This window comes from Chrysochloris asiatica, unplaced genomic scaffold, assembly GCF_000296735.1.
Source record: "Chrysochloris asiatica unplaced genomic scaffold, ChrAsi1.0 scaffold00065, whole genome shotgun sequence".
Classification (NCBI taxonomy): Eukaryota; Metazoa; Chordata; class Mammalia; order Afrosoricida; family Chrysochloridae; genus Chrysochloris; species Chrysochloris asiatica.
The window spans coordinates 12,841,490-12,985,668 of NW_006408583.1; the positions used below are offsets into that span (position 1 = coordinate 12,841,490).

The window sequence follows — 144,179 nt, forward strand, 5'->3', positions numbered from 1 at the left end:
TAAGCATCTGTTGTTGTTGTTGTGTGCCGTGGAGTCGGTTCTGACTCATAGCGACCCTGTACAGGGTTTCTGAGGCTGTAAATCTTTGCGGGAGCAGAAAGCTTCATCTTTCTTCCGCAGAACAGCTAGTAGTTTCGAACTGCTGACCTTAAGGTTCTCAGCCTGAGTCATAACCACTACGCTACCAGAGCTCCTCTAGGTCCAGTAACCTTTGGTGATCTCCATCTGCCTTGGTATCAATCTTCCTCGGGATCTAGGAGCTGCACAGTGCTGGGACCTTAGGTCTAAGGGCCTCACTCCACTCCTGGCTCTTCTGTCTTGGTGGTAGTAGGTTCTCTGCTCATGTTTCTCATTTTCTATGTAAAAAGAGATTAGCTCAAGATACAACCTATTCGTGTAGATTGCATACAACCTCGTTAATATCATAAAAGTGATGATTCATAACACACTGGATAATTAATTATATCAGATCAGGGCTGATCACATTGGATCATTTCATGGGGTTGATTGTATTAGATTAGAACTCAGCATGGATGTGATAACTACATCATAACTGATAAACCACTGAGAATCCTGACATGAAATTTTACTATCACATATTCCAAAGTATTAATTCTCCTATCCACTATCTCTGAGTCTGCAGGCAAAAAGTCTCATTCCTACATGACTACAAGTACTTTTTACGTTTCCCAGAGAGATGGTGTTGTTAAATGCCACAGATTCAGTCAGTTCCATCTCATAGCGACTCTGTGTAGGGTTTCTGAGGAGCAGCTGGAGATTTTGAACCGCGGACTTTGCAGTTCAAACTGACCTTATGGTCGAGTGCTTATCCCACAGTGTCCCCAAAATGGGCTTCAGTGAGCAGAGTGGCTCCATAGGATGACTACTAGACTGTGAAACACAAGGTCGGTGGTTTGAATCTACCAGCAACTCTGAGGGAGAAAGATGAAGCTTTCTGCTTCTGCAAAGAGTTTTTTAAAAAAGCCTAAGAAAGCCTACGTAGGGTAGCTATGAATCAGAATTGACTCGACAGCAGTTAACAACAACAAAGTAGTTTTTAATTCAAGTGGAGGAGGTAGGTAAGTTGGAGAAAGTATTTCAGTATTTTGGGAGTTTGACAAAACAGCCATTTAGAATAGGAGGTTGCAGGGGTAGGCTGCCTTTTGCAATACTCAGTAGAGCCTATTTGGGGTATAGATTAAAGTTAGATGGCTTGGGCAACTTTAAGGGAAACATGGTGGCACAGTGGCTAAAGCACTGGGCTGCTAACTACAAGATCAGGGGTTTGAATACACCAGCTGCTATGTGGGAGAATGCCGTGGCAGTGAGCTTCCTAAAGATTTGTTGATGTTGTTAAAGTTCCATCTACTCGGTTCTGACTCATAGCGACCCTGGATGTTTTTGAGGTGTGACAAGTGGTGGGTTTGAGCCACTAACCTTGTGGTTAGCAGCTCAGTGCATATCCTACAGCTCCACAGCAGGACTTTGGGAAAACCTATGGGGTACAGGGTCGCTATGGGTCGGAACCGACTCGACGGCACTTAACAACAAAATAAGGAGCGGTGGCACTGGAGAATCAGAACTGGACTGCTAACTAGGTTGGTGATTCAAACCTACCAGCCGTACTGTAAGAGAAAAATGAGGTTTTCATAGTCTGAGTTGGTATTAGCTTGATGGCAGTGGGTTTGGGTTCGGTATATTATATGGTCGCTATGACTAGAGATTTACTGGCAGTGTGGGTTTGGTTTGGGGCCACTGTGCTGGAATTCAGTATTTGTCAAGTTTTAAGGTGCACAACAACAATCACTTGGACGTTTTATTGAAATGCAGATACTGGTCCAGGAGGCTTGTCATGGTGCGTTCTAACAAATTCCCAGAGGACGAAGATGCTTTGGACTGCCCTTGGAACATGGCACTAAGGGACGTCTGCACGCAGTCTCCCCTGAAGAGGAAGGAGGAGGAATGCAATCCTTGGAAGGTCCCTCTGCTCTCTCTCGGGAGAGGGGGACGGTGCGGGTGTGCGGACGAAGCGAAGCCGGCCAGAGTAGAGCAAGGAAGGTGGCTGCAGGAGTGCAGGGCGCGCGGAGGTGCGTCAGGTGCGCGCGGGCTCTCCGAGGGGCACGTGGCATGATTTCTGGTCTTTGGGCCCTCGGCGGCTCCTATCGCGTTTGCTCGGCGTGAGGCTAAGACGCGGCCGGCACCTACTGGGCCAGGCCCTGGTGCCCGGCTCCCGGAAGCGGAAGGGGAGCGCGGCCCGGCCTGGGCGGCGGTGGCGACGCTAGAGACGAAGAAGAAGAGCCGCTGGCGGCCGCGAAAGCAGCGGCGACGGGTTGAGGCGTGCCCGCCTGCGCTGGTGAGTGTGTGCAGGCGCGCGGCGACGCGGCCTCCCCGCGGGCCCCTGCCCAGCCGCGTCCCGGGGCCCGGCGCGCTCACCTGCCCCCGGCGCCCGGCCCCCTTCCCGCCCCCAGCCTGGCGGGCCTGCGCCTGGCCTCCCGGGGTCGCCCCTCTACCACTGTCGTGCAGCGCCTCGGCCGCCGGCACACTGCACCCCCCAGAGCTCGAGCTCGCTGGGTTCCTCCCCTAGTGGAGATGATTTTGGGGTGATCTTGAAAACGCGCCCTTGATTTCCAGGCACTCCTGCCCAGAGACCTGCCTAGGCACCCTCCATTTCATTCATTTGCAGACGGCCGAGGCAGGCTGTAGGGACCGATGGGAGGACTCGTTGTTTATTGACCGTGATCTCCCCGCCTCCACTCCCCGTCCTAGGCCGCTTTGGAGAAAATGGCTAGTGGATGGCAGCCGCGTGCACTTGTTCCCCATCGCTCTCGGGTCTCTGGGACGGCGGTGGAAAGCCCATTTAAACTTAATGATCGCTCTCTCTCCAGCTCTATTTAGGTCTGTTCTCCAGGGCCAAGAGGAACTGACCAATTACTACTTTACCAGTAATGGGGCTGGAGCTGGAGCGTCTGTAAAATTACAAGAGGGGGAAAAAAAAAATCAAGGTCATTGTGGGCGGGCCCTAAAGCACAATGTAAAGTTACAGGCGACTGTGGGTAATCAGTGCAAGTACACAAATAGTCGTACTTTAGAAAAATCACTATGATTTTTGCTTTCGCAAGCTAATAACAGTAATCATTTGTGGCTGCTTAGTAAGCAGCAGCCCTGTGCTAGAGGCTTGGTGTGTCATGTGTTTATTTCAAAGAGAAGTTTAGAGAGCTTTTTTTTTTTTTTTGGCCAGAGTTTTTCTATCTCTTTGTGGTAAGGAGGTTTTTGAACTGAGGTGAGAAATCAATGGGACAGAAATCAATGGGACAGTGAGAGTTGGTGTGGTGAAAAGAAGGAAAAATTCTAGTCCTGTTGTTGGCACTGATCTTGAGGTCATGGGTAGGTCAGTGAGCTGCTGTTTCCTTACCAGTGTAGCGCAGCGCAGGAGTCAGACTAAATTCTCCAAGGCTCATTTTAGCTTTTCCAGGCTCACTTACCGTATGTTCATAAATTTAAGACCCATTGACATGTAACATGGAGACGTGCTGTGGCGCTGTAGGATCATCACTAGACTGCTAACCACAGAGTTGGCAGTTCAGGTCCACCAACTGCTCCTCAGAAACCCTGTACAGGGTCACTATGGGTTGGAACTGACTCAACAGCACTTAACAACAACATGTAATATAAGTAAGCTTTAGTGGCATTGTGGGTGAGGCATTAGGCTGCCTGCTGCAAGGTCGGCGGTTCAAATCTACCAGCCACTCCTAGGGAGAAGGATGAGTCTGTTTGATTTTGCAAAGATTTTTTGTCTCGGAAACTCTTTGTAGGGTTGCTATGAGTCAGGATTGCAGTGGGTAACATGTAAGATGAGACACAGTGGTCAAGTGCTTGACCGCTACCTGAAAGGAGATTTGTTGTTGGTAAGTGCTGGCGAGTCAGTTCTGACTTGTAGCGACAGCATTGGCAATCCCATGAGACACTTGCAGCGTTGCTGTGAAGTATTGTTGGTAGGGGCCCAATCCATTTGGACTCAGAGTGACACCATGTAACAATAGAACTGCTCCACAGGGCTTTCTGGGCTGTCTCTTGATAGGATTAGAGCTCTAGGGCTTTTTTCCCATGGAGTCTCTTGTTAGTGCTACCCAGTTGGTCCCAAGTTTTAGCGACCTTCTATAGTTTCCAAGGAGTGGCCGGTGAATTTGAACCATCAACCTTTCAGTTAGCAGTTGAGTGCTTCACAGCAGGATGCCAACCGGGTTCAAACTGCAAACTGTTTAGTTAGCAGCCAAGCGCTGAACTGCTGTGCCACCAGGGCTCCTGGAAGATGTATTAGTAAGTCATTTAAAAAAATAGCTTAAGAATGTGTAATTCCACAGTTACTTCTGTGTAATGGAGTCCTGGTTTGGCACTGTAGGATAATGCACTGGACCTTAAGGTCAGTTTGAACTGTAAGGTCAGTGGTTCAAACTCACCTGCCACTTCTTGGAAACCCTATACAGGGTCACTGTCAGTCAGAATCAACCTTACAGCACTTATCAACAGCAGCTCCAGTATTCAGCATTTTGGGTGTCAAGCAATAGGGTTATGTTCCAAAATCCAAACCTATTGCTTTTCAGTTGATTTGGACTTAACTACGTCGGACAGAGTAGGACTCACTCTAACGTAACTTATGGAGTAGGATTCTGATGTAACTACGTAGAACTGCCCCAGAGGTTTACAAAGGCTGTAAATCTTTACAGTAAGAAGCTGACTGCCATATCTTTTTCCAGTGAAGCCTCTGGTGGGTTTGAACCACTGACCAGTTAGCAGCCATATGCTTCAGTCGCGGTGCCATCAGGGCTCCAAGAGTTATATTAGGTCCTTTAAACTGATGATATTTCTTGTAACCATAACATATTTTGGACTCCTGGTGTGGTGCTCTAGGATCAGCAGTGGACTGCAAACCACCAGGTCGGCAGTTCAAACCCACCAGCTGCTCCTCGGAAACCCTATACAGGGTTGCTATGAGTTGGCACTTAAAAACAACATAACGTATTTTAGAAGCTATAGCTGACATAAAGAAAAGAGTATATTTTAAATAAAATGATAACTGTGTGTCATTGCCTATCTCTGGGATTTTTACTTACTAAAAGAAATGTAAGTATCTTTTAATGCGTAGGTGTAATAATCAGCTAAACAGGTCGGTTCTGAAACAATGAGAAGTCATCAGTGAATCATACCAATTTTCACTTATTTGGCATGGTCCAATTCTTTTCATTCACAGGGTCTGATTCAGAACCTGTGTGGAAAGGTGCCTGGGTAACTGCTGAGCCTGCTTGGGAAGTCTAGTAATACCTCATGGAGCTTTTTTCTGGAATTACAATTGAGCATGAGTCAATGTGAAGTTTTTGTAACACAGAAGGCTGCCTAGTGACAAAATCAGTGCTACCAGGTGTCAGGTGTCATAGTGAAGACAGAGGAAAAGATGTCTTCATTTCCACGACGAGGTTTCCCTGCTCAGTTTAATTTGTCTGTTAAGGAATGCAACCAGTGATACTGCAGTGGTGGTTCAGAGGTAGAATTCTTGCCATTTCTGAGGGCAGTTTGGGTTCATCTCCCATCCAGTGGTCCTGAACTACAGCCCCCCCAACACATGCTGCGTTGATGTTGAACAAGTTTCAGCTTCCAGACTAAGACTAACAAGAAAAGTTTGACTATCTAGGCCTGTAGACCACAGAGTCCAAACCTGTTGTACATGGGATCACAACAGCAGCTAACAACAAACTAAAACATTGGTCTGAGAATCAGTTTTTCACATGTATTGGATCTCAAAGGCAATTAAGCATCTAGGAAGATCATCAGTGCTTTAATACCTTTTATTACAGTTGGAAAATACTTGTACTTTTAAAAAAAACTTTTTATTAATTGAGTGAAGGTCTACGGACAAGATGATCAATTTTATATTCAACAAATCATATACTTTATTTCATCTTAATGAATTAAAAACCAAATACTGTATGCCTTAGTACAAAGTGATTACATTTCTCTCCACGCAGCTACAGTTATCCTGCTTCTTCTGTGTAGTCCCTATCTCTGTTCCACCCTCCTCCCCATCCCTTCACAATTTGACCTTAGGTAAATGTTGCCATTTGGATATTGAATGGTTGACTACTCCTTGGTGAGCAGACCTTACTAGTGTTGTTGTTTCCCCTATGTACCTATCTACTGCTTGGCTGAAAATTGGGCCACGAGGGTGAGTTCCTTTCCAGACCTGAAGGGTGGTCAAGGACTTTAGTCTCTGATTCCTCCAGTCTCTTTCTGAACGGTAAGCCAGTCATTTTAAAAAAAATAATTTTGAGTTTTGTCCCATTCTATATGGAACCTTCTAATGTGATCCCTTTCAGAGCATTTGGTAGTAGTAGGTGGTAGCCAGGGACCATCTAGTTCTTCTGTCTCAGAGTTGGTGGCCACTGATGTCCATGTGTTCCGTTGGTCTGTTGGACTAATCGATTCCAAGCATCTTCATTTCTCTGTACTCTTCCGCACATGGAAAGACCAGTAGTTGACACCTTAGGTGGCTGCTCGTGAACTTGTATGGTCACAGATGCTACTCACCAAAGTAGGTTGTGGACTATGTTATGCCAGTTGACCCAGGTGTCTCCTGAGACAGTGTAGGGAGACTAGGTACTGAGTCCAGGCCAAGCAACTCATTGCTTAAGATGTTTGATAAAACCTAACGTATTTGTTTATTTATTTATTTTTATTTTGGGTGGGGGAGGGCGGAGGGGTGGGGAGTGGTGGGAGAGGTACACCAAAACACTCAGGAATATATAATCATTTAAACAACCAAAGGGCACATTCTGCAAGCCTGCCTCCTGGCTGCCAGCACTCAGGCCGTCTCTTTCCATGAGTCTAGAGACCTCAGCTGCTCCCTCTCTCCGTGTCCTCATCTCTGCCTCCATTTCTGGTGTCGCTGCTTCTCTGAATAGGGTCCTGCATTCTGCTTGTGCTCTTCTCCCTTGGTGGTCTTAGGGTCCTCTGTTCCTGGAATACAAGATTAACAACTCCCCCCTTGACTAACATGTGTTTATCATTTTACCTGCTTTATGCTCTACCAAATTCATGGGTGAGTTTGCAGCAAAGATAAACACCCATGTTATTTGTACTATTTTTTTAATCAATCAAAAACTGTAGGTGAAAGGTAATAATAAATGGCAAAGCACTAACTAGAGTAGTGATTTTTGGTTAGTAATCTCGGGTAAATTGAAGCTGCCTGGTTTAAAAAGCCCATCTTCACAGATGTGAAGCCGAGTTGCTCTACCTGACCCAAACAGCCGTAGTATGATCCTACTTTATGAATTTAGCTCTCCCTTTAGATCTGCCCTGGGCAAAATGGGACATTTTCAGTTGTCTTCTACCTTCCCAGCCTCCTCTTTTCCCTTATTTTTCTTCTCAAAGTAGATTCAGTGTCTTTCCCATTTGAAAAGTTGAATCAGCACCTACTTTCTTTACCTATCGCTTGCCCTTCTGCAAAACATGCAGGTTAGGTGAAAGATTGTGTACCTTTCACTGATTTATTTTAATTCAAACTTCACATGCTCATGTTTGATCTCCACCAGCCTTCTGATTTTATGCCTTTGATCTGTAATTAAGGAATAAATAGCGCTCTCGCCTTACTGCAAAAATTTCAGCTTCAGCAAGTAGGTTAGGAAAGAGGTTTTTCTTCATGTTAGTGCTCTAAATCATACCAGCCCTGGTAAAGCCTTCTGTGAAAGCAATCTAGGTTAGCTTTTCTAAAAAATCTATCTTGGTGTAGTAGGTACTGGAAGATACGTAGCTGGCTTCTCTTGATTCTTGGAAGAACTTGCTGAGCATTTTCATTTCTAGCTCTTAGCGTATCATCTAAAGGGTTTTCCTAGAGCTGTTTCATCTGAGCAAAAGCTCCACCTCTTCTCTTGCTTTACCTGTTCCTTTACCCACACCTCTATTCCTTAAATGAAGATTCCCACCTGGACATTTCAAACTAAGGCAATATTTGGTGGTGGTGGTTACGTGCCGTGGAGTCGGTTCTGACTCATAGTGACCCTATACAGGGTTTCTGAGGCTGTAAATCGTTATGGGAGCAGAAAGCCTCACCTTTCTCCTGCAGAACAGCTGGTAGTTTTGAACTGCTGACCTTGAGGTTAGCAGCCTGATTCCTGATTTGTAACCACTACGCTACCAGAGCCCCTTTTAGTGATTTTTAATTCATATCACCCCACACCTTCCAGGTTGTTTCTGCTTTTCTGTTGGGAGATTTCTGATGAATTGTGTCCCTGGAATTGTTCATAATGCAATTAGTTTACATTTATTTTTCACTTATGAGGCAGGTACACAGAAGAGTGAGTTTGTGTGAAGAGCATTGGCTTAAGTTCAGTTTTGCCTAGAATGTAGTGATTTAAGGAGTTGCTCTAATAAGTGGATTCTGGAAGCCTTTGATGGGGAAAGTATGTTCTGCTTTGACACTTTGTCCATCTACTAATCTACAAAGGCTTCTTGGTGGACGCAGCAACGGACTCTGAATTCCGGCTTAATTATACCTTCCTCATTGGCTTCTGAATTCAAGGCCTGATTTCTCCTATGCTTAGTCCCATAACTCAATAGCATTCTGCTTTTACTTGATTTAATTTAGTACCATCTAACAGTCAACTCTGTTATATGTCAAATCTCTAGTTTTGGTTTTCTGCTTAAGCAGAAACTTACATGTGTATTATATTTGCTAAAAGTATGATATTCCGTGAAAAGTTCTAATAACTGAGGTCCCTCATCTCTGATGAGTAGCTCCAGACTTTAGTATTACAGAGGGTGTGGTACAGTTGTATTACTGATTATGTTTTAGGGGGGGATGAATCTTTGAAGAAGGATGTGCTAGTAAAGTTGAATACCACTGAAAAAGAGGAAGAACCTCTAAGCTGGATTGTCACAGTGGCTGCGACAAAGGGCTCAGACATAGTACCTTTTGCTATCTAGTGTCACTGTAACAGACATGCCACAAGGAATGGTTTTAGGAAACTGCAATGCATTCTCTCTCAGTTTAGGAGGCTAGAAGTTCCAGTCCAGGGAACGAAAGGCCCTTTCTCACTAAGCCCTATGGATTTGAGTCTTAACTTCTCTGGGGGAAGGTTCTTGTCTCTTTGTGGGCCTGATTGTTCCTTGGAGATCTCCATGTCTTGGCATTAGTCTTCCCTTGAGTCCTGAACTTCCTGAAGTTCTCAGTGTAGGGAGACTAGGTACAAAGGACATGCTCTGCTCCTGGCTCTTGGTGGCTCTCTGCTCAGCTGTAATGCAGGCCACACCCCAGAGAAACTCCCCTGACATTAGATCATGTTCCACTGCAGTTTCTGACCTGAGTACTCCCTTACAGTGGTGATTGGCTGATCACATCTGATCACATCATGGGGATGATTCCATTAGTATATAACTGCCACATTGTATCATTACATTACTGCCAAAACGTTCAGAATCGTGGCCCAGCCACCTTAACATTAATTTTTGAGGGACACAATTGAATCCGTGATACATAGCACGAATTGTGTGTATGGCACAGAACTGGCTGGTGTTTTGAATCAGAATCTACCTGACGACATTTAACAACTATCACAGTGAAGTTTGTGAGGACTCCTGGTGTGGCGCTGTGAGTTGATGTGCTGGACTGCAAGGTCAGTGGTTCAAGATCACCAGGTGCTCCTTGGAAAAACCCTGTACTGGGTCACTAGGGGTTGGAACTGACTCGATGGCACTTAACAACATGTTAAGTGATGAGGATCCAGGAGGATCCCTCCCTCCCAAAAAGAAGTAAAATCTGCCTCCCTAAATCCCTTTAAAGAGGCACTCTGGTAACATAGTGGTTACGAATCGGGCTGCAAACCTTAAGGTCAGCAGCTTGAAACTACCAGCTTTTTCACAGGAGAAAGATGAGGCTTTCTGCTTCTGTAAAGATTTACAGCCTTGGAAACGCTGTGCAGGGTCGCTGTGAGTCAGAACCGACTCCACAGCACATAACAACAACAACAAATCCCTTTAAAAGGAGCCCTAGAATCTTAGTGGATTACGAGCTGGGCTAACCACGAGGTCAACAGTTCGAAACTATAAGCTGCTCTGAGATGAGGCTTTAGGCTCCTATAAAAATTTGTACCCTTGGAAAACCCTATACAATAAGAAGTGAGTTAAGAAAGCAAACTTAGCAGCTATACACTTGTTAAGCACAGTCATTTGATGATTTTATTCCATAGCGACAACTGGTAAAGTTAAGCAGTTAAATAATTCTACCAATAGTATCAGGCGTTAGCTGCATCTAATAACTAGCTAATTGTTCTGGTGAAGTGCCATTGAGTTGGTTCCAACTCATAGGGATCTTGCATAGGGTTTGCAAGGAGTGATTAGTTTGAACCGCCAACCTTGTGCTTAGCAGTTAAGTGCTTATCCTACAGCGTCACACTAGGACTCCAGCGAGCTAATGGAGCAATCCAGTTTTTAAAACGTTAAAGAAATATTCAGTTTCTTATCAACAGAATACGAAATTAATCTTGCAAGGAGGTTGAAAACACAGAGCTGGGTTCAAATTATGTCATAAAAAAATCTGTTGCCCTGGAGTCAATTCTGACTCAAAGCGACCTTTTAGCGACCCAGAGTGATCCTTGGAAACTTCCTCACAGGGTTTCCAAGGCTATAAATGGTTCCGGAAGCAGGTTGCCAAAACTTGCGCCCACACAGTAGCTGGTGGGTTCAAACGGCATTCCTTTGGGTTAGCAACGAAGAATTTAACTACCCTGCCATCAGGTCTCTTTACTAGCTTTCCATGCGTCGGTGCCTTTTCAAGCTTCAGTATGACCACCTGTGAAATGTGGACACTAATTGTTAGGTGTAGATTTAATATGGTGGTTGTGTGCTGCCGAGTCGCTTTCGACACATAGCGACTCTGTATCTGGTTTCATTTTTCTCCCACATAGTGACCAGTCGATTTGAACTGCTGACCCTGTGGTTAGCAGCCCAACTTGTAATCCATTACACTACTGAGGATCCTTAAATTTAATGTGGTAGTGGTGGTGGCTGTATGCCGTGGCGTCAGTTCTGACTCATAGCAACCTTGTATAGGGTTTTCCGAGGCTGTAAATCTTTATGGGAGCAGAAAACCTTATCTTTCTCCCACAGAACAGCTGGTAGTTTCAAACTGTTGACCTTGAGGTTAGCAGCCCAACTCGTAACTGCAATGCTGCCGGAGCTCCTTCAATTTCATATAGGCATCTGAAATATTAATAGTCCTGGTGTAGCACTGCAGAATCATGCACTGGACTGCAAGGTCGGTTTGAACCGCAAGGTCAGTGGTTCAAACTCACCAGCCGCTCTTTGGAAACCCTCTACAGGGTTGCTATGAGCCGGAACTGAGTTGATGACACTTAACAACAACAATATATTAACCATTTTTTTTTGATCAAGTGGCAAAAAAAATTAAACCTAGCTTATTTTATGTCTGAAAATGTGCCTTATAAATTGTTAGCTGTGTTCTTTCAATTTCTTTTACATTGTAAAAAGAAATAATAATAATAGTGGCATTTTTCTACTTCTGCAACTGCCGTGTTCTTTGTCATCCCAAAGTTTCTTGTACTTTCATTGTGCAAAGCATTGCTTTTCTGTCACCTCAGTGCTCTTTGATTTCTCAGTGATGGTGGGGGTGGTGGTGATCTGAGTGTGGAACGCTAATCTCAGTTAGGGCCTGTGTCTGCACTGGCACTGTGGCGGCTGTCAGTGTAAAGTCGGGTCTTTCGTGGTGTTAAGGCAATGAGTGATAGGGGTCTGACTTCTGGATGCTCTGACTGCAGTTTGACTCACGAGTACCCTGTGTTTCTGGAAGAAACTACTGCTTTGCTGTAGGGAGACATCATACCTGCTCTAGCAACATAGTTGACTTTGGTCATGATTTAAAACACATTTTATTCTGTTTGAAACTATTTCTGGAAGAAGATGAATTTGTTCATGTGCCGTTAGGGTTGTTGTTCCTTGACGTTTGTCATCCCAGATTTGACTCTACTTAAAATCAAAGATGTAGCCAGGGTTGTTGTTGTTAGATTGCAGTCGAGTTGGTACCAACTCATAGTGACCTGACACACAGCAGAACGAAACACTGCCTGGTCCTGCGTCAACCTCATAATCGTTGATAGTGCTGGAGCCCATTGCTGCTGCCAATGTGCTAACCCATCTCTTTTCCGCTGACCCTTCACTTTACTGAGCTGATGTCATTCTCCAGGGACTGGGCCCTCCTGATAATATGTCCAAGGTATGAGCAACGAAGTCAGACTTCTAAGGCGTGTTCTGCCTTAGTTCTTCCAGCACAGATTTGTTTGTTCTTCTGGCAGTCCATTGTACTTTAAAGTAGCCAAGAAGACCATTCGAAATTAGCTTAGAAAATTAGAGTAGCAACAAAGTGCATTTGTCAGTCTAACAGTCAGGAACCATAGAAAAAGTGACCCTTGGAGAAAATAAAGGGTTTGTGTATGTGTGTGTTTTAAATTTAGAAATGGAATGGAAATAACATGATAATAATTTTAATGTATTTTTACATCCTTAGTATATAATAATTGACTGTTTTTGTGGTAGGCAGTATGCTAAAGAAACTCGTAACTTTTCCTTCATTTCCTATCTTGTCCCTAAACCAGAACCTTGGGAGCCGTTCTAAAATTTGCCCTTTGCCTCTAATTGGTCAGTAGTTTTATTCTTAAGTTCTCTTCAATTTGCACATTTTTGGCAGCCTTAAGTATCCAACTGAGGTTTGCTCTCATTTGTGGGTCATGAAATCAGTTTAGTGCGGTGTGACCAGGATTATATATTTTTCATTAAAGTGAAATAGAATAAAATGAAGTAGAGATACTAGTGCATCACATGTAGTAAGGGTAAATATAATTTCATTCAACTGCTTCAGTTTTCATATATTTGCGTGTTGTTATTATGGGCTGTCAAATTCCTTCCAACACATATCAGCTCTGAATAGGGTTTCCAAGGTGTGTCTGGTGGGTTTGAACCTCCAACCTTGTGGTTAGCAGTCCAGTGCTTATCATACAGCATCACACCAGGACTCCATTTATGTGTGTACTGTTAATTTTATAAAAGATTAAAAATCTTGTTTGTGGTCAAAAGGTCAGGCATGACCTGGCCCGTTCCACTGCAGTGCCTTCAGTCATGTTAGTTGACTTAGATGGTCTCTACCTGCTGTCAGACCTTTGCTGATTGTGTGCCCTTAGTCAGGAGCCTTCATCTGTTTCTCATCTAGCCAACTCCCTGACTGACTTCACACTCTACAGGAAGCTTCTCAATGGAAGCGTGCCATGAGAAATACATTTTGTAATACCACTCAAATCACACATAAATACTCAGATAACTGAATAAAGATCCGAATTTTCTGTATGCACTGAGTATGCTAATCATTTACCTCACTGAGGATTGTTGTTGATTGCTGCCAAGTCGGTTCTGACCCATAGCGACCCTGTATAGGGTTTGCTGCCAAGTCGGTTCTGACCCATAGCGACCCTGTATAGGGTTTCTGAGGAGCAGCTGGTGAGCTTGAACCACTGACCTTGCAGTTCAAATGGCTTTGCAGTCTGGCACATTAATCCACAACACCACACCAGAAGTCTTCACTGAGGATAAGCCATAGTATATATTTACTCTACGAATGTTTCTCAAATTCATATAACATTGAATTGGTATATGTTACCTCAAACTCTTTACAGTGTTATTTTTTCTCTAAGTGGTAGAAACTGACTTTTATGGTTGACTCTTACTAGCTTCATTACAGGAGGATAGTTTATAAGGTGACTCTTTCAATGATTTCATTACAGGAGGAAAAATGTTTTAAAAACATTTTAAACTAAGCCTTGCTTTGATTTTAAGCCTTTTATTTTCTGTTTATCATTTGTAATTAAGACTTCTAGCCGCACCAGTCTAAGCTTGAGAGATACTGCACTGCATTCTGTCACATTGATGATCTCAGAATCTATTGTCAGATTATGTTACGGAAGTCTGATGACATTCAAATGATGGATTTGTTGTTAGCTGTGGTTGAGTCAGTTCCAACTCATAGTGACCTTATCTGAGAATGAAACATTGCCTGGTCTTGTGCCAACAGTCTCAAAATTGTTACTGTGTTTAAGCCCATCGTTGCCATCATATTGTCAGTTCATCTCCTTGGTGACCCTCCAGATTACCACCATGATACTCATCTTCAGGGATTGTCCAGTGTTAGATGGAGTCTTGCCATCCTCTCTTCTAAGGAACATTCTGAGTATACTTCTTCCAAGACACATTAGTTTTGCTCTTCTGTCAATCAATGGTGTATGCACGGTTGTCCACCAGCACCATAATTTTCAAATGCATCAACTATTCTTTGGTCTTGCATGTTGAGATTACACATGTAAAGGACATCATATGAGGCAATTGAAAATACTCTGGCTTAGCTCAGGCACACCTTCATCCTCAAAAGTGACATCTTTGCCTTGTAAACTATAAAGAGGTCTTGTGTAGTACAGTTGCCCTCTACAATACATTGCTTGATTTTTTAACTGCTGCTTTCAGGGTATTGATTGTGCATCCAAGTAAAATTAAATTATTGATAATTTCAATATGATGGAAACAGTGCTAATTTGATTTTCTGGGAATTGGGTGGTTTCAAAAAGAAATCTTTGATGCATGTTGTTGGTGGTGTTGTAAAGTGCTGTTGAGTCGGTTCCGACCCATAGCGATCCTGTGTAGGGTTTCCAAGGAGCAGCTGGTGAACTTGAACTGCTGACCTTGCAGTTCAAACGGCTTTGCAGTCTGGTGCATTAACCCACAGCGGCACAGGTGATCAAATGAAAAGTTTTTAGAGATGGGATGGGATAGTAAAATGCAAATCAGGTGGGATTTAATTATATTTTCAGATTCTGAATTTAAGACTTGTAACTAGAATTTTCATAGCTAAAATATTTGACGGATTTTATCTTTGTGATATTTCACTATTTTCAATCATTAACAGGTCTGCATGGAGAACTAATACTGAGGCCGAAGCCATTTGGTGGGATGTAATTTAATAAAAAAGAATGAGTCAAAATAAAACTTCTAAATCTGAATGGTAGAGCAATTACTTACTACACATCTCAGTGAATTTACAAGTGGTAAGTTTGCATTTATTTTTATATGGGGATGTATCTGAATTATGTAATATAGTATCCTTGAATGTTTGGGAAGATATGCATATGAAGTGAGTCAAGTCTTACAAGTACTGCTAGAAATAAAAGTGCTGGGTTACTTTTATGTTGTTAAGTGCCATCAAGTCAGTTCTGACTCATAGCAAACCTGTATAGGATTTCCAAGGAGAGGCTGGTGAATTTGTTCTGCTGACCTTGTGGTCCCATGCTTTATTGTTGTTGTTGTAGTACCATGGAGTTGCTTCTGACTCATAGTGATCCTGCACAGAGTTTCCAAGGCTGTAAATCTTTATGGGAGCAGAAAGCCTCATCTTTCTCCTGCGGAACAGCTGGTAGTTTCGAACTGCCTACCTTGTGGTTAGCAGCCTGATTCGTAACCACTACGCTACCAGAGCTCCTTATATGGCAGTGAATGCACGAGAGTGTCCTTTTTCTGTGCCTTTTCACTCCGTGCCTTCAGTCTTTCTACCTGTTTTCCCCCCCAAAGACTAAAAGAAAAAATGTGTCTAGTTATTTCCCATTTTCCTGTTTTCTTACTTTGTATGTCTTCATCAGCCACGTTATAAGATTTTCTCCAGGAATGCTTTATGTCTTTTAACTTTATTTTGAGTATATATTGTACTTCAGAAATTCTAATTTTCATGTGGTTACGGATGGCTTATGGATTTCATTCTTGTTTGTGAAGATTATTTCAAGATTATAAAGCCTTCCGATGTTTTCTTTTAATAGGTATATGTTTTCATTTGGAATATAGAAGAGAGAGAAATCATTAAGAACGGAATGTAGTGCTAGAAAAATATAATATGGAGAGTGAGATTCAAATCAGTATTGAAGTATGAGTTGAATTTAAGTAGAGTAAGAAGGTAGATAGAGACATTTCAGGCAGGATGAATGGGAGGGAGATGGAATGTATTTCATTTATATGGGCCAGAAATAAGACATGGTTAGTTGAAATGGAGAGTTTTATAACCTGCTGTGGTGCTGTAGGATCAGCACTGGACTGCGAACCACAAGGTCAGCAGTTCAAACCCACCAGCTGCTCCTCAGAAACAGGGTCTCCATGAGTCTGAACCAACTTACTCGACAGCATTTAACAACAACATAGAGGTATAGATTTGGTTAGATTTCTTCTTATGTTGACTAATTCACTGGACTTTGGCTAGTTTGTTTTTAGATGTTATCATTTCTGTTACACATATAGTAGTTTTCTGTCATTTTCTTTTTATAATGACATAAGAATTTTTCCTGAAGAAAGTATGTGGTGAAATATTTGTTGTTGTTGCTGTGTGCCGTCAAGTAAGTTTTAACTATAGTGATCCTATAGAGAGTTTCCGTGGAGCATCGGGTGGGTTTGAACTGCTGACTTTGTGGTTAGCAGCCCAACATGTAACCTACTACACTACCAGGGCTCTCGTAGTTGTGTTCCATAGAATCAGTTCCAACTCTAGTGGTTGTATATAGGGTTTCCGAGCAGTGCTTGGTGGGTTTGAACTGCCAACCTTGCTTATCCCACACCTGGACTCCATATTGTTGTTGTTGTTGTTAAGTGCTGTCAAGTCGGTTCTGACCCATAGCGACCCTGTATAGGGTTTCCGAGAGTGGAAGGTGGTATATATCAGAACAGTTTTGGCATTGTAAATATTTAATCTCTTTTATTAGGGTTTAATTAAAATTTTCTTTTAAAAACAGTTTGTGCTGTAGTAATTGACATCCTTCTGAAGTTAGTCACTGTGCTCAGGTATAGTTAGCAGATAGCAAGCTTAAAAAAATGTGGCAGGACCAGTGTGTCCACGACTTACATCAAAGTCGGAGTGATGAGCTTACTGTTTAATATGCAAATTAGTATGTTGGGCTCTCTAGCCAATGAAAGTATTCTACAAATGCCATCCTTGCTTAAGACCAGGTAGCAGCATTGTAGTCAGTTGGGTTGCTACTTCCCGTGTGTAATAGTTTCTGTTCAGCTGTAAGTCATGCCTGGTAAGTATTAGCTGAGCGGAGTGACCTAGCCAACCACGCCACTTTGCTGTCTTTGTGGCTGTAACCTGATTTGAAACTGTTGGAAGACCACCATTTTCTTCTCTGCAACTCAATTACAAGGATTATGTGGCATTAATTTTCACTAATCAGGTATCTAAATATATGTATTCTTTTATAGTATTTACATCTTTATTCTTTTTTTTTTCTTTTCTTTTCTCTCCAATGTTCACTTTTCCTTGAAGATGCCTGTTCTTTTAGAGCTTGCCTTCTGTCTGTTCAGATCAAGGAAAATGGACACATTAAAAAATATTATTTTCACTATCTGACTCTCCCTGATGTGAGAAACTGCTTCTGGTGACAAGGACAATTTATTTTCTGGTTGAAGAAAATACAAATAAGAATGAAAAAAAAAAAAAAAAGAATATTTGATCATTTTTGTGGTGTTGGCTGTGTGTATTTTAGCTTATAATGGTAATACATTTAGACGTAAGTAACAAAATTGCTGGGTTGTAACAGTAGTTATTGAAATTCATATGGTTTTTTTTAGTCTTGAACTGAAATATTAAGTGAAAGGCGTTATATTGAACATGTTGAAAGACAGAGCCTTCTGTCATTTTTTTAAGCACATGATAGTTGGCAAGCCTAAAAAATGAGCATTCTTTTGGAAATTTCTTTTTAGCTGTGTATCTATTTCACCATTTGTATTTGAGCTCCTAGAGATTTTTAAAATAACGATACTGAGCCAATGAAAGATCATGTTTTATCCTCTATGACTGCTCTCATTTTAATGATACTGAAAGATCTTTTACTTTTCTAATTAAAAGATAAAAAACTTCAACATTTATTTTTTTTTTAAACTCAGCAAGTGTGCATCTTTTAGAATTTTTACCAAGTACTAATTTAAACCCCATTTGGTTTAAACAGTTGGGAGGGGTTGCATTTGAGTTCTTGTCTATTTTCCTGCTTGCTCAATTTTTGCAGGTTGTAGGTTAAGCACGGGACTCCTAACCACAGGTCAGCGATTCATACCCATCAGCCGCTCCTCTGTATCTTCTGCAAAATAGAAGATAGAAGGAGAAAGGTGAGACTGACTGCTTCTATAAAGAATTCATCCCGGAATCTGTATGTAGGGTCACTAAGAGTCGGAACTGACTTGGTGGCAGTGGGTATGAAAGATAGGATGGGGGGTGGGTGGGGGGAGACATAAAATGAAGTATTCCTTAATATGTTTTTCTTGGTTATGGTAGATTTATAGCTTTGAAGAGCATTGGCAAGACCGCTAAGGGAAAGTTCCCTGAGGCTTTTAACCAAAGATGAATTAGTCTTTAAATGAAGTGGTCTGGGATAGAAACTGAAAACCTAGGAGTCATGCTTGATGCTCCTCTGTAACCGCTGAATCTATGCAGTTAACAAGACATGCTCATTTGATTCTGTTTCTTCAGTTTGTCTTTTCTCCAAAACTAACATTGAATTTTGTCTTCTCTGAGCCTCCTAATTGACCTACATCTTTAATTTTATTGCATAAGTAATTTATTTAAAATACAAATCTCATGCTAACCCCCCTGTTTCAGTAGCTTTCCAATGCTATTAATGAAGTCTTGGCATTCTAACGGTTATCTTTGCCTTTCATGATACAGCCCTTAGAACTTACCATTCTCACCACTGAAAACTATGCTTTACTATTTTTTAAAAAAAGTCAGCCTCCACTCGTGGGACCCCATATGGCTCAGAGTAGAACTGTGTTCCATAGGGTTTAAATGACCTGCGGATGGTTTTGCATCCTCAGTTTTTTGTTAGTAGCTGAGCACCGATGTGTGTGTATACTTCCTAGGGACCCCTGTGCTGTGCTCGGGCAGCTTAGACTGCCTCTCAGATTCTTTGCTTTTGGATACCTCTTGTTTTCCCCTGTTTACAGTATTTTGGCTTATTTTCTTTGCTTGGATACCTTTCACTCATCTTTTTTGCATTTGAATGTCAGCTACTAAAGGAAGTGTTACTTGAACCTCAATTTAGTGAATCCCCATCTTCTGTGCCCTAGTAATGTAACTATGAACAGCTCTGGACTTTACCATATAGACTTGCCTCTTTTTTTGATTCTTTTCCCCATCAGACTGTTGTTTCCTTTAAGCAAAGACTCGTTCTTATTCATCATTGTAAATGCGATGCTTAGCACATGATGGGACAGTGAGGTTGAATGAATATTTGTTGTATTAGTGAGTTTGACTCATTGCTGTAACCTGGAGGTCTTTGTGAAGTTCCATGGCTGAGTGGTCACCAGATACCAGTCAGCTGTATGAGAAACATCTGGAGAGAGCTACATTTCTTACTGGGTTTTGAGCTTTACTCTCTAAAAGAAGTATCCCTGGTAGCATAGTGGCTAAAGTGCTTGACTACCAGTCAAAAGGTCAGTGGATTGAATCCCCCCACCAGCCACTCCGTGGGGGAAAGGTGAGGCAGTCTGCTTCCATAAAGATGACAGTCTTGAAAGCCCTATGGGGAGATTCTGCTCTGTCCTCTGGGGTCACATGCGTTGGGATTGACCCGGCAGTATCGAGTGGACTGTATCAAGAATTGTGATTTAATGTATCTAGAATGGCGCCTCGGAATAGTTGTGTGTTTACGAGCTCTCTAGTTGATCCTGGTTTGCTTACAGATTTGAGACCATTGTCCAATTTTATTATTATATGTACTTTATTACATTATGTTATGTAATGGATGTCCCCTAGATCCTATACAGTTATTTATTGTGGAACCCTTATTAGTTACATGCATCAAGTATGGATAGACTTTAAGTCACTTTTTTTTTTTTTTTTTTGGTGCCTAATTGACAGAAGTGTCGTCGGCCCTGTTAAATTTCTCCTTGGGAGGTCTATTGGCAGTTTGTTAACTTTTATTGAGCAGGAAAAAAAAAATCCCATTTAAACCAGGAATCTTCTTGAATTGATAGCAATAAGATTAAATGGGCTTCATTCCAGAATTTAAGTATTTGTGGCAATTTATGATCACTTTTTAGTTTTTATTACAATTTTTTGAAATGATTTTTAGAATGTTTTCTTGTGACATAACATGTACACTAAGGAACGCACATCCTAAGTGCACAGCTCAGTGAATGTTCACACCTGTGCACACCCCCAACGTGCTGGCAGCAACCTGGGTTCAGAATGGCACGGGACCGGGCAGCGCTTGTTCTGTTGTGTATAGGGTCGCTGTGAGTCACAACCTGCTTGACCGCACCGAACAACACAACATACGCCTAAAGCACCACTAGGGGGTTAGGCTGTTTCCTGCTACAGACAGAACATTTCTAGTCCCTCAGAGGTTTCCTTACGTCTCCCTCCCATTCATACAGAATCGTTCACACAGAACCGGTATTTTCACTGCTGTGACCATCTTGACCGTCAGTCTTATGATTAAAACTACAAAGAATTTTTGTATGTGTCTTGTAATAGACACATGCACTCAGGACTCATGGAATTGCTGGGCTATCAGTTAGACCTGTTTTCCCTTCAGTGTATATTGTCAGTTGACATTCTTGATAGAAACTTATGTGAAAAAAGGAAATTAAAGTATTTGAAGCATATGGTGAAATTTTAATATCACAAAACTTTTCATTGTTTGCGCCAAAATCTTCTATAGTGACATGAAAAACCCCTAACAGGAAAATGAAATGTATAATTTTATAGGTATCAGAAATGAAAGTTTTAGTCAAAAAAAATTTTTTTTTTTGATATAAGTAATTTTGTTTGTTTTTGTCTCCCCTCTGCTCAGGCTCGTCTTTCCTGGTGGGCTGGCAGGCAGTCCATTTATAGGACTGCAGAATGGGCCTCCGGATTCACTTTGTGGTTGATCCACATGGTTGGTGCTGCATGGGTTTGATTGTCTTTGTCTGGTCATACAATATGGTCTTACTTCCCAAAGTTGTCCTCTTTCCTCACTATGAAGAAGGACATATTCCAGGCATATTAATAATAGGTACGTTTCTAGCTTTGTATTGATTTCTTTTTCTTTGTATACTTAAAGATTTTCCTCATTGTGAATGTTTTTACAGTACAGTGCCATTCTGATAAATTCTTTTACATAACATTGTGTAAGTGCCGTTGAATCAGTTCAGACTCATAGCAACCCTGCATAGGATTTCCAAGGAGCAGCTGGTGGGTTTGAACTGCCGACCTTGTGCTGACAGTCCAGTGCTTATCCTACAGTGTCACACTAGTGCTGTTAATACTAAATTTACTATAGTATATGAGTTTTAAGAGAGAATTGTCTTTGTGTATTTTACAGCATTTAGGTCAATGTGCTGTATCTCTACATTTATTTGATGCCACATAAGAGGCCATTGCATTTTAAACAGTGACATAGTGCTGGTTTAGATGTCTGTGTGTGGTTTTTCAGCCTTGGTGGCACAGTGGTTGAAGTGCTTGGCTCTTAACTGAGAGGTTAGCAGTTCTAATCCATCAGCCGCTCCAAGGGAGGATGCTGTGGCAGTCAGTTTCCGTAAAGATCTACAGCCGTGAAAACCCTATGGGACGGTTCTGGGATGGTTCTGCTCTGTTTTGTAGGGTCGTTCAGTGGCAGCCGTTTTAGTGTGTATTTGTACTTTTTTATTGTGGAGGTTTAAGAATGGGAATGGTATACATTACTGGGAAATGAAAGTTTCAAATATGAAAATTATTGATTGAAGTGTAATGGTAATACTTTGAACTTCTGGTCAACTATTTTTTGCTAATCTGGCAGTGACTTTCTGATGATTAGAAGAATCAGATAGAAATAATTAATTTTGCATGTGCAGACAGTTTTCATGTCCCTGGCCACATATTAACATCATAAAAGCTTCAAGAACCTTGTCTGTATTATACAGATGATAAAACTAGCCAGCAGTCAGGCCTGGAGCAAGCTAAGTTTCAAGCCAATTTTCTCTTACAAGTGCATTTTGTTTTTTAACAAAATTCTTTTAATTTAAAATGTACAATTATGGTGACTGAGTCTATTTTCCCTTATTGTTATTTTTCTTGTTGTATATTTAAAATTCAAAAGTGTCTAGATTCTGTATTTTCAAATTGAGTATCCCAAGATCCACCAACAGTGATGGTTGAACTGCACTCCCTCAGAGTGAAGACAGCCGGCTGGAGTTAATGAAGAAGTTTAATTATTGAATAGTATTAACAATGCTGCTTTTTCAAATCTAGTCCATGCAGTCATTAATAGGGAACCCATTCAGTTATACTTTGCTGGTGAGGAGTGTCTCTCTGTAAATAAAGAATATGAGTTATTAAAAGTTGATCAGTTATTACCATGCAAAAATAATATTTAAATTAAGTACATTGGGATGGTCTGCTTGACAATATTTTGTGACTGAAAGGAGTCATTAAATACTTTCATCTTTCAAAATGATTTATTCTGATGGTATTAGTTAAAATGCACATTTTAAACTTTAAAGATGTGTGTTGATAAAATATTTTTAAGCATAAATAGCTAATCAGTTTTTTTTTTTTTTTCCAGTCTTCTATAGCATTTCCATATGTTGTCTGATTTCCTTAGTGAGGGCCTCCATCACTGACCCAGGACGGCTCCCCGAGAACCCCAAGATCCCACATGGAGGTATGGTGCCTTCAGATTCGTCACTTGGACTGCTGCCAGCACTGCGCTTTCCTGTGTCTCATTGCCTTTGCTGTTAGTTATATAGATACGTCTCTTAACACCAACTCACGTCTTTGCTCAGATGTCGCTCTTCTGGATGTCTCTATTTAAAATGACAAATCCCACTGACTGCTCACATCACCCAGCATTCGGAGGTTGTAGATGTTTAGTTTTGTTTTCTTCATGTGCCCGGTGTTGTATGCTTAGTATTCAGAGCAGTCTCTGTTAACTTAGTAGATATTGGTCAATATTTGTTGATTCGTTATATCATTACCCGAGAAATTATATTTTTCTTTAATAAATGAATCTTAATGTCATTTATCTTATGATATTATAAATCCATTGGAGTCCGTATGTGGAGCTGTTGAAGCAGCACAGGACTGCTCAGGTCAGCAGTTCAAACCGACCAGTTGCTCCTCAGAAACCCTGTTACAGGGTCTCTATGAATTAGAACTTATTTGACAGGTCTTAACAACAAAAGATTATAAATAAAATAGTACTTGGGGTAAATATTTTTAGTTGTGTGAATATTATTACTTACTGTCATGTTGTGAAGTTCTGTCGAGTTGGTTCTGACTTGTAATACACCATGTATAGAGTTTCTGAGAAGTAGCTGGTGGGATTGAACTGCGGACCTTGTTCACAGTCTAGTGTTGATCCTACAGTACTACAGTACCACACCAGGAGTCTAAGTACTGTATAGGGTTTCCGAGGAACACCTGGTGAGTTTGAACCTCGAACATTGTGGTTAGCAGCCAGTATTTATTTTACAGCACCACACCTTTCATTGCTGTTGTTTGCCATTCAGTGGGTTCTGACTCCTTGAGACCTTGTGTAGGGTTTCCAAAATATAAATCTTTACTAGAGCCTAAAGCTTCATCTTTCTCCCAGGAACTACTGGTTGATTTAAACAGTTGTCCTTGTGATTAGCAGTCCATCACATCTCCCTATACCACACCAGGACTCCATTATTGCCTATAGGTATTCTCCCAGGTTCTAATAGTACAGGGTAAAATTTGAAAGCTTTTTTGATCCTAGTGCCAATTGAAGATCATAGATGATCAGCTCCTCGGAAACCGTATACAGGGTCGGTATGGGTAGGAACCGACTCAAGAGCACGTAACAACAATCATTACATAATAATGATTCTGTCTGTAAAGATGAATTGAAGATATAGTGCTTGTTTTATTATGTACCAGATAATAGTACAACTTCATTTATTTCCTTTCTGAGTCTTAAATTTTACCATTTACTACTTAGGCTTTGGGAACTTCTGCAATTTTTCTAGTACAAAATGTATGTGTCTTTGATGTACATTATAGCACATAAACACTTACCCTAGTAAATTAGAGGTTCCCAAGAAGTCCTGGTGTGGTGCTCTGGGCTAATGCATCAGACTGCAAAGTTGTTTGAACCGCAAGGTCGTTGGTTCAAGCTCATCAGCTGTTCCTTGGAAACCCTATATAGGGTTGCTATGGGTCTGAATCGACTCCACAGCACACAACAACAAGCTTGCTGCACATTAAAATCACCAGGAGAGCCTGTAAAACTTTCCAATGCCATCCTCGAGGTTAATTAAATGGGAGTGGGAGAAGGGAGCCCCATGCCAGTTATTTAAAGATTCCCAGGTGATTTCAGTATATAACAGTTTGGGAATTGGTGTAGTAATGCTTTACAGATCTAGTTTTAAGGGCAAGGTCACTTATAGAGACACTTTTGTGTTCCTGTTTCCCCCCTCCCCCCTTTAATTTTTTTCTTTTTAAAGTTGAGCATACATCACTATTTACTTCTGTCCCACTTAGCCCATGAATTTCCCCCCAGCACCCAAATTATCGTGTGTCTATTCCCTACCCTGTGCTCCACCTTCACCCTCCCTCCCCTCATCCCATCCCCACATCCTGGTAACCAACAAATAATTTTTTTTTTCCCCCTTTTAGTGTGGGTGCTTATTCTCAAGCTTTTAAAGTAATGGTCCTATGCAGTATTTCTCCTTTTGTGACTGACTAATTTCATTCAACATAATGTCCTCAAGGTTTATCCATGTTATGCGGTGGCTTGTAGCTTCCTTGTTACTCTTCAAAGTAGCATGATATTCCATTGTGTGTATGTACCAAAGCTGTCTCCATCTTTTTGCTATTGTAAATAGTGCTGCTATGAACATTGGTGTGCATATATCTACTTGTGTTATGGCTCGTATTCCTTGTGGATAAATACCAAGTAGAGGAATTTCTGGATCATAAGGTAATTCTATTTCCAACTTTCTAAGGAAGCACCATAATGTTTTCCAGAGTGGTTGGACCATTTTGCAGTCCAATCAGCAATGTAGGAGGATCCCAGTCTCTCTGCTTCCATGCCAGCATTTATTGTCCTCTACTTTTTTGATCTTTGCTGTTATTACTGGTGTGAGCGATATCTCATTGTTGTTTTGATTTGCATCTCTCTAATGGCTAGTGATTGTGAACATTTCTTCATATGTTTGTTGGCTGCCCGAGTCTTCTCCTTGGTGAAGTGTCTGTTCATGTCCTGTGCCCATTTTTTAATTGGGTTATTTGTCTTTTTCTTGTAGAGGTGTTGTAGTTTCCTATATACTTTAGAAAAGAATCCCTTGTCTGATGCTTCGTTGCAAAAGACTTTTTCCCATTCTGTGGGTTCCTTTTTTACTCTTTTGGTGAAGTCTTTTGATGAACATAAGTTTTTAATTTTTAGTATGACCCAATCATCTATTTTGTCTACTTTTGTTTGTGTAATTTTCACAATTGTTTGATAGTGTGTGCCTGTATTAGAGCCCTCAAATCTGTCCCTATTTTTTTATTGATGATCAGTATAATTCTGGGATTCACATTTAGTTCTTTAATCCATGCTGAGGTGGTTTTTATATATGGTGTGGGGTAACGGTTTTGTTTCAGTTTTTTGCATATAGCTTTCCAGTTCTGCCAGCACCATCTGTTGAAGAGAATATCTCCTCCCCATGCAGTGTACTTAGGCCCTTTGTTGAAAATCAGTTGGCTCTATGTTGATGGGTTAATTTCTGAATTCTCGATTTTGTTTCATTGATCAATGTCTCTTTCATTGTACCACTACCAGGCTGTTTTGACCACTGTAGCTGTGTAGTAAATTTTGAAATCAGGGAGCTTCCAACTGTGTTCTTCGTCTTAAGCAGTGCTTTGCTTGTCTTGGGTCTCTTTCCTGTCCATATTAAGGTTTGTAATTGTTTTTTTCATCTCTTTGAAGAATGTCATTGGAATCTGGATTGCGATTGCATTATATATGTAGATTGCTGTGGGTGAAGTTTTCTTATTTATTAAGGCAGTCAGGTATTTATGAAGATCCTGGTTGAACAATGTCCTGCTATCTTGTCAGTTTAAATATCTCCATTCTCTTATGCAGTTTGAGTTTTTTCCTTTGCTTTAATGTTTTGATTTTTCTTCCCCTTAAAAAATCTGTGTAAAGTATTTTTTTATTGCCATCATAAATTATCAGTTAGATTTTCTTTTGACCCTGGAAAAAGAAAATGAGAAGACTAAGATATAATTTATAGATATGTTTGACTCGACGGCACTTAACAACAACAACTAAGGAGTTCTGGTAACGTCGTTACGAATTGGATTGTGACTCTCAAGGTTAGCAGTTAGAAACTACCAGTGGTTCAGCGGGAGAAAGATGAGGCTTTCTGCTCTTGTAAAGATTTATAGCCTTGGAAACCCTATAGAGGGTCACTATGGGTCAGAACCGAGTCAACAGCACTTAAAGAGTCATGGTGTGGCACTGTTGGTTAATGTCCTGGACTGCAAAGTTGGCTTGAACAGCAAGGTCAGCAGTTCAGGCTCATCAGCTAGCTACTTCTCGGAAACCCTATATAGGGTCAGCTATGGGTCGGAACCAATTTGATGGCACTTAACAACAAAAATATAGATTAAAATAGGTGATTTTTCTTTCTTGCAAAAAAAATTATGGTATACCCTTGGATACCTGAAAATAAAAATTTGCGTATCGATACTTTAATTAAAATTAAAAATTTTTATAATAATGACTTGTTTGTTGCCTGAACACACTGAGGGATGGGTGCATGAAAATTTGAGTTTATATAGGTATTTCTTATTTTAGATACTATTGTTGTTGTTAGGTGCCATTGAGTCGGTTCTGACCCATAGTGACCCTGTAGAGGGTTTCCGAAGAGCGGCTGGTGAGCTTAAACTGCTGACCTTGTGGTTGAAAGCAGTTTTGCAGTGCAGCACGTTAATCTGCAGCGCCACACCAGGACTGTTATTAGGTGCTGTCCGACCGGTTCCAACTCATGCACAACAGAAGGAAACGCTGCCTGGTCCCCTTACCATCCTCAGCTGTGTTTGAGCCCATTGTTGCTGCCACTGTGTCAGTCCATCTTGTTGGGGATCTTCCTCTTTTTTTTTCTGGCAGTCCATGGTGTTTTCAGTATTCTTTATCAGTGCCATAATTCAGATGCATCGATTTTTCTGTGGTCTTTCTTACTCATTGTCCAGATTTCATATGCATATGAAGCATTTGACTCTTGACTTGAGCCAGATTCTAGATTAGCCAAAGAAAAGTTCAGGCTCTTTGGTTAAACACATTTATTATCTAGACCGGACATTAGCAGACCTTTTCTTTTCTGTGACCTTTCTCTGGGATATATATATATATATATCCCTGTGTGCAAATACTCAGCTCTGCCTTTGTAGCACAAATGCAGTCATAAATGATGTGCAAATAAATGCGAATAGCTGTGTACAGGTAAAACTTTATGGACACAGAAATTTGAATTTCATGATTTTTATGTGTCACAAATTATTACTTAAAAATATTTTTTCAATAGTTGAAAATAATAATAAAAACCCATCCCAGATTGTGCAGAAACAGATTGTACCGAAGCAACTGATGGCTGGATTTGCCCACAAATTATAATTATTGTAATTAGCCAGCCTCTGGTCCAAAAAAAAAAAAGAAAGAAAGAAACAACCGAGAATTATAGACATTTTCTGATGATAACTAAATACTCTCCACTTTTCTGAGTTATAGCCTTTTAGACATGAAAGTGAGAAGTCTTTCTCTAGAATATTATATATTGGTCTTTTTGGAACTGCCCATAATGACTACACCATATTGATGTTTTAAGGAACTGTGTTTTAAGAACGTAAAGTTTTTATGTTGTCATTTCTGTGAAAACTGGATCATTGGGTTAGTCGTGTCATGCACCTGCTTCTCTGCATTCCTTGAAATACGTCAAATCAGAGTTTTAGCACAGCGTTGGGGTGTTTGGGAGCATGGATCTAAATGGGGTTACATCATGTTATGTTACATACTAGTGCATTTCCATCTCACTTACAATGAAACACTTGTGTAACTGTCTAAATTAACCTGTTCATTCTCTCACACAACGCTGTTTTCATTAAAAGAAGTGTTAGTAAGAAATCAAGGAGACTATTGTATTTAAAAGTGGAACTTTAAATGTAAAAGATCATTTTTATACTTTAGATTATTGGAACAAACAATGTAATACAGGTTCTGATTTCTGAGACGGTAAATCTTTATGGGAGCAGTCCCCTTCATCTTTCTCCCACAGAGTATCGTGACCCTATAGAACAGAGTACAATTCTGGTTAGCAATGGAGTGTTAGCTAACTCGTGTACCACCAGGCCTTTATAGACATCGAGAACAGAATATTTTTCCAATGCTTTGCTATATAATATTCTAGTATGTTGTTACTTCTGTTGAGTAAACTAAGAAAATTGGAAAAGCCTCCTGCTCACTAAGAGTATTAGTACTGTACTAATATTCCCTCTGAATATTTTGAGAGTTGGGATTGTTTTACTGTGCCCTTCTTTTAAATGAGGCGGTACGGCAATTCAAAGCCAACAGCTGCTCTTCGGAAACACCAGTATACAGCGTTGCTGTGAGTCAGAACCGACTTGATGGCATTTAACAACAACAACAACAATGTGGTCATTTAAATATAACTGATGGAAGGTTTAAGAATTTTGTATAAATACAGTCTCATTCCAATAAATATAAAAAAAGAGATTCTTAATAATAAAAACCATTGTCTTGTCTTCGTAGATGACTCTCCTATATAGTTTTTGTGAGTCTGACTAGAGCAGTTTAGTGGTTTTACACTTTATTTCTGAAAATTTCATTTACTTAGTATAGAATGTCGGTGTATACTGTTTTCAGTGGAAGCTGGAGGAAGTTGTTACTTGGAGGCAGGCTAGAGTTTTGTAAAGAATGCCTTCATTTCTACTAAACAGCAATTTTCCTCAAACTTTCTTCACTGCTGATATCTTCACTTCTAATACCTTCTAAACCCACCTGACACCCTTCTCCATTCCCCTCATACACATTCCCATGCGAATCCACTGAGATAGAAGAAATAGAATGATTTGAGAAAGTGCGGGAATGTATTTTTTTAATGCGTCTATAAGATTGGTTTAGATTTAATCTCCTGCAACCAGGACTCAGCATTATTTCTTCTTCAGTGTGTTTTGATAATGTGATTTCTAGAAATAATTTCTTTTATATCAAGTTCTATTTTAATGTAGACATTTGGTTGTAATGTGGGGTTTTATCATTGGATTTTATTTAGAAATCTGTTCAAAACCTAACTACATTGTTTTCCATCCCTTACTTTGACTATAACAATAGTTACAATGTTTAGAATTAGAAAACTTCAAAATAAGACAGACAGGGAATGGAACAGCAATATTTACAGAAAATACATTAGAGAAGCAGCAGAAGAAAAATCTGAGATTATTTTGAAAGCTTTCTAGAAAATCTTGTAGACGTTTTATAGTTATATTTGCTCTCATTAAATGTGTGTTAATTTCCTTCCATAGAAAGGGAGTTCTGGGAATTGTGTAACAAGTGTAATTTGATGAGACCAAAGCGTTCCCATCACTGCAGCCGCTGTGGACACTGTGTCCGGAGGATGGACCATCACTGCCCATGGTAAGAGAAGAATTTACTCTTAGCAAAACTAAGAAACATAAGTCTGTAAAAATAAACTTTAGTTTTTAGCTTCTTGTTTTTAAGTGCTGTCAAGTCAGTCCTGACTCAGCGACGCTGTCTGTGGTTTCTGAGGAGCGGCTGGTGAGTTTGAACCACCAACCTTATGCTTTAAAACAACCTTGCAGTTTAGTGCTTATTCTAATAATGATGCAACTATTAAATGGTGTTTAATAAGGGATACCTTGCATGATCATACATTTTTCAACATCTCCCAAAATAATTTTTTTTCCACAGCGATCTTACCTTTTCTAAAAGCAAAGAGATATTTGGGCAGAAAATAGTAAGAAATAATGTGTCCACAAATAATACAAAATAAGATGATTGTATTAAATGAGACAGTATATGTAAAGCAGCTAATACAGTATATGCCATATAGAAATAAAATTAATAGCTGATAATTATTTTTAATTGTAATAAACTACATAATCCTGTTGTTTTTATACCTTTTTCCATTTGTTTTGGTAATTTCTGATGCCCTGATGTATCCCCTGCCTCCAAAAGTAAGCCTCTTTCAGTATTAATCATTGGATATAGGTATTAGCACCACTGCGTGTTGGATATAAATGGTACCTTAGCTGATTCTGCAGTGATGCCAATATTGTTGGTCAATAGGCCCTCGTAATATTTAAACAAAATGTTCAGTTAAGAAATAGAATTAACGCAAGTGCAGTGAGAATTCTGCATTGTTTGTCTCAAAGCTGTCACAAAAATCTGTGAACAATATATTTTTTGTATGTTCTAAGCATGGGATCTCTGTATAAATATTTAAATTCATATGGTGTTGTTAAGTACCATCAAGTCAGTTTCTATTCACAGCACCCCTTGATAAGGTTTCCGAGGAGCATCTGGTGGGTTTGAACTTGGAGTTGGCAGTCCAGTGCTCATCCTACAAAGCCACACCAGGATGTCACTTTATAAATATATCTATATTTGTTTTTATATATGTGTGTGATTGTATATATACACATACACACAGTGTCACTATGAATTGGAAACTATTCAATGACATTTAACATGTGTGCATATATACATATTTATATGTATATATGTGTGTGTGTATATATATATAGTTAATTACATTAATAATGCATTTATCTAAAATGGTATCAAGGGTAGAGTTTTATCTTTGCTGAGTAATTTTAATCAATTTAGTTTTCCTTATTTTTGATAACTTATTTTTAAAGAACCCCTAAATAGTTTTGGAGTCCTGGCATGGTGCTATGGGTTAATGTGCTGAACTGCAGAGTCGGTTTGAACTGTAAGGTTGGTGGTTCAAGCTCACTAGTCTGCTCTTTGGAAACCCCATACAGGGTCCCTGTGGGTCGGAACCGACTCCATGGCACTTAATAATTACAAACAAATAGTTTCAGTGGAAATTTGGTTTTTACTATATCATTTATTTGCATAGAGTATTTTCCTGAGATTAGGAAAAAATAATGTTTCAGATAAAAAATTGTGTTATTGTATGAATTTTTAAAAAGTAGTCTAATTTTGTCAAGAGGAGAGCGTATTGTGTTAATTAGTCTTGTTATTAGGAGTCGGTTCCAACTCATAGCGAGGCTGCATGGACTTTCCGATTTCTAACGCCGGCCTTGCAGTTCAAAGTGACATTGGAGTCAAGCGCTTATCCTATAGCACTACAGGGTTAAAAATGTTCCTTAAAGTTAATAGGTTAATTCCCAAATGATTTCCTAAATTTTAGTCTGTTTGCAGTCATAATAGTGATAGATTTTAAAAGGCAAGTGGAGCATACATTTAGGTAAGTAGTAATCACGCTGAGAAACAGTTTCATACACTTTTAAAGGTGTCATAGCTTTCTGATGAAAAGTTTAATGACTGTTCATGATATTGTTAGAAATTGATGCATCTTTTTAAAGGAAAGAAGACATTTCTTTTTAAGAAGACTTAAAAAGTAAATCAGTTAGGAGATGTTTTATACTGTAGAGACTAGTGATAATTATTTTTAAGGAATAAAATTGACTTGCTGGTTCCATAGTAAAGGGCTATTTAATGTAAAGTCTAACACTGAGGTGATGTGTCTGTCCTAGTCCTCTTGTTTCTCCGGTTTTCGTTACCTCAGAATATTGATGGGAGAGATGGGAAATAGAAAAGTGTGGAGGAAAGAAAAGGAGAGTAGACTAGAGACCTAAATACGTTAAGGGATTTTTTGCACACTGAATCCCTAGTAGAACTCTGTGGAGATATTCACAGGATTGAGGGACATGTACAACATGATTTGGGAGGAAGGCTTGTTTTTGCTTGTTTTCAGAAATTGTATCATCCATAATTGCTCAGCAACATTAGATTACAGATCAATTCTCAGATTGCCTCAGGGTTCCTTGTATTTCTGACTGCTTGCTTTTTCTGCACAGTTTAAATGCTACAAGAAGGATTCTTATAGTTTGAGTATCATAGTATTTTTTCAAGCAGATTGGTTGAGTTGAATCTGTGATCAAGCAGTCATTTCCCTTACTTTTGGGGGCCAGGAACGTTGGGACAGGGATAAGTCATCTTTTGTAGCAACAGCTGTTTACAGAGAGTCTTTGAATGTGTGCACAAGTACACTTCTCTGATAGCCCTACTTACAAATAGAAAAGCACAGTGTGAATTTACTTGTTTACAAATAATGAGCTTGAGCTGTGGTAGCGTAGTGATTATGAATTGGGCTGTGAACCTCAGGGTCAGCAGTTCAAAACTACCAGCTGTTCCACCGGAGAAAGATGAGGCTTTCTGCTCCCGTAAAGATTTACAGCCTCAGAAACCCTGTACAGGGTCGCTGTGAGTTGGAACCGATGTACAGGGTTGCTGTGAGTTGGAACTGACTCCACAGCACATAACAACAACAACAACTCTGAGATATAAATAAGAGTTGTTTTTTTTAATTTGGTCTTTGAATTTTAAAATAATCTTTGATTTTTAAAAATAGTTTAACTACATGCTTCAAAACAACTTAATTCAGGAACTGACCCTATGTATCATATATTTTTTTTATTCTAGACAGTGGCAACTATTTTGAAATGAAATAATTATACAAAGTAATATAAGTTTTGGTAGCGCTTTCTAGCAAAATTAAAAAAAAATACTTTGAAAATTTTAATTGCAATGAATTTTACTCAATAAAATTCAGCTTGAATTATTTTTTGAAAATTTAGGGATTATAACATTTAACTCTTTCCCTTGTTAGTATTCACTGTTGTATTGATGAATGTGTTACTTTTAAGTATTTGTAAGTCATGTTTAATATATATATATGTTGTTAAGTTCTGTCAAGTCGCTTACGAGTTTTCCAAGCAATGGCAGACTCTGCAGTCCAGTGCATTAATATACAGTGCCACACCAGGACTCCAATATATGTGTATATATAGGATTTTTTTTTCCAGCAGTCAACCAAGAATAGGTTTTAAGAGTAAGCAAAACTGTAAATGAGTAGTTATATTGGAGTGGCAAGTCTAAGGTGAGGTTGGTTTGACGCTGTCGAGTTGTTCTCACAGCTAGAATGCTGTAGTGGAGGAGCTTGTTTCCTTGGCCACTGTTCCTTCTGACTGCTCTTCCTCTGGTGTAGCGCTTTCCTGTTTTCATAGCAGTGAGACGAGTAGACTGCGTTCTGCTCTTCCTTCCCTGCTGAACTGCTATGAGTTGAAGGACTCACGTGTGTACGGACTGTGCTCTTCTGTGTCCTGTTGCTTTTAGTTTTAGGAGTTCAGCATATCTCTGTGCAGTTGAACATAAGAGAAATTGGTTTATTTTTAGTCTTACCAGTCTTGAAATTAACATCTTATTAATGGTGAAACTATTGTGTCTTTTTCATTTTTTCCTTCAGGATTAACAATTGTGTTGGTGAAGATAATCATTGGCTTTTTCTGCAGTTGTGTTTCTACACAGAACTTCTTACTTGCTACGCACTGACGTTTACTTTCTGCCACTCTTATTACTTTCTTCCACTCAAAAAACGTAACATGGTAAGATATGTTTATAAGCAATATTAATGATGTTAGAGCAGGAGTAGCGTAGTTATTAACATGTGTTCCTTTAAGTAGAGAATACTGAAAACAGAAAACAGTAACAAAAAAGACGCTTGCCCCCTGAGTTTTGATAGTAATGATAAGATAACTGTTTAGGGTGCTTTCAGAGTTTATCCTTGTATATCCCATTTGATGTAGTGCATTTCCCATCTGGTAGAATTGCAATAGCTGTCAATCAAACAGACCCCAAATGGCAGTGGTATAGTGATGGTGTTGTTGCCATTGAATCGGTTCCAACTTATCACGACCCTATATAGGAGTTCCAAGAGGTGCTGATGGGTTTGAACTGCCTACTTTACAGTTAGCAGTCCAGTGCTGATCCTCCTCGTGTCCTAGTCCAGGTGAAAATGGCATTTCCTGGAGTTGTGTACTGCAAGCCTCCTGTGGTTGTAAAGTTTGAGAACTGTTCATTCTGCAAATAGGAAATGAGTTAGTTACACAGTGGCCTTTATAGGAGGTAGAGCTGAAGCAGATGCAGAGAAGGAGAAGTCATTGCTAGACAAGGAACAGCAAAACCCGGGAGGCAATGAATAAAGTCAGCTCAGATCTCTCATCTGTACATCAAAACATTTCATGGTTTCAAACCACAGAACACTCTTCTTGCTAGAGCAGATCTTTTCAAGATCACATTTGTTGTTGTTGCTGCAGTTATTTTAATAAACGTAGAAACAACATTACTAGTCATTTCCATCCCAAACTCACCATTTTTAGCATTTTAAAACAATAGTGTTTGACAGTAGAATATATTTTCAATAAGCCCATACCATCAGTATTTTGGTTATTATTATTATTATTTTTGGTAAATCTTTGCCTGTATCCTTTTATTTTTCTCATAAACAACAAATAAAAACTATACCCAGCTCTTGACTGTGTGTGTAAAGCGAGCCAGCGAGCCCTTCACTTTGTGACTATTTCCAATATTCAGGACGTGCAGTGACGGTCCTCAGAGATCCCGAACTGTCTCTGGAGACTGCATTAGGGAGTACTGAGCACCCTCCTTAGGGTACTCTGGTGCAGTTAGGCGTGGGCTTTGACCCTAGAGACTTCTGTCAGCCAGGCGGCTGTGAGACATGAATCTGCAAAATCATCTTTTCTCTTTATTTCCTTTCAAGTAGATAGATGGCAGCATAGCATCTTCTCTAGCACGTCTTTCAATTCCAAAGGAAATGCTTGTTCCATAGCTTGGGAAGGAGTATTAACAACATTTAGATTTTTGTTTTTGTGCTTTTTAGGGGTCAGAGTGCTTGCTTTGTTTTGTTTTTAAATGTGAAAAATAATTATTCAAAGAGGTTGCCCTTTGAAGTTTTTTTGTGATGGCATTTAACCTGTCTTCAGTAGAAGAAGACAGGACATTATGATTTCACAAGTATGTTTATTACAGCTTGTGCATGGATGCAAGAGAGTTGAGAACAAGGAGGCCATTAATGTTGTTGTGTGACTCATAGCAACCGCATAAGGCAGAGTAGACCCCTGTAGGATTTCCTAAACTGTAGGAGTCCGGTGTGCCCTGTAGGATAAGCACTGGACTACTAATTGCAGGGTCTACCGTTCAGGCCCACAGGCGCTATTTGGAAACCCTATTCAGGGTTGCTGTGAGTTGGAAGCGACTGTACAACACTTAACAGCAACAACAGTCTTTATAGAAGCAGATCGGCATGTCTTTTCTTTTGTGAAGTGTCTGGCGGGTTCAAACCACAGACATTCCAGTTAAAAGTTAAGTGCTTAACCATTGTATCACCAGGGCTCATTAGACTATTAATAAAACTCTAGGAAATGATATTTGGGGAGTCTGCTTTTCTTCTGTCTTCTCTTTTCTGGGGACCCTCCCTGAGCAGGACTATTTGAATTGTTCTCTAGTTGCCCTATTGTTTTTAGAGGAACTCATTGATGTTATATTTTACCTTCATCTTTACTATTAAACTGTCAACTATCGTGAACTTAACAAAAATGTATATTTTTACTATGTGAAGGTTTGAAGAAATACCTTATTAAGTTCCTATTAAGGGAGGGGAGCAATGAGAGGTGTAGGCGATAAGAAATGTATCGTGAGGCAGCTCCCAAATTTGATATTTAATTTTTAAGTTGCAAATGTTGATTTATACTTGGATGTTTAGATTTATACAAAAGAAGACCCCCAAAATCTAAAGGGAATTAACATTACCCTCTTTGAAATCAGTTACCTAAAAACACCCCAAAATTCTCACATCTAGAAAACATGCAGACACTTGAATAATGAGATTTCCTTTTAAATGAATATGAGGAAGTCAAATAGTTCTAGTTAGAGACCTCATATGTTTGGAGAAGTTTTTCAAATGTTAGACATTAAATTAGTTTGACTACCACTTCCATTTATTATGCTATTATAATACTAAATTTTACATAAAATGAATGTCTTACTGTAAGTAGTGATTCGAGGGGTAATTAACTGCAAACAAAACAAAACAAAACCCCCCACAAGCTGTAGAATAGGGAATGGTTTGGCATTTTAATGAATAGAATAGATAGATGTTAAGAAATGAATTTGGACTTTTGACCAAGGTTCATATTTCTTTTATCACACATGATTATTTAAAATGTTTATAAGCAAAAGCCTTGGCTGTTTGGCATATTATTATAGTGTATTTCATTTCACTGAAGTTGGTTGTTTGCCCAAACCAATATTAGATAATTACACCCTTTAATGAAGTATGAAGATAGGAATCACTACTTATAGAGTGTGCTTCCTGAAACTTTAATTAGATACTGATCTATGACTATTTCATAGAACCTTTTCAAAGATCATTTTCTGATTTTTATTTTTTACTATATTTGTAAGCACGTCATTATTGGAAATTATTTAAAATCTTTCTGAGATAATAAATAGTCCAGTTCAGCCGAGGGATTCAGAGCAGCTCAGTAACTAGTTCGATTGCAGCGTAAGCCCTTGGCATAGGTGTGGTTTTAATGCATTTTTGCCTGTCCCTAGCCATCGTCTTTCTCTACTACCAAGCTGTTTTGGGGGCTTTCTTTACAGTTTTTCCCTAGGGAAATTGTTTTTGCCAGTTTTACTGTGGCTTTGTGTATTTTCTTAAAGAGATATGGATTAAAAAGTATTAAAGCAGGGTAAAAATCTGCTCCCGAGAGAGCGAACTCAGTGACCCTCCCCCCGCCCCTTGATGAATTCATACTTTGCGGTTTTCCTTTATCATTGAGGTAACACTTGTTGTTAAAACTTGTTGCCATCAAGTTGGTTCTGTCTCAGAGTGACCCTGTGTATGGTTTTCGAGGGACCCTGTGTATTGTTTTTGAGGAGTAACGGGTGGGTCTGAACCATTTAGCTTGCAGTTAGCAGTCCAGGGCTTATCCTACAGTGTCAGACTTTAGTACTCATATATCTAATATAAGGGCTGACAAAATAATGCCCTATATAAGAGCATTGTATTTAGTTAAAAACCTTTTTAAAATATGTGTTTGTAGGCAATCGTTAGTCTGTACCTGAGAAAATGAGCTTTCTTTGGTGTTTTGATTTGTGGCTGTTAATGTCAGGGACCATGCACCTAGCCATAGTGGCGGACCTCTTTGCTTATACAGTTACAGTTTTTAGTTGTTTTTAGGTGAAGTAGACTCAGGTCTTTCCTAATTTATTTCTTTTCTACTTTTAGGTAAGGACAAAGGCTAACATACTCATTGCATTTATGACTAGGAGAGGAGGGGCCGAACAGGAGGAGGGAGGGAGGGAAGAGAATTTCAAGAAACGGACATGCTGCCAGTGTTCAGAAGAGGAAAATAAATAATGTTTAGCAGCCCAGTCAACTCTTGAGCTCGGAAGATAGATTGTTATTATCCCAGTTGGCTGGTGTGTAATAGTGTTGCTAGGGATTTGATGTCCGCTAAAGCTGTACCACAGAATTACTCACCTAGCCTTTTGGCCAACAAAGAGTGGAAATAAAGACTGGTTGTACTTTGTTGGTAAATCTCTTGTGCAGCTTATTTTAATCTTTTCACATAATTAGTCTTAAAATATCTTGAGTACTTGTGGGTTTTATTGCTATTTTAAAAGGTTCATTTAGGCTTTAGTTCATACGGTTTTTTTCCTTAATGTCTATAAGGTCATAGATATTTAATGTGGGCACCGAGAATAGGTAAAATGGCTGAAATGTTTTTGACTTTCGGGATTTTTGGCAAAAGTAGTCAAGAATAGTCTGACATTAAGACTAAAATATCAGGATGAAATGAAACTTATTTTTAAAGTTGTTGTTAATTGCTTTCCAGTTGGTTCCGACTCATAGAGACCCTGTTTAGAGTTTCTGAGGAGCTGTTAGTGGATTTGAAGGTTACGATAAAAGTAATTTGGCTTTTTTGTTCATGTATTCTAAAATGATTTGTGGTAGTATCTACATTTGATAACATTTTAAATTTTTTGCTTAAAATGAGGAGTGTCAGATAAGGAATTAGCTTATAAAGAAAACCAGGGTAAGAATAAATATCCTGTTATTCTAATTGTCAATTCTGTGTTAACTGTTTCTATCCCCTGTTATGTTAGCAGCAGATGGGACACAAAACCTTGTGACAAGTCTTGACCTTGCACTGCACTACTAATTAATGTAAATATTATAGCATTTACGCATAGACGACTTAGCATTTAGAAATGTCTCTTTGGAGTCCTGTTGTGGCGCTATAGAATAAGCTCTGGACTAACCCCAAGATCGGTGGTTTAAAGTAATCAGGTGCTCCTCAGAAACCCTAAACAGGTGGCTGTGAGTCAGAACCAACTCAATAGCACTTAACAACAACACAATTTCTCTTTAAGACTGTTTCCATCATTTTGAGTTTGAATGCTGCAGCCCTGGCAGCAATTTTATAGTCTCTCTTCTTCCCCCACCCCCCCACCCCAAAACAACAACAACAACACTGTAGCGGTATATTTAAAAAGTAAAAGGTTTTGGAACAATTTGATATCTGTAACCACCACCACCACCATAGTAAAAGTAAATGCAGACCTTTGTCTTTCACTGGGTACAAAACAAATAAACATTCCCGGTGGGTTAGTGACCTAAGTGGGGAGGACAGAACTAGAAAGCTTTTTAAAGGCTTCAGAAGTGACTAAGAGAAGAAAATCATCATTGCCTGGGACTCGGGACACATTTCTTATATCAGATATAGGAGGCACTAATGGAAAAGGTTCATAAATTGGACTACTTTAAAATTAAGAGCTTAGGTTTATTTTAAGATCCCATGTGGAAAGCGGAAAAGTAGTTTGAGAGTGAGAGAAAATGTTGCCAACAAGTGACTGAACCCCATATGCAGAGCGAGTGAGAGCTTTACCTTGAGGGTCACTGTAAGGGTGAGTTGGGGACTGACTGGGAAGGGCTGCCTCGGACGCCTGGTACTTCCAGGTGTCCTTGAGAAGACAGAGTGACTTTCATGGAAGTGTAACATACGCTTTAGGCATTTCTCTGTGGACAAGCATACTCCTTAACCAAAAAAATACCAAAAGAAGAAATGCAGTTTTCGATGATGTAGTAACAATGTTAATAAATGGCAGATGGGTCCTTGTGATTTGGATAAAAATTTCCACATCAGCTTTTAGATTCGAAAGGACTATATCTAAAACAAAAGTAAAGATGTGCTCTGGAAACTGTCAAATGACTCAACATCAAGTTCTGTTAATTATGCATGTGTAAGCAGTTGTTAGAAAGTGTTTAAGAACAATTTTAAAAATTCTAGATGAGAGTCCTATACATACTCTAAACATATGAAAATTAATAAATTTAATGTTGCAAGTCAATCTCTTATTTGCATCTCCATCTCTAACAATGATTTCTTCTAACTAAACTTATTGCCACTGAGTTGATTTCAACTTATAGTGACCCTGTATAGAGTTTCCAAGGCTGTAAATCTTTATAGGAGCAGAAAGCCATATCTTTCTCTCAAGGAGAGACTGGTAGGTTTGAACTGCCACCTTGTGGTCAACAGTCCAATCCTACAGTGACACCAGAGTTCCTTCTTCTAGTGGGCTAAGATATACTTAAAAAAAAAAGACTTTTATTGTGAATTATGTCCAAGTTTACAGAGAGGAGCATCACTTTTACATTCAGCAAATCATACACTTCGTTTCTTTTCAGTGATTGCAATACCCTCCATGCAATGAGAGTTATTCCACTTCCTCCCTGTGGTTTCTGTTTCTATTCCACCCCCCACCCCCACCCCCATCCCTTCTCAACTTTGATCATAGGTACATGTTTCCATTTTGGTCTTGAATGGTTGACCACTCCATGGAGCAGACCTTACTAGTCTTGTTGTCCCCTCTATGTACCTATCTACTGCTTGGCTGAAAATTGGGCCATGAGGGTGAGTTCCTTTCCAGACCTGAAGAGTGGTCAAGGCCTAAGTCTCAGGTTTTTGAATCTCTTGCTGACCAGTAAATCCAGTCTTTAAAAAAAAAATTTAAATAATTTTGAGTTTCGTTCCACATTTTCTCCCACTCTGGCCGGGATCTTCTAATGTGATCCTTTCAGAGCAATTGGTAGTTCTGGTTTCAGAGTCGTGCTGACTGTGTTCACCTGCTCCATTGCTCCCTTGAACTAGTTGATTCCAAGCATCTTTAATTTTCATCACGCGTCTTTCTTACTCACATGGAGAAACCAGTAAGTTGCACATTAGATGCCCACTCATAACAAAAATATACTATTTTAATAAAAATCTTTTACTTGGAAAGTGGAGGATGCATCTTACTCGGTCACATGTGTTATTTTGGTACCGTAATCTTTGCTATGGAGGCCTGGTGTGGCGCTGTAGAATAAGCGCTGGACCTCAAGGTCAGTTTGAACTGTAAGGTGCTGATATGATAGAGTCTGAGGTGTCTCTGTGTGTGTTGTGCATACCTGCGTATCTCCATTCAGCTGCAGTCAGTTTGTCCATTTAGGGTTTATTTTGGATGAAATTGAATAGAATCAAACCCAAAATTCTTGCTGTGCTCAAATTACTCTTTATCAGTCACATTGGAACAAACACGCATTTTCATACAGGCGATTTACCCGAACTTACTGTACTTGGCATGTTTTTATATCAGTTGCAGCTTCCATCTTTTTATTTTTACATGCTTTAAAATAAGAATTGCCCGGGTCGTGCAAATAGTTAATTGTGCATAGTTGCTAACAGAAAGGTTGGAAGTTTGAGACCACCCAGAGGTGCTTTGGAAAAATGGCCTGGCTCTCTACTTTCCATAAAAGCAGCCATTGAAAACCCCATGGAGCACAGTTCTGCTCTGACACACGTGGCGCTTCCATGAGTCAAACTGGACTCTGGTGACTGCGGATCCCTGGGTTGCTATGGGTCGGAACCAAATCGACGGCACTTAACAACAGTATAGCATTCCCATCTCCCTCCTATCCGTTTCCTGCCTTTGTCTCTGCCCTACTCTTCACATGGAGTCCTGGTGTGGCGCTGTGGGTTAATGCGCCAGACTGCAAAGCCTTTTGAACTGCAAGGTCAGCAGTTCAAGCTCACCAGCTGCCCCTCGAAAACTCTATACAGGGGCGCTATGGGTGGGAACCAACTCGACAGCACTTCACAACAACAACTCTGTACATGCCTCTGCTACGGCGTACATCACATTGCCTGAACCTTTGCAAAATTGGGCTCTCTTTCACAACAAACTATTTCTTGAGGATATGAACCTTATCTGTAGCATTCTCACATTACTGCTTGATAGTACAGATTTTGGCAGTGGTGGTTAGGTGAGTGGATGCATGATTGACTGAAGTAGACTTGAAGAAAGCTGTTTATACGATCCCTTATGTATGTGAGCTCCTCATTTTGACTACGTCACATGATCCTGAGGTATCTTGGCTTCTTGAACCTCATTAGCATGTCTTAGGCCTGTACATTCAAGCTTTTGAGCAGTGCAATAACAGTTTCTTCATATGAACTAAATTTGCACACCATCTCAGTGCTTTTTTGCTTTGCTACAAATAAAGAACCAACGAGCACAGTTTGCTTGCAGTTGACTTGAGCACTGTTTTGACACAGAACCCACTGCCATTGAGTCAGTGCTGACTCAGCGGCCGTGTAGGGCAGAGGAGAACTGCCCCAGAGGGTTTCCGAGGCCGTAAGTCTTTATGACAGCAGACTGCCACATCTTTCAGCAACGAGTGTGTTTGAACCTACCAGCCTTTGAGTTAGCAAGAGAGTGCTTGAACCATGGTGCCAACTGGGCATCTTTTTGACACAATGCTACTGTAAAAGTCAGTAATTTTTAATTTGCTGTTATGAATTAAGACTGTAATTTTTGCCATTTCCAAATATTTATATATTGATAGAATGGGACCATCTCAAAAAGGAAATGTAGTTGTTTTATTTAAGATAATAAGGAAACGCATTATATTATGGTTCAATTCTTGATTATTATTGAAACTCTTAAATATGCCTTTGAATTATTTTAAGACTTAAAAAAAACCCAACTGTTTCTTTACAGGACCTCTTTGTCACTAGACATGAATTGGCCCTCGTGAGAGTATCTGCCTTTATGGGTATCACTATGTTAGTTGGAATAACTGGACTCTTTTATACTCAACTAATTGGCATCATCACAGTAAGTATTTCTTCTATTGTAAAGTAATGTATTTATGAACAAATGATTTAATTATAAATAGAATTTTAATAAATTACTGAAAGATAGGAATAGAAAGGGAAATTTTTTTTCCAAAATCATGTGTAATTCTCATTTCCATATAGCACTGGGCCCCAAGGTCGGTTTGAACCACAAAGTTGGCAGTTCAAACTCACCAGCTGCTTCTTGGAAATGTTATACAGGGTTGCAATGAGTTGGAACTGCCCTCACAACACTTAACTACAACAACAGCAATAAATGTAAATTTAAAGCAGTACTACAGCCTGCATGTAGTGTGTATGTGCACTTTTGTATCCTGCTCTTAAAAATTAACTGAAAATATTTTTATATGACTGCAGATTCATGTTTATAGCTTTTACAAATTGCATGTATGTACTCAGTGTAGTGAGTATATCCTATTTTAATTAACCATATTCTAATTGATTGACATCTAGTATGCGATAAATTTTTTTCTGCATTAAAATAATGCAGTTTCCAACTTGGCTTTCTCCTTCTCAGGCCCTTGATTTTAGGTTAGATTCCCAAAAGTGGAGTCTTACATGTTTGTTTGTATTTGTTGATGTGAGAACTAATTTAAGTGATTGCTACTCTGTACATGAATGTCAGAAAGACTGACTACCAGATCCCTGTTTTAATAGTATTTGATGCAGAAAACACATGAAATATTACAAAATCAATTGTTTTTTATACATTTAAAAAACCGTATTTATAAATAGAATTTACCAATGTATTTTCCATTTTCATTATTTATGTAAGACTGGCTCAGCCATTTTCCCTTACTACCTAACTGGTGCCACCACTTGTCTGTCATTTTGTCATACTGTCGTAGCTTGTGAGTAGCTATGATTCTGGAAGCTATGCCACCGGTATTTTATATATCATCAGGGTCACCCATGTGGATAAGTTTCAGATGCGCTTCCAGACAAAGACAGACTAGGAAGAAAGAGTGACGAACTACTTCTGTATATTTAGTCTCTGAAAACCTTATAAAGAGCAGAGAAACATTGTCAGATAATAGTGCCGGAAAATGAGCCCCTCATGTTGGAAGGCATTCAAATGTGACTGGGGAAGAGCTGTCTCCTCAAAGTAGAGTTGACCTTGATAAAGTGAATGGAGTAAAACTCGGAGAAAAGCCCACAGGACCTTCATTAGCTGATGGGGCACAAATCAAATGAAGAGAAACAGCTGTAAACATCCACTGAAAATCGGAACATGGCATGTACGAAGTATGAATCTGGGAAAATTGGAAGTTGTCAAAAATGAAATGGAATGCATAAACATCGGTATTTTAGGCATTAGTGAGCTGAAATGGACTGGTATTGGCCATTTCGAATCTGACAGCCATATGGTTTACTATGCCGGGAATGACAAATTTAAGAGGAATGGTGTTGCAGTCATTGTCAAAAAGACCATATCCAGATCAGTCATGAGGTACAACACTGTCTGTGATAGGATAATATCTATGCGCTTACAGGGAAGCCCAGTTAATACCACTATTACTCAAATTCATGCACCAACTATCAAAGCCAGTGAAGATGAAATAGAAGAATTCTACCAACTTCTTCAATCTGAAATTGATCAAACATTCAATCAAGACGTATTGATCATTACTGGTGATTGGAATGCAAAGGTTGGGAACAAAGAGGATCAGTAGTTGGAAAATATGACCTTGGTGACAGAAATGATGCTGGAGATCGCATGATAGAATTCTGTAAAATCAATGATTTGTTCATTTCAGATAACCTTCTTTAGACAGCATAAAAGATAATCATACACATGGACCTCACCAGATGGAATACACAGAAATCAAATTGACTACATCTGTGGAAAGAGACGATGGAAAAGCTCCATATCATCAGCCAAAACAAGGCCAGGGGCAGATTGTGGAACAGGCCATCAGTTGCTCATATGCAAATTCAAACTGAAGCTGAAAAAATATAAACAAGTCCACGAGAGCCAAAATATGACCTTGAACTATCCCACCTGAATTTAGAGATCATCAGAAGAACAGATTTGATACAATAAACACAAAGACTGAAGACCAGAAGAGTTGTGGGATGACATCAGGACCATCATACAGGAAGAAAGCAAAAAAATCATTGGGAAGACAAGAAATAAGGAAAAGGTCAAAATGGATGTCAGAAGTGACACTGAAATTTGCTCTCCAGTATAGAGATGCTAAAGCAAATGGAAGAAATGAGAAGGTAGAAGAACTGAACAGAAAGTTTCAAAGGTTAGGTCGAGAAGACAAAGTCAAATATTACAAAATATGTGCAAAGATCTGGAGTCAGAAAACCAAAAGGGAAGAACACACTCAGCATTTCTTAAGCTGGGGGAACTAAAGAACAAATTCTAGCCTCAACTTTCATTATTGAAGGATTCTCTGGGCAAATTCTTGAATGATGCAGAAAGCATCAAAAGGAGATGATAGGAATACACAGAGACACTGTACCAAAAGGAAATGGTTCATGTTCAGCCATATCCAGAGGTAGCATATGAACAAGAGCCAATGATACTGAAGAAGTTCAAGGTGCATTGAAGGAATTGGCTAAGAACATGGTACCATGAATTGATGGAATAAAAGTTGAAATCTTTCAAGAAAGTAAGGCGGCACAGGAGGCTCTCACTCATCTCTGCAAAGAAATTTGGAAGATGGCCAATCAGGCCAACTGATTGGAAGAGATCTGTATTTGAGCCCATTCCAAAGAGAGGTGACCCAATGGAATGCGGAAATCATTGGACAATCTCTTTGATATCCCATGTGAGTAAAGTTTTACTAAAGGTAATACAGAAACCGCTGCAAGCATACATTGACAGAGAACTTCCAGAGGTTCAAGCCGGATTCAGAAGGGAACATGTATTGAAGGATATCACTGCTGATGTCTGATGGATCTTGGCTGAAAGCAGAGAATATCAGAAAGATGTTTACCTGTCCTTTATTGACTACACAAAGGCTTTTGATCATGCGGATCATGATAAGCTATGGATGACATTGCGATGTATGAGTATTCCGGAGCACTTAATTGTACTCATGAGGAATCTGTACCTGGACCAAGAGGCAGGTTTTTGAATAGAACATAGGAACACTGAATGGTTTAAAATTAAGAAAGGTGTGTGACAGGGTTGTATTCTTTCACCATTCTTATTCAGCCTGTTTGCTGAGCAAATAAGCTGAGAAACTGGGTTATATGAAGACAAACATGGCATCAGGATTGGAGGAAGACTCATTAACAACCTGTGATATTCTGATGATCCAACCTTGCTTGCTGAAAGTGAAGATGACTTAAAATACTTACTAACGAAGATCAAAGGTCACAGCCTTCGATGAGGATTGCATCTCAATGTAAAGAAAACAAAAACTCCCCACCACTGGACCAATAAGCAACATTCTTATGAATGGAAAAAAGATTAAAGTTGTCAAGGACTTCATTCTTGTTGGATGAATCATCAACACTCATGGAAGCAGCAGTCAAGAAATCAAACGATGTATTAGGCAAATCTGCTGCACAAGACCTTTTTAAAATGTTGAAGAGCAAAGATGTCAGTTTGAGGACTTAGGTGCGCCTGACCCAAGCCATGATATTTTCAATAAACTCATATGCATGAGAAAGCTGGACAGAGAATAGGAAGACCGAAGAAGAATTGATACATTTGAGTTGTTGTGTTGGAGAAGAATATTGAAAGTACCATGGGCTTCCAAAAGAACAAACAGATCTATGTTGGAAGAAGTGCAACCAGAGTGCTCCTTGGAGGCCAGGATGGCCAAGCTTCAACTCTCATACTTCAGACATATTGTCAGGAGGGAACAGTCACTAGAGAAGGATGTCATGCTTGGTAAGGTGTGGAGGGTCAGAGAAAAAGAAGAAGACCCCTAGTGAGATGGATTGGCCAAGTGGCAGCATCAGTGGGCTCAAGCGTGACAATTGTGAGGTTGGCCCAGGACCAGGCAGTGTTTTGTTCTGTTGTCGGTATCAACTCGAGGGCACCTAGTAACAACAAGGCAGTTATAGTCTCAAAACACATGGCAGTATGATGTTAGGTACTAGTGCTCCTACAAGTGTATCCATTTCATCAGGTGAATAGTCAGTTGGAAGTTTCAGGCACTTTAAGATAAAAATCTATATTGTTGTTGTTGTTATGTGCCGTGGAATCGGTTCCAACTCATAGCGACCCTTGTACAGGGTTTCTGAGGCTGTAAATCTTTACGGGAGCAGAAAACCTCATCTTTCTCCTGCGGAACAGCTGGTCTGAGAGAAGCCCCGAGAGGATCACCCTAAAACGTCCTTTAAACTTGGAACTAAAATCAACTTCCCGATGATCACCTTTCATCCAAATAATAGATTGGTTTCTAATAGAAACACTACCACCCTTGAGTACTGTGCTTCAATAAATAATCAGCTGCATGAGACCAGATAGTCAACATTAACCTTAAAACAAAGCTGAGAAGCTAGGAGGGTCAGGGTAGCTACGTCAATAGAAACAGAACAAAAATAATGGGAATAGCGAGAATGCAGACGCATTGTGAAGTATGTAGCTAATATTATGGAACAAGTTGTATAGAAATTGTTCAGTGGAAACCTAATTTGCTATGTAAACTTTCACATAAAATATTTTTTAAAACCAAAGCATCCACTTGGATGACCGCTATTGAAAAAACACACCAGAAAACAACTTTTGTCAAGTTTGTGGATAAATGGAATTGTAATCTCATCCATTGCTGATGGAAATGTAAAATGGTGCAGCTGCTGTTGAAAAGAGTTTGATGGTTTCTCAAAAATAAATCCTAAAATTGTGGTATTACCCAGCAGCCCCACTTCTAGGTATATGCTCAGAAGACCGGAGGGACTCAAATGCAACAACCCAATGTTCATCAACAGATGAATGAGTAAACGAAATGTTTATATACACATACTGAAATATTACTCAGCCCTAATGACACGTGAGGTTCGGACACATGCTACAGCATGGATGAGCCTTGGAATTATTAGACTGAATGAAATATGTCCAAAGAAAAGCCTTAACTATTGTATGATTCTCCGTAAGTAAACTACGGTTGTTCTAGGTGTCCTCAGTCACTGTTGCCTCATAGTGACCCCTGTGACAGAGGAGAACTGCCTCGTGGGCTTTCCTATGCTATTATCTGTATGGAAGCAGATCACCAGCTCTTGTTCCTGCAGAGCCATTGGGTGGGTTTGAACCACCAACCTTTTGATTGGCAGCTGAGTGCTTAACTGTTGAGTCACCAGGACTCCCATATCTTTCTCACCTTACACTTTTTCCTTTCTCAGGTCAAGCAGCTGGTAGAAATTCATGGTTATTTTTTGGTTGTTCAGGAAAGAAATAATCCAACCTTCCTGTTGGTAGGTGGTGGCTGTTGGTGGCTGTATGCCGTGGAGTCAGTTTTGACTCATAGCGACCCTATACAGGGTTTCCGAGGCTGTAAATCTTTATGGGAGCAGAACGCCACATCTTTCTCCCGCGGAACAGCTGGTAGTTTCGAACTGCTGACCTTGCAATTTGCAGCCCAATTTGTAACCACTACGCTACCAGTGCTACTTAGAAGAGAAAAAGATAATCATAGAAATTTTGGTTTGATGTCCCTTTAGACCTAGCAAGAGCAGACTATCTGTGACCCAGATAAAATAATTTGAAATTACTTCAAAGTAGTAAGTTTCTAATCTCATTCTCAGGGTTAAAAAGAATCTCAACACAACCAGATGTTTCTGTTGAATGAACTAATTTGAAGCTCAGTTTTAAAGAATTCTTTTAAATTATTTTTAGGTTTAATATTAAAGACTTAAATGAATGTGTTGCTTGTATTTTAACTAAAATTATTGCAGTTAAAATGTGATTTTCCAAGCAGTCAGCTTTAACAGAGGGGTAGATTATTCTGATTCTTCCTTACAGTGATTGTTGAGCCATTTTGTTGTTACTCCCGAGTGAAGTGCATAGTGGTGCTGTGCATTAATGTCATTGGTTTTGTCACACTATCTTACTAAGCAGTAGTTCATACACAGCCAAAAATAGTGTCTGTTCTGAGGAGCAGCAGCAACACGGCTGTATGACTCATGTCTTCAGTTGCTGGGCTCGTGGAGCGTTCCTCAGGCTGTGTGGTAGCAGCTGGTGCAGCCCATTCTGTTGCGGCTCTGACAGTGAGCCATTGTGTACCAGGACACTGCCCTGACACTTTTTCTGAGTCTTGTAAACAGGCATTTGTGTTTGCTGGGCACCGTGAAGTGTATACAGTCTCCTAAGCTTTTGATGGTGTCTCTGGAGCTCAGTGCTTTTCTCAGTTGTGAGGTTGGGATAGGGTATGGAAGATGCATTTAGTTACAGTTTCAGAAAGGCTTTTAGAGTTTCAAAGTTAAATTTGGTGCCTCTTGTTTCTCTCTCTCTCTTTTTTTTCCCGTTTGGTCTAATAGGTACTATAATGTTGGACACTAGTTGAATTACGAAAGATCATTTCAAACAAAGCTACTCAAATTAGAAGGGGGAAATATTATTTTCTCCCCTAAATTCTCATGTTTCACTTACAGTATATGTTTCTCTAAATAAGGACAGAAGGAATCAGAGATGCAGAGGAGACTGAATTTGGCTTTGGTTATCTTATGTAATAGAAGTATCTCCTGTTCACAGTGCTGAATCACTTGAAGTGAAATTATCCATTAAATAGCAGTTTCATAAGATGATGAGTGGGTTTACCTACCTTTTAATTTATACTCAGAAGTAGAAAGAGTAAACATTATGAATCCCTATAATTAAATTCTGCCAGGTATCCACTGAATTAGTGTGGTAAGTTAACAGCATTCAGTATGCTCTCTTTCCAAATTGTGATTGGTCTATTCTACTCCAAATCAGCACTGCAAGTATGGAATGCATTGCTTACTGTGTTGATCCCATTTCACTTCCTGTACTTGAATAAAGGGAGCTCTGAGCAACATTGGCGTTCCTTTTGGATCTTCATTTTCTTTCATAAAAAGGCAAGAAACACATTTCTAAACATAATATTTCCAATTCTAATATTATGAAGTTATCTTCTAAGTGACTTTTTAAAACCTAGAAAATGATTAAAATGTCATCATTTTTTTTCATATACTTTTTATGTCATCACTATTATTTGACTATATTTCTTTGAGTTTTAGATACAATAGAGAACTCTATAGAAACTAGGTTTTTTTTCTTCCAAGGACTAAGTTACAATGTATTACATTCTTTAAAAAAATATTTTGTCTGTCATGGTATATTTCATTTTGAAAACACCTTTTTCTAGCTGTGTTTATGCATAATTTTGAAAGGTTGCATTCTAATATAATTGAAATGTTGTGTTCTCCAAGCTCTCTCAGAAAGTGTTAAGTAGGTACCAAGTACCACTGGCATTTGCTGAGGTATTATTATGGACTGTAGCATATATTAGCACAGCAAACTCTGAGGTCTGGTCTGACTTTTTAGCATGTATTAACTCAGCAAACTCTGAGGTCTTGTTTGAAGTTGAGATATACACTTAGTAGCTTACCTAAGGCTATACCAGAAAGTGGCTTGACATTTTGGGCTAAGACCTGTAGTGGCTATAATTATTAGATCTACTTTCTTTCTCCTTCCTTCCATGATTAGTTGAATGTGTATGTGAACTTCAGATCCCTAGCAAGACTGCTGGACCTCTGCTCAACATGGGTGCTTAACGAACCATTCCTTTTCCTCAGGAACAGAGAGCCTTGGCTTCTAAGGAGACAAAGAGCTAAAGTTACTAGGAAATCTTCTGTCTTCAGATTGAAAGAAAAGAATGTTAAAATAAGGAATCACGCTGTTTCTGTCCACATTCAGCTATATATCGAGTACCCCGTGTGTACAACACATGCTGCTCAGTGCTGTGAGACATGCAAAGTTAAATAATGTGCTCTCACTAAAATTCTGAGCAGAAGCTAGGAAGTCAAACTGAAGCTTTTCTTAGAATTTGTGGAAGTTAGAGTTCTGGTATGGCTCTCTAGGACCAGCACCAGACTGTTAACCGGAAGGTTGATGGTTCAAACCCAGCCGCTCCTTAGAAACCCTAGGCAGGGTCAGTATGAGTCGGAACCGACTCGATGGCATGTAATGATAAGCAGAAATTAGTAGTAGATGAAACTTAGCTGAATATTGTTATTAACTCCAAATTAAATTTAAAAAGAGTTGTTGAGTTGGATAGGTACATGCTGAAGAGCTAGACGCATTGGCAGTATCTCCAATCAGAGTAGAGGGCTGCTGATCCTCGAGGTTAGATCAAGCTGTCTCTGAGGAGTCTCACTGGTAGAACTTTCTTACAACTTTCTTACTTTCCTGAGGCCATCTGGTCTTCTGCTTGGCAGGTCTAGAAACTATTTTGAAAGTGTTTCTAGGGTTGATCACACCCAGAGCTAATAATTCTTACTTCCAGACTCAAAAGAGGCAGTTATAGAAACCAAATGGACTGTTTTCTTCCTTTACGAGGGGTGGTCATGTGCATCAAAGGATGCCTTAGCACATGCTTCCTTAAGACAATGTCTGTGGCAAGGGCTTGCTTAGTGAGAGTGAACTAAAAGCAGAATGAGTTCGTTTGGTAGATTGTATCATCAAACTCTCTATGCTAAGAGACTGGGTTCTTAGGCCTGTGAACTGGAAAACCTCTGGAGGCAAAGTCTTGTTCTTTGTCCTACCCATCTCTATGTTTCTAACATCAAACTAATAAATACCTCCTTTTTTTTTCCTGCTACGAACTTTCTTTTTTTCCCCATTCCAGGTATAATCTGGTTGGTCAGATGCATTTCATTAGACTCATTAGATTCACCCTGAGAGCCTGTCTTAGGGGTTAGATCAGCCATCAGGAGAAGACAGACAATCACTGGTAAAATCAGTAAGGCATATGTCTCTGTAAGTTTTGCTTTCTAGTTTATTCTAGTGTAAATCCACTTTCCATTTTAAAAATAGAATTAAAAATATTATGCATCTCGTTAGTTGTACAGACTGAAAGGAATCTTAGCTGCTTTAGTCATTAGATCATAAGCCAGGCATAAGTATTTCCTGGAAACAAGATCCCTCAATTGTAGATGACAACAGTGAAACCTGTTTCGTGTGAGTCCGTGAAGAAGGAGCTATTCTGAGTAGTTTAGTTGTATGTATAACTCAGAATTTACCCATCTGTTACAAACTCCTTGACTCTAGTAATGATCTTTCTGATCCTTCTTAAAATAGTCCATAGTTTTCCTACCTTATAAAGCAAAAAAGTACAAGTGTATTATTAAACCCAATTTAGTGCTTGTGAAGAACTTAGGTTTTTAGTGTTCCTGCTTGTTAGTACTAACTGGCGTCTCCTTTTCTAATTTGCTGTTTCTATTCTGTTTGTGAATATCGTAGTACAGTTATTATTTAAAGTGTCATGCAACATTTTTGCATTATCTGTATTTAACAGGTCTGTTTGGCTGCTCAGTCTGTACAAACCATACTTTTTGGATTCTTGGTAAAGTGATGCTAAACTTTATACCCTTTCTCATGATGATTTCATAGGCAGTATTCGAGTTATTTTTCACAAGGTCGGTGGTTCAGACCTACCAGCTGCTCCTCGGAAACCCCGTACAGGCTTGCTAGGAGGTGAATAGACTCAACGGCCCTAACAAGAGCAACAACCTTCTAGTTATTTTATGAAAAAAGTGCTAGAAAAGTGTCAAAATGGTGTCATTTGGAATTAAAACCTTTTTCCATGTGAAATCTATGTCTAAGCCTTTATCTTATCAGACTATTTAAAGCTTGTTCTCTTAGTGGCACAAATATGTGTCTCAAGGTTATAATCAACTTGTACCTGTCTACATGGTAAACATTTTTCATAATGTTGTTTTTAAGTGTGACCGAGGCAGTTCCCACTCATAGCGACCCCTTATACAGTTTTCAAGGAGCAGCTGGTGGGTTTGAACCACTAATCTTGTGCTTAGTAATCCAGGGCTTATCCTACAGCACCACACCAGGACTCCTTTATAATATTAGCTGGTTACAAATGACTGCCTTAGTAATTGTCTTCCACACTCAGAAATAGTTCTTAGTTTTTAAGTGTTATTCACAGCTGTGGTTTTAGTCCATTCATTTCCCTTTCCTTATAGCACTGGTAGTGTAGTGGTTACAAGTTGAGCTATTAACCTTAAGGTCAGCAGTTTGAAACTACCAGCCTTTCCGTGAGAGAAAGATGAGGCTTTCTGCTCCTATAAAGATTCACAGCCTCGGAAACCCTATGCAGGGTTGCTATGAGTCGGAACCGACTCCATGGCACACACACCCCCCCCCCCCCCCCCCCCCCCAGTGGCACTTCTTGACTCTATCCCATATCTTCTTCCTTACCTGTGCATACACTGTCTTAATTGTTCCCCACTAGACTGTAAGAAATTATTAAAGTTACTTCATTCACTTCTTTCATAGATATGGAAACAGAGACCCAGTTTTCCTCTAAGCCCCCTCTTTGATCAACGGGCTTACATATGTGGAGACTGTATTTTCACAACGTAAAGCAGCGACAGAGTAGACAAAGGTTATAACTATAAGTTGAATTGTCCTTGGATACACTTAGTGTCCCTGGGTGAATTTCAAAACTTAATAGGAAATCTGATGAATCTAGGATATGCAGCTAATCTGTTATCTCTTTATAAATCCCTGGGAAATTTTGATAAAGACTCTGTTCTTGGCTGCCAATCACCTAAAAACTAAATTATTTACCTTTTACCTGAGCTAACTGTAGTTGTTCAGGTAATCATACATGAAAATTTAAGTATATTATAATCTACCCATATAATTTCTGAGTTTTTTTAAAGTAAAGGTGCTTTTTAATAGTATCATAGGAAGAAAGTTTTACAGCTAAAGACATTGGGATTTGAGTCCCAGCCACAAGTATTTGTGTGAATAGTGTTGTTCAGTAAGAGTCCAGCCCCATCTCTGCCTGTAAATGAGAAAGGTACCAAGGTAAAGCCAAGTGATGAGAGATAGGAAACGTCTCTAACTGTTTTTTATATTTGAAAAGTGTTTTCTTTTGTATTACTTAAAATATTTTTAACAGAAATGTATGTATCTAAAAACAAGATTATGTAATTTATGTTTTGATTATTTAGATATTATCACAGTTTATCAGTCTAATAGTGATCTGTTATTAACATAAGTTAAACTAGCATGTCTAGAAGCTAACTGTTAGTTGAATTGTTTTTGCTGTATTTATGTTAGAACCTTATATGGTTGGTTATGTGCCACGGAGATGGTTCCAACTCATAGCAATCCTGTATAGGGTTTCTGAGGTGGTAAATCTTTACAGGAGCAGAAAGCCTCATCTTTCTCCCACAGAATGGCTGGTAGTTTTGAACTGCTGTCTGACTTGTCACACTATGCTACCAGAACTCCTTATAGATAATACATATTTAGAAATTGTATTATAGAAAGTGATTTTTTTGTTGTTAACAAAGGGAACTCTATTTTATCAAAGAACATTAGTAAATTGTCTTTAATCTTCAGACTATAGATGATGAAGTATGGTGAGTTCATAGGTTATCCTGTTGAAGTAGCTAATTGTCTTTTATAGAAATACAGGCTGATACCACTCTTGGCAGTTTTCTGTCCAATAATGTCTTCATTTTTTAAAATACATGTTTATTGACAGTTGAATGGAAAATAGATACTAGACTTCTAAGGAACCATTGAAAATACAAGTTTAATAAAAGATGATATTGTAATAGAGTAAGACTCCCACAGTTTTTATGAGGATTTGTATTTGAATAAAACTTTCGAAGCATAACACTGACTTTATGAGAAGTCCAGCAATATCTGTAGATCATTTAAGATTCTTAGTAGCCATATGTAATCTGCTTGACTCTTCAGAATATACTCTGACTAGGATTAAGAGCATCACAAAATAGATATACAATAGAAACTTGAGGCCTTCCTTTATCGGAATATGTGTTTTGTTTATTTTTAATAGGACACAACATCTATTGAAAAGATGTCAAACTGTTGTGAAGAAATGTAAGTATGAACGTGAGCTCTCTAGTATTCCTGTTTATAGACGGGAGCAGATGGTCATATGACAGAAATGGGTTCATAGAGAGGGAAGATCACACCTTGGTTGGAGGCCTGCACTCTATAAGCATGCCCCAGACTTACAGTAGGAGTCTTCTAGCCTTAAGAGTTTTCAAACAACAAAATACCAGTAATTCTTGTTCCTTGTCTAACTACAGTAACTTAAATTATTTGTCCTGAAAAATACATCAAAAGAGATTTGCTACTGAGTTGTTGACACACTCTCCTCTGCTTCAGAAGTTGCCTTAGGTTGATTGACGACACAGATACAATGTCTGTTATCCCGAGTTAAAAACTCAGCTGCATGCCGGAGTGGGAAAAAAAAAAGCTGTATTTGTGATGCTGGGACACAATTCATCAGAGTCCAGTAATGGCTCCCCAGCCAGCCGGCATTGTTTTAGCTGACTGAAGCACACCGTGGGAGTGCTGTCTTTCACTAATAATGCTGTCTTCTGTAGATCAAGGCCCCGAAAGCCATGGCAGCAGACCTTCTCAGAAGTTTTTGGCACACGTTGGAAGATCCTGTGGTTCATTCCTTTCAGGCAGAGGCAGCCACTGCGAGTTCCCTACCACTTTGCCAATCACGTCTAAACAGATGGATGGTGGGCACAGATGGGTCCTCCGTGCTGGAAATGCGTTACAGGTTTTATGATAATAGAACGATGACAGTCTTCAAGTCAATTAAAATCCACCCACCAATCTTAGGCATCACAGTGGGCCCCCGGCTTTATTTTAATAGTGGTCTTGATCCTGTTGTGGGATGAATATGTGATCTATATTTAAGTGTTAGAGCATGTTTACTTTCAAATTAGCTTTCCACAGGATTTCTTCAAATGCTTTTATGATTCAACTCAAAGGGAAGTGGTTGGGATGAAATCAGTGTATATAATAGATTTTAATTCATGGGAAATTTCAGGATGTTTACTTGAATATAATTCTCCAGGTTTTACAAAAGTTGCTATACCTTCTTATATTATGTGCAAAATTGTCTCTTCTAATACAGTTTAAAAGACTCAATACTTTTTATATGTGCTGCAAGATTTTTTAAAAATGCAGCCAAGGAGTGAACAACATCAGAAAGGGCCATGTTTCCCTAGAAGTCCCTCTCTGGTGTCCTCTCCTTTCCCTCTTCATTGAAACCAAAATCAAAAGACTGTTAACACGAAGCACCAACTACTACCTTCTTTTAAAGGAAAAGGGAAAGTGTGTCTCAGCATTAACCCTCCCATTTCTTCCCCTGTACTGTTGTTACTGATTGTTGTTAAAATATTTGCTCCGAGGAGAAATTTGGGACTCGTGGGCATGTGTTCCTATTTGACCATAAGAGAATTTGCAATAATTCTACCTATACCTTTTTCTAACACAGTTATATTAGAATGCATATGTCTTTAAAATGCTAGTATAGCTAGATGATATATCATGTACAGTATAAAAAGGAAGGTTGTCCTTTGAGAAACTTTTATTTACATACTAGTAGATGTAAAATGACATGTTGAAGGTTTATGTATCATAGATCGTGGCCAACTTAATACAGAAACATTTTTATGGGAAATTACTGTTAAAAGTAAGTATAAAGCTTTTGTGTACCCATAATTACCCAAATTGAAATTACATTTTAATTGGCCAACCATTATTTGGGTTGAGAGACCTTTTATTAGAAGCTAATGTTAGGAAATGATCATGAAATAAGACAACATAATGGTCTATATTTCTTGTTAGCTGCACAGAGTTAAATTGCTAATACTGATGGCCTCTTGGAAAGCATAGGACATTTGTGTGAAAAGAGATTTAGCATTCCTTGAGAAAAAATTCAGCTTTTTATATTTTTTTTTTCCATTAGAATACTGCAAAATCTATTTATATATATTTTACTTTAAATATATATATACTTCCAGTATTTTCACTTGAAAAGAAGATTAAAGGAGGCTACTGTTCTTGGAGCGTGTGAATAGTTTACTTCCAGTTAATTTTCACTTTAGGGAATCACATTTGGAAAATCATGAAGCTGAAGGCTACCATGGTCAGATTGTACTGTGACTAGATCTTTCAGAAACTGTAAATATCTAATAAAATATTCTGAACTAATACAGTGAGCTCTTCTCAGAAATATTAGCACCCATGCTACTCATGTTCTGATGATTGTAATGCTTTATTACCAAAAACAGGCATGGCAGATGAAAGTATTTATTGGTGCTGATAAGATACATAGTAAATTTAGTGTTAAGAATCTGTTTATAACGCTTAATGAAACACAGAGTTAGTATGTTTGTGTCAGGTATAAATAGGTTGAGATTCATACAGTTTAACGTTGACCAAATTTGGCCTGGGGACAACCAATATGTGTAGATATTGTAGATAGATACTAGTTTAATGCCTTCTGGTGTATACATTCTTTTCAAATGAAGACCTTGAGAAAGCAGTTGGGCCAAGGAAGATTCCTTAAATTGCGGTGTGGATATACCTGTGCTTCATGTAATAGAAGCCCCCTTGAAATGTACTGGGGAGGTACAAGGTGCTAGCCTGGGTCTCGATAATGAGATGCAAAGGTGGGCCTTTCCCCACGCTATGAGCTTGTGTTGTACCCTCTTAGATTCACCTCCTCTAGGACACATTCGTTTCCCTCCTGGTTTTTCTTTACACTTTGTGGCCCTGATCCCCTCCTGCCTGGTTCCTCTCAGTTATTCCACTACAAACTAATGGACCAGGCAGGCCATGTGCTTGTTTTGTTTGAATGGCAGAAATGCTACATACAAATGTATCTATGTAAGAATCTACATGAAAGTATATCTATATGTATTCATATTGTACCTTACAGCGTTGTTCCCAAATGAGCACACCCAACCCTATTGTAGGACTTGTAATTCTTGTTACAGAGCAACCAAAGGGCACTTTCCTAGGCGTGCCTAAACTCCCGTGTCCCTTCTGTGTCCTCTTTTGGCTAGTTGAAGGAATCATCCTGCCTTGAAAGACATTTACCAGCCCATAAGTGCATGTATAGCCCAATTCTAAAAGTCAGAAGTACAAATTGAGTAGAATTATATGTACAAAAATGTAAAATTTTATGAAAATGGATGTCTCTGTATGATGTCAGTTTGTAGTTCATAAGCAAGTGGTGCCTGTTTTGCATATTCCTACTCATTTTTTTTTTAACAAGCAATCCCAAAATTAGATCAAAGTAAACAAATGTAAACCATTTCATGTATTTTATGGTGGACTTTATATTGGAAAATTAATTGCTTAGCATTCTGTGAACGAATCTTAATGTTAATATTACCAATTTATTATAAAACACAGAAATTGATTGTAGGTAAAATGGCAGGCAGTAGCTGCTGTCTTAAAATAGCTCATGGTTCTTTCTCTGCTTTTGCTCTTCAGTGTTGTTTTTTGCTCTTTTTAAAAAAATTTTTACCAGTTACATTTGTAGTTATGCTTCAGTAGCAAATTTTAAAATATATTCTTGATAACCAGGAAGACAATTGATTGTTGTAAGTATCAGAAAATAATCGTGACCAGTGACATTACTCACATAACGTGTATGCTGGGCTCGTATGTACATCAGATTTTCATATTAGTGAAGGCATTTATTGGACCAATGGAGGAAAAACAAGGTTTTTCTCTAGATATTTACAAGTTACGCTTGAACAGTTGTAGTTTGTGGTGTTCTTTGCTGCAGATAAAAATGTGTTTATGGGCTTAGTACAGGCTCAGAAATGCTGACACAGGTTACTGCATTCCGAAGCCCTAAATAAGCAATAGACATTTAACTGAAGAGCTCTTCGTGCTTGGTGACCCAAACGTAATTTAGAAATACTAAATGAGCTGATAAGCTGTTATAGGAAAAATACTGTTTGTTCAAGAGTTGTATTAAAAATATTTTGGGTTAACTTAAGAGATACTTAAAACTATAGTTACATATTAGTCTTTATTAATGGAAGAAACCACATTTTACTTTTACTGGTAATGAAGTAGAGAACATAAGCACAGAATTCATTCTGACACCATTAAGATTTCTCTCTGAGTTAACAATGCATTTTTGCTAATGGTTGGATTTGTTTTTCTTCTAAGAGTAGTGGCTAGTTATAGCTACTCTTTATCATACTTTATCAGACCACTTCTGCATAAGTTGTTGTCATTGTTAAGTGCCGTCGAGTTGATTCTGACCCATAGCGACGATCCTGTATAGGGTTTCCAAGGAGAAGCTGGTGAGCTTGAACCACTGACCTTGCAGTTCAGATGGCCTTGCAGTTGGGTACATTAACCCACAACACCATACCAGGTTTTAAAAAATAATACCTTATCCAAGACGTGTTTAGGGTTGAATGCTAATCATGAAAACGTATTGGCAGAACAACATTTCCAGTCAGAAGTGTACCCAAGCTAGATTACAGACACACATCTTTCTTTATGATAGTCATGGGATAGTGGACTGTTAGCACATTCATGGCACAGGTATTACTATACAATCACCAGATGCCTGGCCCTAGATTACAGTGGCATTACTATCATTAGCAGAACTGCTGGTCTTCCCCTAGATTAGTGTCTAGTACCTGACAACTTCCCTTATACTCCATGTGTGGATAGATGGTGTAGCCCACATTTACTAAATACAGGCAGACCTGAAACATAGTGTGAGTTCAGTTCCAGAGCCCCAAAGTAAAGCGAGTATCACAGTTAAGGGAGCCACATAACTTTTTTGATATCTCAGTGAATATAAAAGTGTAATTATACTATTCTGTGGTCTATTGAGAAGTTCTGTTGTGCACTGTTGGCACAGTGGGTTAAGTGTTGGGCTGCTAAGTGCAAGGTTGACAACTCAAACCCACCAGCCTCTCTGCAGGAGGGAGCTGAGGCTATCACCATTCCAAAGAGCAGTTTTACCCTATCCTATAGGAGTCCTGGGGTGGCGCTGTGGGTTAATGAGCCAGACTGCAAAGCTGTTTGAACTGCAAGGTCAGTGGATCAAGCTCACCAGCTGCTCCTCGGAAACCCTATACAGGGACGGCACTTCACAACAACAACAACATAGTCACTTTGAGCCCGAACAGCCACAACAATAGGGTCACTGTAAGTCCGAGTCAGCTCTGGCAGTAGGTTTGGCTATGAGGGTCAGAGTCTGTCTATTAGGTGTGCACAATAGTATTGGGAAAACGTTTGAAATATTGTGAGAATTACCAAAATATATTGCAGAGATAGCAAGTAAGTGAGTACGTGCTGCTAGAAAAAATGGTTCTGATATGGGGTTGCCACAAATGTTGAATTTGGGAAGCGTAATAAAATGATATATAGCTATTTCATTAAATTTTGCTATATCTCCGCTAGCTTGCATATTTCCATTTAGAATTCATTTCGTGAAGCTTTCATGTATAAATTTTAAGTCATATAATAATAGGTGCAAATATTAGATGTTGACCCAACTCTTCTGTAGCACTGTAGTGTAAGCCTTGGACTGCTAACTGAGAGGTTGGTGGTTCAAACCCAGCAGCAACTCCTCAGCACCCCTGCCTCTGCAGGGTCATCATGAGTCAGAACTGACTCAAGGGCAGTTAGCAAAAGCAGCTACTCTAGAAACATGTTATGTATTGGTAAGTGTGGTTAATAAGCAATCGTGTTTGATTAGTAAGTATTAATCATAGAATTAACTAATGAATGGCTGCATTATTGAAGTTCCATGTTGGTAATCTTGTTCTAAGGGTCATCTTCTGAATTTATCTATTATGTGTCACAAGTTTTATTCCGGTCTCTATTTGTTGTTGTTGTTGTTATGTGCCATCGAGTCGGTTCCGACCCATAGCGACCCTGTATAGGGTTTCCGAGGGTGTAAATCTTTACGGGAGTAGAAAGCCTCATCTTTCTCCCGCGGAGCACCTGGTAGTTTCGAACCACTGACCTTAAGGTTCGCAGCCCGATTCGTAACCACTACGCTACCAGAGCTCCCTCTATTTAGCTGTCTTCAATTGGGTTCTAGAATAGAGTACAATGTCTGACAGTAACAGAGTGGAGTTGACTGAAGTAACTAGAATGACTGTTGTTCTGTGTGCCCATCCAGTCAGTATTTAGCATTTCCTCTACCTTTGGAATAAAGATGGAGTAACTTCAGGAAAGTGCCTGTTTTTGTTGAGTTCTTTTGTCATTATTGTGCAATATTTACAGACAAAAAATCTACCACATTTTGGTCAGCTTGTCAGATACTGCAATATTGCCTGCTAGTACTAATTTGAAACAGATATAGCTATGGTATTTAAAATTCTTAAGTCATTGGAATTTAACAGTCTTTGACATTAGATTTTTTTACCATGAAAATGTCCTTTTCCTCTTGTCTCATTAGACAGGACAGATACAAATGTGTAGGGAATAGCCAAAAAGTTGGGTGAGGAGAGTAGGACAAGCTGTCAGAAGGTGGAGAGAAAGGCCAGCTGGAGCCTGCCTTATCAGTGTCTCCACAGCAAGGGTGAGCTTCCGGGTGCAGTTCCTGTGACATCACACAAACCCTCCAACCCCCCGAGCCCCGCTGTAGTCATCATTACTAGTCTGAGCTCTTGGTATTGCCATTTTACTACAATAGCTGTTAATGCACGGAAGCTTTTAGCGTGAGGTGTTTTATCTATGGGATTCATATTGCTGTTTTTCTGCAGATGCCTTTGAAAAATTACTATGGTTTTAAAATAATCATAATTGTTTTGTGAATGTGAAATGTCATGAATCATATGAAACGAGCAGCTACTTATTGTAAAGGAGAAATGAATAGTTTGCCCATGCCTTGATTGAACAAGCTGGGACCTTTTCTATGAGTCTCCTATTGCAGAGAAAAGCTAATAATTGTTATAGAAGTTTATCACCAGTGTAAAAATCAATGGTTTGTTTGTATATAAAGGGTGATTTTCACTTTACAATTTGGGATCTATTGGAGTTCTTGATGTCTTGAAGTTCTTCACTTCTAGAGGTACTTTGAATACCCATAACCTATAATGTAATGCTTACCATAGTGGTTCAACACACCAGTCTCTTTTGCAATTGATAGCTTTATAGTTAAAGACATGAACAAAACAAGAACAAAAATTGTGTTTCGTTTGGTAACTTTGCTTACGTGTTTGAGTACAGGGTTGGTTTGTCTGTAGGCTGTTCACTGAGGGAAAGCTTGTCTGCACATTGCAGCCTCTGTCTTCTTGCCAGTCTGCGTTGGGTGGCATTTTAACCTACTGGTGCCTGAAGTTAGTGTTTTACAACCTCAACAACCGAAAGCGATCCTGGTGCTACTCACTCTCTCATTGAGTGACCTTGTTAATTCCTGTACCAAAGAGCTCCTTTTTTTTTTTAGTTGGTTGAGATTTTCTTCTTATGTCCTTGTGTTTATAAAACAGAATTTAATGTTTTTAGGAATAATTCTGATGAACAGATCTTAGTTTCTGCAAATTAAATTGCTGCCTCAGTTTAATTAGTTTTTAATGTCTCTCCTTTGGATTTTTTTTTTTTTTTTTTTAGGCAGATTAAGTTTGATTATTTTAATATAGCTTGATATTTTAAAAGGTGGGTTAATAAGCTGAAGTTACAAAAGACAATTGAAGCACTTTTCACAAGATCGTTTTGTTTCGTTTTATATCTACTTAAGGATTCTACTTTTATTTCCATAAATGAACTGCAGCCAGCCCTCTGTATCCTCGGGTCCACATCCACTGCTGATTCAACCAACTGTGGTTAGAAAATCCTGGGGGAGGGAGCAGTTGGTGGTCAGAGCAATCCCTCGGTGGCTAAGTGGGGGGTGTAAAGTGCTATTTGCATAGCGTGTTCATTGTATTGGGTATTATAAGTAATGTAGACATTTAAGTGTCTGTGAGTCGGCTACATGCAGATACTGCTTCATTTTATATTTTATGTAAGGGACTTGAGCGGATACCGAGGGCTAACTGTATACAGCTATTTTGGGCCCATTAAATGAGTGCTGAAACAAAAATACTAAAATAAAAAGTTAAGGGTCCATTCTGATGACAAATCAAAACTGTGTGTGTGCAGTCCTCAGTGACATTGCCATTTTTCTGTTTTGCAAATAAAAATAAAATTAAAGTACTTTCTGTATATACTTTCTCGATCTTCTTTGCAGTATATATATATACATCTAGTGCAGCTGTATACCTTGGAGTCCTGGTGTGGTGCTGTCAGATCGGCACTGGACTGTTAATCACAAGGTTGGTGGTTCAGACCCACCAGTCACTCCTTGGGTCTCTATGAGTCAGAACTGACTCGATACCACTTAAACAACAATAGTCTGTACCTATGAAGTCATCTTTGATGTTTCAGCGCATACTCTCCCAAGAGTAAATGCAAATGTGTTTTGATTTAAGCAAAGCTGCTAGTAGAAAAATCTAACAAAGTCTGCATTGTTACTAACGTGACATGAAAAGTCAGAATAAGATTGCTTTAGAAACAAATTTTGCTTAACGATTCATTTTATAACAGTGGGTGAAAGTACTCAAAATTGTCCATATCTAATACTGCTATGTACACTGTCCTGTCCCTTAAACTCTCAAAACACTCATTTTGTGTCCTTAAACATTCAGCTGAAGTGAATGATCAGGACCAGAAGAATGCAGTGTACATGTGTTGGCAAAGTTGACAATCACTTTTGAGAATGCTATGCATTGTTTTCAGTCAACCTCTTTTTGAGTGTAGATTCGGTGTATGTTGAGTGTACATTCAGTATATGGTTTTGCAGTGAGTTCTGAATGGAAAAAAAGAATCAAGCTTGAAACTTAGTGAAATGTAACATAGGATCATGTGAATTGTACGGAGAAATCCATCTGTACTTGGCATCCATAGTAAAAGCATAGTTTGTTTGAAAACAAAATGGGACAAAACAATTTTATCTCATCTGTTGACAATAGTTCCATGATTCTGGGTTATTCAGCTTGCTTATGTCCTATTTAAAGTGAATGCAATTGAAGGCAGTCATTTGTTCATGTTTGGGGGATAGTAGAGAATTCACCACTCGACTCCAGCAGAGGTCAGCTGAGTGAGAGCCTAGGACCAGTTTTCACCACACTCCTGTAATAGCCTGCAGAGGACAAGGACAGGGTTGGGGGAGGATGGGACACAGCAGGTCATATGTGTGAGCATGCTTCATGCACTTGAGTTGGTCCTTTTTATTGTCTGTTTTAGCCTTATTGGCACATTTTAATGATTAACCAAAATTTTTGTCAACCCCAAGTTGTGTCTAGCATTATATCCTTAAAATAAAAGATAATCCTTGTAATAGTGACGTGTTCTAGGTGCCATGTGAAGATCTGTTTTCCATATGGCATTTTGCATTTCTTGGACATTTTCCATTCAGTACATAGTTTGTTTAAATGCAAATCCTGTTTTGCTCTCCTGTCTGTTTGTATGAGAGCATTTTTGGAACAGCCCCACTAGTATTTCGAGTGTTAACAGTGATAAAGGAGACAGTTGATGAGAGAGAGGTTGAGAAGGTGGGTGAATCGCAAGTGGAGACCATAAATCCGAGACCTACTTCTTGTTGTGGAGAGTCTGCACTGGTCCTTAGAATGGAACAACACAAGCCGACATGTCTACCTTATGAGCAATGGTATTTTATTTTTAATTTATTCGAATGATTTAGCTTTATTCATGTAACATTTCTATTTTTCTTTGCATATTTTTTAATTTAAATTGTGGAATTTTTACTTCTCTTGAAATGTATTATGTAATGTATTTCTAGAAATCTTATTTTTAAATAAATATTTTTTAAAAAACTGGATCGTTTTGCCCCTTCCTTCCTTGCTTATTAAAATCCATCACAATTGTAGATATCAGCACTACTGGTGTGATGGGGATTTGGATTTATGTTTGTCAACTTTGGGTGATTTTTCTTAAGTAGTAGCTTTGGGCAGAAAAAGACGTCTTTGAAGTGTTAGAAAACTAAGATGTCGTTTTGAAGGTTAAGTTGCACCTGATCCAAGCCACCAGGTGTTTTCTGTCACCTCATATACTTGTGAAAGTTGGACAACGAATAAGAAGAACAAAGAAGAGTCTTTGAATTAACGCTGTTAGCAAAGAATATTAAACATGCGGCGGGCTGCCAGACGAGCAAACAGATCTGTCTGGGAAGGAAAGATGGCTCGAGTTTGTCTCATGTACTTTGGATATGTTATCAGGAAGGAGTAGGATTTCATGCTTGATAAAGTGTGTGTGTGTGTGTGTGTGGGGGGGGGGGTCAACACAACGGAGGAAGACCCTCAGTGAGATGAACTGGCATAGTGGCTACAACAATGGGTTAAAACGTAACTGTTGTCAGGATGAGGACCAGGACGGGTCTCATTCTGTTGTGCATAGAGTCACTATGACTTGGAACCAAACTGACGTCCCCTAACAACACAGCTAGTATCCAGAATATCTTCCCACCATAATCACAAGATTCATTAAGACTCCAAGGAGAACTTAGTATCCATAGTAGGGTGGAAATGGACAAACAATATTCTAGTTCTGTTTATTTGTCTTAGAGCTGACCTAGATAGTTGAAGTCAAATATTTGTTACCCCAGACACTTTCATAGAAATACATTTACTGTGAGGAGTCATTTGCATGCAGCATGATGCAGAGAATTTTAGGTGTACATGTAGGGAGCATTTTAGATCTAAACATACTGCCAGATTTCTAAGATTGCAGCATTTCTTGTCGACAAGTGTCTTCAGCCTCACTAATTTCTTGTACATGCAAGTTAGTCACAAAGGAGCGGTTGATACTCATTTGAATTGGCCAAAAGTATCCATTCTGAAAAGAAAAATAAGTTTGTTTTAGAAACAGTGAAAAGAATAATTGTGGCAGATAGGTTTTATTATTATTTTTTAAATTATTTCATAAATTTTAATGACCAACAAAGTCACATTTTGGTAAATATTCTGGATTAATAGATAAATGAGATAGGAAGGTTGCCGTAAACGGTAAACCATATTCTCTTAGTTAATGAAGCAAATGTGTTGCATCCTGTGAGACTTTGAAGCATTGTACAGTTTTTCAGTTTTCATTGCTCTGATTCACAACAGCGTTTACAGTAATTGTGCTTTTTAAAGTGATGATAAATTAGTATTTGATTCTCAAGCCTCTTGGTTTTAGGACTCCTTTACACTAATGAAAATTATTGTGGGCCCTAAAAAGTGTTTGCTTACGTAGGATTATCAACACTTACTGGTGTGTGGAGGATAAGCACTACGCTGGTAATGGGAACGTCAGTAGTTCAACCCCCGCCCAGCTCTCGGAAACCCTGTACAGGGTCACTATGAATCAGAACTGAATCAGCGATGTGCAACAACACTATTAGAAATGAAAATTGAGGAAAATTTTAAATGTATTTGAACATGGCCCATAACTTAGAAAGAATGTACTTTTATTTAAACATGTTTCTTACACAAAAAAGAATTGGTGAGACCCGTGATTTATGCTTTTTTGCAAAACTCTGGAACATCTGGCTTTTTAGAATAAAGTTGGATTCTCTTACAGCTTCTGAACCCATCAGTTGCTTTGTGCTATTTTGGTTGAAGTATGCGGAGAAATCAGATCTCCCGAAAATATGTAGTTAGAGTATTTTAATAATCTCTTTAGAGACCTGTGCACATTCTTATTTGATACTACATGAAAAGAAGGGGTAGTTTCTTAATGTCTATTTGCAATATGGAATCTGAAACAATACCCAGGAGCCTTTTATAATAATACATTAAAATCCATCGTTTCATCTGCTCTGAGAAGTTCCTTTACTGATACATGACTTTGTGACACTTACTGATCTTTGAAAAATGTTGGAGTTAAGTAAATCTTCCCAGTGTTGATGTATCTCATTATCTAATATAAAAATTGAAATTCGTATCATAACCGATCTTGTCAGAAAAGTAAATATTAGCAATGAAACTAACAATGGCAGATAACATTTTTCAAAATTCTCATTTTCACTTGACACCTTACATTTGATCATTGACTACTAGATTCTGGGCCCATGGAGATTTAAAGCCTCGGAAACCCTGTACAAGGTCACCAAGAGTTGGAAGCAACTCTTGATACCAGATACCATCCACTTGTTTTTCTTGAAGAGTCAGGTTCACTTCACTGACCTTTGAGAAATGCTTGCCATGTATTCAATTCTGGGAAAAGTATTGTCTTTTTTTTTTCAAGTGAACAGTGTTCATGAAAAACATGGTTAGTTCAGCTTGCAGGTCCAATCGCCACAGTAGGTGCTTTGCCTCAAGAACAAACCCTCATTCTTTGGAATGCAGTTGGAGTGCCTTATGTGTGGCTCCCACTCTGTCAAACAGCACTTAAAACACAAGGATCACATTCTAATAAAATTTAATAATCGCAGCTTCCTGAAGGACATGAAGCGAAATCGGCTCGTTGTTCTCCGTTCAACCTGAAGTTTGATCAAATCAACTTAATTGGGTTCTGTTTGGGGAGGAGAGCATTTGGGAAAGGGCAGAACTGAGTGTGCATTTAAGACTGGATTTGATAAGTAGAAAGAAAGATCAGCTTCTTGAAAGGAGGATTTGTATGTTCCGGATTCTGAGTACTTAAAATACAACTGTCTTCCAGATTCACAACTATTTCGTCTTGTTATGAAGAGACGAAAACTAAAAATAGAAGATAGTGTTGTAAGACTGCAAAATCATTTGAGAAGCTGCCAGATACTGTAGAAGAGTAAATGTATCCAAAGACTGACCAATTATCCATGTGAGCAGCAGTTAGATTAGTGTGCAGGGGCAATTGGAGGGAAAATTGGGCCCTGTGGACATCCAGCTGAGCAAACAGGACTGAGGAAGGATGGAGGATGTGTGTTAGTTTGAAGGGAAAAAAATCTAAGCTTACTTAAAAACAATATTTATCAGTCACAGCACATTCTTTGTATGTCCTCTGGTTGCCTAGTGTTTTTCAAATGATCCCTCTTCAGACAAAAATCCCTCTGCTTAATGATCAAACATCCAAATCACAATGTGTTTTACATGTAAAAATAAAAGCCACAATAATTCAGGAAACAGGGAATTTTGAAATAGATAAATCCAAACATTCAGATGCTATTGTAGATAGGCACTTAAGTAGGTCTTCAGTTGTAAATTCAATTCTGACAAGGCCTGGGTGATATTGATCCTCTGTGTTACTGAAATCTATTATGTTTCTAATTAACAGTGCTCCCTGAATCTAACTTGTGATGATTCTTGGTGGTTATTGTTAGCTACCATCCAGTTGATTCCCAACAGCTGTCCTCTGTACAACAGAATGAAACACTGCCCAGTTCTCTACCATCCTCACGGTTACTGTGTGTGAACCCTTTGTTGCTGCCAGTGTATTAACTGGATATTTGCAGCTGTTTCTTGTCCCTTTGAGTTATGGCCCATCGGCAAATGAAGGTCCCGAAAGCTTTGCTCCATCCACATCATGAAGGTTGACTCTGCTTAGAGGAGACAGCTCTTCCCCAGTCATATTTTGAGTGCCTTCCAACCTAAGGGGCTCATGTTCCGTCACTATATCTGACAATATTCTGCAACTATTCATAAAGCTCTCAGTTGCTCACCTTTCAGAAGTGGTCCGCCTTTCTTTCCAGGCCTGCCCTAGTCTGGAAGCTCTGCCCAAATATGTCCACATGGATGACCCTAGTGATGGTATGGTTTCCATCGTTACAGCTACACAAGTCACCATGGTACAACAGACGGACAGACTAGTGGCAGGAACTAATGCATGTGGAGGTGTTACAGTTCCACATTGTTGCATGGATAATCCTTGGTAAATAAGTAACAGCCTTCAGGTTAATGAAATATGTTCTATAAATCGTCTATGCTGTGCAGCTACAGGCCAGAAACCCCTGATTCCTTGGAACTGGTTCATGGTTTAGTGGCAACCGGAAGTAACGCATATCAGAGTTTTGGTGGCTGCACTTCTCACAACTCGGTGCCTGAGTTAACCGTCTCTGTGTCATAGTATGTAATTCAATTTGTATACAGCTGGATTCTATGTGCGAACATTTTAAGGGTCTTTGTATGTAAGATCATGAAGAATATATGTAGTTTCCATGTAATGTGGTTGTCTGGCATTTGTACTTGAGTTGCCGTTGTCGTTAAGTGCTGTCAGGTCAGTTGTGACTCATAGTGACCCTGTGCAGGGATTCTGGAGACCGGCTGGTGAATTTGAACTGCCAACCTTGTGGTTTAAACTCACCTTGCAGTCAAGTGCTTATCCTACAGCACCATACAGGATGAAAACTCTTCATCCTGTATTTGAGTGGTTAAGTGCCATGGAATGTTCTGACTCAGTGGCTCTGTATAAGTTTCTCAGGCTGTAAATCTTTACAGGAGCAGAAAGCTTCATCTTTATCCTGCAGAACCTCTAATGTATAGGATTCCTGGTGTGGTGCTGTGGGTTAATGCACTGGACTGCAAAGTGGCTTTGAATCGCAAGGTCCACGGTTCAAGCTCACTGGTTGCTCCTCGGAAACCCTATGGGTTAGAACCGACTTGACAACACTTAACAACAACAAGCTTAATATAGGACTTATGGTGTAGCACTGTGGATCAGCACCGGACTGCAAACCACAAGGTTGGCAGTTCAAAACCACCAGTAGCTCCTTTGAAATGCTATATAGGATTGCTGTGAGTCAGAACTGAAACAACAGCACTTAACAACAACAGTTGGAAAGTGATACTTTCCTATTTTCTGAACAGATTTCACTGATCATACTTTCTGTTGTTGCTAATTGCCTTCAAGTCAGGTTTGACTCATAGCAACCCTGTATAGTGTTTCCAAGGCGTGACTGGTGAGTTTGAACCACTGACTTTGTGGTCCAAACCGACCTTGCAGTCTAGTGCTTTATCCCACAGTCACACCAGGACTCCATTATACATCTAGACCTAGCCTCTTTGTTGCTGGAAGATTTTGAATTTCTAGTTCAGTGGTGTGGTGTGTGGGTTAATGCACTGAACTGCAAGGTCAATTTGAACAGCAAGGTCAGTGGTTCAAGCTCAACAGCCGCTTCTTGGAAACCCTTTTTAGGGGTGCTGTGAATCAGAACCGACTTGATGGCACTTAACAACAACAACTTGTTATGCAAGAGTGCAGCGGTACTGGCCTTCAAACCACAAGGTAGGCAGTTTGAAACGAACGTCTTTTATGACCCAGCATATGATGCACCCTATAGAATGCTTACTCTATGCTGGAAAGGAAGGTGTATTCTGGTTTGGGGTACAGTGTACTGTCAGGGTTAGTTAGTGCAAATTGAGTGTTCAGGTCTTCTATTTCGTTAGTGATGGTCTCTTAGTTCTAGGTTATTACTATCTTCAAGTAGCCACAAAGTTTATTGTTGAAACATCTGTTTCTCATCTTAAATACTTCAGTTTTTTGCTTCATGTGTCTTAGAGTTCTGTTGTTAGATGCATATAGATTTATATTTGCTTTCTCTTTCTGATTGTATCAAGTAGTAATTAGAACATTGTACTGTTAGACTTAAGAGATGTGTATAGGACATAGGGGTGCAAAAGTTATATCTTCTTTTGCTAAATACTCACTCAGATGCCACCCTTCTCTGCCACTTCTTGTGTTACATTCACTGGGAGGCTGGGGGTGGTGGGTTCAGAAGACTGGCACCAGACCTTTCAGCAAACTGAGAGCATTCTGTGGCATTGCTGTGGGCGGGCCTTACTGTAGGTCTAGGTTAGAGCAGACCAGCTCTGTACTGAGTACATGCTGTGTGCCATGCAGAGAACTTTACAGGTGTTTTCTTCTCTGATGAAAACCATATTGTAGAACAAGCTTAGGAAATCGCCACTATCATCTCCATTTCACAGATGAGGCAATGAAGCCACTCAGCTGGTTGCTCAATAAATGGTGGAGCCCAAGTTCAGACCCAGTTGCAGTTTTGACCATGGGTGCTAACTGCTCCCACACTGGCATTTGGATGTTGGTCAAGTTTACCGATGCTAGGGGAGAGTTTCTATCTCCAGCATCTTCCTCAGTACGGATGAGAAAGTGCAGTGTGCTGCTAGACAGAAGCCATCGTCAACCAGATGTCTCGTTTTCCCCTCTGAGTCTTCTTAAATGTAGGGTCCTATGATTCACCCACAAATAATAAATATGGTTTTGTAGAGCTCATTAGGAGTTCCTGGGAGGAGCCGTGGTTAATATATTCTACTGCTAACAAAAAGGCTGGGAATGATAGAGAAGAAAGCACTGGGGATTAGTAGTCCCATATGGAATTGAACAATTCTCCTTCAGTCCAACAATTGTAGTCTAGAAGGGTTCATTTAGCAAATGGCACCCAGATTTTCTCTTCTGGTTTTCCAGAGACACTTGGAAGTTTTGTTTGAACACAAGCAACAGCCCTGGGTGGCAGCTGTTGGCAAATACCGGTGGTTTCATGGCTTTGGCCCTTTAATATATTTTTCTTCCTCGCTGTGGAAAACACATCCTTCATCAACTTTAAAACAGAGTACCACTTTAGAGGGCCGTTCTGGCTGTCTTTTCTAATTGTGCTGTGGTCCAGGCAGACTGAGTGAACAAAAAGAAGAGAAAGGGGAAGCTGTTGGCAGTTACCTGCAACTTTGTCTCCAAAAAACCCCAACAACTGAAAAGCACTCACAGCCCTTAGTCTGTAAGGAGAGTGAAGGAGAAGTAGGGTCATAAGGTGACAGCCTCCCTGGCAGCAAGTCTTTCTGCGTCTGCATTTACCCTAAAGGTGAATTTCACAGAGATCTGCATTTACCCTAAAGGTGAATTTCACAGAGATTGGCCTCGTTGCCTCCTTGGCGGCTAACAGTGCTCACGGCAGGTTTACCTGGCTCCCTTGAGGGAGCAGGCACACCTGCCCACTCCTTGTTGAGTGACCAGTCTCTGACACATGCTGCAGATCCCTGGACTGTTGAGCCTTGAGTGGACATTTTCCACGTGTGGCAAGTTGGCCTGGGTGTCAGATGCATGGCCAGTCAGCAGTGAGACCCCCAGTGAGAAATGAAAGTCCTGCTCTTGTGTTTGCTGGAGATTTGAGAAACATAAAAAGCGTTAGGACGCAACATGAGGGAGAGACTTCTCAGGCCGGCAGCAGCTGCAGATGAAAGATGCAAATGCACTTGTAGCCCAATTCACAACTTTGGCTTTTCTTACAACATTCCACTGAGAATCAGAGGAGACAGAACTACAGACTCTGGTGGAAAAGCTGCTTAGTCATTTCCAGCCCTGACACCAAGTTTCTGGAAACATGTGCTGCATGTGGCCCTGATCTTGTACATAAACAAGACGGTTCCCGTGTTCTCTCATTAAACGCTTCACTTCAAACATTCATCGTATCTCCCCTGACAGATCGCAGGAAAGGGACAACATTGTGTTTTATTTCTCTCACTGATGTATTCTTTCCGATTTGCTATCTCCCTAATAACTTATATTGATGGTCAGAATAAAACGGACCCTTTCAGAAATAGTTAATATTGAAGTATTTGAGGAGGCTGTGCAGGCTTTATCAGCTATGGCATGTACTTCTAGAAGAAAACTCGGTCTATAGATTGCTTCCAGCTTGTCCATACATACCTCCGATATCTAAAGACATGCAATCACACATACATACACACACTAAAATGATCCAGTTGGTTTTCTTACTGACATTATCAAGACCCATTATCGGGGGACGTGGAAGTCTCAATTGTTTTATGATTTTTATCTGTGACTGCCTTTAAATGTTGTTTTCTCTTTTTGTTCTCAATTGAAGTCAGGAAACCAACAAAATACCCATTACTTTTCACCTGGCCAGGCCCTTATACATGATAAACCTCATTTGCCCAGTCTGTTTAGAAGATAGTAGAATGCGAAACTGTCTTTTAATTTTCCATTTTTATTTTTAATATAACCATATTATTATTTGTTGTTGTTGTTAAATGATGCTGAGTCAGTTCCGACCTACAGCAACCCTCTATAGGGTTTCAAAGGAGCAGCTGGTGAGCTTGATCTGCCAACTCTGTGGTTCAAACTGACTTTGCAGTCCAGCACATTAACCCACAGTGCCACACCAAGACTCCAACCATATTATAGAAAATCCATATAAAAGCATCACCCTTAACTTTATCCTAAGAGAGATCACAGTTGTTATAGGTGTGTGTCGCTTAACCATTACTCAACGTCTATGATACAGTTTGTGAAACAGAATCCTGTGTGACTTGTATGTTGTGTGAACATGTTATACATGTCTATGTGCTTGTTTATAGGATATACACATACCAAAGTCATCCTGTGGAAGCTACTCTGGTGTTCTATTAGCACCTGGAGCCTCCGTGTTTGCAAACTCACACCTGACATTGGCGAACTCAGGGTGTACCAGCCCTGGGGGAGCCTCATCAGAATTGGAAGTCCCAAGGGACCAAGTGGACTGACCACAGCCCAGTGTCTCCTCGCAGGCACAATCCATGGGCTGGTCGGGCCGGGCATGCGCCAGTGGCAGCCTGGAGAGCTGAGCCCTGGCTGCCAAGGTGCTGCAGCCTGGATGCTGGCCTTGTCTGTTGGCTTCTGCCAAGGAAGCTCACCTCCCACAGAAGTGTATGCCGTCCGACATCGTCCAGCAGACAGGCTGTACAGACCTGTGTTTTGTGTATTTCTTCTTACTCCTTTTTCTGTGATACATAATGTACGTAATGTAACTCACCATCTAAAGGAGCCTGGTAGCATAATGGATTACAAGCGGGGCTGCGAACCACAAGGTTAGTAGTTCAAATCTAATAGTCACTCAGAGGGAGAAGGATGAGACTTTCTGCTCCAGTAAAGACTGACAACCTCGGAAGCCCTCTACAGGCTCAGTATGAGTCAGAACTGCAACCACACACAATCTAATACAATTTTGCATTTTAAAAATTAATTTTGTATCCAAAGCACACATTAATTCTCCAGGCCTCATCCCAGGCACTTATAGATTTCCCACCTTGTCCAACAAGGCTAACTGGACTTTGGGGAAAGTGCTATTTCCCTCATCTCTCTGGAGGGAAACAATGCTTGGTAGGATCTGAATCCACCTGTATCATGTTTCCATTTCTTCTGTTGTTGTTGGTAAGTGCCGTCGAATCAGTTCTGACTCAGAGCAACCCAGGATAGGGTGTCCAAGGAGCAGCTGGTGAGTTTGAACTACCGATCTTGTGATTCAAACTGACCTTGATGACTTGTGCTTTGCCCCACAGTGCTTTAAAAAATGTAAGTACTATGTCACCATTCCAAAAGCCTGCTTACAGTTTCTTCAGCAATGTAATAATTCTTCTCCGGGCAGTCTTCAGACATGTATACTCTTCATTTTTCAATGCCATCTACTGCCGGCTGATCAGGCTCATTACCCTACACTGACTGAAACTGGGACAGTTACTTCAGCATTAACTACAGTCATTGCATGGGTTACATAGCTTGTACATACACAGCAAATAAGACTTGTATTTCCATTTCTCATCATTTGGCCATGGTTGTGCTGCATAGGAATCTGAGGCTGTGTTTCATCTCAGTAGGGTGGTGTGTAGAGATTGTTTAGCAATGTCTGCCATAGACGTAGGAGGGGAGATTTATAGCACACATGGCTAATAGTTTCCATTCCTTGAGATGAGTATTTATTTCAAGTCTGATGTGTGTCACACACTCTGTGTGCATTATCTGATACATTCCTCGTACCAACATCACTCATTACTCCACATGGGCAGTATTTTGTTGATAGGTGCCATCAAGTTGACCCAGAGCCACCCTGTGTGCAACAAAATCAACCCTGCTCAGGCCTGTGCCATTCACAATTGTTTTGTTTGAGCCCATTGTTGCTGCCACTGTCTGTCCATCTCGATGAAGGTCTTCCTTTTTTTTTGGCTGACCCCCTAATTTACCTAATCTGGTGTCCTTCTCCAGGGACTGGTCCTTACTGATAATATGTCCAAAGTACATGCAAGAAAGTCTCACCATCCTCACTTCTAAGGAGCGTTCCAGATCTACACCTTCCAAATAGCTCTGTTTGTTCTTTGTGTCATCCATGGTCTATTCAGTATTCTTCACCAACACCATTATTCAAATGTATCAATTCTCCAGTCTTCCTTATTCATTGTCCAGCTTTCACATATGTATGAGGCAATTCAAAACACTATGGCTTGGGTTAGGTGCACCTTATGATATCTTTGCTCTTTTACACTTTAAAATGGTCTTTTGTAGCAGATTTTACGAATGCCATATATTTGATTTCTTGAAGCTGTTTCTATGAGTTTTGATTGTAGGTAGATTCAAGTAAAATGAAATCCTTGACAACTTCAGTATTTTCTGTGTGTCATGATGTTGCCTATTGGTCCAGTTGTAAGGATTTTTATTGTATTTACATTGAGTTGTAATCCATACTTAAGACTATAGTATCTGATCTTCATTAGTAAGTACTTCAAGTCCTCTTCACTATCAGCATGTAAGATTGTGTCATCTGATTGTTGCAGGTTGTTAATGACCCTTCTTCCATTCTTGATGCCTCATTTTAAATTCATATAATCCAGCTTTTCAGATCATTTTCTAGGCATAAAGATTGAATAGTCGTAGTAATAGTTAGGTGCCATCAAGTTGGCACTGACTAATAGCGACCCTATGCACAGCAGAACAAAACATTGCCCAGTCCTGGGCCAACCTCACAATTGATGCTACCTTTGAGCCCATTGATGCTGTCACTGTGCCAATCCATCTCGTTGGGGGTCTTCCTCTTTTTCTCCGACCCTCCACCTTACCAAACATGATATCCTTCTCCAGTGACTGGTCCCTCTTGATAATATGTCCAAAGTATGAGAGGCAAACTTTGGCCATCCTGACTTCCAAGGGACACTCTGGATGTACTTGTTTCAACACAGATCTTTTTGGTCTTTTGGCAGTCCATAGTACTTTCAATATTTTCCTCCAACACCATAACTCAAATACATGAATTCTTCTATAGTCTTACGTATTCACTGTCCAACTTTCACATGCATATGAGGTTACTGAAAATACCATGGTTTGTGTCAGGCACACCTTAGTCCTCAAACTGACATCTTTGCTCTTCAACACTTTAAAGAGGTCTTGTGCTGCACATTTGCCTAATGCAATACAGTATTTGATTTCTTGATGACTATTTCCATGAGTGTTGATGAGTAAAATGAAGTCTTTGACAACTTCTGTCTTTTCTCTGTTTATCATGATGTTATCAGTCCAGTTGTGAGGGTTTTTTATCCTTTACATTGAGGTGCAACCCATACTGAAGGCTGTGGCCTTTGATCTTCATCAGTAAGTGTTTTAAGTCTTCTTCCCTTTCAGCAAGCAATGTTGTATCACTTGCATATCATAAGTTGTTATGTTCTTTGGATTATTTGCTCAGCATACAGATTGAATAAGTATGGTAAAAGAATACAACCCTGAAGCACACCTTTCCTCATTTTAAACCATTCAGTGTTCACTTGGTCTGTTCAAATGACTGCTCTTGGTCTATGTACAGGTTCCTCATGAGCATAATTAAGTGTTCTGGAATACTCATTCTTCACAATATTGTCCATAGCTTGTCATGACCCACACAATCAAATGCCTTTGCATAGTCAATAAAGCACAGGTAGACATTTTTCTGGTATTCTCTGCTTTCAGCTAAAATCCATCTGACATCAGCAATTGTATCCCTGGTTCCACATCCTCATCTGAATCCATCTGGACAGTTATGGATATTCCCAGTTTGCAACTGTTTTTGAATTATCTTTAGCAAAATTTTACTTGCATGTGATATTAATGATGCTGTCCAATGATTTCCTCACTCTGTTGGGTTATCGCTCTTTGAAATGGATACAAATATGGTTCTCTTCCAATCAGTTTGCCAGATAGTTGTCTTCCAAATTTCTAGACATACATAGATAAGTGAATGCCTCCAGTGCTGCATCAGTTTGTCGATGTATATACATACTGGTGTCTATATGAGGGGGCTTCAAAAAGTTCGTGGAAGAAGAACTAAGAGCCAGGATATGAGTATATATATGCACAATGATGTTTATTGCAGCTATTTACAAAAGCAAAAAGATGGAGACAGCCTTACTGTCCATCAATGGAAAAGTGGATAAACAAACTTCGGTACATACATACAATGGAATACATGTAATGTTGAAAAAATAATGATAAATCTGCGAAACACCTCATAACATGGATGAACCTGGAGGACGTGCTGAGAGAAATAAGTCATTCACAAAAGGACGAATATTGTTTTACTATTGTGTAAAAACTCAAGCAATGGTTTTCATATTAAATGAAACATTCTTTGATGATTACCAGGGCTGGGAGGTGGGAGGGAGAGTTAATTCGGTGTATGGGGAGGGCAATATTCAAAGAGAGGGAGGTTGACAGAAGAATGAGGAAGGTTTGTATGCACAAAGACGTAATCAAGGAGTAAAGGGAATAGAGGTAAATATGCACAACCTTACAACAACAGTGTTCTGTGTATGGACACATGAATAGAGTCACAGACTGACTGGGTATGGAAGGAAGAGTGGGATATATATACATACATACATACATACAGGGTGTGGTGCTGCAGCATAAAGCACTGGATTGCAAGGTTGGCTTGAACCACAAGGGCAGAGGTTTGAACTTACCAGCTGCTCCTCAAAAACCTTATACAGGGTTGCTACAAGTCAGAACCGACTCAATGATACTTAGCAACAACATACATACATATATATATATCCCACAAATGTATAAGGGTTTAAAAGAGGACATTTGTACATGGGTAGCCCCCTGGAGGAAATAGGACAACTGTCCTTGCACGGAGGGAGTTGCAATCATCGAGCTGAAACAAAGTATGTGATTTGTTGAGTGTAAAACTCATGATCCTGTTTTTAAATTTACTAATTCACAAGAAAAACAAAATTTGTGGGAAAAAATTCATGATCTTTTAGTTCATTTTCCCATGAACCTTTTGAGCTCCTCTTGTATATGGAGTATCTTCTAGAAACCGAGCACTGTGTCTGGTGCATCCAGTACAAAACCAAATAGCAAAGAGAGACAAACACATACATTACAGACAAAGGTGGCTGAGTGCTTTGGTGCAAGTGGCCTTCTGTCGATGTGTTAATAAGTGCTTGTTTCAGCACCAAGCTTGTCTCTGAGCACAATTATATGAAATCACAGAGCGTAAAACCATAAAAGTTTCCAAAGAAGAGAGGACATTTAAGGAAGCTTTAAAAATGTTTTTCTCTTTTGCAAAGTAAAACACGTGCATAGTGTAGTATGTCTCATAGTTTTATTAGAATTGTAATTTTTCTCATTCCAGTTGTCATTCTGGCTCCATGCACATTTTACATATTCAGGTCCTTTCCAGTTTTACTTCATCAGCTAAGACTGAATCAGAAATAACTGATTAGATGCACTAGAAAATAGAAAATGTCCAGGCATAGATTTCTTAAAGGAATTGGCATCATGTTTGGGACATGGGTATTACAATTCAGCTGGAGCACAGGATCTAAGCCTGGGGGATCTAATGGGAGCTGGCCCAGCCCCTGCTTCAGATAGATTGCAGCAATGATCCCAGTTATTTCCCTACTGGGATGCGAACTCCTTCAAGGTGACTGCATATCCTGAATCCAGTCTCTTCCCTGACCCCTTGAATCTGGACTACCTTGTGACTGCTTTGGCTAATAGGATGTGCCCAAAGTCATGATGTGCCAGTTTTGCCTAGGCTTTTAGGGAACTTGTGTGCTTTCACTCACTATGTCGGAACCCACCCTCTCCAGCTGCTCAGAGAAGAGATTTGAGCTAGCCTGCTGAAGGGTGAGACATGGGACCCAGTCATCCCCAGTGCCTCAGCTGAAGCCTGGTGGTCTCACACATGTGAGCAGCCCAGTTAAAGCAAGATAACACATGCAGCTGAGGCCCGTCTGACTTGCCACCTACAGTATTGTCAGCTAAATCAATGGTGGTGGTTTTCAGTGACTGTGTTTTGGGGTGAGTTGTTCCTTAAGAGAGAGCCTGTGTGGCCCTATAGGATAAGCACTGGACTGCTCATCACAAGGTCAAATTTAAATCTATTAGCTGCTCTGTGGGAGACAGATGAGATTTTCTGCTCCCACAAAGATTTACAGCCTGGGAAACCCTATACGAGGTTGCTAGCCGTCAAAATGGACTCTGATAGCCGTGAGTTTGGTTTGGTCTTTTTGGCTACTTTTTGGTTCCTTAATAATGGATTCCTGGTGTGGTGCTATAGGATCACTAATGGACTTCAAACCACAAGGTCAGCAGTTCAAAGCCAGCAACGACTCCTTGGAGACCCTGTACAGAGTTACTGTGGGTAGGAACCAACTCGACGGCACTTGACAAGAACAACAAATAGCTAGGAATCTTGGTGTGGCGCTCTACAATAAGTACTGGACAACGAGGTCGGTTTGAACCACAAGATAGGTGGTTCAAGCTCACCAGTCACTCCTTGGAAACCCTGTACAGGATTGCTATGAGTCAGAACTGACTCGATGGCACTTAAAAAACAACAACAAAAACAATGATAACTAAGTGACATAGCTTCCCAAAAGGAGTGTGGAGAAGGCTTGTGTAGCCAAGGAAAGGATAGTGTTGTTATTATACAAATAAGGTCAGGTTCAAGTTCTTTCTTTGCTAACTAGTTCTTTGCCCTGGGGAGAGTCAGTTAACCTCGGTCTGTCTGTAAATTAAAGCTCAGGAAGGTGCACCCAGTAAGTAGGTTTCAAACTTTGCAAATGTGAAACACCCAGGAGTTAAAATAGAAACATCTATCCTTTTCATTAAATGCTCCCCAGGGATTCTCACCTAGTCAGGCAGACAGCAGAACCACTCTACCACCAGACCCACAAGATCCCTCCCAAGTTCAAAATACTATGTGCATATGTCTCTGTAGGTCCCTGGGTAGAGTCAACAAACAGTTAATACACTAAACTACTAACCCGAAAGGTGGAGGCTCAAGTACACTCAGAGGCACCTCTGAAGAAATGCCTGATCACCCACTGAAATACTGTGCGGCACAGATCTACTCTGACACACATGGGATCACCAAAACTCAGAGGCTGACTTAAGGCAACTGGTAAGTCTCTCAGTTGGGTTTTGCTGTGACTTTAGATGTCTTATTCTGCCACCCAGGATTTTTCCTCAAAGCCCACCACTGGAACCATAATTCTTGTCACCTCTCCTGCTCTCTTGGTCACCCCAATCCCAGGTATCTGTTTAAAGTTCCCAATGTTTCCACAGGAAAGTGCCTTTGAATAGGTATATAATTTACATAGCTGCCTAGTGATGCAATGGTTAAGTTAAGCACTTGCCACATTTTGAACTCACCAACCGAGAGAGAAAGCCTTGCTGATCTGCTCACATAAAGTTAGTAGTTTAGGAAACCCAATGGGGGCATTCTACTTTGTTTTATAGGCTCGGAAACCCTGTACAGGGTCGCTGTGAGTCGGAACCGACTCCACGGCACATAACAACAACAACACGAGTCAACAGCACAAGTAACAACATGTAATTTACTGAAGGGTCTGATTTTTTCACCCCACTCATTTCCATATTCACCCCAGGTGTGTAGGAATTCTTTTGATTATCAAAGGGCGTCTTTATCCCTTAAGCTGAGGGAAACCAGGTCAGCCTTCTCATATCCTTCAAATCACTAATCCTATGGCCCTTGGGATCCAACACCAGACTTTTCTGATCTACAACCCCAGTGTTTAAATTGGCAACCCCGTATAGCATCACACCTTGTTCAGTCAGCTTTTTCCATCAGCTCTAAACTCATTTTACTAAAATCTCCCTCTTGTGCCCCTAGACATCACTCATTTTCCATCTGGAATGCTCTTCTTCCCACAGGCCCAGGTTTCCCAGTTTCCCTCAGAAACAGCCTTTTCTTGAATATCAGTATTTCCATCTCTCAAATCAAAGAATAAACCTTAGTCTGAGCCTTATTCTTATTTATTCTCAAAACATATTTTAGGAGTTGGAGGTGGGGAGAAAGGAGACTGTTCTGAGACAAGTTTCATACATGTTTGCCCTCACCCCAATCTGGGGGTAAAAATCATCCCAAGTCATCAGACAAAGCTGTAGGGCAGATGGTAAAAGCTAAGTTATTCCCAGAGCTAGGACAGTGGGCGGGGTTTGTAAGCGGCAGCCTCTGGGGAGTTGGGGACGCCAGGCACATGGAGATGAAAAAAGCAAGCTTTGTTGTTTTGCTGAGTGACTGGCAGGGAGCACTCCCTTGTCTTCAGCTTCCACTGAGCACTGGGGGAGTCAGCTCCTAGTGGCCACAGTAATGAGCAAATCTGGACAATTGCAGACAGGTTTTGCACTAAGCCGTATTCGGGATTGAAAAACCAGTGAGGGTCAATTAACTCTTATTGTGACGCTAGTGTAGTGCGCTTCAGACTGAGCATCAGCCAACACTGGTAAAATAAAGTAACAATTATAGTCTTTCTAAATACCATGTGATCTCAATAAAATTAGCATTCACCTTTATTTTTTTCAAACGTGGTTTCTTACTCGTTTGGCCCTGAGTTCAGCTTGCCTCACTGTAGGTGTGTAGAGCCCTGCTAGGGGTTTGCAGCTGACTCTGTTCATTTGCAGATTGGATTGTTTCCTTTCCTGGGTCCCTGTTAGCAGTGTGTGAGTCCGCACCACTACTCATGCCAACCCAATGCATAACCCCAAGCACAACTTAATAGTACCTGCCTAGTCCTGCCTCATCCCCGTTGCCAGTTAGGGATCAGACTGTTGTGATCCATAGGGTTTCCCTGCATGAGTTTGGGAAGTAGATCACCATACCTTTCTTCCTGGTCTCTTTTAGACTGGAAGCTCCACTGAAATGTGCTTAACATCACAGCAAAAGACAAGCCTCCATTGGCCGTGTGTCAGGTACTGGCCAGGAATTGAACCCTGGTCTCATTAGGATGTCAAGAATCCTACCTCTGCACTGCTACTGTTTCTTTCATGGGTTCCTCAGCGTATCTTAGTTGTATTTCCAGTTCCCTCTCTGGTGGACTGCCACGAGCCCAGCAGTTCTAGTAGCTTCTGGGACCTAAGTGTGGACACTGCAGCTTTGAGGCTGGGGCTATGCACGGGAGAGGAAGAGCTCTTCCAGGCAGAAATGGGCACTGACTGCCTGAGTGGCCAAGCGGTTCTTTAACCTCCCTTTCCTCATGTTTCTCATGCACGACCTCCAGAGCTCTCTCCACACATTGCTTGTGCAGTGAACACACACACATGCTTTCAGAGCCAGGTGAGGGATCAGACTAGTGTGTCACCATCCACAAGGGTCTGAACCAACCCATAGAGTTGCAGACCCCAATGGGAAACACTGACACCTTTTGGTTTATTATCCAAAGAATCACTATACTAATTAACATTAATGTGCTCTTCCTCCAAACACGGAGGGCCACTTTGAAATCCATTTCCTTATTGGCTCTTCACCCTCAGAGGAAATCCAGGCAGTTATTGGCATTATCTGACAGGAATGGAAACTACTATCTCCCAGCAGCGGTCAGCTGCCTAGAGTGAGGGGCTACTGATGGTGACATTGACCTTCATTTAGGGCTTCAGTTTCCTAAACAGTGTCCTCTATATCACACTCTAGCTGTGTGACTTTCCTGCCCGTTTTCTGTGTTTTGCTCAAATGACAGAAATTTCCCGTGACTCAGTTTGCAGTAACTAAGAAGGGACTTCAAAAAGTTCCGGAAAACATCTATAATCTTTCAATTCCATTTTTGAAGCCTCTCTGTGCCAGGCCTGCTATTGGGGACTCAATGTGAATGGAACAAGGACTCAGCAGCTGGGGTGGGGGCAGACAGTCCAGACTCCCATTCACTTTAATTCAGGGCAGGGATTGGCTGAGCAGCAGGAAGACTGATGAGGACTTAGGAGACCTAAATATGAACACATTTTTCACTAGTCTTCGATTGTAGTCACTTGTATACCCAAAAGCCACACACAAAAAAAGTGAGGTGAAAATGTCTCTTTTCCAAGGCAGTACAGATCAAAGGAAATAAAACATGGGCCACTCACATAATTTAAAATGTTCTATTAGTTACATTGGGAGCACAGTGGCTCTGAAGGATAGACCGTGAACCACAAGTTCAGTGATTCAAGCCCACCGTCTGCTCCACAGGAAAAAGATGAGACTTTCTGTTCCTATAAAAGATTTATAGCCTCAGAAGCTCCATATAGGTTTTTATGAGTTGGACCCGACTAAACTGCACTTAACTACAACAAAAACAGTCATACTTAAAAAGGTGAAAAGAAACAGATAAAATTAGTAATAGCCTGCTGCTACCAAGCCAAGTCTGATTAATGGCAACCCTGTATGTGTCAGAGTGGAACTTGATAATTTTTCATGGAAGATTTTTCAGATATAGGAATCCAGGTCTTTCTTCATAGGCACCTGAGTGGACAGGAAACTCCAGTCTTTACTTAACAGCTGACCACATTAATGCTGCATCTTACTGTTGTTGTTGTTAGCTGCCATCAAGTTGATTCCGACTCATATCGACCCCATGCACAACAGACCATCTGCACTGAGCCATCTCATAATGGTTGCTACGTTTGAATCCGTTGCTGCTGCCACTGTGTCAATGCATCTCATTGGGGGCCTTCACTTTTCACTGATGCTACACTTTAACAAAAGGAGCTCTGGTAGTGTAGTGGTTACAAATCAGGCTGCGAACCACAAGATCATCAGTTCGAAACTACTAGCTGTTCCGCGGGAGAAAGATGAGGCGTTCTGCTCCTGTAAAGATTTACAGCCTCAGAAACCCTGTACAGGATCGCTATGAGTCGCAACCGACTCCACAACACACAGCCACCACCACCACCACACTTTAACAAGTATGATGTCCTTCTCTAGGGACTGGTCCCCCCTGATACCATGTCCTAAGTCTCACCATCCTAGCTACTAAAGAACTTTCTTCTGGTTGTACTTCTTCCAACAGAGATTTGTTTGTTCTTCTGGAAGTCCCGGGTACTTTCAATATTCATCTCCAATTTATAATGCAAATGCATAAAGTCTTCTGTGGTCTTCCTTATGTATTGTTCAACTTTCACATGCATATGAGGTTATTACCACGATTTGGGTCAGTCACACTTTAGTTCTCAAACTGACATCCTTGCTTTTGAACAAAGCAGAGGTCTTGTGCAGCAGACTTGCCCAATGCAATACGACAATTGATTTCTTGGACGCTGCTTTTATGAGTGTTGATATTGATCCAAGCAAAATGAAGTCTTTGAAAACTTCAATAATTTTCTCGATGTATTATAGTGTTATTTATTGATGAAGTTGTGAGGATTTTTATTTTCTTTACATTGAGGTACAATCCATATTGAAGGTTGTAGTCTCTGACCCTCATCAATTAGTGTTTGATATAGCAAACAAGGTTGTATCATCTTCATATCACAGGTTGTTAATGATTTCTTCCTCCAGTCCTGATGCAACGCTCATCATAGAATCCAGTTTCTTGAATTATCTGCTCAGCATACAGATGGACTATGTATGGTAAAAGGATATATTTTGGGATACACCTTCCCAGATTTTAAACCATACATACTCAGAAAAGGCGCTCTTTTTCTCTTCTTCTAGGGACCTGAGACTCTGCAATTATAAGTCATTTCCTTGATAATAAAATCTTCTATGTATGTACGTATATATGTTTCACTGGCTTTGCTTCTCTAAAAACCTGACCTAAGATACCCAGTCATATTTTTATCATAGCTTTCAAGGGGCTCATCTTTTGGCACTATACCTGACAATATTCTGGTGTTATTTATAATGTTTTTATCATTTGGCACTATATTTGATGATGTTCTGCTGATCGTCATAAGCTGTTCAATGTCTAAACATTCAGAGGAGTCCTGGTGTGGCGTTGTGGGTTAATGTGCCAGACTGCAAAGCTGTTTGAACTGCAAGGTTGATGGTTCAAGCTCACCAGCAGCTCCTCGAAAACCCTATCCAGGGTTGCTATGGGTTGGAACCGACTTGATGGCACTTCACAACAACAACAAGCATTCAGAAGCAGTCTGCCTCTCCTTCTTCATAGTCCATCTTCGTCTGAAAGTTCAGCTGAAACCTTTGCACTCCTGGATGACTCTGCTGGTATTTAAAATATTAATGGCATAGCTTCCAGCCTCACAGCAACACACAAACCAGCACAGTACAACAAACTGTCAGATAAGTGGTTCTTGTTGTTAAGTACCATTGTGTCAGTTCCGACTCATAGCGACCCTATCCACAGAGTGGCTGGCTGGTGAGCTTGAACCACTGATCTTGTGGTTTAAACCAACTTTGCAGTTCAGCGCATTAACCTGCAAGGCCACTCCAGGATTCCATAGATGAATGGTAGTTTGTTTATCTTATTATACCCAATATCGCCAAAATGTTTTCACATCAGCGTGCAATCAATACATGATTGAGATGTTTTTTATTCTCTTTTGTTGTTGTTATTGTACTCAGTCTTCAAAACAAGATCTTTTAAACTGTCAGCACATCTCAGTTCAGGCTTCTTTAGCTAGTGGCTACCATATTGGACAGTGTGGCATTCGGGTTGCTTCAGAGTGTTGACTGCTAGGTAACAGGGTCAGTCTCCCATCTCCTGTTCCTCCCTGCTGGTCTTCTCATCCTCCTTGTCCCGAGCAAGTGCTTCCTGGACCCCTGATTGTGTTTTCTGGAAGAGACTGTATCAGTTGACTGGCAGGGAGAAGACCTTTCCCTGTCTCCAATTCCAGCCGTTGCAGGCTCCTTTCCTTAGGGTGAAAAACAACCTCTGGTCCAGTCAGGCCTACAGGCTCATGGCAGAGCAAGTCCTCTGTTTGCAGCTCTCGTGAATTGCTCTTTCTTCTCCGCAGTCACAGAATCTCTCCCTGGACTCCTTTTATACCATCACAACATTCGCACGGCTGGCGGAGGGGAGCACACAAAGTGCCCTTTGTTTCTAAGCTCATAGCGGTACAATGTACCTGCTTGAGATAAAAGTCTTACCCTGAAAAACCACATTTTTTTGCCCCCTTTCTACCTTTCCCATTTTTACAGACTCAACAATCAAACCTTCACTTTCAATATTTAACGTTATAAAACATGAGCGAGTTTTGACTTTGGAAACTGATTTGAGAGTTTCCTAGCTCAGGGTTGTCTTTCAGAGAGGAAAGCAAAGAACTGGCCATCATTCTAAAGACTCCAGAAATCCCTCCCACCCCATAATTTGGTGACCCTCACTGTCCTGCCTTCTTCACAGAAACTTTCCGGAACTTGACAGAGAGGTGCCCTTCACAGGAATGTTTTTGATAACCTATGAGAAGTAAGGACCTCCCAACCAGTCCTCAGAGAGAGCCAGGAAACCTGGCTATCAATGAGTGGACATAATGCCAGCCCTGAGGACAATAAGTACTCCAGCCTACTCCCTCACCTCACCAACCTCAGATAACCTGCTCACAAGAGGATGACATTAATGGAAGCTTTGGATTACAAGCAACCATTTTCTTATTTTAAACCAGGACCTTACATTTGCAACATATTGGAGGCCAATTGGAAACTCAATCAAAAGATTTTTTTTATAGAAATAAAGGCTTTCAAGAGGCTTATTACAGGGTTCCTGGACATAGACATATGATACTCTTAATGTAGGAGGTTTGAGCTTTTTTTCTTCATTCAGGGACAACCTCAGTGTTATTAAAATCACTTTCCTTTGAAGAAAATCATGTTTTGTGACCCTGTTTCTCTCCCTGCCGCCCCTGAGTTGAGTCACTATAGGCTCACGCTTCTTCAGGGCTGCCACTGTCAGGCACTAAGTATTGAGCGCCTATGAGTTTTCAGAGAAAGTCTTGAAAATATCCTGCCGTTAAAGTGTCCACAAGGAGCTCCAGTAGTGTAGTGGTTACGAATCGGGCTGTGAACCTCAAAATAAGCAGTTCAAAACTACCAGCTGTCCCACGGGAGAAAGATGAGGCTTTCTGCTCTCGTAAAGATTTACAGCCTCAGAAAGCCTGTACAGAGTCTCTATAAGTTGAAACAGATTCCACGACACATAATCACTACCACCACTGAAGTATTCACAGGCTGTTAAAAGTAGGCTGAATTTTTATTTTAATTTTTAAATCATCACTAACCCTAGTGATGTAGTGGCTAAGCACTTGTCGGCTAACTAACAGCCCCTCTTTGAAAGATGTGTCAGTCTGCTTCCACAAAGATCAGAACCTTAGGAGCCCCACGGGGCCACTTTACTCTGCACTAGAGTGTCACTGTGAGTCAGAAGGACTCACTTGCAGTGGGTTTGGTTTAGTTTACTGCCCTCTGTCACCATTTGTCTGTTAGCTGTGTCCCAGTGGCTTGCATGTCGTTGTGATGCTGGAAACTATGCCACCAGCACTTCAAATACTCATTGTGACAAGTTTCAGCAGTTTCCAAACTAAGACAAAAGGAGGAGGATCTGGTGATCTACTTTTGAAAAAAAACGTTGGCCAGTGAAAACCTTATGAATAGCAGTAGAACCCTGTCTGATACAATACCGGAAGATGGTACTTAAAATGCTAGAGTCAGCCTTAATGACTTGGATGGAGTAATGCTTTCAGGCAAGACCTTTATTTGCTGTTGTGGCACAAGTCAAACTGAGAAGACGCTACAACATCCTGCAAACATCCATCAATAATTGAAACATGGAATGCACAAAGTATGAATCTAGAACTATTGGAAGTCATCAAAACTTAAATAGAACACATTAAAATTATTTTAGGCACTAGTCAGCTGAAAGGACTGGTATTGGCCATTTAGAATTAGGTCAGGAACAACAAATTGAAGAGGAATGACATCAGACTCATAGTCAAAATGAAGATTTGTCCAGTGCAGTACGTCTGTTGATTTATTGCTCATTGCTTCCATGGGCATTGATTGTGGATCTAAAGCCAATAAAATAATTGACAGCTTCCATCTTTTCTCTGTTTATTATGATATTGCTTATTGGTCCAGTTGTGAGGATTTTTGTTTTCTTCATGTTGAGTTGTGATCCATACTGAAGGCTCTATTTGATCTTCATCAGTAAGTGCTTCGAGTCCTTTTCTATTTCAGTGAGTAAGGTTGTGTCATCTGCATATTGTCAGCTATTAATGAAACTTCCTCCAATCCTGATGCCATGTTCTTTATCATATAGCCTTACTCTGTCCTTGTCTTTTTATCACTGCAGATATCTTGTTAAGGTCACCACTGTCCTCCTCCTCCATCCTTGACTTCCCTCTCATACTTTTGACTTGATCAAATCCTCCTTTCTTCTCAAACCCCTCATTTATTGTAGCATCTGCTGTGCTACTTTCCTAGGCCTCCTACTTCGTTTTCTGCTTGCATTTTACACCTACTTGCTATTCAGAAATCGACATTATGCAAAAATGGAAGATGACCACATCAGATCACATCATTAGAGAACTGCAAAATGACATCATTCTATAGCTGTCAAAATTACATCACTACATTACTGCTAGATCTTATCATGGCCTATCTACCATGTTGAGACATAAACTTAACTATCACCTCATACCTCAGCATTCATTACTGCCAGACGTACATCATTAATGCATGAACTTGTCAGTAGATTTTTTTATGTTGTCATAAATGTGAAATATCAGCTAATGAGTAGTTGATAAGTGAGGAGTAGCTGTACTCTCTTTGCTAGCCTCTGTCCAACTGATTATTCAAGATTTCTATTCTCCAGAAAAGTTCCTTGTCCTTGGATAAGCCATGTACTTTGCTTGAGCATTATGATGGCCTCGGGAGACTCTCATCATCCCAGAAAACAACATAAGAACCCCTTTGCTGTCAAGTCATAGGAATACATGTAACAAGAAATTATCCACAGGATTTCCTTGGTTGTAATCTTCTTGGGAGCAGAAGCCAAGTGTTTTTTCCATAGTGCCACTGATTTGGTTTGAACCACCAACCTTTTGGTGAGCAGCTGAGTAGAAATCATTTTCCCATCATCCAGGGACTTTCCATGTAAACCAGAAATGTCCAGATCTCTATCTTCCAGCCCTTTCTCTGATTATTTTCTGTTGATAGGTTCCTGATTGGGGCTCTTCCTTGTTGTTATTGTCAAAAGCCATCGAGTTGGTTCTGACTTATAATGACCCTGTATAGGGTTTTTGAGGAGGGGCTGGTGAGTTTGAACCGCTGACCTTGCAGTTCAAACCGATCTTGTGGTCCCGTGCATTAACCCAAAGCATCACACCATGACTCTGAGGTTCTTCCTTAGGAACCTCAAATGTCTACAAAAACACACTCACCATCTTTTCTCTCTGGCCTCTCTTCTAGAGACCTGCCTCTTCTTTTAAAGACCCATTTTGGTTAATGGCATCACCATCCTCTGTTTCATGATATTAGGCATGGTTGTGTCCCGGTGTGGCACTGTGGGATAAATCACTGGACCACAAGGTCAGTTTGAACTGTAAGGTCGGAGGTTCAAACTCACCAGCCGCTCTTTGGAAACCCTGTACAGGATAGCTGTGAGTTGAGTCAGAACCGACTAGACGGCACTTAACAACAATAACAACAACATAGTTTCCTTGGAGACAATCAAATAGAGGAAAGGTTGAACTCTTTGTTACTTGTAGCTCCAAACAAGAGAAGGATGCCATGCAGAATCTCCCAGGGTGTTGTCCCCCTAACAGGGTAATAGCAAAATGGATGGCGCTGGGCGGGTTTAGCTGGGTTTCACACAATTTCTGTAGATTGAGTAACTTCACTGTCCAAGGAAGAAAGGTCTGTCCTCTGGCACTTGCTTATGTGTATTATAGCCCAGGAGTGTTAGAGTCTGATAAAGGAAGTTGTTGGAAGATTATTGCTGTCAGCTGCCTTAGAATCAGCTCCAACCCATGGTGACCTCAAGTGCAACAGAGCCAAGCACTGATTATTCCCACATCATTCTCACCACTGTGTAGCATGGAGGCCACTTTACCAAACGCCATGTCCTTCTTTAGCTGCTGATTGATCCCTCCTGATGACATGTCCAGAGCAAACAAGTCAGACAGTATTCTCTTGTGACCTATATGGTTTCCACTGGCTAATTTTGGGGAAGTAAAATCACCAGGCCTGTCTTCCTAGTTTGTCTGAATCTGGCCGCTCCATTGAAACCAGTCCACTATGAGTGACCCCGCCAGTGTTTGAAATACCAGTTGCCTAACACCCAGCAGCACAGCAGACTTTCATAGGATTCCCCACTGATCAATGATTAGTGGAATCAGGGTGCAGGCTTAGCAAACCATCCAAGAAGGTAAATGGAGAATTGTAGTTAATCCTAAATTTTGATAGATACATATTCAGGCTTTACATGAATATAACTGTTTTACATGAACACCACTAAGTAAATACTTTCCACAGTTGAACCACATTGTATATTATGACTACATTAAATTTCTTGAACAACTTTTCATTTTCTTTGGATTTAATAATTGCTACAATTTTTAAAAAATTTATTTGTCTATATGCCAATCAGTAGTTCAGTCATAACCTCTAAATAAATATAGAGAGTTGAAGCATTCTCTCTCTATATTTATTTCTCCAGTAATTCATTATTATTATTATTATGTTCCTCTACTCGGTCTTCCAAGGAGCTCAACATAGTGGTTACGAATCGGGCTGTGAACCACAAGGTCAGCAGTTCGAAACTACCAGCTGTTCCATGGAAGAAAGATGAGGCTTTCTGTTCCCGTAAAGATTGACAGCCTCAGAAACCCTGTACAGGGTCGCTATGAGTCAGAACCGACTCCACAGCACATAACAACAACAACTCTGTCTTCCAGGATCCTTGTCCCCTCATCCAATTTTTCCTTGGAGAGAGGGAATGGAGATGAAATTGGGAGAAGGCAATCCGAAACAAAGTACATGTATCTCTCTGGTATTTGGAGGGAGTAGAAAACAATTTTCCCCAACCATCTTCCCCCCTTAAAAATATATTGTTTGAGTTTATTTCCTAAGTCAAGGTATTGCATATCCCCTGTGGTATATGGCTTGGGATTTGCTAACAAGTTCATGGCCACTTTCATGTGGCTGGAACATGTGGCCACCACCTTCCATATATGGTGAGGTGATGGCAAAGGGAGGACGTTAATGAACTTCACAAAGACACTGAACACACATCTCCAGTCACAGAACAAGAGCCATTTACAGGGGAGGCTTCTTTTTCTGTGGATCTTGGCATGAAGCTCGGAGGAGCCTCAGGGTTCTCCAGAAGAACACAGGATTACTGCTTCCATTTATCCAGGGCTGACATCGCCAGGCACTGGCCTGAGTACTGTACTATTTACCTAACTTACACTAGTGCCCTGGGAGATTCAACTGCTAGTTCTCCCTTTTTATAGGGGAGGAAACCCCATTCGCTTGCCAAGAGTCATGGAACTACTATTTATGGAACACAGGATCTAAGCCAAGGAAGGTGGACTTGCGTGTCCCCACGTCCCTCTGTATTGTTCCCGGTCTTAGAAATGAGGGGCAGAACCTTCAGCAAGATGACATCTCATTGAGGTGAACACCAGCAGGTGGGCTGAAGAACAGGATGCTGACTTTACTGCAGACATCTGCACAGTGGGGATGGTTTCATATTTAACTGTGTGTCCCAAGAATTGTTGTTGTGTGTTTGGGACTCATAGTGGCCTCATATGACAGAGTAGAACAGCCCCACATGGTTCCCTAGGGTGCCATCTTTATGGGAAGGAGCCCCCTAGTGGTGTCATGGTTAAGCTCTTAATCAAAAGGTCAGTGGTTCCAACCTACCAGCTTCTCACTGGAGACAGATATGGCCATCTACTGTTGTAAGGATTACACACTAGGAAGATTTTGTTGTTGTTGTTTTAAATGTACAAGAGCAGAACATTAGGTCTTTTCTTCTTCAGACTAGCTGGTGGGTTTGAACTGCCAATCTTTCAATTAGCAGTCAGGCACTTAACCTCTGTGCCACCATAGCTCCTTTCCCAAATATTTTACTGGCCATGTTGGCTGTATGGGACTCCTGATGTGGCACTGTAGGCTGAGCATTGGGCTGTAACTACATGGTCAGCGGTTCAAACCCACCAACTGCTCCTGTTGTTAAGTGCTGTTGAATTGGTTCCCACTCACAGTAACCCTGTACAGGCTTAGGAGTGACTGGTGGGTTTGAACTGCCGACCTTACAGTTCAAGCTGACCTTGTGGTCGGGTGCATTATCCTATAGCACCGCACCAGGACTCCTGCTCCTAGGAAAACCTATGAGTTAGAACTGACTTTCTTGCACTTAATAACAGCAACAACAACAACAACATTGGCTAAATTTGAGTGGAACTCGCTCTTTCTACAAATACATCAGCATATGGTCTCTCTATGAAGGAGAGAGGGTACACTGAACCTGACAGGTTCTGTAAAACCAGGCCTAGCTTTTCTCTCTGATCTCGCCTCTAGATCCAACGTGGGCACGTTCTGTGTTATAGGGAGTTAAACTCCTTTGTCAGTCCCTCACCTGGCCATGTCTTTTACGCCTTCATGTTTTTGCATATGCTGTTCCAGTGCCATGAAATCCCTTCCATTCCATCTCCACCTGGCAAACACGTATCCATCCTTCACACAGATAAATCTTCCCTCTTGTAGGAACACTTCCCATGCCTGTCCCAGAGGTTTCCTTCCCTCCTTTGTACTCCGAACAGATGCATGTTCTCTTGCTCTACAAAGCGTATCCGTGACCTCACTACTGTGAGGGTCCTAGAAGTGGGAGTCAGTCTTTGTATGCTTTCCATATCTAGTTTAGGAGCCCTGCTGGTGCATTTAAGTACTTGGATGCTAACCAAAGGTTTGGCATGTCAAACCCACCAATGTCTCTGTGGGACAAAACCCTGGTAATCGGCTTCTGTAAGGACTAATAGCCCGGAACCCTATGGGAAAGTTCTACTTCATCCTATAAAGTCACGAGTCAGAATCAACCTGACAGCATCGAAGAACAACAGCACAGTCTTCTGAGGTTCTAGAATACCAACTTTCTCCGTTCTATTGGACCACCTCCCCTGAACAAGAAACCCAAACTCTTCCTTGATGGTTTACCTTCTCCTATCTTCACTGAAAAAAAAAAAATTATTAAAAATACGACATGATCTAGACCCAGAGAGGGAGAGGGGCTGTGTGCTGACAACCAGGGGACAGGCTTGCTGGTTATACCGTTTGGTTGGTTGATGATGCATGGAGGGGATTATAACCATGGCAATGAAATAATATAAGATAAGGTGAATGTAAAGCTAATGTTCTCCCCTGTAAACTATCACATCATTCACAATAAGACATTTAAAATAAAGAAATAAAATCCTTTGAATGTTAAAAAAACAACAACAAAACTACATGATGGAAAGTGATTGACCCTAAATTTCTGTTTTTTTTATACCCAACTGACTACAGATATTCCATTCCATTAGTTTGTGTTATTCCTCTCAATATTCAACATACATATTACTCATAAAAATGTGACTTCCTGCTTTATTTATAAGGTAACACCTGTGGGTTCCATAAAAAACCTACCAGAGAAAATGAAATATCGGGCAAACAGAAGATTTTATCTATTCATGTGGCTCCCCACTGTCGGCTTGTATCATGTAATTCTACTTAGCACGTCTGGGTCCATTTCCTTTAAAGACCTTTCCAAACATTACCTAAGTGATGTAGTGTATATGAGAGGATGGGACGCCAGGAACCTGAGCTGTAAACGCAGAACTGTTAAACACAGTTCTAAGGAAATTAGATTTTAGAGTTAGAAAAGAAATACGGCCTTGATGCTAACATCCTGTCTCCCTTCAAACTACCCAGTCTCCACTTCTTCAACAGCTCGTCCATGAGGACAAGGGGAATATTATGTTAAATGGAAGCGCAACTGAGAAGTGATGTCCCAAATATTATGAAAAGTCATGGACAGTGACATTAAAGGAACATTGTTTTGCCCCCAAGTTTGTTGAGAAAGAACTGCCATGACCTCATAATCAAAATGTAGTGTCGGTGACTGGAAAAGTCAGTAATGGTTAGAAAACAACTGTATTTTCAAGACTGTTTTAATAGCAGTTGCTATTTATGAAGTGCCTAAGGAGCTCTGGTAGCGTAGTGGTTTCGAATTGGGCTGCTAATCTCACGGTCAGCAGTTCGAAACCACCAGCTGTTCCATGGGAGAAAGATGAGGCTTTCTGCTCCTGTAAGGATTTACAGCCTTGGAAACTCTGTACAGGGTCGCTATGAGTCAGACCCTACTCAACGGCACTTAACAACAGCAACAATAACAACTGTATGTATGCCAGGCATTTAACATATAGTATGCTAATCCTTTGCACAACATTCAGAAGAACAAGGTACGAATCTGTAAAATTGAAGAATTTTGACTTTGAGTCTCTCTACCTTCCTCTTAGTGTCACTCTGAGAAGGACACCTTTTAGAAAATGCCACCGAGTGGAGAAGAAGACCAGACACTAGAAGAGGAGTAGTTCTCATTGAGTGAACTTTTTCAGAATTCATTTCTCAATATCATAGACAGGTCTGGAAGGCTCAAGTTAACACAGTTGTGACCAATGGGGTGTGGAATTAGGATGTGTTGGGAGAGGAATTCATCTTGTTGGCTGCCATCCAGTGGGCTGGACTCATGCACAAAGGGAGCAAAAGGTTGTCCAGTCTTGCTCCTTCCCAGGATCAGCTGGGGATTGGACCATTGAGAGAGAAATAACTTTGAGTTTTAGTTTGTTATTCATAGACTTCTGTATTGTTTGCATTTTTTTTTTTAAGAATAAGTACATTGATATGTGTTATTTTTTAAGTGCCGTTGAGTTGGTTCCAACTTACAGCAACCCTGTATAAGGTTTCCAAGGAGCAGCTGGTGAGTTTGAACTGCCAACTATGTGCTTTAAACCAATCTTGGGGGCTAGTGCTTTACCCCACAGCACCACACCAGGACTCCATATAGTGTACTTAACAAATATAGTAATGAGGAGAAAAGCATCGAGCCCATTCATATGTAAAACATGAAATGTTCTGGTTGTCTTGATACTTGATATAGTCCTGCACCATCCTGATGATCAGCTGTAGATGGATGATTTGGATTCATAAAGCTTTCAAAGGCTGAATTTTGCAAGATTCCCTGGTCTTCTATTCCCTTTGCTGGAATCTGTCCGCCATCACTGCAGCATGGGAGCCTCTGTTGACAGGCTTGTAGGGGAATCAAACCTGCTTTTTTTTTCACATAGAAGGCAGAAATTTTATCACCTAACCACCAATGATCTCATTACCGATATGTTGTTGTTGTTAAGTGCCATCTAGTCAGTTGTGACTCATAGCAACCCTGTATAGGGTTTCCAAGGAGCAGCTGATGGGTTTGAGCCAGCAATCCAAGCCCCAAGTTATGACATTCCTTATAATGGGACAGCATATGTTCTTCTGTTGAGAAGTAGAATCTGTTTCTCCACCCCATGAATCAGTGTTGGGCATGTGGCTTGCTTTGGTCAATGGGACATTAGTAATTATAACCCATTCCTCACCTATCAACATGGTCATACTTCACAGACCAGGCCATTATGTGACAATCAGCATTAACCCAAAATGGAGGAGGACTATATCATTGCGTAACTACCAAACCACTGAGAATCTCGGAACAGTCAACTTGATACATAACCTCATCCATCACAGCCAGTGTTACTCCTACCTCTCGCCTTGGCATTGATACATGGTTAATGTGCAAAAGAGTAGATTTTTGCTATTATTGTAAGTGCTAAATGTCAGATTACAGTTGATAAGTGAGGAGTAAGTATATATCAGTATCAGAGGTTTGAAAGGCTCTTGTACATTGGGGCTTACTGCCTTGTTGCAACTCTGAGACCACTGTGTGAAGAGGCCCAAGTTCTCCCATTAGAAGATGAGGGGCCATGTGGAGAGAGGCCAGAACAGTTATCTCAGTTTTATCAGAGTCATGAGCTAAAAACCAAACCAAATCAAAAAAGTTATTCTTTTAAGCAATCCAGTTTTGATGTAGTTTGTTACACAACAAAAGCTAACTGATACATACAGTACTATTTAAAACTATCAACTTATATACATCCAACAGAAGGAGATTAGTTAAACGAATTATTGTTCATTCGTACAATAGATGTAAGATGGTCATTGAGAATGATGATGCAGATACATACTTAGTAATCATGATGTGTTATGTGAAAAGAGGAAATTCTAAAATAGTATGTAGAGTATGTACTCTTACGTTAAATAAACAAAACATATATATATATATAATCTGTTTATCAGACTGATTATACTTTAATGTTAATGATTAGTCTGATGATTTTTTAAATTACAAACATTAATTTCATTCACCTTTATTGTCTAATTTTGGAACTTTGTATGGTGTCAAGTGGATGGCAGTTTGAGCCCACCCAAGAAGTGCCTTGGAAGTCAATCCCGGGGATTTACTTCCAAAAGTTGAACCTTGGAAACCCTGTGGAGAAGTTCTACTCTGCATACCAGGAACGGGGTCACCAGGAATCAGAGCCAACTTGATGCCAACTAACAACAGCATTGTCTTAGATTGTCTACTTGGATTTTGTTTTTTAAAGATATTATTTTTCATAGAAAAGATACCGAATCCAATGTGATTTCTATAGGCAATATTTTTATTAACCATTTTTTTAAAAAAGAAGAGAAATGTCCTGAGTGTGTGTGTGTGTGTGTGTGTCCTCTTTCCATTCCTCTCCTCCTCTCTGCTTTGTGGATGGACCTTCCTTGAATTCCTACTCTTGGGCTCAGTCCTTGTATTCTTTTCTCACTGTGGTTATTCATCTTCATAAAACATTCATTATAATTTTGTTCTTTGCTTCTGTCTGAGTCCCTTTCTAACTCTACTCAGGTTCCCATGTAGGATCTGTGCTTGTGAATGAAACCCAAGAGCCCTTGGCTGCAGACATACTTTTGTCTTCTCAGTAAGGACAGTAACGTGAGAAGATGTAACATGCATGAGTGTTACAGACAGTACAAGGATGGTACTGATAGGAGAGTATGAGATGGTCAAAGACGTGCATTGGTAAAAAAGGCTTTCAACCCGATGTTACAAAAAGGAGTGAGTGGTAACAAATGCATAGTCTCTCCTACTTCCAATACCTGATGTTTATATTATGCTTTCTACTAAGACATATACTATCATTTCCAAAGTATTTTAAGATTCTGGTTAATCTTGACACATAAGCAAACAGCCCCTTGTTACTGACAGAAACTAAATCTCAAAGTGACTAAGTGCTATGTCCTAGAACAGAGTAAAATCTGTTTTTTTTGTCTGTTGTTAGATTTAACCAGTGGACTAAGTACTTTAAGCTTTCACAAATAGAAACTCTGGAAGGAACAGGGTGGGAACCCACCTGGATATTTCTACAATCAGAATGCCATTTTGCTGTGAAAATACAAAACCCACACATACACATAAAAACAAAGGGCTGAAAAATGAGAAGATAGAAAGAAGCAACAGCAGTTGGGAAAGGGAGGCAGAAAAAGAATAAGGAAAATGCAAAGGGAGATAGAAATGAGAGAAATCAAGAGAGACAAAGTCTAGGGGAAAATAATAAATAAACAAAAACAATGAATGCGAAAAAACCCAGGGCAGATGTCAGATCCAGGGAGGAGAGAATTCTGGGGTCTCCTGCTAGCCAAGGACTTGACATTGTAGGTGGATAGGGGTAGAGATGGTAAAACTCAACGCTAAATAGAGCTCCTATAAGATTACATGGTGTCTGTTCTGGGCACCTAATTCAGAAGTCATTCCTGCAGACCCCAAAGCAACTGGGGGATCAGGTATTTCTGTCTCAGAGCAGAGCTGAGAATGAGAGGTCACGTTCGTCCAGGGTTGACCAGAACTAACTCTACAGGTCTGGAATAGGCCACACCTAATTCCAGGTGCTAGGGTGTGCACTGCTGGCTCCCCACACACTTTATTGTGACTTTGACAGCCTGGAAAGCTGGAACTTCTGTGGAACTGTATGCAAATGGGGGCTAACAACACCTCTGGTCACCAGGGTAATGTGAGGTACAAAAAAAATGTGTCCCTTTCTGTTCCCCAATCAGTAGCCTCTGCACCACCTACTGCTCTCTTGCCTTCAAAGTTGCCTGTGAATGTTTACGATGGCCACACTGTGTCTGGTCTTTTCTTGGTTTCCTTGTTTCCCCCTACATGGGTCTGTTCAGCTTCTTCTCCTAGCGAGAGCTATTCCAGGATTGGCCAGGGCTGACTTTGTAGAATTATTAACCAGCTTTTAAAAAAAGAAGAGAAATGTCCTGTGTGTGTGTGTGTGTGTGTGTGTGTGTGTGTGTGTAGGATCCACTGAATGGGTCCAATGCAGACAATTCTCCCCTCTTTAATGGGGCTCACAACTATGCTGCTCCCCTCCATGCAGCTCTGACCACCAGGAGAGCTGAAGCTTCCCTGGCGTTGTACGTGGGTGGGAGTCAGTCTCACGGCTGGTCATCAGGGAAGTGCTGTTGTTAAATGCTGTTGAGTCAGTTCCAACTCATAGCGAACTCGTTTAGGCTTTCTGAGGAGCAGCTGGTGGGTCTGAACTGCCAACCTTGTGGTTCACAGTCCAATGCTGATCCTACAGCACTATACCAGGAATTCTAAGGAACAAGAAAGCCTCAGGTATGTTTCTGCAACACTGATGTGTTTTCTTGTCTCTGAAGCCACTCATAAAAGTTCAAGATGGCTGCACTGTGTCTGTTCACCAGCCCAGGTCAGTAGTTGCTCCTTTTTTCTCCCATGTCTGCTCAGCTCTCTCACCTCGTAAGCATTCAGTCCACTTCTCTATGCCTTCATCTGAAGCTCAGAGGCCCAGGACTACCTTCTGTATCTGTTTGATTTGGTTTTCTGTATCTTTGTACAGCCTTTCTGCCTAGTCCACCATCTTGCCACCTTCCTAGAACCACATTTAAAAAAAATGAATTTGCATCAGTAAAGGTAGCCTGTGTGTGAAGCATTTGGGACAGTTTCTAGACCTTTGTATTGTCATAGGGGAGAAAAAGGATGCTATCTTCAAATATATAATACTATGTTGTTGTTGTTGTGAAATGCCATGGAGTTGATTCCAACCCATAGCAACCCTGTATAGGGTTTCCAAGGAGCAGCTGGTGAGCTTGAGCTGCTGACCTTGCCATTCAAACAGCTTTGGAGTCTGGTGCATTAGCCCACAGTGCCACACCAGGACTCCATAAATATGGTGGTGGTGGGTTATGTGCCATGGAGTTGGTTCTGACTTATAGCGACCTTGTATAGGGTTTCTGGGACTGTAAATCTTTATGGGAGCACAAAGCCTCATCTTTCTCCAGTGGAACAGCTGGTAGTTTCAAACTTCTGAGCTTGTGGTTTGTAGCCCAATTCATAACCACTATGCTACCAGAGCTTATAGAAACTCTTTATTAAGTTTTAAAGAGGAATAAAAACAAGACAGAGACATAGATCACAAGAGTGAGGAAAATCATAGACACCAAGATGACTTTCCAAAGTTCTGTCTCCACGTGGTGACTTGTTACAGGGCACAGAGAACAAAGGACTCTCCTCCCACAACCGTAACTAACAGCAGCAGCCCTGAGTCACGTATACATGCAGGGTCTGTGGAGGGCTGGGAAAGGACTACTGCAGATAGGAAAGTTTATGTCTCTCAGGGGATATGATATCACAAACAGGAGACCCTTAAGGGGGGGGGGTGGGTGTCCAGGTATGTTCCTCCTACGGCAGGCTGGGGGAAGTGGCCCCAAAGCCACTTTTAAATATACTCTGTTGCTAACTCTGGCAGTTTAGCTGGCAGAGGTGCATGAGGTATTCAAAAGAAATTGTCATCTGAACCCTTGAACTAGGCACAAGATGGACTTAAACTGCCTGGCTGGAGTCGTTCACAGGAAAAAGCCTTCAGATCGTATTCACTACAGCAGTATTGGGTTTGGAAAACCAAATACTCATTCAAAATGTTAAGTGATGCAGTACAATTCTGTGGTTTTGTGAGCTCCTGGGTAGTTTTTAGTTTTTAATTAGTTTAGTCCCCATGTTTCTCCTAATGGTTACAAATGATTAGAGGCTCAGACCTATGAAATCTGCTTAGTGGAAGGTAATCCTGTCTTAGTATTCATTTACTGTGGCTGGAAGAAAAAAAACAACAACTGTAGCTTTTTGTATGTTGTCAGTAAAATGGTTACACTGAATTACAGCAACTATTAACTGTAGGTGTATGTTAATCTATAATTATAGTTGAACCACTTTCTGAAAGTAACCAGAGCTGATCTGTTTTGAAACCTTTAGTATCAGGCAGTAAGTATGGTGATAAATTCCTTAAGCTATATATAATCAGCACATTTCCCTTAAATGTATTCTCTTAAATATGTATGCTTAACTCTCTATCCTTTATTGGAAATCCATATCTTATTAGGTCATGCCTTTTTCTGACTGGTTTACTTTAACTTATTCCCTTGCGGTCTAAATGTATTGATAAGTTATACAGTGATCTGAATATTGACCTGTTGGCTCCAAAGCACAGAAAACAAAGCTGTATTGGATCATCTTTCTCTTCCTCCATCTCTATGCTTTGGAGGTAAGAATGGGGAGAGGTTGTGAGTTCCTTTCAACAAGCCAATTTTAACGTCAAAGTTCAGAGAGGATTCTGACTAGAGCCAAGGGATTGTATGAAGTATGAATGGGACTTAGGAATGGGTTTTAGTTTAGGGTATAATGAAGAGGGGGAAGGAAGAGTGTTTCCCCCCAGGTGTTATAAAAATCATGGTAAAGTGTCGGGGACAGATGACCTAATTAGCAAGGTAAGCATGAGTTTATTTGCTTTTTGAATTGTGTCATTTGTGGGTGAAAGACAATGAATAAGGAAGCTTGAAGAAGAATTGATGCATTTAAATCAAGGTGTGGCGAGCAGTTTCACATGGGTTTCATGCAAGTAAGCCTGTGCTTACCATGCTTACTGGTTACTCTACCCCTGTCAGGGATTGTAAATAGACAAAATGACTTTGTTTCTGTAGGAAGATTGAGAGAGATAGATGCCAACCATACATAGAAGCAGTCTTTGATGAGAAAAAAAAGTGAAATTGTTCACTACAGATTAGTAAGTAATTGCAAGAAAGTCCATGCTTGCCTTACTTATTGGGTAATGTGACACTGCAAAGTACGTAAGTTGAAAATAAAATGGGTCTTTGTTGGTCTAAACACCCGTGAAATTCTTTGATAAAGGCCCTTGCACCTGTCCAGTGCTTCAGAGACTTGTGGGAGACAGCAAGAATAGGAGACAGTGGGCACTGAGGAGAATCCTTGTTTCTCCTCTTTCATCTTGGCATCTTGAAGCTCTGAGAGCCAACCTGCAGTCTTGTAGCATCCTTGTGTCCATGGCAGATCCCTTACATTTCTGCAGTGTTCCACAGCTTCCTCTTCTGGACTTCACAAGAGCCGTAAGCAGTGGGTAGGAGCAGATAAGTAACATTAACCTACAGGTGAGGACCCTGCAGCCCAGAGCATTGAATGATATATGTAGGTGGACTTGAATCTGGATTCTTCCCTTTTCTCCCATTGTTGATTCTGCTACCATATATGTTTCTATAACATGATTCAGTTTAGGTACAATTGTTAAATGGGAAATTATGTTACTATAATGCAGACATTATATAGGGTCATATATAATTTATCCTAAGCAAAGAGATTTGAAATAATGAGAATAGAGATATAATCTTGAGTGAGAAAGTGACAGAAATCCTTAGCTTGGCTACTACACTGGCAGCAGGAGCCCCTATCAGGTATATTAAAACATATCCAAATGGGAGTGTGCAGAATGAAACCAGAAATTAATAACAGCATAATCATTGTACAGCATACAGATATGTTGAAATTAAACAACACTCTAATAAGTTATGGTGTACCTGACCCAAACCATGGTATTTTGAATTGTCTCATTTGTGGATGAAAGATTGAAGAATAATTGATGCATTTAAATTAAGATGTTGGTGATGAATATTGAATACTCAATGGACTTCCAAAATGAAATACAAATTTGTCTTGGAAAAAGGACAACCAGAATGCTTCTTAGAAACAAGGATGGTGAGACTTCACCTCATGTACTTTGAATATGTTCTCAGGAGGGACCAGTCCCTGGAGAAGGACATCACGCTTGGTAGAAGGCCAGCAAAAATCGAGCCAGACCATAAAAAGTCCATCGACACAAGACTGCAACAGTAGACTCAAACATAGTGGTGTGTATGAAGATAGCTCAGGACTGGACTGTGGTTCATTCTCTTGTCCATAAGGTCATTTTACATCAGCTCTGATTTGACCTGACTTAACAACAATTGTTAAACAACTAAGGGGTTAAGAAAGAAAACAAGAGAGAAATCTGAAAATACTTAAAGCTGAGTGAAAATGAAAGCACAGAACACCAAAATTCATGGGATGCAATGAAGGCCCTGTTCTGAGGGAAGTTCATAGCCATAAACACCTACACTAGTAAAGAAAAAGGATCAAAAATCAATAAACTAACTTTACAGTTTAAGGAGCTCAAACAATGGAGCAAACTAAATAGTAAGGAAGGAAATAACAAAAAAATCAAAGTAGGAAATATTGAAATAAGGAAAAGAAAAATTAGAAGGAATTGATTAAATCAGAAGTCGGTTCTTTGAAAAGACTAAAAAAATCAACAAACCTTTATTTAATTGACAAAGATAAAAAAGAGAAGAGGTGAGTATTTAAAAATCAGAAATGAATGTGGAGCTGTTACAATGGACCCTACCAAAATAAAAATGGCTCATTACAGAATACTATGAACAATTGCACACCACCAAATCAGATAATGTATATGAAGTGAACCCATTTCTAGAAACATGTTGTTGTTGCTATTGTTAAATGCTGCCGAGTTGGTTCTGACCCATAGCAACCATGTATGGAATTTCCAAGGAACAGCTGGTGAGCTTGAATGGCCTACTTTCTGGTTCAAACTGACTTTGCAATCCAGCGCATTAACCCATAGCACCATACCAGAACTTCAAGAAGAAATAGAAGTTCTCAGTAAGTCCGCAATAATTGGAGATTGAGTCAGTAATAAAAAATTTCTCAACAAGGTAAGTCCTAGACCAAATAACTTCATAGATGAATTCTACTAAACATTTAAAGAAATGACACTAATCCTTATCAAACTCTTCCAAAAAGAAGATGAGGATATAGTATGAGGCCAGTATTAAGCTGATGCCAAAGCCTGACAAACATACCACAAGAGAACTATAGCCCACTATCTCTTAGAAATATAGATGCAAACATTCTCACTAAAATGGCAACAAAGTGATTCTAACAATCCAACACCACATTCAAAGAGCTGTCCACCGTGAACAAGTCAGATTGTTCCAGGAGCGCAGGGGTGATGCTACATCAGAAATTCAATGAAGGCAATATACCACGTCATAAAAATAAATAGAATTTTCATGCTTTGATTCCAAAAGTGAGTAAGCTTTTGAATGGTCTGCCCCCCCAATCTTATTTTTCTCATCAGCCCTATTTATTTCTCAGCTTCTGATAATGAATTCATCTCATTGAAAATTTTACATACTTTATCACATTACTTCACCATAACCATTATACTATAAGGAGATTTCCTATTATTCCCATTTTACAGAGTAGAAAGCTGAGACTCCGAGAGTTCTCTCTGGGGAATTATAAAGTCTAATTTATAAAATAAAACATTTTAAAGAAGCTAGAGTTTGACCTATGGTAGTTAATCTCTTCAAGAAAAGATTTGTCTAGAGTATCAGGAATAAGGAAAGTCAGGAACAAGAGGAAGAAATGAAATATGTGACTAATTATCTCCGTTACCACGAGAGACCAGGTGTCTGGCTACCGTTACTGGTCATTTTGATCAACGATTCTTGATCAAAAAGGGGAAATGCAGAACATAATTTTCGTTTATCCTGGAACTCAGACTTTTTGGATTCATGGAAGCTGGATGAACCCCTGAAACGATTACCCTGAGATAATCTTTTATCCTTTAAAAAAAAAAAGAAAGAAAAAGAAATTATATATATATATATATATATACAGAAGTCTTCCTCAAACCAAATAGTAGCTCAGTGTAAATAGTTTTTTTTTTAAAAAAAGAGTGTCTGCAATTGGCATTATGGTCTTTAAAAAACTACCTACATGGTATCTAATTTACCCCGTGTGTCGAAAGATCATGTAGGAACCGAGAGGGCAGTGAGTTTTCTGTGAATGGTGAGAAACAACTCAAAAAGGACGGGAAGAATGGTTCTGTAACTCCAAGAATGGTGTCAATGTCACAGAATTATACGTGTGAAAACCGTTGAGTTGTTGTACGGTTTTCTGTGTAGCTTCTCAAAAACAGCAACAACTATTTAAAAATGGGTTTTGAAATGGGGGAACACCAGGAACATGAAGAGAGAGTCAAAAGATTCAGGGTTAAACTTTTTAAAAGCTCTTATCTAAAATCATCCTAGTTTAAACCAGAATGGAGAAGAAAGATAAGAGAAGAAAACTTCATGGTCATAAAGTAATGAGTTCTTTTTTCTTTTCTTTTCTTTCTTCCTCACTGGTTATTTAACACATAGTACTAAGTAGTTAATTTCCTGAAAAGATGAAAAATACTGCCTCAGATCTCTTAAGTGCTAGAATGAATGGGTTTTTCCAAGATAAAAATTTAAACAAATAGAGGAATTATTTTAACATATTTTTATGATGCATATCATTGAGGTAACGGAAGAAAGTGAGAAATAGTTTTACATTTCTTTGATGTGTATGAGGGTTTTTTTGGTGTGTGTGTTTTTGTGCCTAATTACCAAACTGTTCACCTTGAAAACCGCTTTATTTATTCCCCAAAGAGTCTCTGAAATCAATTCTTTGATGTTGTACCTAGAATTGGAGGATTGCATTTGCACCTGGGCATGCTAAGTCATGAGAAGTCCACAATTTGCCCTCTCCAGTGGTTTACCTACAAAATGTGACATGTTTTCCTTTAGCTTCAAAACTGTGTAAAATTTACATATAAAGTATATTTTAAAAGTTCATATATATCTTAAAATGTTTGCATGAATCAAAGACTTTTCTTTTCACATACTCAAAATGTGTTTAACACTATGCTGATCTCTATGGTTTAAGATTAGTTTGGTCTGTTCTAGAACTTCCATTTAGCATGTGTGATGTCTTCCATTGCGCATCAGGATTTGAAATTCATCACAGGTCAGCATATTTCTGCCTTTCACATGAGTCGGAATTAACTCAGCAGCAACTAGGGGGAAAATCCATTCATCTATTGATGGATATTTGGCTGTTTCTTGTTGCTGGGTGTTATACAGTTGTTACAAACAAGCAATCAAGCAATGTTTAATGAACACTTAGTGTATATGAGAGATACTTAACAACAACAAGAATTTAAGGTAGATTAGCACATGTTTCTGCCCTTCAAAGTATTCAGTCTCTGGGAGATAAGCATGAAAAGAAGCAGTTGAAATATAATAAGATGCTCAAGGTGATGAAACCACAGAGTGAACACACTGTCAGATAAATTCAGGTGTATTAAGACAAGATTTATAAGGAATTAAGTTCTAAAGGATGAGTCAGAGTTTTTCAGGCAAAGGGGGTATAAAAGCACTCTGAGCATCAGAAACAGCACATTCAAAGTTTAATTAAATCTGAAACATCATGGTGGAGGTAAGAGATTCAATACAATAAATGTTAGACTGGGAAACAGATGATACGGAGGGAAGTTATGAATGGTGCCGTTTGTAAAGATCTGAGGTCTGTTCTATCAAGTTGGAGAGGTGCAACTTCTGCCCATGGAACAATTAAATAACAGTTAGCCATCTGGTGCCATTTATTATGGGTGTTACAGCGTCAGTCGTGTCCTTCTGGGGAGCAGATGCTGAGATGGAGTCAGGTGTGCAGGAAGCTTTTGTGGGCTAACACCTGTGAGAGATAAAAGGGGGAGGAAGCAGGCTTGGACAGGGCAAGTCTTGAGATTGTGATTGTAATCTGACAACTGAACAAGGACCTGGGAAAGGTAGCAGGATTGTCCCAGGGAGAGCCTTGGACTCCAGTACAAATCTGATAAAGACGCTGCCACCCTAGTGGAAAACGTCAGAGCAAAGACTGCCTATGTTAGGGTGAATTAAGGTTGTTTTTGTCCCACCTCTTCCAGCTCCAGATCATGGCTGCTCTGCTGTCTGATTTAAGGAAGAACAGAAGCTGAGACAGAATATCAGCTTCTGAGAGAAAGTTTGTGCTACCTACTAGACAATAACCTACAGTTACTGTCTTTGGAGGATGACAGACTTGGTTTGAATTCCCAGGACTAGCATGTTGGCTTATAGCTGCTTCCACTCCTGAGTCCTGACTTCCACTTTGGGAAAGTAGAGACAGTAGTAACCTTGCCTTGAATGTTGCATTGAGGAACGTTGTGCCAAGCTCTCTCCTTTTCCTGACGTTTGTAAACCATCCACCTTCCTGGTTACACCCTCTCAGAGTACTTCTCCTTACTAGCAAAGCATCGCAGTTGTAAACTTGTGTGATTATGTGATTCATGTCATTGTCCCCCTTAGAGTGTAAGCCCCTCCAGGGTAAGGAGCCGTGTATATTTTTGCTTACCAGCATGTAGTACAGTACCTGGCACATGGCAGGTGGCAGTATGTGCTGGAAGAAGGATGACCACTTAATGGATCGGATTTAAAAATTGTTTAAATTTCAGTTACATTTAGCCAAAGATACAGCCTTTCAACGGTTTCTACATTTACAATTCAGTGGCATTATTTACATTTAAGTCCTGCTACCATTCTTTTTCATATTATTCTGGTAGTGTAGTGGTTACGAATCGGACTGTGAACCACAAGGTCAGCAGTTTGAAACTACCAGCTGTTCTGTGGGAGAAAGATGAGGCGTTCTGCTCCCGTAAAGATTTACAGCCTCGGAAATCCTGTACAGGGTCTGGTTGCTTTGAGTCAGAAGTGACTCCACGGAACACCACCACCAGCATACTCACTATTCTTTGTCATATTATTCTCCACCATTACTTTAAACTCACTGCCCCTTAAGCTTTGGTGAGTGCAACTTGTCATTGTATGCAAATCCTCTTCAACCTAAGCCAAAGCAAGCACACTGTGGACATACTGTTCACCCTTCCCTTCTCTCCTGATTTCAACCATTCATATCTCAGACTACCTTTTTCCCTGAGTTTACTGATACTGAATTTGACCTGTTTTACATTAAGAGTGTGTGGCCACAAGATGGGGAAGAGGAAGAAAGCCACAGAGGGTGTTTGGGGCACACAGGAAGACTTGTCTCTTAATGGCAGCCCCAGAGAGATAACCCTGCCCCTGCCAGCAGTGGGAGAATTTGACACAGTCATTAAGCCGTCTGCAGCCGGCTTTGTTCCCTCATAGGAACTTTTACACTGGCAGGCACTTCAGGACTCCTATCTCCATTTTCCATCAGGGCTGGGGGGTTTCATGTTTATCTGTGTTGTTCATGTGTTCAACTTGCACCAGCCTCCCTGAGTGTTCAGGGAGACTTATTTGCGAAACCGTCTGTCTTTTGGCAAGCTTTCCCTTGTTAGGAAGGAGCAACATGGCAGTATATTGTTACTCCGTCTTCACTTCTGCTTTTTTTAAAAAAAAAAAAAAAAAAAAAAATCTCATTCTCTGCTTTCTGAAAACCTGGAGGTTGAATACCGTTCTGAGCCTGGGGATGGAAGAATCTGCCATATTGCTTAGCGTCTATCCACTGCTACCTTAGTGCTCAGAAGTTCACACATTTAGATGAAAAGCAAACACAAAAACATGTATTTATTGAGTTGTGATTTTCTAACTTTTAATTTTGAAATAATTGTGCATTTACAGGAAGTTTTCATGAAAACAAAACGAAACAAAACAAAAAACAACTGTCTGCAGGTCCTGGGATCCTTCATCTTTCTTTTTATTTTTCTTTACAAACGCGATACTGAGTGCTGAGTGTTCGTATTATACAACGTCAAAGACTGAAAAAACATATAAAAGTACAAGTTCCATTAATAATCAAATCTGTAGCCTTCGATGCATTAATGAGCACGCAAGTCTCATTGGCTTGTTTGTTAAAAATGGGACCATCCTGTCCGCATGATTCGATTCCACGGCCTCCGTTTATTTACCCAGAATCCAAGGTGAAACTCTTGCTGGGCCAGCTGCCCTGCACTTGTGGTGGTGGTATGCGGTGGGGTCGGTTTCGACTCATAGCGACCCTATACAGGGTTCCGAAGGCTTTACTTTACGGGAGCTTCTGCCTCATCTTTCTCCCATGGAACAGCTGGTAGTTTCAAACTGCTGACTTTGAGGCTGGCAGCCCAGCTCGTAACCACTACGCTGCTACCAGAGCTCCTCGCGCTTGTGACAGCGTCTGCATAATGAGAGATGTTCTATACACTTAACTTTCAGGATGTGGTATTGTTTTAGAAACTTGCTAAAGAAAAAGGAGCGCAGTTAAGAATGAGCATACTTCAAACCCAGGCTCACTTCTTTGGGGAAAAAACAGAGAAATGCATGTTCTCAGGGAAGCTGTCTATTCCTGGTTCAGTCAAATTACGTTGGTCTGGAAACCAACACTTGCCCCTGGGAGAGGATGAAGGTGGAGCCTCGTTTCTAGTGTATCTCCATTCCCACTTGGAATAACGAGCGGTTTCCATTCCTGTAAGTGCTCAGTCTCCCCATCTGAGAAAGCAGAAAGTCGGCTACTTATCTGGGAAATGCCCTTCTATCCAGGATACTGGACACAGTGTGGAGTCTTCCTTCAGGGGCCGTTAGGAGTGGACAAGATCAGTGAAGGGCAAATCCTACGGGAGGCTTTGGGAAGGGCACCCGGAACCCACTGATGCAAGTGGGTGGGAAGGGAGTTCCTCCCTGAGGAGCAGGTTCTTCTCATGGTACCAGGCTGATACAGTCCAGTCTTCTAAACAACAGAGACCCCCACATCCACCCCCGCCCCAATGCGTCACCAAAAGAGACAGTGAAGACATGCCCATCTCAGACACTGCAGATGAGTTTCAAGTAGCAGATAAGCCTTCAGAGTCTAGCGTTAAATCCATCTTTTCTTTGCAGAGCTCAAGCTAGAAGGATTGGCAGAGTACTAAAGGAGTCCTTGGACTTCTGGTGTGGTGCAGTAGGATCAGCACTGGACTGCGAACCACAAGGTCTGCAGTTCAAACCCACCAGCCGCTCCTTGAAAACCCTATACATGGTCACTATGAGTCATAATTGACTCAATCACACTTAACAACAACAACAACATAGGAGTCCCTGGGAGAGGCAGTTAACACGTTCTGCTCCTAACTGAAAGGCTGGAGCCAGTCCACCCAGAGGTGTATCAGAAGAAAGTCCTGGTGATCAGTCACTGCAGGCTCTGTGGTGCACAGTTCCATTCTGACACCCACAGGGTCACCATGAGTCAGTCTATTTCTGACGATTTCTCTATGATGTGTCTGATGATAGAACCAGAGAGTGAGGCAAAATGGTTCCTCAAATGACCACAGTGTCTCCATGAACCCACAGAGAGGATGGACAGCTAGCTGGCTTCCCTGGCTGGACAATCAGTGACTTACTATTTCTTTGTCTCCTTCCACCTTGTATGACATAGGTTCCCCTCTCTGAAACTCCTATGCTGACTGTGGTCTCAAGTCCCCCATCTTATTATCCCCTTGTCTTATTCCTTCCAGGTCTGGACAGTGATTGGATATGTGTCTAACTTTTCCAAACAGGGGAGGCACGCTGGCTGTGTAGGATAACCACTTGAAAACCACAAGGTTGGCGGTCTGAGTCTACCAACCAATCCATGGGAGTAAGTGAGGCTTTCTGCTCCCACGAAGATGCACAGCCTTGGAAACCCTGTAAAGGGCTCCTATGAGTTAGAACTGATTCCACAGCTCTTAACAACAACGTTATTCCCAGCAGGTTCTTAATGTATGCTAGGCACTTCCTACTCTTAGCTGGATTTGCCATCCTGCCATTTTGGATCCACCCAGTCCTCCAAATTGGAAAACCAAGAGGCCTTATAGATGCTTGTCTCTATCAGCCCACATCCCCACAGCCTGCATTCTGTCCTCCCTGAACTCTCTGCAGCCCTGTTACCACTGTGTGAGTTCATGTGCTCATGTGACAAATATTTGAATGTTGGTGGCCAGGCTGTAGGCATGAAAAGCAAATGCAGACCCTTTTACTCCTTCCTTCATAGAGCCCAAGTTCAGGCAATAAATGCAGTCATCGGTTTTTCCTAGGATTTCTCTGATGTAGCCCAGTTTATTCTCAATATCATCACCCACACATGAAAACAGAAACAAAAAATAAGTCTTGAGCCTGTTCTTGGTGGCAGGAGAGGAAGGGGCAGTCAATGAAGAGGGATATGAGCAAAAGCTCTTCCATGTGTTCATTCAGATAAGTCTCAGTTTCCTTGTTTTCAAAGTGGAATTGGAGCAGATAACACCAACCCTAAAACATATTGATTTTAATAACTACAGGCAAAGATGGAAATTTACATGTTTTTTTTTGAATCTTCACAACAACCCTATGATAGATGTTCTCAATCCATTTCTAAGTAAGGGAACTGAGACTCACACAAGTTTAAGTAATTTGTTTGAAATCATACAGCTAGAAAATGGCAGACAGGAACCCAGGTCTAACTCCAAAAAGGGCAAGTCTCTTCACTCATCTTACACAGCCTCCCCATCCCCACTCTGCTGCCTCAGTCAGTCTATGACTACATTCATGAGCCCAGGTCTGCAGTACAGCACTAGATTAGATTGGAATTGAACATGAAGGCCAAAAGGCTAAAAAGAAAATAAATCACAATAAAATAGCTTACTAAAACAATTCCCCAAACAGCATCTAAACTGGAAGTCTTTCATGGGTCAAGAACCACTTGTGGTTCATGATTACTTGTATCCTGGGAGCCCAATGGGAGTTGAGCCAACCCCATCCCTGGGGGAGAGTAGAAGGGGTGCATGGGAAACCAATAAGAGTCCTGGGGAGAATCTACATCAGCAGAGTGGGACTTGGAGGGCTGTACAATATGAGAACAAACACTATGACTTCATTGTTACTGTTTGCCCTTCCCTTTTTATTTCTCTATTCCCTTATAAGGAATCTCGATACTGTGGGTTAATGTGCTGGACTGCAAGATTCATTTGAACTACAAGGTCAGCAGTTCAAATTCACCAGCTGCTCCTCGGAAACTCTATACAGGGTCACTATGAGTCAGAACTGACTCAACGGCACTTAACAACAAGAACCCTTATAAAGGATCCCTGGTGGCACCGTGGGTTAGGCATTGGACTACTTACTGCACAAGATCGGTGGTTGAAATCCACCAGAGGCTACGTGGAGGAAAGATGAGGCTGTCTGCTCCCATGAAGACTTACAGCTTCGGAAACCCTGTATAGGGACATTCTGAGTCAGAATTAGCTCGATGACAGTGGGTTTTGGTTTATTTCTTTATCTATAAATAAAACATAAGCATAACAACCACAGACATAGTTCTTATCCACTAGGCACTTGTTTAATACGATCTGATTTACATGAATCCCCATGGCAACTTACAAGGTACTATTATTACAAATCCCATTTTCCAGGTGAGGACACTAACACAGAGAGGTTACGCCTTGGGCCTAAGTTCATACCACCAGGAGGTACCCACACTGTGATGTGAATCCTGGTCACAAGGCTTCTGATTCTCTGCTCCTGATCACACTCATTTCTGGGCACAGGGCTGGCGATCATGCTGAGCTCCCTGAGGATTTAAGGTGATGAGAGAAATCTAGGCACCTCCGGCTATGACTGAGCAGTTATCAGCGGTGACTTGGGACTAAAGATCTGGCACTTGTTCTAGACTGAGATGTGGGAACTACAGAAAACTACAGGGTTGGGGAGAGAGAAAACTGGGCAAGGCAGAAGCTATGGAGTGTTTTATTTGTGATGTTTTAGGGATTGGAGCAAGGTGTGATGTAACATTCTACTAATCTCCCTCACAAGTCATTCCCGCTACTGAAATTTATGGTTTTCAACATTACTTGACCTTTGAGGAGCCCTGATAGTCCAATAGTGAAGCTTCTGATTGCTAAATGAAAGGTTGGAAGTTCGAACCCAGATAGCAATTCCAAGGGAAAAAGACCTAGTGATCTGCTTGCATGAAGATTTCAGCCTAGAAAACCCTCCAGGGCAATTCTACATTGTGACGCAGCTCACTGCGAGCCGGAATTGATTAGAAGGCACCCAAACACAGTGACCTAAACACGCTGTGCTGTGCGTAAGGTCGCTATGAGTTGGTACCGACTCGATGGCACCTAACAACAACAACAACAACACACACACAATCAGCCTTCAGACCTGCGTCAAGTTAATTAGTCTGCTAATGAGCCTGTGGCACCTGCCTTCCGCCACTGAGCCTCGTTTGTCTGATTGTTCCAGTTTGGGGGAGATGTAAGCGCACCCACAAGTGCCACCTCAGTGAAAGACACCCGTTGGACCTCACGCCAGACACCCCACAGCTGCCTGGGCTGAATCAAGCCCAATTCTAAATTTCTCTGAGTTACATTTCCATTCAGTGATCCTTATCATTTGTTTTCTGGCCAGTCCCTGCTTTGCAAGCAAAGTGTACATATTTGTCATTTCTCTTCCCTGCTCTTTGTTTCTCACGGTTCAAACATCTGGGCATGAACACCAGAGCCTCTCTCCCACTGGCGTTTCTTATCGCTTGCTTTCCCAGTCATCTTTCATCGAATTGCACTTGTGTCATCAACTTATCAAAGGGGGTGGCCCCACAGTGCCAATAACTATAGACACTTTAAGCAGAGACACCTGTGTGTGGACCACACACTGTGCCAAGATCTTTAGAGAATCCCCAAACAGGCAGAAGGCAGGACTGGGCTGAGTTACCCTCTCAGATCAGTATCCCAAGTCTGCTCTGCTCTGAAAGCACCCTTTGAAGGTAGGTGGGCACCTCCTTCAACTGAGGGAGGTGGGCAGTGATAGGGGTTGATGGGTAGGGGACAGAGAGGACACCTGCAATGTCCAGGCACTAAGAGATCCAAGTTAAGTGCTCTGTAAATGTGTGTGGACTGAAGCCCTGGGTTCCACCAGCTGTTGCCTCCTGAGCAACCCTGGGAGAAACATGCTGGGCATGCTGGGAGGGGTACTCTGCCACATCCTATCCCTGGGGTCCCACCCTAGTAGCTGGACATCCTACTGTTGGTCACTGCTGGAGTGAACACAGGATGAGTCTGTGTTTTATTAATTTCTGCACCCCCAATGCCCACAATGAAGCCGACACATAGCAGGTGTGTGGTCAATGCTGCTATTATTGGAGAAAACTAAAACTGGAAACTGTGGTCACGATTAGTGAGTCCAGTATTCAACTAATGCTCAATGAGAAACAAACAAACAAACAAACAAGAATTACAGAAAGGGGTGGTGGAGGGTGTCATGAGGTCCTTCAAAGAAAGTGGCCTGGATGAGGCATTGCACCCCACACCCCCCAATCCTGCCCAAGAACACCACCATAGACACAAGAGTCCCAGGGCACTAACGGGTCTGCAGCTTCGGGAGGGGCAGCCTGCCTTAGCTTCTGCCCTCTCTGAGACTGTGGCTCACACATCTCCCTGGGTGAATATAAAAATGTGTTAGGGCTGGAGCTCTTGGACAGCCGTATTTCTTATCTTCTAAGTTGGTGTTGCAGCTTCACACAAACTGAATGAAGTCCATGTTTCTCTTTGCTTTGAATCAAACAGGAGTTTATCTTGCCAACTTGTATACAGCAAATGGAAGTTCTAAACCTGAAAGTCATTCAGAGACTAATAGCCGTGTCCACTGAGGCTGAATGACAAAAGTCATCAAGAGAAGTTGCGTGGTCTGCTGGGGTACAGTTTGGACTGAGAAAATTATTCACAGCATCTTGGGAGGCATCCGTGTCTTATGATATTTTATCCAAATAAAAGGCAGGGATAGCCTTGTGCTTTTTAACTGTGATGGCATGATCCTGGAAATATTCAGATTTTTACTCTTAAAAAAAAAGCTCATCAGAGCAGATTGTTCTATTAGTATAAAAAAGGTTAGTTTCTGTTTTCTGTTCATGATTACTGGAAGAACTAGTTCAAAGTCCAGAAATGAAGCAGAAAAGATCAGCGCTAAGAACACACATTGACTCCCAAGAGGAGGACAAGGGAGCAAGAGAGGAACTAAGTCTAGAGTGGGACTTGGGGCTGCGTTATTCTTTCCTTCTCACTGGTTGTCAGGTAGGCCCTAGCTGAAGAGCATAATGATTCTAGACCATCTCCAAAACGGAGTTGCCCCTGAATGAGAAACTTCGCCAGGCCGATTTATCCTTGCAGACAGCCAGAATCTGCAGGGATCGTCTTGAACAGTGATTTCAAAGAGTTAAACTGCTTCCATATGTCCAGCAGGAGAATGGAGTGTGTGGCCTTTGGCAACCTCAGCTGCATCCAGCTGCAGCTGTTACCTGTGTGCTCCACTGTGTGTGTGCGCTCGCACAAACACAAACCCGCACACCAGTGCGCAGTGCCATCTGAACCATGGCTCTTCCGACTGTGTCAATGAAACTTATGTCTTTGTTGGGGGAAATATTAATTCTGAGCAATTACAGCTCTCTCTCCCCTCTGTCTCCCTCCCACCCCCTCCCCTTCCTTCATCTGCTCAACAAGGACCATGCACCATGTCAAACAATATACAACAGAGAAGAATGCAAATAAACTTTAGTCTGCATCGCCCAGCAAAGCAGTTAGCCGCCCACTTGCAAGATACTTAACTCTTGTACACATGATACACAAAGAACGCTAGCTACTTTTCGCCAATCCCTTTAGACCAAAAAAAAAAAAAAAAAAAAAAAAAAGGGAAAAAGAACTGATCCTTGTCTTTCTATCTGTGAGGTTGCAGTTCCTCCTGCTAATAAAGGAGCTTTTTTCCCATGATGCAGCGTGATAAGGATTGGCCTACATGTAGTCCAGCAAGCCACCGCTGATGTGTTCTTGATTAGGTGTCTTATCTTCCACTGAGCTGCGTCTCATGAAGGCTGCTGACAACATTAATTAATGGCTGGGAAAACGTCGGAGAGTTCCATAAAATGGCAGCTCTGTTATGACATGTCAGCCAGAACGTGGTGGATGGTAAGTTTGGCATGATAGCATTTTTTCTCACCAACCCCTTGAAACTTCCCCCCTTCTCTCTTTAGAACTCCTCTGTCACTGTTGCACGCACGTGCTATAAAGTTCGCCGCCTGTGGAAAGTTCAGGCTCAAGTGGTGGGAGCCGGGGGTTTGCTCTGCACACCAGTGCGCTCAGATAGGGTTTCCCACTAGGGTGACAAGGGACTTAGGCCTGGTTTGTTTGTTTTTAAAAGGCAGCGTGAGCTCTTGTTCACTTTTTTTTAAAAAAAGGACAAATAAATGGAGATGGTTCAGCCTGCCCCCGGCTGGAAGGTGTGAGAGTGTAGAGTGAGGTGGGGTAGTCAGTGGGAATTGTTCTTGTCTTGATCTTGCAACAGAGCCATGACGTTCTTTCGCGGTTTTTCTGAGTAATGATTTAGATAGTGCATTGTATCACGTTGTGAGCTGTTCCCACATCAGTATGAGACTGTCCACCACGCTTCACTTTTAATTTGGAATCCACCTCCCTTTCAATGAATACTGTAACTGGAGCAACCACTGATTACTATGCCGCTCAGCGTAATTAAATTTAGTTAATGAGGATATGCATATTCAGTTCATTATTTTTCTTTGCTCCTGCAAATGTGTGTTGGGTGGTGGCTGCTGGGTTTTGTGGTGGTGATTGTTTGTAGTGGTGGCGGGAGCTTTTGTCCCCCTTTCCACTCATATTTGTCCAGCTGCAAATTTGGGGTAGAGAACAACAACAACAAATGCCTAAAAACAACAACAACAACATCCATGAATCTTGAGATTGAACTCTGCAATAATCTTGGGAGGAAAGAAATAGTAACTTTCTTTTTATCAGTATGCTTGGAAAGAGGGGCGGTCTGTCGGTCATTTTGAGAAAGACAATATTTCCCATCCTATAAGTGCTACATAAAAATGTTAATATCCTGATTTCTCTTGTGTGGACAATGGTCTCTTGTATGCAAGAGTCGTGACAGGAATGAGGAAACCTTCCGCAGGCAGTATGAATATTAAACTGGTATAATTCATCAAAGCGTTTATTCTACTTCCCCCCCCCCCTTTTTTTTTTCTTTTTAAAATCTTTAGCTTTTGTCCCTTGCATTTATGTCATGATTGCCTTTGCTTGGTTCCTTGGATAATTATTATGCTTATTGGACAGGCTGTTTTACAATTAGTACAGTGCGAGACAATGGACACTTTATTCTAAAGGGGAGGTGGCATGGTTAGTCCTGGTGGTCAGCCCATCCCCAGTGCCTGAGGAAAGCTCTGTCTTCTGAGGAACTCTGGCTTCTGGCATTGCTGGGCAGGACGATTTCTTATTAATGTTTGAATTTCCCCAAAGGTGGGCTCTATGCTGTTGCTTCTAGCTCCTTTAGTCCCCTGTGCAGGGAGACCACTGTGAACCGTTGTTCTCCTTCGTGTGAGCAATGTGTAAGCTTACAGGACAACTTTTCTCCGCTGCTGCTATGTGTTGCTGTTTGAGACCTCGATTTCAGAAAGGCTAGGTCCTCTAGGCGGGACGGAAGTCTCCCTCTCTCTTCTCTCCTTCTCTCTATCCCATTTTATTTCAGTTGGAGTACCCTTTAAAAGTGACATAAACTCTACAGTGACAGATTTTTCATTAAGGATTGAATCTCCTGTAGCTTTAGTCTTGTGTGTATGTACATGCGTGCAATGAACTCTAAATGACTGGCAGATGTTTTGGGGAAAATATTGTGAAATGTTTATGTAAAAGATTTACTTTATGTGACTGTAAAAAGGCTTGGAAAGAGTGTTTTAATAGTTTGGGTGCCTCCTAACTGTCACTTTAAGATGTTATTAGAAGTGAATTTTTACATCAATATTTTCGCTAAAGGAAACATTTTTTTTTTTCCCTGTTAGAAAAGGAATGAAAAGTTTTACTTGAAAGAATTCTCTTTTAAAATCGGGATTAATATGGGTACAGTGAGCTAACCACTGCAAATATTTTGCCATTACATTTCCTTATTCTAGTTCTGAACAGAGAGATAACAGATATCCAAGAGAAATTGTTTTTATTTTTAAAGATTTGTGTTAGTCGATTATTCATTTATTTTTAGTTGTGGGGTTGTTGTTTTGCCTAATATAAATAAGCATAATATGGACAGGTTCAGAGGTAAAATATTAAGCTAAGCTTTTTTGCATAAATGATTTTCATAGTTGCATAAAAAGGATTTTGGTTTCTTATTAAGATTATTTCATTTTACTAAACTGTGAATTTGGGACAAAACTACCTAAGAGCTTATTATTTATCATGTCGTTATAAACTTGGAATGCCAGGTGCTTTGTGGAAAAGCTAATTAATCAAGCCAAAGTGTTGTTTATGATTACCAATGTATTGCAAGAGAGAAGAAAGTACATTGAGGATAATTAAATGGTAACAAGGTCCCCCTGTTTTGGATTTAAGGAATATGTTTTAAAGATGTTGTAAGGTTCTTACAATCTAGTTTATTGTGATTCCCTTCTTGCTACCACACGGATTCTTTTATTTCTACAATTACTCTGGGGTTTTTGTGTATGAAAAGACATCGTATCCTTATTTGGCTTAATCAAATGAAATTTTAGTAACCAAATCCTGAATTCCAAGCTGCAGTGTTAAAGTATCCAAGCAATTGCTTCCTGACTTATTGTCTGTTTCACTTAGATTCTCTTCTTGTGTGACAATGATCATGAATTCTACTTGACAGGGGAAAACCCCAAACAAGAGGGAGTTGTACAATTCTACATCTGTTTTCCTTCCTAGATAGGCATGTTTTAGTAAAACAGAGGGAGGAAAAAAAACATTTTATTGAGACAGCTAAAAATAAACAATCACGAGAAGAGTAAACTTGTGTGTGTGTTAAATATAAGCTACATAATGCAGTTTTTAAATGATACACCCTTATGTGTTTTACTCCTTTAGATTATTTTGCATGTAACTTCTGTCAAGAAGAGAAAGAATGTAAGCAATTTAAATGGACTGTTTTTGCTGTTCTGTTGATGGCATTATTTTAAATGTCACTTAAATTGTATGAAGGACCAATTTCATTAATAGCACCAGTCCATTAATGATTATTGACAATGTTATAGGTTTACTTTTTAACTATGGATGTATAGAATGAACAAAAACAATTTTAGACTGCTTATTTAAAGTTCTCTGTGAAACTTATTAGAACTTCATTGTTGATTATTTGGAAATTCAGCATAGCTGGTATATGCACAAGGCATTATTATATCTTCCTCTAAATTTCGTAAGTCTAATCTTTTGATCCTATCTGAAGCAGACCAGGACATTTGTAAGTTTACTTTAATTACAAGGAGTAATTATTAAATATTAATCCATAAAATTAATTTGAAAAATGAATTGCCAGTCTATGCAACTTGAAATTCTTATACCCCTGTAAATGTTAATCAAAGTAAACAGCACATAAACATAAAAGCAAAACTAGACCTCATATGCTCTTGATTGAACACCAATTCATCTACTCAATTGTAATGTACTTTTAGTTTTTTTCTGAAAAGACATTAACCTTTTCTCTTTGTAGGAGTTGTGTTAGAATATTGGACAGTTACCTTTATATAATTTTATCATTTGGTCTATGGTAGCATGTATAAATTGACAAGTGTATCCCTTGTTTATTTGACAATTGTTACAATATAATTTTGTTCTCAGTACTAATTTGAATAAATTACTTACAAGAAATGGTAAGTCACTTTTAAAGAGGCTGTTTACACATCAAATATTTCTCTAAAGGTAAGTTTCAGGGAACTTAGGTTTACAATTGACCACCTTTAACTGGAAACCCGAAAATCAATGCATTGTTTTACAAATATTGAAACATATGTGTTATAGTCTGTGTGTGTTTTTTTTACTATTAAAAATAGGGTTTCTAAACCATCTGACAAATATGCTAAAATTACACATGAGAAAACTCTCGTCTAACCTAATGACCACGTTCAGACTCCTATAATAATCTATCAACCATGCAAAGATATATCAGAAAATCAAACTCAATATTTATTTAATTAAAAATTTTATTTGATTTCCTTAGTAGAAGTGTAATTGAAACCAATAGACACCATGGAGGTAAAACCACACCAACCTGTTGCCTGAAGGTATTATGTCTACACAGTAAGTCTATCTCTAGCTTGTTGTTGTTGTTGTTAAGTACCATCCAGTCGGTTCTGACCCACAGTGATCCTGTGAGGGGTTTCCAAGGACCAGCTGGAGAGCATGAACCACCGACCTTGCAGATCAAACCAACTTTACAGTCCAGTGCATTAACCCACAGCACCACACCAGGACTCATGAAAAGTATGTTTGAAACATTTGTTACATTCATTTGTTTCATTCAGAAAATGTTTGTTGCTTAAAAAGGATTTTGGTTTCTTATTAAGATTATTTCATTTTAATAAACTGAATTTGGGACAAAACTGCCTAAGAGCTTATTATTTATCATGTCGTTATAAACTTGGAATGCCAGGTGCTTTGTGGAATGCTAGGTGCAGGGAAAATCAAGGCTATCTCCTCATTTGGGAATCAAATCCATGTCCCGGGGTTACAGGTGGGAGTTAGCCACCATATTAGTGAGGACTTCTGGGTGATTTCTGTTTATTTCTCTAAAATGTTTGTAAATATGGAGGTATTACATTGCAAATTCATCCCTCAGAGTCAAAGGTAGTTCATACATCTTAAAAAGATGCTTTCTGAGTTTCCTAGGTGAATGTTCACACAGCATCATAACCTCTGAGCAATCTCCTATAAAATTAGTGTTGTGGATAAAGAGTTATAGTTGATTAAATAGCTGTTCCTGAGTAAAAACCAACATTAAGAATAATTATGACATCTGAGAAAAAAATATATATATATGATTTTAACACCTATGTTGTTGTTGTTGTTGTTAAGTGCCGTCGAGTCGATTCCAACCCATAGCGACCCTGTATAGGGTTTCCTGTAAATAATGTTAGTTATTGTCATACCTTTTAATAGTTCATATTTGTTCATAAGTAGATGACAATTTTATTACATGTCCTCTATATCTATATTCTTCTGTGATACCGTTTTATTTGTAATACCATTTTAACAGATTTAAATAAAAATAAATTGTATGATGGTGTGATAGAATACAAATGATGTTCTTCTAAGACACTTTCTTATATGGGAACTGTTCATTTTGTTCTCCACGATTTATTCTCATTTGCATGCTTGTATAAGAAATGTAACACATAAACTTTGGATAAGGAAAAATATCTCTTGCATCTATCTTAATAAACAGTGATTAGATGTTATTCATTTAATCAGAGAGCAAGGTAGCACAAGTGTCTGCCTATCCTCTTCTCCAGTTCTTTTTTTGAAAGCAAAGGGTCAGGTTCTCAAGGAGTGTTATCTCCTTTCTCTGTGGGAAAGCTGGTGTTGACTTTCCAGTGTTGAGACTAGTTAACAGAGAGCGAGCGCTGATGCTCACAGTCACTGAGACAGCAGCACATTTCTATAAATGGTGGCATGATGTCAATCACTACAGGCATGTTAGCATTTTTTAATTCCCTGAGATTGTGGTTATGGCACATTTTCTATACTGAGATTCATAATATATGTTGTTGTGAAGTGCCGTTGAGTCAGTTCCGACCCATAACGACCCTGTATAGGGTTTCCGAGGAGCAGCTGGTGAGAACTGCCGACCTTGCAGTTCAAACGGCTTTGCAGTCTGGCACATTAAGCCACAGTGTGTATATATATATCCTTCTAATGACTGAGAAAGTGAAACTGGAGGTAGGAAATATACCAATAAAAATGTATCAGCCCAATGAAAGAGAATTTATATTCTTCTGTAGCATTGCAAAGCGCAAACTAAGGGCAAAGACATGTAGAGCAAAAGTTATTTTCCCAACAAGTTCTACACAGAGATGTATGCACCATAGTACATATTTCTATTATCTTTAAACATTTTCAATTTTATTGTATTTTAAGTGCTTAGTGCAGAGCCAGGAGAACAGTACTCAATAACTGTTAGCGATGATAATAATTGTTATTTTAATGTGCATTTTGCATTGATAATAATTGTTATTTTAATGTACATTTTGCATGCTTCAAAATGGGACTGACTTAGTATATTGTGTCATGGACAGTTTTAAATAGTAGTGTTCATTTTTCACTGTTCAAGCATTAAATTTAATTCAGCACTTTTCTAAAAAAAATTACCTTGTTCAACAGAGAGCATAATTAAAAAAAAATCTCACATACAATATGTTCAATTTTTGAAGTTGTAATGTAATGAATATGTTTATGAACATGGAGCTGGATCCTGGGAAATGTAGATTTAGTGACCTCTAGCAAATGTATTTGCTTCTCTTTTGGCTGATACAGCAGCTGTAATGTGTAGATAATCTAAGACCTGTCTAAGGATGAAGGAGATACAGTTAGCAAGGTACCTGGTGAATTCAATGTAAATACAGGCCAGGAACCCAGAGATACCCAAGGGGGCTTGTGCCAATTGTGACTATTTATCCAGACTCAAGTCTGAGAACATAGTAGGTGTTCACAACAATACTTGTTTGTTGTGTTTAGTTGCCATTGAGCCAATTCAGCCTCATGGCAGCCCTGTGTGTACAGAACAGAAGTTCTCCATAGGGGTTCAAGGTTGTGACCGTTTGGGAAAAGATCTGTCCTCTGAGGCATTTTTGGGTGGGTTCAAACCACTGATCTTTCGGCTAGTAGTTGATTGCTAACCCTTCTCTATGGGCTGTCACAACCGTGCTGACTTTAGAAAGATTTAATAGACTTTGTTTTCAGAGCATTTTTAGGTTTAAAGAAAATTTAGCAGAAAGTACAGAGTTCCATATATTTATTCCCTTATTCCATCCCCAGTTCCCTAGACTTTCCACTACTATTTGTCTTGTGTTACTGTGGTATATTTGTTATCAATGATGAGCCAATGTTCATAGATTATTATTAATTAAAATCTATAATTCCTATATGTTTCTCCCTTTGTGTCATACAATTCCATGCTGTTGCTGTTGGTAAGTGCCATCGAGTTGATTCAGACTCATAACAACTCTGTATAGGGCTTCCAAGGAGCGGCTGGTGGGTTTGAACCGCCAGCCTTGTAGTTAGCAGTCCTACAGTGCTACACCAGGACTCCTACAGTTCTGTGGGCTTTAGAAAAATGTTTCATCTCCTGTGTCCGCCATTACAGCAGCAGACAGAATAACACTGATCTAAAGTTCTCCTATGCTCGGGCTAGTCTCTGTCCCTTCCTACCCTCACTGACTTTTTGAATTCCTGTAAAAATGCTTGTGGAAAGTGGATATATTAAATGAATCATAAAAATTCAATATTCGCCATTTCAATTTGTATTAGATTTCTTAAAAGCAGAGCCTCCTGAAATATTTGCTTAAGCTTAGCCAGATCCCATGTTAAAGAGTATTAGCTTAATCATCAAGTACTAGGATTTTAAGGGTAAAAGAACCCCATGGTTTTTCAGGGACAACTGTTTGCCAGGTGTTTGCTAGGTACTTTAAGAGGCAATTTCTTTGTAAACCATCCCATTCAGGTCTCTAAACAATAAGATAGGTATCATTAACCTCACTTTGGAATCTTGGTGCAGTGCTGCAGGATAATGCACTGGACCCACCAACCGCTCCTAGGCAACCATGAATATGGTCGCTGTGAGTCGGAAACAACTTAACAACAACAATAGCAGTCCCGTTTTACAGATGAGGCCACTCAACTCAGAGGGGAAACAACTGGATGAAGTGCACTCCACTCATACGGGGAGTGGGCATGGAGGAAACTCAAGATCGCAAACTCATAGATTAGCTCAGCTTCTTCCCCAGAATCCACAGTTTATTGACTGTTTCATTTATATCACCTGGGTTATGACTAATTATTTGTGACCAAGACAAGGTGTTCTGTGGCTGCCTGCTCTGAATCTCTCTCTGCTCCGATTCTCCTACTGCTGGCTCCCCAAGGCTCTGCTCTCCAGGGAGGTGGAATGGGCCAGGTCACTTGCTGAGAATTGTAGAATGGAGAATTGTAGCTCTGAGATTGGGGGTGGCTGAATTCTTTAGAAATGTGATTCCATTCATCTTTCCTCAAAACAATTAGATTCGCTATAGTCATAAGCCATCTGGGGGGAATTTTTTTTTTTTTTTTTGAACGAAATTGGCAAGCAAAGCATTTTCATTTTCAGGTTTTGATGGTATCTGTTTACCTCATGGGGCTCTTGTGAGGCTCCAAAAAGATAATACACAGTAAACAATTTGAAAACTGTAAAATGCAAAACAAATCTAAGGCATACAAATGATTATCTGGGTGGTGTTAAATTTATGGAGGCGAAGAAAAGATCCCCAGAATTTTGCCAGTGTTCTGGAGTGTGGTATCGTGGTACATTTCCACCATGCATGAGAGGATGTATTGGCTGTCTGAAACATCCTAGGATGCTCCTTTCAAATTCGACTGAGCCACTGAGAAAAAGTAATCCTTCAGACAATACTGAATACTAGTTCACCAACATCCCATGCAATCATAGTGACAATAATGCCCACCACCATCTTTTGTACATTATGTGGAAAGGTCTGGATTGAAGAAAACTGCCCAAATACCATCTGTACCATTCAGGGCTTTTCACTGGTATTGTTGTTGTGAAGTGCCATCGATTGGCTGGGACACATAGCAACCTCATTGCTGCCCAGTCCTGTGTCCTCCTTTGATGACATCACTGTCATGTTTCAGCCCATTATTGAAATCACTGTGGTAAAATGTCCAAAGTACATGAGACAAAGCCTCACCTTCCTCATGTCTAAGGAGCATTCTGGTTGTACTTCTTCCAAGGAAAATTTGTCCTTTCTTCTGGAAAAATATATGCAATATTTGTTACCAAAGCCATAATTCAAAGGCACCAATTCTTCTTTTGTTTTCCTTATTTATTGTCCAGTTTTCACATATATATGAGGTGATTGAAAATACCATGGCTTGGGTCAGGTGTACCTTAGTCCTCAAAGTGACATTTTGCTTTCTAACACTTTAAGGAAGTATTTTGCAGCAGATTTATTCAATGCAACACATCACTTGATTTCTAGGCTGCTGGCTCCATGGGCATTGATTGTGGATACAAATAAAATGAACTCCTTGATGACTTCAGTCTTTTCTCTGTTTATCATGATGTTGCTTATTGGTCCATCTATAAGGATTATTGTTTTCTTTATATTGAGGTGTAATCCAGTCCTTGATCTTCATCAATAAGTGCTTCGAGTCCTCTTCACTCTCAGTAAGCAAGGTTGTGTCATCTGTATATTGCAAATTGTTAATGAATCTTCCTCCAATCTTGATGCTGTGTTCTTTACATAGTCCATCTCTGATTATTGGCTTGGCACTCAGATTGAGTAAGTATGGTGAAAGGATAAAACGTTGACATACATCTTTTCTGTTTATAAAAATGTAATATCCCCTTGTTCTGTTTGAACACGTTCTGTTTGAACATGTTCCACATGAGCACAATTTTAAGTGTTCTGGAAGTCCCAATCTTTACAATGTTATCCATAATTTGTTATGATGTGTGTAAGATTTTGTAATTATGTTCTCTTCCCAGTATATGTATGCCCTTGCATAATCAATAAAACACAGGTATTGATTTAAGTTTGCTCTTTCTTGTGTACCATAAAAGACTCATATATCATAATTATTTTTAAAGGAAATTATTTTTTTATCTCACATTTAACATAATGGCACATATTTGGCTTATAATGTGTGCCATATTGCATTGTAAATGTTTTTCCCCCACTGCTGGAGAAGGATATCATGTTTGGTAAGGTGGAGGGTCAGAGAAAAAGAGGAAGACCCCCAACGAGATGGATTGGCCAAGTGGCAGCATCCATAGACTCAAGTGTGGCAACAGTAGTGAGGTTGGCCCAGGATTGGGCAGTGTTTCGTAGGTCACTATGAGTCGGTACCAACTCGATGGCAACTAACAACAACAGCAACAAACTTTTCAAAATGGTTATATATAACAAAATCATTAGAAATTGTCGGAGCTGAAATCCCTTAGTACAGTTGGTGTGTTTTGTGGTGTATGTTGTTGTTGTTAAGTACCATGGAGTCGGTTCTGAATCATAGTGACACTCCACAGGGTTTCTGAGGCTGCAAATCTTTACGGGAGCAGAAAGCCTCATCTTTCTCCTGTGGAACAGTTGGTAGTTTTGAACTGCTGACCTTGAGGTTAGCAGCCGATTTGAAACGGGTAGACAGTATTCATAAGATTTTCAATGGCTAGACATTCGGACTTGAGGGCAAATAACAACAACAACAACAAAGCATTCAGAAGAAGTCTGCCTCTTCTCCCTAGACAACAACACGTAGGCAGTGTATATATGCTCGAATTGTTTGTTGTTGTTGTTGTTGTTGTTAGAAGCCATCAAGTCGGTTCTGATTCATAGCAGGCCTAGGCACAACAGAATGGAGCACCGCCTAGTCTTATGACAGCCTCAGAATTGTTACACTTTCCTGAGCATGATGCCCTCCTACATGGATTAGTCCTTCCTGATAACGTGCTCAAAGTATGACAGACCAAGTCTGACTTCTGACTTTCAAGTATTTTGGCTGTACTTCTTCCTGAGCAAATTTGCTTGTTATTCTGGAAGTCCATGATACTTTCACTATTCTTCTCTAACACCATAACTCTAAAGTCCTGGTGTGGCACTGCGGTTTAATGCGCAGGACTGCAATGTCTGTTAGAACCTCAAGGTTGGCAGTTCAAGCTCACTAGTTGCTCCTTGGAAACCCTATACAGGGTCGCTATGGGTTGGAATTGACTTGGCAGTACTTAACAACAACAACAACACCATAACTCAAATTCATCAATTACTCTACAGTCTTCCTTATTCATTGTCCCATTTTCACATGCATATGAAGTGACTGAATATACTGTAGCTTGGGTCAGGTCTACCTTGGTCCTCAAACTGATACCTTTGCTCATGAACACTTTAAAGAGGTCTTGTGCAGTAGATTTGCCCAATGCAATATGTTGTTTGATACCTGGCTTCTGCTTCCATGAGTGTTGATTGTGGATCTGATCAAAATGAAGTCTTTCACAACTTCAATCTTTTTTCCATCTAATATGATGCTATTTATTAGTCCAGTGGTGAGGATTTTGGTTTTTTTTACATAGAGGTATAATCCACACTCACCTAAATACTTAGTATACTGAGTATTATAAGTCCTCTTCACTTTCAGCAAGCAAGTTTGTATAATCTTCATATGCAAGGTGTTAATAAGTCTTCCTCCAATCCTGATGCTGTGTTTGTCTTCATATAATATAGCTTCTCAGATTATTTGCTCAGCATACAGACTAAACTGGTGAAAGAATACAACCCTGGCACACACTTTTCCTAATTTTAAACCATTCAGTATCTCCTTGTTCTGTTCAAACTACTGCCGTTGGTCTATGTACAGGTTTCTTATGAGCACAATTAACTGTTCTGGAATACTCATTCTCTGCAATGTCATCCATAGTTTGTCATTATCTGCACAGTCGAAAGCCTTTGCAGAATCAATAAAGCATAGGTAAACATCATTCTGGTATTCTCTGCTTTTGGCCAAGATCCATATGATGTCAACAATGATAGCCCTAGTTCCATGTTCTCTTCTGAATCTGGCTTGGATTCCTTTCAGTTCCCTGTTGATGTACTGTTGTAGCCATTTTTAATTATCTTCAGCAAGATTTTACTTGCATGTGCTATTATTGTCCAATGAGTTCCATGTTCACTTGTGTCACCTTTGTAATGGGCACAAATATGGATCTCTTCTAATCCATTGGCCAGCTAGCTGTCTTCTGAATTTCTTGGCATAAACGAGTGTGCTCCTCCAGTGCTGCATCAGTTTTTTGAAATATTTTAGTTTGTATTTCATCAAGTTTTGTTGATGAGTCTTGTTTTTCACCAGTGCCTTCAGTGTACTTTGAACTCCTTCCTTCACTACTCTCAATTCTTATTCATATTCTACCTATTGAAATGGTTGAATGTGGAACATTTATATTTGGTACCACGACTCTGTGTATTCCATCCATTTTCTTTGGATACTTTCTGAATCATTCAATATTTTGCCCATAGAATCCCTCAATACTGCAAATCAAAGCTTGAATTTTTTCTTTAGTTCTTTTAACTTGAGAAATACTGAGCATGTTCTTTCTTTTTGATTTTCTAACTCAGGTCCTTGTACATTACATCGTAATACTTGAATCTATCTTCATGAGCTGACCTTTGAAAATTTCTGTTCAGTTCTTTTACTTCATCATTTTATTATATGACATTTATTATGTGTATACATATAAGATTTGTCTTATATTATTTAGTTGTGTATATTATTTGTCTTATATTATGTAACCAAAATTACAAGCCCCAAAAGAATGGAGACCAGTTATATTAGCATAGAGGTTACAAGTCGGGCTGCTAACCTCAGGGTCAGCAGTTTGAAACTACCAGCCATTCCATGGGATAAAGATGAAGCTTTCTGCTCCCATAAAGATTTACAGCCTCAGAAATCCTATACAATGTCGCTGTGAGTTGGAACTGACTCCCTGGCACACCACCACCACTAAACTGTATTTTTTTTTTTTTTTGTAGAAGACCTTTGCTAAAGAATTGAGCAAGACTGTTAATGGTGGGTATGTTGATTTTACGAGTACTCAAGTTCCAAGTTGAACAGTGATTTTTGCAAAGGCATAAATCATCCTGCTACTCCTTTCAACAGGAGCCCTGATGGTGTAGTGTGTATGTGTTGACTTGCTAACCACAAGGGTTAACAGTTTGAATCCACCAGCTGCTCCTTGGGAGACAGATGAGAGTTTCTGCCCCTGTAAAGATTTACAGTCTTGGAAACCCTACACAGGTTGCTCTGAATCAGAATTAACTAGTGACATTAGCAGCAAGATTATAAAGTGACAGAAAGGTCCAGGAAGCAAATCCAGCAAATTCCTACTTCCCTCCATCCAGACAGGCTTATTGTTATTATAAAGCGATGAGGCAGCAGATAAATAACTACCTTTGTCTCGATTGTCATCTCCTCCATTGTCAATTCCACTTTTCCACAGTGACTATGACTGTTCCCAAAATCCAAACCACTGTCATCTAGTCAATTCCGACTCATAGTGACCCCACGTAGGGCTTCCGAGGCTGCACATCTCATGAGAGCAGATAACGTCCACTGTCTTTCACTGAGCATCTGGTGGGTTTGGACTGCAGACCTTGTAATTAACAGGCCAGTGTTTATACTTACAGTACCATCAGTCTCCCAGGGCTCCGATAAGTAGAGGATCCCTAGGTGGTATAAGCAGTTAATGTGCTTGACTGAGAACAGAAAGGTTGGTGGTTCAAATCACCTAAGAGGCTCTTTGGAAGAAAGGCCAGGTGATCTTCTGAAAAATCAATCCTTGAAAACCCTAAAGAGTATAGTTCTAGTGTGATAGTAAGCTTAAAAAAGAAAAAAAAAGTTTAAGAAAATTTAGAAGAGGATCATGTCTTTTTTAGATAAATGACTCAAACTAGATGACTTTGGGGTAAGTAAGCATTTCTTTTGCTTAGTTTCTTGCTTTTTATAAATTTCATTTAAGAACGTTGTTTATTTTTCTACCCTAAGGAGTCCTGCTGTGGCGCTGTGGGCTAATGCGTCAGACAGCAAAGTCAATTGAACTGCAAAGTCTGTGGTTTGGCTTCTTGGAAACCCTATACAGGGTCGCAATGGCTCAGAATTGACTCAGTGGTACTTAACAACAGCAACAAGGTGTCCTGGTGTGGTGTGGTAGGACAAGCACTGGCTGCTAACCACAAGGTCAGCGGTTCAAACTCACCAGCTCCTCCTCAGAAACCCTATACATGATCGCTGTGAGTTGGAACTGACTCAACAACACTTCACAACAACAACAACCACAAGGTCATAATAACTTTGCCATGTATGGGAAGGGCTTCTACAGTGGACTGGTGCTTTCACAGCCAGTGTTTGATGAAGGCTCGGAGGAACATGCAGGGAATAACAGAAAACCACAATTGGAATGGACGACTATGGAAGAAGACATAAAGTGAGAAAGACGTAACTTACACAGTTGCTAGGAAGCAGTTGCTTTTGAATAATCTTTAGGACGAGATATTAGGGTGAAAACTTGGATCGAACTCTGGTCTGTATGAGAACAGTGCCTCCCTGTCCCAGCACCTAGTACCCTGGGGTCTCATACACCCTGTAACCAATCTGCAGTGTCTGGGAAGTCACACACCCTAGCTCTTGTGACCCTTTTCTCCTCACAACTGTTGTAAGTAAGGCTGAGTATTCTGAAGGCCCCTGCAAAACGCTGGAACTCTTTCAGCCAGACACTACCCTTCAAAGCAAGAAGTGAGCTATGAAACCATGACTTTTACTGATTTCACCTCTCCCATGCTTATTTTCAGATGTTTTCATGCCAAATGTTGCTAGACAGGCGTGAGAGGGAAAACTGATTGTGCAGCATTACTTTTGCTCCTAGACACCACTGTCACCAGGGACATTGTTCTGCCTTTTAGAGCGGAGCCTTCGACTTAAAGGAGCAGCAAAAGATCTGTGACTAGAAGTCTAACAAGCTTTGCTTTACCTTCCCAGTGTCTTCAGTTGTTCTTACCAAGTTTTAAGGTTCAGTGTGAATGCTGTCAGATGATCTGGTGGAAATTATGCAAAGTGAAATAAACTTGTCTGCCTCAAATTGGGGCTTTGGGGAGACTTAGGTCGGACTATACAAGACTAAAAATAATGTTATATATGTTGTAGCATGCATTGCAAAGGAAAATGCTTATAGCTTTCTGGAATCACAGCTTGTTGCTATTATTGTTAGGTGTTTGTCAGGTGCTTTGGAGTAGAAGAGCCTCAAAAAACCTTTCTATGAATTAAAAAAAAAAAATTTCTGTGGTTTGCTCTTAAGCGGAATTGTAGAATACTGTATCCTCCAGTTTGGGGCAGATCTTCTCTGTCCTACAAGGTGGTTACGAATCAGAATCAACTCAACATTAATTAGTCTGATAATGACCAAGACTTTAGGAGAGACAACAATACTTACTTTTTGTTTTGATCCATAAATACAATTGTTGTTGTTATTAAGTGCCATCGAGTGGGTCGAGATGCATAGTGATCTTGAATTAACAACCTGTGGTATGCAGATGATAGAACCTTGCTTGCAGAAAGTGAAGAGAATTTAAAATACTGACGGAAGATCAAAGACGACAGCCACTGGTATGCGTTGCACCTCAGTGAAAAGAGAGCAAAAATGCTCACCACTGGACCAGTAAAAGGGAATCTCGAATAAGAGGAAATGTTGCAGAGGTTTTGATCAATATTCTCTCAGCTTGGGGCTGTAGGACTCTCTATAGACATTCCTCTTGGATAAAGTGAGTAACTTGTGAGCCTTCAAAAGCTTTCATCAAAAGCTCTCACTCCAGGTAATGAATAGAAGTTAGCATTCTGGTCTGTAGACTCTCAGAAGCAGTATTTAGGGCTGAGTGATGATCAGAATAACAGTTCCCAACCTCTTCTCACACCATGCTTCTTGGATTAGATTTGCACTTGGACCCTACCCACGTGTTGAAAGATTATATTCACGGAACCACTTGCATTTATATTGATGACACATGTTACCTTTTAATAGGAAAAAAACCTAGTGAGCTCATGATAAATGGAGACAAGACTGAAGTTGTAAAAGACTTCATTTTGCTTGAATCCACCACCAACACTCATGGAAGCAGCAGTCAAGAAATCCAACAATGTATTACATTAGGTAAATCTGCTGTACATGGTCTTTTTAAAATGCTCAAGAGCAAGGTGTCCATTTGAAGACTAAAGAGCGCCTGGCCCATGCCATGGTATTTTAAGAGCCTCATATGCATGTGAAAGTTGGATAATGAATAGGGAAGACCATAGAAGAATTGATGCATTTGAGTTATGGTGTTGGGAAAGAATATCAAAGGTACCATGGACTGCCAAAAGAACAAACAAATCTGTGTTGGAAGAAGTAAAAGCAGAACACTCCTTAGCAGCCAAGATGTTCAGACTTCATCTCTCATACTTTGGACATATTACCAGAAGAGACTAGTCCCTGGAGAAGGACATTATACTTGGTAAAGTGGAGGGACAGTAAAATAGAGGGAGACCCCAATGACATGGATTGACACAATGGCAGCACCAATGGGCTCAAGTGTAGCAGCAATTGTGAGGATGGCACAGGACTGGGCGGTGTTTGATTCTGTTGTGCGTAGGGTTGTCATGGGTTGGAACTGACTCGACAGCATCTAACAACAACACATAGGGATTCCGAGGATTTTAAATCTTTGTGGGAGCAGAAAGCCTCATCTTTCTCCCATGGAACAACTGGAGGGCTCGAACTGCGGACCTTGTGATTTGCTGTTCAGTGTTTATGTGGAGCCCCTGCTCTCCCAATAAACACCAGAAAAACTGATAAAGCCAGAACTATCAGAGAAGGAAAACTCAAGTATTATCCACTACTAGAGAGTAATCGTAAAGTGGTCAAAGTGCCTCTGTCAAAGACAGGAAACTTTCAAGGCCCCCCAAAAGACAAGGCTGTTCCATTAAGTTCTAACTTTCAACATTCCATTGTTCAGGGAATAACACTAAATTACCATTTTATTTTTCCAATAAGATATTAATTATCCTCTGTGCGGTTATTCATTTTGTTGGCACTTAAGATGTTTATAACTGGGATCCCACATAATATAAACCGTATGTTTATGTAGCATGAATGTTCAATCCATTCATTTACACACAAGAAACCTGGAATATTGATGACACATGTTACCTTTTCATAGGAAAAAAACCCAAGCTAGCTCATTTGATCCATTGATCCTTGGGACATGCATACAGATATGCACTGTTCACTTCATCACAAGTGATTTGGCTGACAAACAGTAGGTTGTCATTATTGTTGTGTCAACATAAATTAATTAACAAATCAATCAATCAGCTTGAAAGCACAGCTTAGCTACATCTGTCAGTTCGGGATGTTTCTCTTCACTTGTCTCTCTCACATGAACCTTTCTTACCAGATGCATTGGAAACATTTCCTCATACCAGTTTTACTTTCTCCTAAGCTTTAAAAGGGAATCTCGAACAAGAGGAAATGGTGCAGAGGTTTTGATCAATATTCTCTCAGCTTGGGGCGGTAGGCCTCTCTATAGACATTCCTTTTGGATAAAGTGAGTAACTTGTGAGCCTTCAAAAGCTTTCGTCAAAAACTCTCTCTCCAGGTAATGAGTAGAAGTTAGCATTCTGGTCTCTAGACTATCAAAAGCAGTATTCAGTGCTGAGTGATGATCAAAATAACAGTTCCCAACCTCTTCCCAAACCACGCTTCTTGGATTAGATTTGCACTTGCACCCTACTCACCTGTGTTGGAAGATTACATTCACAGAACCACTTGCATTTATTGAATTGTGAGTTTGCTGCTGCTGCGTCTTTCATCATCACTGGCTTAGTGGTTGGTGTGTAAATTTATATAATAGTTGTATAACTGGTCTTCCTTGTAGGCGTATGGATATTATCCTATCACAGTGTTGTACCTCATGACAGATCTTGAAATGCTCTTTTTGATAATGAATGTGACACCACTCCACTTTAATTTGTCATTCCTAGCACAGTAAACCATGTGATTGTCAGATTCAAAATAGCCAATACCAGTCCATTTCAGCTCACTAATGCCTAAGATATAGATGTCTATGTGTTCCATTTCATTTTTGACACCTCCCAATTTTCCTAGATTTATACTTTGTCATCCCATGTTCCAATTACTAATGGATGTTTACAGCTGTTTTTCCTCATTTTTGATTGTGCCACATCAACAAACGAAGGTCCCCAAAACTTTACTCCATTCGCGTCATCACGGTCAACTCTACTTTGAGGAGGCAGCTCTTCCCAGTCGTATTTTGAGTGTCTTCCAACCTGAAGGGCTCATCTTCTGGCCCTATATCTGACAATATTCTGGTGATTTTCATCATGTTTCAATATTCAATATTCTGGTGCTGATCGTGTTCCACTGCTATTCATAGGTTTTTAGTAACTAAATATGTGGAAGTAATCCATCTCTACTTCTTCCTAGTCTAAGTAGCTGACACCTGTCCACCACGGCTGACCTTACTGGTATTTAAAATACCCGTAGCATAGCTTCCAGAATCACAGCCACATGCAAGCCATCCCATTATGACAAACTGTACCAAAAGAAATGGTTGATGTTCAACCATTTCAAGAGGTAGCATACAATCGAGAGCCAATGATACTGAAGGAAGAAGTCCAAGGTGTATGGAAGACACTGGCAAAGAACAAGACTCTGGAAATTGACAGGATACAAATTGAAATCTGTCAGTCAACTGACACAGCACCGGAGGCACTCTTTTATGCCAAGAAATTTGTTAAGACAGTTGCCTGGCCAGCTGATTGGAAGAGATCAATATTTGTGCCCATTCCAGAGAGATGTGACTCAACAGAATGTGGAAATCATCAGACAATATTATTAATATTTCATACAAGAAAAATCTTGTTAAAGATAATTTTAAAAACTGCAGTAATAGTACATTGACAAAACTGCCAGAGGCTGGATTTAGACGAGGACATGGAACGAGAAATCTATCACTGCTGACAGCAGATGGATCTTGGCTGAAAGCTTAAGAATACCAGAGATATGTTTACCTGTGCTTTATGGATGACACAAAGACTTTTGATTATGTGAATCATGGCAAGTTATGGAAACATTTTGGAGAATGTATCTTCCAAAACCTCTAATTGTGTTCATGAGGACTCTGTACATAGACCAAGAGGCAGTTGTTCAAACAGAATGAGGGAACACTGAATGATTTAAAACTAGGAAAGGTGTTCAACAGCTATGTATTCTTTCACCATACTTACCTAACCTATAAACTGAGCAAATAATTCTTAGAGGCTGGATCACATAATCTAAGAAGCTGGATTATACAAAGAAGAACGTGGCATCAGGATTGGAAGAAGACTCATTAACAACTTGCAATATGTGGATGATATAATCTTGCTTGCTGAAAACAAAGAGGACTTAAAATACTTAAGGGTGAAGATCAAAGACCATACCCTTTGTTATGGGTTGCCCCTCAGGTAAAGAAAACAAAAATCCTTATCAATGGACCAATAAACAACATCCATATGTCAGTTTGAGCCACAAGGTCAGCAGTTCAAACTCACCAGACACTCTTTGAAAACCTTATATAGGGTCATTATGAGTCAGAACCGACTGGACAGCACTTAACAACAATATAAATGGAGAAAAGATTGAAGTTGTCAAAGACTTCATTTTGCTTAGATCAACACTCATGGAAGCAGCAGTCAAGAAGTCAAACGATGTATTGCATTAGGCACATGATCTCTTCAAAGTGTTCAAGAGAAAAGATAATCAGTTTGAGGCTGAGGTGTGCCTGACCCAACCGATGGTATTTTCAAGAGTCTCGCATGCATGTGAAAGTTGGACAGTGAATAAGGAACACCATAGAAGAATTGATACATTTGAGTTATGGTGTTAAAGGAGAATATTAAAAGTACCACGGACTGCCAAAATAACAAACAAATCTGTGTTGAAAGAAGTACAGCCAGAATGTTCCTTGGAAGCCAGGATGGCCAGACTTTGTCCCTCATACTTTGGATATATTATCGGGGGGACTAGTTTGTGGAGAAGGACATCATTCTTGGTAAAGTAGAGAGTCAGTGAAAAAGTGGAAGATTCTCAACTAGATGGAATGGCACAGTGCCAGCAGCAATGGGTTCAAGTGTAGCAAGGATTGTAAGGTTGGTGCAAGACTGGGCAGTGTTTTGTTCTGTTGTGCATCAGGTTGCTATGAGTTGGAACTGACTGGATGACACCTAACAACAACAACAACAATAATTGTGTATTTTGAGATACCACCATGTACTGAGCTCATGTAGGTTCCCATTACTCTGCCAGGAATTTGCGTATTACACATCATTTAATCCTGAAACCAGTCCTGTTGTGGCACTGTAGGATAAACATTCGACCATAAAGCTGTTTTGAAACTTTAACATCATTATTTCAAACTCACCAACTGCTCCTCAGAAACCTGAGGGTCACTCACAGGGTCATTATGAGTTGGAACTGACTGGATGGTACTTAACAACAACCACCCCGATCCTGCAACCACACTGTATAGGAGTTGTGACTCCCATTTATAACCAAGTAAACTGAGGCACAGAGGGTTCACATAGTCCACATTTGCAAAACTGATGATGAAAGGAACCATGAGGAAAAACTAGGGCCTCAGTTTTCCCACCACATGATTTGTTGTTGTTGTTGTTAGGTGCTGTCGAGTCGGTTCTGACCCATAGCGACCTTTTATAGGGTTTCCAAGGAGCAGCTGGTGAGCTTGAACTGCCGACGTTGCAGTTCAAACGGCTTTGCAATCTGGCGCATTAACCCACAGAGCCACACCAGGACTCCCCCATGTGATTAGTCACTGACATAAAAAGACTTCTGAACAGCTCCTTATGGCCCAGCCTACCAAATGGTGGTGTTGTCATTCCAATTAAAAAGAAAAGAATAGAAAAAAAGACATTTTATTTAGTTGGCAAGCCCTCCCTTATGCTGGATAAAGCTCCCATTTCTGAGAGGCTTTATAAAATATTTTAAAATAGCTTTTGGCTACTTCTCTGGAATTCAGAAAGGTGGGAGACCTCTGGAGTGTTCTTTGTCCCATTCACCTGTTAGCTCAGAAACTATTGCTGGGTTAACAGGGTGCAATTGCTTCCTTTGATTTTGCTTCATTTTCCTGCCCTAAATTAAAGAAGGACAATGAAATTACATGAGAGGTATTGATGATTTAGAGGTTGAATTCTTGCCTTCATGTAAGAAACCTAGGTTCAATTCCTGATCAATGCACCTTATGTCCAACCACCGGCCATCTAGCGGTAGAGGTCTGTATGTTGCTACAATATTGAATAGGTTTCATGGTGCTTCAAAATTAGCGATGAAGAATAAAGGCCTGGCTATCGACTTTTGAAAATTAGCCAGTGAAAAACCTGTGGAGCCTCCATGAGCAGATCCTATTCTGGATGGTACCTGACAATCAACTAAACATTTTGATCAAAGATTCTATAGAAAAATCCTGACCAAAAGAGGAAAAATGCAGAACAGAATTTGAAATTCTCATGGAATCCAGATTTTCTGGAGCTATGGAGGCTGGATGAAGCCCCAAAACTATTGCCCTGAGATAAACTTTAAACTTTAAGCCAAAAATATCTTCTAAAGTCTTAAAGCCAACTACTATTTTAGCTTAACTTGTAAAGCTATATGACCAGACAACATGTTGCTTAACTATGCATGGGATCTATGCCAAAAGAACCAATAGATCTGTTTTGGAAGAAGTGCAGCCAGAGTGTTCCTTGGAGGCCAGGATGGCTAAGCTTCGTCTCTCATACTTTCGACATACTGTCAGGAGGGAAGAGTCGCTGGAGAAGGATGTCATGCTGGGTAAGGTAGAGGGTCAGAGAAAAAGAGGAAGACCCCTAACGAGATGGATTGGCCAGGTGGCATCATTGATGGACTCAAGTGTGGCAGCGGTAGTGAGGTTGGCCCAGGATCGGACATTGTTTCGTTCTGCTGTGCATGGGGTCACTATGAGTTTGTTCCGACTCGATGGTACCTGACAACAACAACATGCATGGGATTACCATGAGCCAGGGGCTAACTTGATAGAGGTAAACAAACAAAAGCAACAGTTGCACTGAGAATCACAAGAACTGCGTATTTCATCCCTGGGATGGCCAGTGGGCACTGTAGGGGAAGCACTGAACTGTTAACCACAAGATCAGTGATTCAAACCCAGCAACTGCTCTTCAGAAACCCTATACAGTATCACTATGAGTCGGAACTGACTTAACAATACTTAACAATAACAAGTATCAGCAAGCCCTTTAACCTCCAAATCCTATCTGTTTAGCAACCCTGGATAGGGGTTCCAAGGAGCGGCTGGTGGGTTTGAACCGCTGACTTTGTGGTTAGTAATCCAGTGCTTATCCAACAGTGTCACACCAGGACTGAATCCTTCTTCCAGTCACCGTAAAAAGCAAATGAAATACAGTGGTCTCCATTTTTTTTGGCTTCACATTGTAATCTGACCCACACATATAATGTTTAAGTTGGTAGAAGTAACACAAACATTCATAAAGCAATCCTTACCTATCTTTCAATATAGTTACATCTTCTATTATATATTTTTAAAAATAAGAACATTTGTAACTAAACAGATACCTTGTGCTTCTACTGTCGTGTTACTCAGACATGGTTTGAAAAATACCAAGTGAATGCAATTCTCTCTAGATTCTTAATGACTGAAATCCCTTCCATGTAACAACGGTTATCCCACTTCCTCTCAGTGGTTCCAACTTCCATTCCACCCTCCTCCCCATCCCTTCTCAACTTTGTCCTTAGGTGGATGTTGCCCTTTTGATGTTGAATGATTGACCATCCATGGTGAGCAGACCTTATTAGTGTTGTTGCCCCCCTATGTACCTATCTACTGCTTGGCTGATCACTGGGCCACGAGGCTGAGTTCCTCTCCAGACCTGAAGGGGGTTGAGGGCAATAGTCTCAGGATCCTTCAGTCTCTTTCTGACCAATAATCCCAGTCTTTTTAAAAATAATTTTGAGTTTCTAATGTGATCCCTTTCACAGCAGTTGGTTAGTGGTGGCTGGGCACCATCTAGTTCCTCTGGTCTCGGGATGGTACAGATTGATGTTCGCAGGCTCCATTAGTCTGTTGGACTGACTGATTCCAAGCCTCTTCAGTTCTCATCACTCTTTCTTTTTCCACACAGAGAGAATAATAGCTGCACCTCAGATGGCAACTCCTGAGCTTTTAAGATCAGAGAGCCCCCATCTTTTAAGAGTTTCGTACTCACTGGAAAAGAGTAATGATTTGGGTGATTGTGGTTGTTCTGTGTGGCCCCACTGGAAAACATTCCACTGGGGTGTTTCTCCTATGCGCTACTACTGGTGGGCAGATGGACATTGGTCCTTGGAAGAAGAATGAGCTAGATGTAAATTGGGTTCCTGAGTTGGGTCTGTGCTCAGAAGGTTTGTTTAGTTCCTCTCTATAGTCATTTAAATCATACCTATTAGGACAGGCCCTTATTTTGTAAATAAGGTGATGGAATGAGATTAGAGAGTTTGAGAGAAAAAAACAAAACAAAAACTCTACAGTACTTTATATTGTATAATTGCCCAATGGAAACATTTAAAAAATGGCCTTTTAGTTAAAAAAAAAAAAAAAAAATTAAAGCAAATGGATAGAATAAGTGTTTTCCTAAAGAGGATTTTCCCCCACCCCTGAAATGTTTAGTGGAAGTAAATCTCAAGGTGCTATGTGAGGTAATATCTAATGCACCTTATTTATGTCTGCTTGCACAAATAGAGAAAAGCTAAAATTTATATGTTGTTGTTGTTAAGTGCCGTTGAGTCGGTTTTGACCCATAGCAACCCTGAACAGGGTTTCCGAGGCTGTAAGTCTTTACGAGAGCAGAAAGCCTCATCTTTCTCCCGCGGAGCAGCTGGTAGTTTCAAACTGCTGACCTTGAGGTTCGCAGCCTGATTCGTAACCACTACGCTACCAGAGTTGAGGGGATGTCAAAAAGTGTGAAAAATGGAATGAAAAGATAATGGAATATTTCCATGAACTTTTGGAAGCCTTCTCATAAATAATTTCTTTAGAATATGAATCTTAATAATTTTGTATTGTGTAATATAAAGTAGAAAATGGAGAAGTGTATAAAATTAAAATATAAGAGAGTACAGATTATAAAACTGTCTTTTGGAGAGTATTTCAAATTATGCTAAGATACAGCATGTTTTCATGGCTAAAACCTGGTCTTTAAGGGCAGGTTGTCGGGGTGGTGGTTATGTGCTGCAGAGTCTGTTCCAACTCCTAGCAACCCTGTATTAGGGTTCATGAGGCTGCAAATCTTTACGGGAACAGAAATCCTCATCTTTCTCCTGTGGAACAGCTGGTAGTTTTGAACTGCTGACCTTGAGGTTAGCAGCCTGACTCGTAACCATTACGCTACCAGAGCTCCTTTAAGGACAGACTACCGGAGTTCAAATCCCCAATATGCTACTGATCACCTCGATAAACTTGTGCGAACGATTTAGACTTTCTGAGTCTGTTTCCTTAACTGTTATATGAAGATAATAGGATCTGCTTGTACGGGTTGTTGTGAGGATTACATGAGTTGATACGATAAGATACTTTCCCAAGTTTATAGCAACTTTTCATGTTAATATTAACTGCTAACTTTAAATAGAATGCAATCACACTATATTAAAACAAAATGCTTTACAATAAAGTACAGTTTTTAAATAATGAAAAGAATCAATTCTTTTTCACAAAACCCACTGCCAACGTGTCGATTGTGACTCATTATGTCCCCAGTGGGCAGAGTAGAACTGGCCCATTGGGCTTCCCAGCCGTGTATCTCTCTCGTGGAGAACTTGGCAGGTTCAATCTGCCAACCTTTTGTTTACCAGCCCAGGGCTTCTTTACTTCAATAGTCAGGTTTTAAAATAAAGAGAAATAATAAGTAAGGTTAAAAAAAACAAAATCAAACAAACAAAAAACCCCATTCTTAGCTCTGAAGCTGTAGAGTCAATTGAACAATCTCATTGACCTTGATTCCCATGACAGGATTTTTTTCTGGATTCTGAGCTCCTGTCTGTTTTAGTCTGTGTATTACGAACGCTCACTGACTTCATTTTTCCCTGCATGTCCAACAGTAAACTTCTGGAGACCAGAGACACCATCAAACTTAGCCTTCCATTTTCTCTCTTGATCTCTTTCTAGCCCTCAGTGCCTTTGGCCAGGGATCCCTCCATAGACGTGGTGACTGAGGTGGCGCTTCCTTTAAATTCCACTTTCTCAGCCCATCCTTAGTGTCTTTAAAGTCCACGACATACCATTTACAAAGTCAGTCCTGCTTTCAATGAGCAGTGACTGGCAGTTTTGTAATCCGTGCAGAAGGTCCCGCAAAGAACCCAGCAAGTCTGACTCAACCCACAATGTGCCAGGTGTGATCATGTGCCCGGTACAGTAACATACCAGGTACCAGCAATGTGAGCCAGGAGCGTAGTGTTTTTAGGGATGGGCTCTTCCCTGTGGTGATGGTCCCTTTCTCAGCAGGGGAGTATGTCAATCTGAAGTGAGATACACTCAACTACTTGAATCCTGAGAGGGGAGCTGAGAATAGAAACTTTACCCTGAAGCCCCTGGAGCACATAAAGAGAGTCCAGAACTTGATTTCTGCCTCCCCCATATTCCTCCTCATCATCCCTTTTCTTTTTCCTTCTTCCATTGTTGACGATGAGAAGAGAGATTACTCATGCAACTGTTGACTTGGTTTCCCCTTTTCTCTAGCTTCCTTTCTCTGAGATTTCCCTCAGTCTTCTGGGGCCCAGAAATGATAGGGTTGAAAGTGAACCTAATGGATACCTTGTTCTGACTCCCTTTGTCATTTCGGTTCTATACCATTGATCCCGTGGATCCATCCTCAGTTCCCCACCGTGTAACAGAGTCTGATGAGAGCTGGGGAACATGGCCTACCTAGTTCACTAATGGAGGGTATTGGTTAGTAAAACTCAAACCAGCAGTGGGTTTATGGATTTGGGGAGTGGCCATGGAGGTGAGATACAGAAGATAGAAAAGAGGGTCCTTTCTGAAAACAGTCTTGTTCAGCCAGCTGGGGTGTGTTAAAAGCTGACAGTGTCTGCAAACTTGTCTGCCTTCATTACTTATCTTTTCCCAAAAGATAGGCTCATGTATTCAGGTGTTCTTAGCCATTGTATAAAACATAGATGTTGTTGCTATACCCAAACCTTTCCTTCACTACCAACAGCTACATATACAACTGGATTAATCCATTCTGTCAACAAATTTTTGTAGCACACTTAAAGCAAATTCTACATGATCAAGGCAAACTTCATCCCTTTCTTATGACTCAGCTCCAGTGGGGTCAAGGAAACCATTAGAAACCTTGGTGGAGAGGTGTTGCCTGCCTTGGAAATATAGGAGCAGCATCTCATTCATCCTGAAGGTGGCGCAGATTCACAGGTGCAGGGAAGAAAGAGGAGAGGGTTCCTTCCTACAGAGGAATTGGCATGTGCAAAGGTCCAGTGGTAGGAGAAAGCATGGATCTGAAAAGAACTTGGGGAGGAAGGCATCATGCCAAAAATGAAGGCATTTACATTGAGCAGAAAAACCCACACCTTCCTTTCTATTTTGCTGATTTATGTGAAAGAAAAATGTTCAGGAACAGGCCCATGGACTTGTAAATCACCCCTATCTACACACACACACACACACACACACACACACACACCCCACATACCACACATCCACTGCAAGACAAGGATTTCATTATAGTGAAACTTCACAGACATAGATCAAATGACATAGGACAAAGAGCTAAGTTCAGCCGGCTGCTGTTTCTGCAAGTTTCTGGTTAAGCCAGTCTAGTAGACCCCAGCCAGATGTACTGTGTTACCTACATAACCCTTATCAGCAGCATTCCATCTGTGTCACCCAAGTAGCAGGAATTAAGCAGGCACCCTTTTGGAAAGTGGCCCAAAGGGTTGAGAAAGCAGGTATGCCTTGAAGGCAAGGAACCCACGTCCCTCCTAGTTGGAAAGTAGGAAAACACAGGGTGTTTCTATCCAGAGATCCTCACTTGAGAAACGCCTGCATTCCTGAGAGAGGTGGGTGGGGGTAGATTCAGAGGTTAGCTGTGGGCCTGGGAGTGATGATTACTTTGTAATGGAACAAATTAAATTAGTATGTGAAATTGTAGACGCTTCCCCCCTGCCCTAGTGGCTCCCAATCTATTTAGGGGTAGTCGGGAAAAGGGGACCTTCACAACAGCTGCTTAGCTGCTTGAGCTCAGAGAGGAAAACCGTAATTTGTCTGTAATCCCTAATGCCAACAGTTGCTCATTAAGAAACAAAACTAATGTAATCTTGATTATTTGCTCAGATTTCTACTCTATCATGTTTTGTACATCTGGCAGGCTAATGTAATTTTCTTCAGAAACCCAAAGCAATCTGGTGCTCAGACAACACCATGCAGATTTAGGTAAATTCCAGGCACAGATTAGCATAATACTAACTAATCACGAATATCATTTGCATTCATTAGAGTGTTGTGGGGGGGAAAAATTGTTTCTAAATGGCAGAAAATTGGAAGAAAGATTAAGGGTAAGAGCTTGAAAATCCTGTTTGGCTTGATGCGACTATATTGCAGATGATTTTTCTCTTACAAAGCCTAATATTTAATGTGGAAGTATTAATTAGAGTATTGGAAAAGATTGCATCTAATTGGAAGAAAACTTAGAGAGATTAAGGACCCGGCGGATGGACTGGCTTTTGCTTGATTCAAGTGGAACAGCTAATTTTCCCTGCAATGCCAAGGAGCTTAAATATGCAAAAGAAAAGGGTGGTTCATTTTTTAGGAAGAAGCAAACACCTCTCCCATCCCTTTTCTTCTGAGATAACGGAAAGCCATTTCATTCCCTCTTGCAGGGAAAATTGTATTGGGGCCTTTGTTTATGTGATCAAGGAAAGAAGAGAATCTCAAAAGTCTGAGCTATCCCCCAAATGAAGGTAAAACCCCATAAAGCCCACACACTGGGCAAACTTAAAAATCACAGTAATAGATCCCAAATGTTGTACTGATCTAAAAAAACAAAACAAAACAAGAAGCCCCACCCCCACCTCCTGGTGGTTAGCTATTTTCCTTGCAGTTTCCTAGGTCCAGTCATTTGGCGTACACTGAATTGGTTACAGGCTATGTGCTGGGGCCATGCCTGAGTGTGGCTGTGGGCAATTGTCTGAAAATCCTGCCTCTCGGCAGCTCGGCTGCTGTGGAGCTATATTCAGCGCTGGCTTCCTGAGGGCTCTGAGCAGGTGCTCGCCAATGGCTCTGGCTTCTCCCTCTGACAGATGAGCAAGTTGAAGCGCTCCCCTGGCCAGCTGCCAGCGGAGCAGACAGGAGCAGTCATGGCCTCTGAATGTCCAGGCCAGCCTAGCTGCTTGCAGAATCCTGAACTCTCAGGGACTCTAGCTTTGGGCTCCTGAGGGGGATGTATGGTCAGAAATACAGATTCTCAGGCCCCACCTCAGACTCACAGAATCAGAATCTGCATTCTCACCCAATCCCCCAGGAGAGTCATAAGTTCCTTCAAGTCTGAAAAGCTCTGGTGTAGAGCTCACTGAAACTCCAGCAAGATGATCACATGGGAAACTTGTTAAACCTCAGATCCTTGGGTCCAACATTCAGTTTCAGGAGGTCTGGGGGAGGTAAGATGAGGCCCCGGGTAACTCTAATGAAAGGGGTCCCTGGACCATAATAGAGAATTCATTGGATAGAGGAAGAAACATGGATTCAAACTCCCCTCACCTACTGAATTAGTGAAAATCTTGTTTAATCGCTTGATTTCCTCATTTTTAACATGGGAAAAGTAAAACTTTAAAGATTACGAAATAAAAAATTGGAACAAGTAAAAATTTACAAACAGCAGAAGACAAATGGGAGCTCCTAAAATTTAGACACTTAGGAGCATCAGAAAATATTCACCAAAAGAAAACATATAGATTAGGGAAATTTGGGGGGCAATGACATATTGGATAAGGGACCAATCTTTAAATTTTATAGAAAATCTTAATACCTCAACACCAAAAGCACAAACAGTCCAAGGAGCGAGAGGAAGCAGCTCCTATTTTGGAGAATTACCATGAGGATTGAGTGGGCTCAGGACTGCTGAAGGTTTTAGCTCAGCTTTGCTGTTCCGCATTTGAGGCTCAGTGGAGACATTAGTTCCTTTTCCCTCTTTCTCTGCTCAGCACTCACTTCCTTCAACTACTACCCATCCCACCTTCTTCTATGTATCCCGCCCACATGTCCTTCCCTTGTCCCCCAAAGTCCCTAACTTACTGGCAGCTCCCCAGTGTCCTGCCCAGTTATATATTTCCAGCTAGTTCTCCAGAACTCCTAACTGTTTCTAAACCATGCTATTTTTGCAGTCTGTGCTCTAAACTAGAAGATGACTCCTGACTAAGGTGATCTGTAGTGTGATGCCTCTCTGAAACAAACCATGTCGTCAAGCCATTTGCTCTTTCAAAATCCATCCATGAATATTAGATATATCTGCTTTGTACCTACATAATTCCCTGATGCCTGTTTTCAGTAAATTGCTTCTTGGAAAAAAGTCAAATGGAGAATTGGATAATAGACATGTATCAGATTCCTGTATTCCTATGTTGTTATTGTTGTTACCTGTTGTCAAGTTGGCACCTAGTTCATGGCAACTTTTGGCACAATGGGATAGGACCATCATGATCCATATGGTTTTCATCTGATTTTAAGATCTAGATCACCAGGCCTTTCTTCCTAATGTTAGTCTGAAAGCTCCGCTGAAACCTGGTCAGCATCCTAGCAATCCTCAAACAGATGAAGGGTGGCT

The 144,179-nt window shown here is 40.3% G+C and overlaps 1 protein-coding gene across 1 annotated transcript; it reads left to right on the top strand.

The window, feature by feature from the left end:
• Nucleotides 1–20,974: 20,974 nt before the first annotated feature.
• ZDHHC21 (zinc finger, DHHC-type containing 21) lies at nucleotides 20,975–55,088 on the top strand. Its single transcript, XM_006864485.1, has 7 exons — nucleotides 20,975–21,128; nucleotides 22,656–22,754; nucleotides 29,639–29,750; nucleotides 33,631–33,769; nucleotides 42,288–42,404; nucleotides 54,400–54,443; nucleotides 54,956–55,088. The coding sequence occupies exons 1-7, from the start codon at nucleotides 20,975–20,977 to the stop codon at nucleotides 55,086–55,088; spliced, it is 798 nt and encodes a 265-aa protein (XP_006864547.1).
• The last annotated feature ends 89,091 nt before the right edge of the window (nucleotides 55,089–144,179 follow it).

Excerpts from the sequence above, each read along its gene's own strand:
- ZDHHC21 (XM_006864485.1), top strand. The coding sequence starts at position 20,975 with ATGGGCCTCCGGATTCACTTTGTGGTTGATCCACATGGTTGGTGCTGC. Across the intron at positions 33,770-42,287 it reads CACTCAAAAAACGTAACATG|GACCTCTTTGTCACTAGACA; the intron begins GTAAGATATGTT and ends GTTTCTTTACAG. Across the intron at positions 42,405-54,399 it reads AACTAATTGGCATCATCACA|GACACAACATCTATTGAAAA; the intron begins GTAAGTATTTCT and ends TATTTTTAATAG.